General features: G+C 34.3%; 7 protein-coding genes across 18 annotated transcripts; 2 read left to right on the top strand and 5 right to left on the bottom strand.

Moving 5' to 3' along the window:
• The first annotated feature begins 61,864 nt into the window (after nucleotides 1-61,864).
• On the top strand, nucleotides 61,865-66,480 carry LOC142972829 (SCO-spondin-like). The gene is made up of 4 exons (XM_076114156.1): nucleotides 61,865-61,973; nucleotides 64,320-64,511; nucleotides 65,441-65,644; nucleotides 66,326-66,480. The coding sequence occupies exons 1-4, from the start codon at nucleotides 61,916-61,918 to the stop codon at nucleotides 66,343-66,345; spliced, it is 474 nt and encodes a 157-aa protein (XP_075970271.1). The 5' UTR covers nucleotides 61,865-61,915; the 3' UTR covers nucleotides 66,346-66,480.
• A 362-nt stretch (nucleotides 66,481-66,842) lies between these two features.
• LOC142972830 (serine protease inhibitor swm-1-like) lies at nucleotides 66,843-70,809 on the bottom strand. Of its 4 annotated transcripts, none has more exons than XM_076114160.1 (4): nucleotides 70,684-70,809; nucleotides 69,330-69,527; nucleotides 68,731-68,921; nucleotides 66,843-67,004 (listed from the first exon to the last, which is right to left on the bottom strand). In XM_076114160.1, exons 1-3 carry the CDS (start codon nucleotides 70,739-70,741, stop codon nucleotides 68,734-68,736), a joined length of 444 nt encoding a protein of 147 aa, XP_075970275.1. In that variant the 5' UTR covers nucleotides 70,742-70,809; the 3' UTR covers nucleotides 66,843-67,004; nucleotides 68,731-68,733. The 4 variants fall into 4 exon arrangements, with proteins under 4 accessions (XP_075970275.1, XP_075970273.1, XP_075970276.1 ...); XM_076114158.1 differs by lacking the exon at nucleotides 66,843-67,004 and adding an exon at nucleotides 67,485-67,622; XM_076114161.1 differs by lacking the exon at nucleotides 66,843-67,004 and adding an exon at nucleotides 67,485-67,622 and having other exon boundaries at nucleotides 69,330-69,518; nucleotides 70,684-70,801.
• Nucleotides 70,810-71,731: 922 nt separating this feature from the next.
• On the bottom strand, nucleotides 71,732-83,802 carry LOC142972828 (zonadhesin-like). Of its 5 annotated transcripts, none has more exons than XM_076114151.1 (12): nucleotides 83,702-83,802; nucleotides 83,154-83,279; nucleotides 79,729-79,914; nucleotides 78,929-79,126; nucleotides 78,410-78,616; nucleotides 77,775-77,972; nucleotides 77,057-77,245; nucleotides 76,450-76,650; nucleotides 75,998-76,186; nucleotides 75,474-75,662; nucleotides 74,717-74,905; nucleotides 71,732-71,983 (listed from the first exon to the last, which is right to left on the bottom strand). In XM_076114151.1, the coding sequence occupies exons 1-12, from the start codon at nucleotides 83,763-83,765 to the stop codon at nucleotides 71,760-71,762; spliced, it is 2,160 nt and encodes a 719-aa protein (XP_075970266.1). In that variant the 5' UTR covers nucleotides 83,766-83,802; the 3' UTR covers nucleotides 71,732-71,759. The 5 variants fall into 5 exon arrangements, with proteins under 5 accessions (XP_075970266.1, XP_075970270.1, XP_075970269.1 ...); XM_076114153.1 differs by lacking the exon at nucleotides 71,732-71,983 and adding an exon at nucleotides 72,345-72,621; XM_076114152.1 differs by lacking the exon at nucleotides 71,732-71,983 and adding an exon at nucleotides 72,751-73,009.
• A 2,648-nt stretch (nucleotides 83,803-86,450) lies between these two features.
• LOC142972827 (inducible metalloproteinase inhibitor protein-like) lies at nucleotides 86,451-91,912 on the top strand. Of its 2 annotated transcripts, XM_076114149.1 has the most exons (5): nucleotides 86,451-86,521; nucleotides 89,194-89,388; nucleotides 89,493-89,678; nucleotides 90,375-90,615; nucleotides 91,670-91,785. In XM_076114149.1, the coding sequence occupies exons 1-4, from the start codon at nucleotides 86,464-86,466 to the stop codon at nucleotides 90,611-90,613; spliced, it is 678 nt and encodes a 225-aa protein (XP_075970264.1). In that variant the 5' UTR covers nucleotides 86,451-86,463; the 3' UTR covers nucleotides 90,614-90,615; nucleotides 91,670-91,785. The 2 variants fall into 2 exon arrangements, with proteins under 2 accessions (XP_075970264.1, XP_075970265.1); XM_076114150.1 differs by lacking the exon at nucleotides 90,375-90,615 and having other exon boundaries at nucleotides 91,670-91,912.
• On the bottom strand, nucleotides 86,906-89,037 carry AspRS-m (aspartyl-tRNA synthetase, mitochondrial). Its single transcript, XM_076114147.1, has one exon. It carries the CDS (start codon nucleotides 88,860-88,862, stop codon nucleotides 86,952-86,954), a length of 1,911 nt encoding a protein of 636 aa, XP_075970262.1. The 5' UTR covers nucleotides 88,863-89,037; the 3' UTR covers nucleotides 86,906-86,951.
• A 223-nt stretch (nucleotides 91,913-92,135) lies between the features above and the next one.
• On the bottom strand, nucleotides 92,136-95,201 carry LOC142973330 (putative RNA-binding protein 46). 3 transcript variants are annotated; one of them, XM_076114979.1, is made up of 4 exons: nucleotides 94,411-95,201; nucleotides 93,619-94,109; nucleotides 93,214-93,421; nucleotides 92,136-92,906 (listed from the first exon to the last, which is right to left on the bottom strand). In XM_076114979.1, exons 1-4 carry the CDS (start codon nucleotides 95,065-95,067, stop codon nucleotides 92,712-92,714), a joined length of 1,551 nt encoding a protein of 516 aa, XP_075971094.1. In that variant the 5' UTR covers nucleotides 95,068-95,201; the 3' UTR covers nucleotides 92,136-92,711. The 3 variants fall into 3 exon arrangements, with proteins under 3 accessions (XP_075971094.1, XP_075971095.1, XP_075971093.1); XM_076114980.1 differs by having other exon boundaries at nucleotides 93,619-93,815; XM_076114978.1 differs by having other exon boundaries at nucleotides 93,619-94,115; nucleotides 94,411-95,199.
• Nucleotides 95,202-96,245: 1,044 nt separating this feature from the next.
• Nucleotides 96,246-143,488, bottom strand: MFS9 (major facilitator superfamily transporter 9). Of its 2 annotated transcripts, none has more exons than XM_076114146.1 (11): nucleotides 143,346-143,488; nucleotides 106,445-106,625; nucleotides 104,471-104,589; nucleotides 103,821-103,935; nucleotides 103,209-103,383; nucleotides 102,805-102,905; nucleotides 102,386-102,542; nucleotides 101,554-101,726; nucleotides 101,015-101,118; nucleotides 100,403-100,523; nucleotides 96,246-99,782 (listed from the first exon to the last, which is right to left on the bottom strand). In XM_076114146.1, the coding sequence occupies exons 1-11, from the start codon at nucleotides 143,396-143,398 to the stop codon at nucleotides 99,576-99,578; spliced, it is 1,506 nt and encodes a 501-aa protein (XP_075970261.1). In that variant the 5' UTR covers nucleotides 143,399-143,488; the 3' UTR covers nucleotides 96,246-99,575. The 2 variants fall into 2 exon arrangements, with proteins under 2 accessions (XP_075970261.1, XP_075970260.1); XM_076114145.1 differs by lacking the exon at nucleotides 143,346-143,488 and adding an exon at nucleotides 140,984-141,244.
• Nucleotides 143,489-144,179: the final 691 nt, after the last annotated feature.

Here is a 144,179-nt window from a genome sequence, read left to right as displayed (position 1 = left end):
TATACATTTTTAATAAACGGAGGGAATTTTCCCGGGAACTACGCCTTGTTAGAGCAACAGTAAGTGTATAAATAGGCCTCTAATTGGCTACACAACATGGTACAGAGAAAGAAAGGAATTAGCTCTTATTACATAATAATATAAATTTATTTACGGGTAAGGTATTTTGTGCTTTAACAAGGTGCTTGTTTTTAAATTAAATTTTAAATTCTTGAGGTCTTGAGACCTAAAAAAAATTCAGGCCGTTTTAGCTGGCGTCAAAATTATGGTGTAGGTACCTGGTAAAGCTTGCAGATATAGGAATTTCACCTTTAAAAACAAATTGTTATGGAACGTTTCGCCCGTTTTTATTAGTGAACGTATGAATATAAGTGTAGCTTTGATGTGCTTATACCACAGATGGGTCACTGTATAGAATTATGATTGCGTGTCTAACCCCCGGTTTCTGAGGTACATTTAGCGGTAATTTGTCTATTCAATAGCGTTTTTTTATATGAGTTTAAACGCTATTGAACAAATAAACTAGCGCTAAATGTACCTCAGAAATCGGGCGATAGTATTTTGGAGAGCACGTTAATGGTCCGTCCCGGCAGAAGCCAATTAAGATTTCAGTTGTTAAGTAATGTCAAAGGCTTAGTTTGAATATTAACTAGAAGCACCCTTTGCAATAGCATAATAAAAACATTAATTTACAATCGCACAAAACAATTTAAACAATCCCATTTATATTGTTATTCAAATAAGTTCTTGCAATACACAATTTATTCGTTCGAGATATCGTTTGTAGATTACTTAGCAATTTAACTTGTGCGGTGGCTGCAAAAGTGGAACGAGATAGCGAAGAATAACATACAGAAGATATTGTTTTAGTCACAGTATTGTTCGTTTTGATTTCATTTTCTTTACAAATAGTAAAATATTTTTTGAATTGAAAATGATTAGTCAAAGGCATGGTAGAGGAGGAAACGAAGTGACGTCGCTAAAATGCTACGTTTTGATAACATGCGACATGTTTTATAAAATAGAAAGGAGCATTTTGAGGCGGTAGAGAAACGATATTATCTCAGTACTACGAGAATTTTAAGGGCTCTGAGCCAAATCCGGTAGCTTTTAACGTCATTCTTAAGTTTTACTAGAAAAGCACAATGTAGTGTCATACGCCTGACCTGTTTTTCAAGAAGGATGAAGTATCTTTTATCTATAGCTTCTCTAGCCCTTATATATTAGCCCCAGGCTATACAATACAATATACTTAAATTATAACTTTTATTTGTTAAAACATAACTATTTGTTATGCACTATTTAATACAATATATTTAAAATTACACAATACACAATATACACAATTATTGCTAATAAAATTGGATTTAGAGAAAAAATTCAGAACGAATCACTGTTTTTCTTTTTTGACTCACGTTATATGTCAAGTTGTCGATAATAATAATTCCGAGATTGCGATTCTCTGCCTGATTGTTGTCGGTTTCTAACGAGTTGCTCGATTGACGTAAGTATCGAGTGTACAGAATCGAGCCACTGATACTAATCCTTTGAGATAGGTAACTACTGTTATCAAACAGGCTAATATTGATAAACATCCCGACATAAAATTAAAAAAGACCGATTGGGAATCGAACTCTAGACTTTATGTTCAAGTATTACATATGAGATGTATGAATAAATTAAGAGTGGTAATAGTTAGTGTTGCTAGCGGTGCAAAAGTCTTGTTACTAGAGCGACAGAAGACAAACTCATTAAAACTTTCACTAATTGCTTCACTGTGAGCTTATTTTTGACGCCACTACTAAACCTCTTTGTATTACACAACACAGATGTAGAGTGATGTACATAATCTTGCCGTTTGTTAATTACAAAACATTTTCTTTTAAAACGGCAGCTGACGTCGTGTTAGTTAATAGTTAGTTTGATAATTTCTTGTGTCATAAATTCCTTTACAATTGTGTTTTAGCATGTATGCATGCCAAAAAAATATAAAATCTACATTTCCAGAAATATAAATAACTATCTTTTGCTCGCGACTTTACTCACGTGGAAATAAAAAAGTATATACAATCAGTTTATTAATTGTAGTATATTATTGTGATGTGTAACCTATGTGACGGTAAAGTTTCATCTAAATCCGACCAGTAGGTAGTATTTTTGTGAAAGACTAACTAATATCATCATCATTTATACATCCTCATTAACTTTCGTTTCTATTATATCATGTACGAAACATATATCTAAAATAATAGTAATAAAATATGTAGTAGTTGTATTTTACTCAAACTTGAATCGCGCAGATAATAAACTTAAAAATTATTCAACACAAAGAAATAGTTTAAACAAAATCGCTGAGCCAGCTTTTGTTACAAAAACCATGCCATATAACATACAAGCTATCAGGTCCAGTAGACAAACACAAAAACCTCCAGTGAAGTGATGTGGAACAGATTTTGGCAGCTGTCTAACGAAGAACTATGGCATTTTTGTTTGTTCCCACATCATTGTTGTGCCATAAAACAATGGAATGTGCGCACATTGCAAGTGCAAATCAAATCGCGTTTTGTGTACTTGAAAAGTCTTTTTTTAAAGCATTTAGACAATTTTTGGTTTGCTTTTTTAAAAATCATTTAATTTTAAAGACACATAAAACGATGAGTTTTGTTTTAAACATTGGATTATGTAGGCTTTTGAAAATGTTGACAAATGTGACCAATAAATAATTAATCTGAAATTTATTTCTGATCATTGTAAATCAAACGTAACCAGATCTGTAGCTCGATTCTCTAACACTGTCGACTACAGATAACCGGCTAGCTATCGAGGAATATTACATGAAAATCTGATCAGCGCCGGCTCTGTAGAAACTATTCTGGCAGTAAAAATATTTGACTCTCGATATTCTACAGTAGGTACCGACTACTGACTGTAGAGCTGCTGAACTAGTGACTTACTTTTTTACCGGAAAAATAACCCTTTTTGACTTGTATGCGACTTAAAATTACTACCAAAACTTATTTTCCTTACAAACACATCTTCCAAGAAGTTTATCTTTGGCCATTTGACTCAATCGTTCATTGACGTACAAGTTAGAAGATCATTCCCAGAATTACTCAAAGAAGAACTTGTTCCCATCAAGCAAAGTAGTAACGATTCCTTTCTCAATTCTTTGTATCGCTGTTTGTGGCTGTCGGTCCTTTGGGAGCAGTCTCATTGAAGATGTGCTCAGGAATTTATCCTGTATGTGTTTGTGTGGAATGAAAGTGAGCATTCTAGCGTCTTTCCGATAGCAAACTACAATGATGCGATACGAGGGAACTTTTCTGGATAAGGGTAACGCGTAGTATTATTGACTCTTTCAACTATTTTTGCAATATATTAAAGAGTGCAATCATTATAGTAAAAAACTGACGAAAAAAAATAAACTAATAAATGATTTCTAATACAATCGAAAATTTAGTGGGAAATGAATCAGCGTTTTTCTATTCCGACAATATAATACTGATTGAAAGACAGCTGATGTAGAGGCACAGAATAGTATGGATAACTTTTCCATTTTAATATAGTCTTAACTAATTTTATGCATTCAATGATTTACATAGAATAGCAAATCTTTCGAATGTAAACATAAAACAAGCCTTAACTTGCTTCAACTAAAGTTTTGTATTTCTAAGACAACGGTTCATGCTTGTCGTCATAAATTGGTTACGTACACATCTCATAACAAAATATGTTACATAACACTTAAATGTACAGACTCATGATAAAAAACCTATATAGATCACTTAATTCGTTGTTCTATACATATTATGGTACATAGTATGTACGTACCATTAGACTACGGGTCAATATAAAAAAAGAACAAAACGATTGTCCCAATAAAGTGTTTACAACCAACCTGAAAACCCAATTTAAATACAAAAATAACTGTTGCACTGTAACACCGAACTAAGTCCAAACACAAAATGGGGCAAAAAACATTTGATTGCTTTCCGCAGTAGCCCAGTTTGGTGTTCGTCCCACAATACAGGGTAATTACGTCCCAATTCGGCCGGCCGGCCGTGTCAATCTGTGAGGCCGAGGCCGAGAGAGTGTTGCCACATCGACACTTTACCGGCCCAACTCCCACCTGCAACCACGTTAGGGCTGTTACTTGATTAAAAATTAAACTATTCGATTGCTATTTGTATTGGATTTTAATGTTTTATTTTGTCGCAGTAGTGGTGATGAAATTTGTTGTTCGGCGAATGTTAGTTACATTATTGGTTTTAAAGTGGTTTAAATTGATTATGTGTGGATTAAATGGGGTGGTGTAATAAAACTAAAAGTTTCTACCGATATTATTAAGGCTGCAACTTTTTGCTATGCTAGACTATTTTCTAATCAAAAATATTTTATTGACATAATATTTGATACAATATCCACTCATTGTCCTGACATCTATGCTAGCCGAAGCTTTGTTACAGATGCCAGTGTCTTCACCCTTATTTAAGAAACATGTCAGTATTTTGATTTTTCCTACAGAGTTATGCTTTAATCTCTAAGACTACATTTAAGAACTATTCATTAGTTACTTAAACTTTAGTTTAGTTTTATCGCCTATTTCTCGTCGTGCTACAACCCACCGCTAAGCGCATACCTCTTTTTGCTCTAATCCCTTCGCCTCAAGTGACGGGAAACAACAAAACAAAATAGAAATTACTTTGTGTCTCTCGTTCCGGCTTTCTACGGGTTAAGCTGTACTGTAGCGTGATTTACTACATACGGTATTATCGTATTGCTTTAGTATCAACAGTTTGACATTTTAAATTTATTTGAGAAAATAATTTCTTACTGAACACTTTATAAAGACGATTTATAAAGACTTAATTGTCGGATTTCGATCGTTTGGCCTTTAAAACGACTTTAAGGGAATAGTTCTGACGGAATACGCTATGGGCAGTAATCGAAAGCGCGAAAAGATCTGCAGAAGTGCGATTTCCTACACTCGGTGGAATAGAGCAAAAACATTTGCTGCTAAAAACCATTTTTATAAATAGTTCTTGCAAAATACACTAGAGGCGCTGATCAGTTTTACAAATAAAATGTCGTGATACTACTCTATTGTCGATAGCCTAAGGTGGCAGATTATAGCCACTGTGTTCTCCATGCAAAGAATCTCGATACTCTATTAGTAGTAGGAATTAGAACGTCTGTTCTCAGTACTAATCGTATCCACGAATAGTCCAGGTTTTTCGAAGCCATACGAGTACACTTAGACATTATATTCTTCTTTTCCAAATATACATATATTTCTTTATTTCGTGAACATTGCGGTCATGGCCAACACAGAAGCTTGTTATAAAGTTCAGTAACGAGTCTTAGTTTAAGTCGTTCTAATTAAATGTATCTCAAATAACTTAACAGAGGAACGTACAGCCAAAAGCAAAAATATGAATACAGCAAATAGTAAAATCGCTACTGTATATTACTTTTTACTATCACTGGGCATTTTTTATTCACTACTAATAATTAAATAGATATTTTCATACAAAAAAAATACGTCTGAATAAATGTTGGGAAAAAAGGAACGCGTTTTAGTTCTTCTATGTAATATAGATGGCAGCACTATGTTGCTCTCTCTTCCCGAAATAATGGTCGATAACGGTACATTTTGTAATGCCCTGTATAAAATAACTCTACTTGTTATTTCATAATTACAATTTACTTTATGACTCCAAACACAGAACTTTCTTTCAATATGTATTGTATCATATTTTTGCTCGTGACTGTACAAAGTTATCTAATTAGGATCCGTAATGGGCATTTTTCTAACAAGCTTATAATAAGTATGTTTGTTTCTCGTTATAAATTGTTATTTTTAATATTGTTTGTTATTAAATACAACAAAGAAGGAAAACATGAGCATTACTTTCTCATTATTTTGTTCGAGATTTTTAATTTATTTCCTTAAACTGATATTAGCCTTAATACATTGGAAATGAGGAAAATCGTACTTTGAATATCATAAAACATGGTAAGAATAATAAAGGGCGTAATACTGTTTAAGAAATTATTAAGAAAGAATACTAACAACTTAGCCCATTAATGTCACACTGCTGGGCAAGGATCTCCTCCCTTAATGAGGGAGGAATTAGACCCTGAGTCCACCACGCTGGCCAAGTGCGGGTTGGGGACATATAAATGAATAAAACTTATTTCTCTATCGAACCGATTTTTAATTGTAAATACAATATTTGCGCTCTTAATACATGAATAACGTAGAGAAGCTACAACTTGGGTGCAAAATAAATATTTACAGAGTTATAACCCAGTGAGAGGTGAAATAATATTGGTCCACGTCTCATGTCGGCTTTTAAACCAATTGTCGGCAATATTAACTTCAGTGTATTATGAACCAATCTCGGCAGGTATATTGGATTAATAAATCGTCTTTATTGTGACAGGAATAAGGATGAAAATTGAATTTATGTTTGTACGTAATTCTTGGGAAAGTCATTTGAGAGGCTTTAAAGGTGACTATGAAAACAAATATTGTTAATTTAGGGCAAATATGGACAGAATTATTTAATTTGTCGTTTATGTATCAGATTAGAGTAGTTAAGACACTACGAGTCTAAAAGTAACGCAAAAGTAATGCAGATATTAAAGGGAGGGCGAGGGCTCAATTCTCAAACACGGAATAAAAATTTGTGGGACCAAAAATAAGTGTGATAGAAGTCTTTAAAAAGGAAGAGTTAGTGCAAAATTTGAGTTTTAAAAGAACAATGTATGAAGAAATCTCTTTGGCTTCAAGAATCACAAATGAGTACACGGTTCATTAGGTTTCTTTCAGTGAGCTCGTGAGGTACCCAAATATCGAGTTATTTTTTGTAGAGAAAAGATTTTATTACAAGTTCATACAATACTATAATGCGGAAAGCCTTTTTCCGCGACCTAATAATAATATATCAATTAAAACGTGCAGTTAAAAGCTTTTAGCAGCAGAATATTACAGAATCTATCTGCCAAGTAATCAAACATATTTGTTCCAATTTCCTTCAGGAGATATTTATGACGCGACGCAATGAAGACGTATCGGTTTTGCCGCAATGTACTGCAATGCTGCATTACAGCATCTGTAAGTGATATATATAAACCAGGAAGTAGGTTGATAAACAGATATAAGCCGCTTTTTGAAAAATTAAATTATATTTTTTTATAAATTGTGTCGGACCTTTATGCTATGTGATTTTTTTTTATTATTATTATTTAGCCTGTTTCGTCTCACTGCTGGATTCCTCCATTGCCTCCCACAGAAGGTCTGTATTTAAGGTGGCAAGATCGTCTATTCATCACTTAAAAATTTAATGAAATAAATAAAACATTCTAACAAAACACAAAATTATACTCGAACAAAAATAATCAAATAATTCAATTAATAACATAAACAATGACTTTTCTTAAAGCAAAAGCTAAAGTGACCCCTTGAATTAACTTAAGTTTATAACAAAATATTCAAGGTATTCTTAGAAAAAAAAAGCCTCTTGTATGCTAAAGAGACATTAATCACTAAACACAGGTACCAACAATAATGCCTAAAGGACTCATATTTCATACATCTTTTGAATGTTTTCAAGCCCTATCGTTTGCAAACTGTGCAAGTGACTGAGACATCTTTAATCGAATATTCACGTAGCGTCATTCGTCGTTGTCATGAGTGATAAATGACGTCACGACTCAGCGTAATAACTGAACCGGCTTGTTACCTCACCGTGTTCTATATTGAAGGCGAAAATACCGTTATAACGACGTTCAGTCAGGTAGCCTTTAGAGGCGTTATCAGAAGCTCGATTCTCTACTTCTATCGACTACCGCACATTTTTAAATGTCAAATATTCGTTATTCGACGGTACCGACTATAGGGAATCGCGCTACTGAACCGGCTTATTACCTCACTGTGTTTTATATTGAAAGCAAAAAAAAAACTGTTTTTAGCGTCGTTTAGTGAGTTGCCGTTAAAACTGTGCCATAGATCCCATTTTGCAAGGCAACCTTTAAACGTGTTTCCGGTTAGCCGTTTGGCTCGTTTTCACTACTTCTGGCTAACTAAACTGTGAAACTGAGCCTTTGAGCCAGTGTCACCGCTTATGAATTAGTGCCAGATACCTATCTACTTATCACTTACTTAATTTATTCTGCAATTTAATTTAAATCTACCTAGGTTAGTTACTTGCCGACGCTAAAACTATATAAAACACACAACCAGTTAATAAAATTTAAACATCCATTGTACTCGTAAATCTATCGAATAGTTTTAAACGACAAAAGAAGATTTGTCTTTATACAGCAATCGCAATAAATTGAACTAAACTACCGGTTGGAACTGTATATCTGCATCCAATTTGTAAGTTATGTATGTAGATATAAATTAGAGTTCTCGTGGTAAGCGTATCTTTTGAGTTAGGAGCCATTGAGTTTCCCTCAGGGTGCAGTTAGGAATTTCAGACCAATACGCTCTAACGCTCAGACTAGATTCAGAAACGTGGATGTATTGAAGCACTGGATATGGCTGTAGAGGGTTTTCAAAAGTAAAATGTAGTTTTATAAACAGTTTTAAGTCCTCAAATCTTTGCGGGGAAGTTGTATTTTACTGACAACATTAGTTACAAACCGTACATATTTGTATACCACACAATTTCCTGCAGTCGGAATGACAAATAACTAAAATTGATTCCTGCGAAATAAGTTTGGAGCGCTGATCCTGTTCCTTATAAAAAATGGTTGTTTGTACAACTATCAAGTTGTTGATGGTCAATAGCGGTAGGAAATCGCCGCTTTTGAAACCCAACAACTCGCGAACCGTTAAGCCGCGTCCAGACTGAGCGAGCAGCCTCGCGAGGCAATATCTCAGTCTCGCTCATTTCCATTTTAAACGTCAATCCATTTTAGACGCGGCTTTAGAGATCATTGGTGACTACAGACCACGATAGGTACGGCGTAATCATTTGTCACATCAATCATCCGTGGAATACAAATAAGATCGATTACCAATACTACCATACTTACTCAAAAGCATTATAAAATACTTAACCTTCTTTTATTCCAACTTCTGCTTCACGTTTTTCCCGTCTCGCGGCCAAGTCTTCTTTTCCCATCTCGCCCTATCTAGCACATCCCATTCCTCAAGCTTATAAAACACTATAACAAACAAATCTAGCACAATTAACTGCAGTACCCAACAGAAGTACAACGGCCTCAATAATTAGCACAACAAGGCGATAAAACAAAGCCGTCAGTTAGCGAGAGCATCAAGATATGAATACACGAGATAGGCAACAATGCGCGTCACTCCGAGCCCTCTTTGGAAATATTTCCTTGGGTTGTGGAGGCGATTCAGTTATAAAAAGTTGGCTGGACATTTGCAACTTGTTTATACTTGATACAAAATAACACATTGGTAATTTAGTTAGGATTTCAAAAGGATTCAAAGGTAATAAAATGTCTACTTTTTTATTAAATACTGAGACCAAGGCCGATGTCGTTTCAAATGACAGATAACAAATAAATAATCCTTTAGCGCGATTTTCTACGATTGGAACCATCGACTATCGAGAGTTTTACAATTACAATGTACTGCCAAAATAGCTGTTTCTACGATGCCCGCTAGAGGCGATGATTGTTATACAAAATTTTTCGATAGCTAGCCTCGGTACTCGGTAGTCGATAGTGGTAGAGAATCGAGCTGCTAATCTTCAAAGTTTCCATCGCATTTAACACCCGTTTAGCATTATTTTGCCTCAGTTTTATAAAATTATTTTATTAAATCGTTAACTTGTCAGTTATTTTACTTAGGTATTTTTATCGATTACACAGTGAATAAAAAAACAAAAATGATAATCGGAATGGTTTGACATCACGTAATCATTGCTAACTTATTTTTACGTTTAACTGTATTTATTTCCTTTTATAACATTTGTACCTGTATAAAACTCCACTCCTGAAATCACCACCCAGCTGACAAGCAAAGATTGTACAAGAGATATTCCGCAATCTTGTCAATGAATCAACCTCCAGTTACCGCACTCAAACGACATTACTTCTATAATGGTACATTTATACCAAAGTTCAACGGCTGGACGGAAGCTGTTGGAAAGATGGCCAGTTGGACCTATTTATGCAAACGGGAACCAACTCATATTTAGAGCCATTGAGTTTTTACGTATATAAAGCAATAAAAAAAAGAAAATGGTTTATGTGTATCAACTGATAAAAACATATACATCCCTGCCTTTTGAATGAACTTATTTTTGATTAAAAGTCTTGTTTCCTTTAAAACTAATCTGCATTCCTATTTTGTATCTCAGTTGCCAACTATTGTACGTCAAATCGATGGTCACTATTCAGTAACGCGATTCTCTAGAGTTGGTACTATCGAGTATTGAAAGTTTGACATGTAAAATAATTCCTACTGAATTCACTAGAACTGCTGTTCAGATTTTTATACAAAATTTCTCAATAGCTAGCAGCTTGCCGATAGTCGATGGTGGTAAGGAATCGCGCTACTGTATGCGGATCACGTATCTCAGTTGACAACTAGTGTTCGTCAAATTAATGGTCACTATTCAGTTCATTGCCGCTCTGGCGTAACGTGTCTATCATTATAATCTAAGGTAGAAAACAATGTAGGTAGAGCATAGTGATTTTCAAATTGTTGTCAACTGAGCCCCCCATTATACAAAGTTGGTTCTTGTTAGCATAAATAGGTCCAGTTATGAATGTGCAAATTATGGAGAGCATTCTTTTTGGCTGTAATGGACGTGATTTAGGGAGGAAGTCGTTGTGTTCGTATCCCTTTTTTAAGGGCTTCTTTTTTATTACACTGTCCTGATGAAAGTCACTTTCGACGTGTAAACAGGAAAGTTGTTACATAATTTTGTCCGGTCTGTTTTGTTTTTTTTAGATGACATGTAAGATAATACTATAATTTGTTAATTAATACGGGTTATTTTTTAAACGAGTTTTCTTTTTGTACTCTGGTTTTTTTAACCGCATTAAGTTTTATTTTTTTATTAAAGCGGATAAAATATCTTTAGGCGCTTCGGCGCCTAAAGATATTTTTTTATTATCCCTCATCATTACCTCCATTTTATAGAACTTACGTTGTTAGAGACGTAATACTATCTCTGCTTACAATTCTAGGTATAACAGCCGTGATATAGCGTATGTAAAAAAGGTTTGCATGACTAAATCGTAATTAAATAAATAAATCGTTTAATACGAAATCACACTGTACATTGTAAATTAGTTAACAACAAATTGTTTTAATAGTACAACGGTTAAATTGTAGAGAAAATCAGAACAAATAAGTTCTCCCCCGGCATATTTCCCTTGAGGGTATAACTTGATTCAGTTATATTTGTGAGCTCTTTATTAAATGTTTCTTGTTCAGACTCTCGCCACTATGTTTGTGTTACTTATTTACCTCAAAGGAACAAACGAATTAGTTTCGCCGCTTGAGAAAATATTGGCTTTAGGCTGCAAAACACACATTTTAATGAAAGAGTACTATTTTTTTTTTCTGCGGGTTTTGTGAAAATATTTTCATATCCATTTTGTATAATCTAAAGTAATCTTTCAGTATAAAATATTTGAGGCAATACAAAATCACTTACTCGTGTCATCATAAACTGTCCATTTATAATTTGACAATGGCCTTATTATGCAAATATTTTTTTTTAAATAATGCTTTGGTAAGTAGCTGTAAGTGCCAGTTATTATCAATCCATCAACATCAGTCAGGTACGGTGTAAAACTGAAAAGTGACACAGACGTTTCTTGCCTTCAAAGGGACAATTTTGTAGCCCTAACTAGTTACTCAAAACTTAAGCATGGGAAATTAATCAGCGCCCCTAGCGTATTTCGCAAGAACTATTTTTCAATTCATTTTCAAAGAGACGCCTATCGCATTTACTTCTTATGTAAAATTCTGTGTGCCATTCACTTTATTACTAGCACATTATATGCAAAGTAAATACAATACGCAAATCAGGCTTCTATTACAGTTCTAATGGTGGCGATTAAAAGCAGACTCCACCGCAATATGTCCACTGTAATCTGTTCGCCAGTCGGCGGATTATCGTGACAGTAGAATTAGCTCAGCCAGTTCAGCCGCTATATATCACATGATTAAAGGATCCACACTCGTAGCGAATAACTATCATGACGCATTTGAACAGCTAGCTTCATATAAAGCTTATTAAATTGGTCTATTGGGAAATGTCAGAATCGTAAAATACACTAATGCACTTTCAATGAAAAATGTTTTAAGTGAATATAAGATTTCTGACTATTCCCTTAGAATATATTTAGGTTAATATCAAAGATTTGTATGTCTGGAAACAACATTAACATTACAATTCGCTACACTCGTCACAACAGGTTACGACTTAGGAATTATTCCCTAAAGTGTCGAAAAATTACTAGCGCCTCTAGCGTAATTCGTGAAAACTATTCTTTAATTAAACGATAGTTAGAAAGAAAAAAGTTAAAAAAATGAATTTATTTTGTTTTTTGCTATTCTTTTCAAATACTAGTTTTAGACGCTCGTTACTCGCAAGTCCCAAGATTAAAAAAAATAACTAGATATTTTTTACCCTAGCTAATAATATGATCGACTCTTTCAAAATATTCAACTAGATGCAAGTCAAAGAGAGAGTTAAACAACAATAGACCAACAGTTGAAGTGTTAGTCTCAACTTTGAATCATCCCGGGAGAACTGTAAAGCAAACTTTGGTAAAGGCTTTAATAATATTACGTTTAATTTGAGTTTTCAAGACAGATTACTGTAACTTTGTGCCATTTATCTCACGGCCGTTCATCTTTCTAATGAGAACGATTGGAAAATTATACCTTTTAATTTTTAAACGAACATTTTTTTTTAAACCTAATTGTTCAATTATTTTTAAACCATGTTCATTACTAATTTAGCTCAAGTTGGGGAATATAGCCTAATAAGGTTTGTGAAAACGAAATTTTAAAAAATATTGGAGGTGTTCCCTTATGCATTTCTCTTTTTTATTTGGACACTGAGCAGGCAGTATCGGAAAAGCTAGGTCTTCAGTTTCAGCAATTTACCTCATAATAAAACTGTACGCAACCTATCAGCAATATCTAAAAATACCAAGAATTATAAATACCAATACCAGAAATTATAAAGTAACACAACAGCAAGATTTATAGAAAGCTATTATACCATTATTTAGTCCCTACAAATACAACTAGACAACTAAAATGACTAAACAAGGCTATGAATTTTCTAGAAAATACTTGTTTGGCCAATTAAATCTAAATAGAAGTACTCCTTAAGCACCCACTCGAGCCCATTTCGTGCTGTAACCGACTTGATTTCAAGTAGTAAACATAAAAACAACTTTATTGTACTATTACTTCCCCGCAATTGGACTTCAACTCAATATCTATAAATTAGTCTTTATTTCATGAATTTCTATTTACCCTTTATCTTTATAACATCAATCTTCTTATTGAAAAAACTATAGGCACAAAGAATACTATCCATCCATCAACTAAAAACTATCTTTTATAACCTAGTGCCAATGCCGCCAATATTACTCAAATTTAATTTATAGGCTAAAAATAACCCATACTTTACTTAAAACGGGAATCAAAACTGGGACCTCCACTACAAAGTATTAAGCAAACAATCTTTAAGCCATGTTCCATGTGACTAAAATTTAGTTTATTGTAATTATTAGCATTTGATAAAGTCTCTAACAACAACATGAGTTATTTCCGAAAGAGAATGACCCAAAATTCTTATCACAAAGACTCAATAGCTAGTTTTCTGAGCCATCCTTTATCCATTAGGACGCGTACGCAACAAAGTACCTACAAGGATTACATATGTACAGAATGGGTAACTTCCCCTCCAAAAACAATGTCTTTACGTTACCAAATCAATCTTCTCCTCACAATACAACAATGTATATAAACAAAGTACAAGATTTTATCACGCGACAATGGGTAGTTTTATATCGCGTCGCTTTCCTCCCAGATTGAAAGTATTTGCATGTGAATAGTGTCTGATTGAACGGAGCCCTTCGTGATCTCACCCGCTTTACGCCAGGTTTATAACAACTAAATAGAAAAATTGGGATATTTTGTTTTGTTAGGATATAGATTTTGTCTGCTTAAAATACCAAGCTCGAACTCAAAACAGCTCTTCTGTAGGGGATTATTACAAACATAAAAATAAGATACTAACCAACTATTTCCAGATAAGCGCAAGCATCTGTATCATGTGCGACTCAATCACACGAATACATACACTTTTAAAATAGAAACGACAAATATGGTTATAAAAAGTACCATGAATCGTAATTACCCAATAATAGGTACATTAATTTTGATTCATCATTCTGAATGTAAAGGCAATGTCAAGATGACACAAGGATTAGCTTATATCAAGCTTAAATCTGGCATTACGTGATATAGAAAATAGTTAAGCAACGTTACCTACAGTTTAAGGTGCGAATAAATATTTAAATCTTTCGTAAGTTAAATTTTCTTTTCGAAACGTGTCTGTTTCGTTTAACCTAAATCTGAATGGAAAACTGTTTGAAACTCAATTTCTTGAAGTCGAGTAACTGCTAACTTTCTTTTGGCAAAAACATTATGAAAGTAAATAAATTCGGTCTAGATTTGAAAACATTTTAAAATACGACTAAGAATTTTAAGCATGTATTACCTATATCAGTTTCATTACGGTACTATTTTTGAAAATCAAAACATCGATGTAGTGATATTATGAACACTTAAACCATTGCATGAATGACGTCATCAAAAACAACACCACCAAGAACGAGGTTTTTAAATTATGTTATAAAATCTTTAAATATCTCGCATTGTATTCGATTCTGCCCCATCTGCGGTTGTAACGTTAATCTTACTAATATTATAAATGTGAAAGTTTGTGGGGATCGATTGATGTAGGTATGTTTGTTACTCTTTTATGAAAAAACTACGGGACGGAATTGGATGAAATTTAATACACAAATAGTTCATAACCTAGATTAACACATAGGATATAATTAACCCCGGGAAGTTTATTCACGCGGGCGAACTTGCAGGCAGAAGCTAGTAAATAATAAAGTAATTTACAATCCGCCCCTTTACAAAATTGGCTTAAACTGTGAACTGATGGTCCATTTAACTTCGCGCCGATAATAGACTTGCATCACAACTTGTTCCCGGCGTCTGAATAATTCGGTTAACAATGCCCGCGTACGGTCAGCACAGAATACACTCACTATTTTACATATTCGGGTTAAAAAGATAGGCCAGCTACAAATAGTAGTTAGTAATTGTCAATATTGTAAATTTCATAGTATTATTTTAGAATTTTAAATTTCTATATGAAACATAATTCATTTTATTTAGAGCGATTTGTAAATCGGAAGCGATGAAGCGTTGATGAGCCTTAAGCTAAAAATATACTTATCAGCCAGACGTGTTGAAGCAAAAAACCAAATTCCATAATCCTATCCCACAATTTCTTTTCAGTAAAATTTATCTCGGGAATCCTTACACAGATTCGAAAATATTGCTTTTTACAAATACATTATGACGTGTGGCAATAGCCATTATAGGTACTCGTCTACTCATATCTTTGGCCAACATTTGAACCAAAGTTCTACCATCTCTTTTGCATGTGTCCATCGTTGGTAACTGTACGTTTCTGAATATAACGTGTAGCTGTAACTTTCAGCTTACTGCAGACTTGCATTGTTGTGTTCCGTGAGTAAATCCATATTTTAGCCGTCTCTGACGGTTGAAGGAGACGAATATTCCTTCTAGGAATTTACCGAGTTAGTGCACTCTGCACTGTGACTTCATAATGACGGGTGCACTCTATCTTACGAGCCTTACTTTGATAGTATAAATATTTCGCATATTTATACACGTTTGTTTCGACCCATTGTCGCCAAAATTTGTAATTTGAATATCATTCTCTTGAAGCTATCTACGAAGCCAAAATCGTAAACGTTACGTGCTCTCCAAAGTACGGAGATTTGCGACCTTAACTTGTTAACTCCAGGAAATTTCTGAAAATTCATAACTGATAAACTTAAAAAATACTTATTGTCCCGAGCCCCACCCAGGATTTTGAATGTGAGACCTCTGCGTACACTACCAAATGTGCTACAGAGGCTGTCAAACTTGTAATTTTGTATGTAAATGGAGAAATATATTACAATTGTTATGATAACGAGTCTTTCCAATTTTGTAAAGTTGTTTTTAAGGCTAAGTTTAATAACCAGTACGAACTTCCTTATGTTATCGTTTCCTCGCTAAGTCGAGCAGAAATTTTCTTGTATTCATTATAATTTGGTAACCAAATGTTTACCAATATTATGTTTAAGCTGAATTTACAAGAACATCTGTTTAGCTAACTTGTTTTTCTTCGTTAAAAATCGTATAAAGAATATCTTTTTTGGAAAACTTTTCGAATAACTTGTATATTGTTTTGAACACCTGAGAACTTGAATGTGTTTTGTTGAACATTCTAAACTTTGTCAAAAACAATCGTAATCCCAGTTTGTGCCATCATCAATTATAACATTCTACGCGCTGCCGCCGAGCCGGAGTTATCATTGGATAATACACAGACGATGTTGGTAAAGTCCTAAGCTGTTTAGTACTTATGACCAGTAGTGTTTGGTAGTATTAATAGATGTATCATTGACTATCATAAGTGTCAGCATTTGATCTAAATGAATAAATGATTGATTGATTTTGAAGCAGCAAGTTTTGTTCTTTGGTTTCTAACCTTCCCTCACGATATGATGTAAGTACTGGCTGACCCGACAAACGTTGTTTTGCCATAAAAATTAAATAAAAAAAACATTGTCCACTCACTTTAAGGCATATTACTATGTATTAAGTAAAAGACGAGGGCTTATTAAACTCTCCCTACTCTGCGTACTTTGCCTAAGGCAAAACATTTTTGTTATAACGATATTGTACTCCAACTTAATTCTTAATTATAGTAAGACGACTCAGTAGAAAGCCCCAGCATGCACGACTTATCTTATTTATAATTAAGATCTCTGTGTTTTTCATAAATGAAGTAGCTGTATCAGACCGTTCATCGTCGGCGGTATACGGTTTGCGGGTAACTGATGCTCAAAATTATTTTTTTTATATCTCTGACAGCCACAAACCTTGCATACAAAACTCTCTAGTAAGTTGTCGGACTATAGTACTTGTATGAAGTGTTCTAACACAGTTATTATAAAAAGAAAATTAGTCTGTAGTAAACAGATTTCGGGGAATAATTTAAAAAGTAATTTCGAAGCTAAAAAGTTAAAAGCTTTTTATGTAATGGAAACGATTTTGGTGAAATAATAAAGATCGGAGAATGGATTTAAAGGTTAAAGCGAATCTAATTGGGTTTCTCAAAATATAGTTATTGTTCGTGTAATATTATGTTCACTAGTTAACTTCTAGATAATAGATTAGGTATTAAAATATTTATTTGTGGAATGTTTGTACTGGTTCTTATTAAAAATACTTTGTTCTTTGGAAAAATAACGTAGTTCTGTATTAGTTAATAATCAAAGAATTATTGATTTCTGCTTAACAAAAATATTTTTTGGACTTTAAACTCCTGTATTTATTATTATTTAACCTTCCCAATCAGGAACAACTATTTTATTATATTCCGTAGTAAAAGTAAAGCCCAACTATCACCAAATAAAAATGTAAACACTTTACTGCAAATATTTTTACGATAACAGAGCACAAAAAAGGATCGAGACTTCCGACATATGTGAAATATTTCATACCACGCCAATTCTAAAGGCTGTGGGGAACGAAAACGCATACGTTAACGTAAAGCCTGAACCCATAACGTATTTATATCGGTACACACAAGAGACCGTTCCTTTAAGCTATGCTGACGTGTGCCTTCGACCAAATTCTTCGTGACTGTACTACTAATATCGGTAGAAGGAATACGTTTGTATTTTGACTAAGGATGCGGTCAAATTACAAGGAGACTAGAAAAAATGCAATTCAATCAAATAGCAGTAAGTATAGTATTTTGCTATTTACATGTCCACCATAGAAACTGCTAAGTTTGAATTGAGTTACCTAGTAAATGGGAGAGCCGACGGCTAGATTACTATCATAAGCTGAGTTGCAAAAATAACCTTTTTTTACAAGTAAGATTGAACGTCGAACTATTGATACCACAATAGTACCAAATGCAGATAATGGTTAATATAATAATAGCTCTTATTCTGTTCTCAAACTGCAGATTACTAAATTACCTATAAGCTTTACAATTTGTATAATCACCTTTAGTTAACAGTTCACTAATACGTTACCTAGTTAACTGCTAGCTAGTGGGACAGGGCCCTTACGTCAGCCCGTTATCCCTGTCCCTACTTAAAGACAGATCGGCATTTTCAGAGGCACGTTTTCTTAAGAAATACCTTTTAGGGTAAATCATCTGAAGCGTAGATAAATGTAGGGTAGTTTTAATGTCCTTATGTTCGTCGACGCATGTTCTTATATGTGCCATATAGTTGCTTTCATCTCAAACCACTTTGATTAAACGTATGATGAAGGATGAAATACATTATGCATACATAAAGTCACGCCTTCTTCCTATAGAGGTAGTCAGAGACCAAAGAACGCCATAGTATCAATTGACAAAATGTACGAGACAAGTTTATATTAGGTCGGGGAAAAAGACTTTTCGCATTACAGTATGTATGAACTTGTAATAAAATCTCTTTGGCTTCAAGAATCACAAATGAATACACCGTTCATTAAATTTCTTTCAATGAGCTCGTGAGGTACCCAAATATCGAGCTTTTTTTGTGTTACTGTAGAGAAAACATTTTATTACAAGCTCATACATACTATAACGCGAAAAGATTTTTTCCCCGACCTCATATGACAGATTATTTCACGTTTACCTGTAGAAACGTATAAAATTGTTTTTCTAACAGATGACATTCGATTGATATGTATTTTTTTCACGTCATATTAAACGGACCCAAGGTAGCTTGAGAAAATGATGGTGTGATGACGCGGTCATTTTTCCGTATGATTAACGGAAAACGGAGGATAGAGATAAATGAAAGAGCTTGAGGTGAGACTTCAGTCTAACATTGTGACAGTTTAACTAAAAGAAAAAACTTACCCAGTCGAGCATAAAACATAATTAGTATGTTAGATACTAATCCATCCAGAAAATAACCTAAAAAACGCCATAACCTCGGTCAATCATGCAATCGGTGCCATCACTCTTGCCTCTAAAAAATCTTTCACCAAATTTATTCAAAATCGTTTCACTACCTTCAAAATTGTGTAACAACATTCTCGGTACATTTTCGTACGCTATATAATTTTAATCAGCAGTAGTAGTATCTAGTGAAGTGATTTACCGGCGCTTGCCTCCGAAGGCTGTGTAAATCTGATCTTACTTCGATGTCGCTCGTTCATCATTCTCAGCGAGAATAATTTTGAGCTTAGCTTATATACGTACTAGTGAGATAAGTAGGTCAGCTTGAGACGATGCTGCGAGTTGAAGGAAATTATGATAGATGCTTAATTTTATAAAATGTTACATATTTATGGGCCGAGTTGAGATATTATACGAATACGTAATATACTGAACCTTATTATAATGGGCAAATGTTTTTGTTTTTTTAAGTTAATTAATTATCTTTGCCATATACCGACATACTATCAAACTCTTGGCTTGAAAACATTCTAATATCAATAAGAAAAGGACTATGACTTTTGCCTGACACGGAAATTGAACTCGACATCTTGTGTTGAGCAGTCCCATTACCATACCCATTCCTTACCTATATAGCTTTTTGTTACCCATACCCATATAGCTTGTTGGTCTAGGCAGTAGCCTAGACCACAAAGGTAACAAAAAGCTATAGATACGATCTGTAACATACTATAAAACCTATCATTTTAGCTCACATAAAAATTGGCTCAACACTTAAGCAACAACACCCATGAATAAGCCCGGAAACAAACAAACAATTATACTTCTTCACTTTAATTAATTTATTTAATAAGAATTTTCACACTATCGCACCTTTCCTAGCCTGAAGAAACACTTTTATTTATAAGAAGTTATTTTCAAACACCACGTTCTTAATAAACTAAGCTTGCTTAAAATATTAACGTGAAATTAGTACGTTCATTTGTTCGAGCTTAGAACTTAGAGCTGTTTTTAGGCCAGGTGTAAACGAAGTAATATTAAAAATGTATAAGCAATTTTCAGGTATTGTTTTCGTTAAAATTAGCTGTTGGTTTTGTGTTAGGTTTTAACTCTAGGCGAAAACTGCTTGAATATTATCTTAAGTAGCATTATTTGTTTCAATTTAAAATATGTTTTGTATATCAAATTCAAATAGTATATATATATGTATGATGTAAATCCTATTAAATGTTCATATGTATTATTATTTTTTTAAAATAGCGACATATGTTGTTTAAGAATTACAGTGTCTTATCATTTGACTGGTGAAGTGATAGGTATTCTATCCTACTTATATTAAAAATGTGAAAATTTGTGAGGATGGATACACCTATATTTGTTGGTTACTAAATCACACGAAAACTACAAAACAAATTTTCATAAAATTTGGTACACAAAACAGTCTATAAAGTTACAAACTCATAAGATTGTTGATTTAATTTTTCACCCGGGAAATCTTTTCATGCAGAAGAGAACAGCGACTATTATACTATTAGGTTATTGGGTAGAGCTTGAGTAAACTCAACAAGCAAAACGGTAGAATCGCGACCAGCTAAAATATGTCCATTACCTATATTATAGTGACGCTATTTGGAATCTCCGCTAACTGAAACTGATAAAGCGTTACAAACAACGCTTAAAACATTATAATTATAAACAAGTTTAATTTACTAGCGCCGTGAATTCCGTGAACGCAATAGGCAACATGTTCTACAATTTAGAATGTCTGCAATAAATCCTACCAACGGAAAAGTAATTTCGACGAAAACGTTGCGCTTTCGCTGTTTTGTTTTACGACATGTTTCCAAATGTATGGTCGAAAATTCATTATTATCGTAGTGAAAGGCTTTTGAAATATATTTATTCGTAAGCTAAAATACCTAGTATAACTAGGCAACCAGAGTTGACTGCCAGGGGAGATTTTTTTTTACAGTCGGTACAATTTTATAGAGAGTTTTATAATTAAGATGTACTTAAAATTACATATTACTCATATGTAGTACGATTGCGCTTGTTTTAGTGCTATCTAATAGGGAGTGATACTGTACTTTGATATTTAATTTTATTTAAATACCTGATAAAAAAATGTATCTCGTCGTTGAATACTACAAATGCCTAATTTATACAAAGCTTTTACCACCTTGCAGCAAAATCATTACACGGACTTACTTTATTAAGAAACTCCACGTTCTTAGCCTTTTCCTAACTTCTATATTGGCCTATATTTATACAAAACACAAACAAACCAAAACACCTTTGAAAAATTGTAACTCATCCATAATCTCGCATCAAAAGGGGCTATTTAAAACGCTAAAACAAATAGATGACAATCTAAAAACGCCCCAGTGAACTTCGTAGGCACCTTTTGTCTTTGTCTTCTCTCATTAATCTTTCATTCAAGACCCGTCTCCCGTGCTGAAAGAAATTCTGAGCCGCTAAAATGTTGCTTCTAAGCGTAACGCGTTCGTTTTACAAGTGAAAGGTTTTTAAGTGTAATGTGATGGTGATTGAATGGGGAATACAATTCTAAAATTATAATATACACGGAACAAATTATGTGTTCATAGAATACGTGTATCGAGTCCGATTGTCTTTTGTGTTCGGTATCTAAAAGTAAATTGCAATAAATTGTTCGTTTATGTTTACGAGAGGTGTTTTAAAATTAATAATGAACAAGAAGAACGAATCGCAAATGTCATTATCATTATTAAGTTTTTTTATTGGATATTTGATTAGAAAACTTAGGTACTAAATGTTTCTATTACAAACAGTAAAATAAGTAATTTACAAAACTGACTTCGTTCGTGGCGCCGCCGCCGTGAACATGGGAATTTTCGTCTTCACTTTCTTGGCTCAAAGTGAATCTAACCGAATTAATTTAGGCCTCGTTCATCATTACCGAGTAATGAATTTTATTAAGCCTTCCTTTCCTATTCCAGTGATGTCGTTATCTCCGGTATACACGTTTATCCTTAAATCGAGAACATAGAATTTTTATTACAGAGTATTTTATCAATACTCAGTAGTGAAATTTTCTACAGTCGGTAGAAAGTGTCGAGATTTTATTTAAAATGTACTTTCAAATTAGTTACTACAGCGCCCGCTAGAGGCGCTGATCAGATTTTCATACAAGATTTTTTGATAGGCAGCCTGTGGTCGGTAGTCGTTTGGGGAAGAGAATCTTGCTACAGCAGTCTGTAACACAATTCCCTACACCTTTCGACAAGCCGGCTAGCGATCGACAAATTTTGTATGAAAATCTAATCAGCACGTCAAGCGGGTCGGGTACTCGATACGATATCGATCGATACCGATTCTAGAGAATTGCGCTACCGATAGAAATGACAACAAAATTTAAAAGTTATCTGTTGATCACACAATAATTAGATACTTCAATGAGTAAATCCACATCCCAAACAATACTAGTAGCTTAGCAATAGCGACCACTAACTACAGTATTTGAACCAGCTGGTGCAATACGCGGTCTAAACGACGCGACGATGCACTATCGGCGTTCGGCTACCAACTAATAAAGCGACGATGTTGAGAGCCGTATGTATATTTACATGTATGGCCTTTGCTGTTTCCTTTTTCATACAGTACGTGTCGGGTTTAATCTGCTATTGGTTGTGTTGGAGGCAAAAACTGACACATTTCGCGGCAGCGCGATTGTATACGATCCTAACCAGTTGACATCAAACATTTTACATTTAAAGTGTACTTGGAAATTCATTTGGCACCCCTTTTCAGATTTGTGGGTCTCGGCTGTCATTTTCAAAGCTCTTTGACAGTCGTTAACAGTAATCAGAAGCTAGAAAGTCTGACAACACATCCGGTGAGACTGGAAGCCCACTTCAACATAGTTCGGAAGAAAGGCTAGGCTGATTTAATTAGCTGCTTAATATATGGAAAGTATCACGTATGTGTGTACATAATAATATGTACATATTATTTGCACAGAAAAAATCGGTAAAAAATAATACAGTAACTGAACAAACAATTTCTAAGGTAATCCTCTAAAACAGTTTTCGATTTGTAACTACTTACCGGTCAGCCTTAAGTGCTTAATCTGATAGTTTCAACTATTGAAACTGAACAACGTTGAGATAACTTGATGGTTAAAGTTTATTGTTCTTGTGGCCACTTTCAGGCCAAACTTACGCCGCAAGAGGCCTCCAAGTTAAATACTTTAAGATATCTTTGCTTAAAGTTTGAATAGTTTATTTTGTTAACCTTTCCTTGTTATAAATTTGTCAATTTTCGTTTGCATGACTTTATTGCTTCATCCTCTAAAGAGAGCATAATTTAGTTAATGCTTAAAATATTGCACACTTATTATTATTTTAAAGATTGTTTCCTTTGGACACATACATGTATACTTCAATTAGAACAACACATTTATGTTCCTATACATTTATGTTTTCTTCAACACATTTATGTTCCTATACATTTTCAAATTGTATACTGTGGAGAAATCATTGATTGTTATACCTGCAGTTCTTTTAATCACAATGATTACCCGCAGACCTGATTCAGGTTTCCTTTTCTTCGCTTTTTGATCTTACGATATTTGGTTTTTATTACACACACACACACACATACGAGTAGTTCATCAAATGTCAAAAGACTTTTGAGTTTGAACTCGTATAACCTGTTTCGAAGTGCATTACTTATACTGCATTTAATCATCATAAAATGTTCTTAAAGAAAAATAAACAGTCCACTTTCCCATTTACTTTACACAATAAAAATGTCATACTAGTAGCAGTAATTACAAAGATGAATGACTACGATAAATGAGTTTCAGTTGTACAATAAAAACTAAAGTGCTGTATTTATTGCAAACGTTAATCAAACGCTGAATGCTAGAAATACAAAGGATCATTGTTGCTCGAATAAAAGGTTATTTTTCTAAACGAGCCCAAAACTCATAGCCCTTTCATACGTATAATGTTTTATTATTTTATTGTTAAAATAATTAAGTATATGCTTATTTGTATGTTATTATTTAAGGACATTTCCAAGCATGCAGCGAAAAAAATATTTATCACTGTGCGAAAAAATCATCACAAACACGCAAAAACTATTTTTTTAAATGTATAGGTGTCATAGGTAAAATGCGTAGAGGTTATTAGATACCTAGCCAATACGTCACCAATGACATTACTGCTGTTAAAACGCTTTAATAGCGATATGTAAAAATTATGCAAACTTATCAAGGTCACTTCCTAACTTACCCAATACCCCCGTTAACGTTTTTTATACGAGTGTAATCGCTATTGAATAGATACACTACCGCTAAATATACCTCAGAAACCGGGCATTACTCCCTTAGTATAGCTTGTTAGTTAGCAAATTGAAGTAATCTTTTAAGGAGTAACTGTGTCATTTTACGTAATTAGTCTTAAAAGTTCAAAAAGTAAATTATCATGATTGTCTTGAGATAAAACGCCTAAGTAAAGTCTGAGTCCAATTTGTAGGCACAAAAGTCGTAACTTCAAACGAAGACCATTAATCTTTAGACTAGAGATAATTTATTGACAATCATTTATAAAAATAAAGATAGAAAAAGAAATCAAACCAGTAGGAAAGCTCTTCGGTATTAAATATACTGAATTGTTCTTGCAGTTTAGTTTTTGTGCGAATGGAGTACCCAGGCTAAAAATTACTCAATACATATGACATTAATCTTCAAAATTACAGGTATCTGTCATGGCCTCAGGGGAAACCCAATTTGGAATGCACTCGATTTAAAAAAAAAAGCGAATTTATTGTATGTTATTAAATACTGAACCGATCATACTAGAAATACTGTAAGCTTTACTATAACAAAGTAATATACAATGAAAGTTCAAAATCATATTTTTCTATGATGAATTACAGCATTAGCAAATTAGCACCGGAGGTAAAGCCGAGTCGATTTTTTACCACGATTGACCATTGACTACCGTCCAGCTATTGTCAAATCTTGTATAAAATACTAGACAGCGCCTCTAGCGGGCGCCGCGAGAACTAAATTTTAAATACATGTTAAATGTCAATCAAACTCTCGATACTCGATAATACCGACTGCAGAAACTCTCGCTAACCGTCAATATCACTCCACATTTAATGCATAAAGCTTTCTGGACACCGCAATAAGTCCGCAAAAGACTTGATTATAAAATTAAACTCGTATGGCCAGCGTTAGTTGTATAGAATCGTCGAAATAAATATCGTATGTTGAACAAATACTTGGTAGTTAGTGGCACGTGTTCTGCATTGAACTTGGTATCAATTCGACGTTTATCAATGCAACCCATGTACTCTGTACTAGGTCTGATTCCAATGAATACAGTACTTTGATTACAAAGAGTTCTACTGAATTTTAAAGCGAAAATATTACATTGTTCATTTTTTCCGTTTTGGTTTTGAGTTGAATAACACATGCAACGTGCCATACACGGGATGATGATCATCAAATTCATTTCCATTCGAAGAATAGTTCATGTTAAAAAATGTCTTAATGTTTTAATGGCTCTTTTTTCTTAAAATAAAGACGTTGTGTAAAAAATAAGTGATTACTGAGGTACTCAAATGCAGCTGATTATAGACACCGGTACCGTTCTTTCAGTGATCACTTTCCATAGGAGGACCATAGTCTCATCAATCCTCATATGCCTCAATTTCACAAACAATGTTCTCTAAAACCTGCCAAAACTAAACGAAAAGTCCCCATTAATTACCTCACTATGAACAAAGTCCCCATACGTCTTGTGATAGCATACAGGTGCCGTTTTTCTTACACGCTCCCGTATAAGGGGGAATTAATGGCTCCCATCCATCAGGCAGATCCCGGTTGTTTCTCTAGTGGTGAAGGTACCTTGTAGGAAAGCTACTCGTATTTCTCTATTTACCAAATGTTCTGGCTTTGAGAAAACTGTGAGGCTATTTGTAATAGTTTACAGTGTTATTAGTGTTGTGAAATATTTTGCTTGTTTATAAAAACTGTCGTGATAGAGATTATATAGTAGTACTGTAGTATACCAACTTTAAACAACAGTATAAGGTACGGTTGTAGCTACCCAAGAAATGATTAATAATTATATGACGGCATTAAACAATTTTAATAACGAAACTACGTAAATTAATAAAATTTAAAAAAGAAGAAGAAGAACAAAATAAAGTTTTCATTTTAATCAATGAATTCTAACCATTAACAGTCAAATATACATGATAAACCCACAAAGCCATCTCGGGTTGGATATTTGACAAGCAGTAGTAGTTGAGAAGTACTCGTAGTTTAATTTTGTCCATAAAATCATGAACTTCTCAAAAGCTCAGAAAATCAAACAGAATTAACATTTATTTAGAATTCGACAACTGAAAAGCGAAGCATAAAACCTAGTCTTGCTATTTTTAAAACCGCTGTGACATACCAAAAAGCGCACATGTCTGCTTATCCCAGTTGTTCCGGGTCAGTACTCCCAATCAATACGGAAAGATAATGGAAAAATACAATACAAGTACCCATCTTGGAAACAATCTGCTTGGAGTGCTTCCAACGATTCGCCATTTCGAATGTCATTATATCAATGTGAAACAAAAATAAGCAATTCCAATAAAAACCTATTGGGGTCGCTATGAGAGAAAGTACTTAGAGTTTTTAAGTTAAATTGTTTGTTGTGGACAACCGTGAGATGTAATTTGAGGCATTCGGGGTTTGTGTTATTTACCAAAGGGAATAAGTCAAGAACTCTATAATACTAAATATTATTTCCTCAAACAAAACATTCCCTAAGACTAACCGAAGCAATTACTGCATTTGTTCGGTTTGTGCCGATCGGGTAGTTTCTTTGGGGCCGATCGTCACAATTCGAATTTAAACGCATATTTCCCGAACATTCGTCTACACATATTCAGTTTTACCGTCCGATTAATTAATGCCGAACCAAATAAGAGCAAGCCTTATATATTACTCTAATTCCATTACTTTAAATAGACATATAATATAGGCCCTATAGTTGCTAATAAACCAAACAAACTTTACCTTATAACTAAAATAACATAAACTATAACTTTCCTAAATACTACTACAAACACCTTAATCTCTAAGTAACAACCGAAACAGCTTAACAGAATAATAACTCGCGATGGAAACTAAACTCCGTATAAAGGTATTTTGACGTCACTAAGTGCAAAAGTCCATAAGTACGGTCGGCGTCATAAATGTGTGCACACTGTGACATTTTTAAAAGCATTTTGTCGATGAAAGTAGTTAAATGTCTACTTAACTTCAAAGTTTTCTACAATCACTGTATTATTTGTTTATTTTGATCAATATAAATAATTAAGTTAGTAACTGCACGTTTAGCACAGTGTTTACATCATGGCCACCTTGCCATCGAAAAAATAATGTAGCACCGCGCCGCGTCCAGTGGGTTTGAATCCCACCCAGGGCAAACATCAGTGAGATGAGGACTAGTATCTGTTCTGAACCTAGTTGTGAATTTATCTATAGGTATAGCTAAGTATTTAAGAACTTCTATCAGTTGTATGGTTAGCTACAAGCTCGTCTTAGTTTAGAATCAGATAACCGCGGATGAGTTGTCTAAAAATATTTTCGTTTTCAAACAAAAATGACGATAGAAAATGTGATAGCGAACACATATTTTTAAAGCGGACTGTACGAGAGGACACGTCTGTCTTATAATCCGTCGCCTTAGCCAACGTAACGGAATGGCAAAACTTACAAAGTAACCCAACGTTAATGCTCAAGAACTTTTGCATCTCGCTCAGATTGTTGCGGTGTGAGGAGTTATGAAAGAGTGATTAGTTCTAGTTTCAGTTTTGCGGCGGTAGTTTGGCTTTGATACGTAAGTTTGTAACTGCTGAATTATGTGTTTAGTTTTTTTGTAATGTATATTTAGAGTTTATTGTTTATATCGTCTGTTTCGTAGTCTCATTTCGCGTTAGATTTTAAATAATAAGAGGCAATAGATTGTAAGTGTATAATAGCAATTATAGATACCAAGCTAGTTTATTTTATTTTACAAATCACTGGATGTGTGCAAAAATCTATAGGTAATCTGTTGTAAACTAGTTAAAATCCTATCTTAGGATTCAATTATTGTTTCAAATATGATGTAACTAAAATGAGGGAATTTAAAACTTTTAAGAGCTAACTAACGAAAGTTTAAAACTGACTAATACATTGTAATAGTTACACATTAATGTTAATTTATACCAAAACTTCGCGAAGCAAATTGAATAAATTACACTTAGGATTCATATTCGTGACTTTTAAGTTGCTGTAATCTCATACAATTTAAAACAGAAGTTTCTAAAGCGCTAAAGACAATATTGTCGTTTAAATATTAAAGACGAAACCGCTCATCAAAGGCTTAAACGAATGCAAAATAAAAAGTTAAACAGGAAAGTCGTACCAAAGTGAAAAACTCACTTCAAACTCGAAAGAGAATGATTTCATTTCATAAAACGTCCAATTTGTATTAAGGTATCAAAAGTTCAAAGTTAATCAAAGGAAAAACGGAAAAACGAATCGACAAAGAGAGACTTTTAAATTAGTTCAGCTTCAAATACTTAAGGCTTGTTGTCTCCAATATTAATTTTATACCATTTTAGACTTTCCACTTTAATTACTCGACTTCCCTTTTATATCGTTTTTGTTTCGAGTTTATAACTGTTCTCGTAATGAAACGCCAAACTCGAATGTTACAATTTTGAACTGGAATTCGTGTACAAAATTTGATATATGCAGCTCCGAAAATTTAATATTTGAAGGCTACGTGGAATTTCACTATTGTATATCTGTTCCTGTCTATAGTAAAGGACAATTCAATGTGTTTTGTGCCACAATGACACGTTAATAGACCAATAATTTATTTATTTTATTTATTAAAGACTATATTCTTTGTGCCACTTTAACAGTCGCCATGCCGTTTCCATTGCTTCGGGAGGTCGTGGGTTCGATACCCACACAGAATAATTATTTCTGCGATCCACAAATAGTTGTTTCGGATCTAGTTGTACTCTGTGTCTGTTGTTTAAAAGTCCCTGCGACACAAGATAATTTTTTAGTGCGAGAGTTGGCTTTTTAAAACAAATAGCCAAAAAATGAACGTTTGAATTACGACATCTTAGCAACAGCATATTCGTCAGTGGGCAGTGACAAATCCTCTACTCTCATAAGAGAGCTATCCGACGGCGGCTTACTAATTTGAAAGCAGGCTCAATCTGCCGGTCATCATCTCCACTTGGGTCAACGCGTCATCTGTTCGCATAACAGACGGACATCATACACGGATAGTTGAGCAATTACTATAACTCTGCGAATGACACAGTGAACTGGATGTCAAGCACAAAGATAGGTTGATTGTCTTTAAGTGCAAGTCAGTCATCCCGTAAGACAAGGACAGGATATAAAGGTGTTGCATTTGATACGAGGCGTTTTTACTCGTACCTTAAGCGCAATACACATTGAGCCCGCCGGGCCGCCGACATATGTACCAACTTTTTGTTGGCGGTATAGTTGGCGGCTTCACTTATTACAAGTCGGAAAATTTGGTCGGCGGCATGTCGGCGGCTTGAGATAAGAAATTTATTTGGCAGTCAGTGATTGCCCCGTGTCGATAAAGGTTCGATAATTCAGTAAATAGAAATAATTTTAAAAATGGACGATGGCAGTGATCTGTTGATAGCAGCTTGTGGAATGTCACTACAGGTCGAGCGTCGCCGGGCAACTGAGTGCAGGCGTACTCAAGCCGCCAACATGTCGGCGGGTAACACGCGCAGACGCATGTTGCCGACATAATTCTTTTCGTACAGGCCGCCGGGTTGTGTCGCCGGGCTTTGTCGGCGGCCCGGCGGGCTCAATGTGTATTGCACTTTATATAGAGGTATATTGCGCGCTGTCGTCACCTTACGTCCATTTCTTAACAGACAATAGTGCTTAGTGCCTTTTTACTGAAACCGATAGGTGCTTTAAAGAATAAATAAATTAAGATTAGCGTGAATTACTAAAGGCTCTTTATAGAACAGTATTTAACGCTTAAAAAACAACATAATGTGACCAAACGTATGCAACAAACAACACAATATATTATTTCAAAATAAGTATTTCTCTTATTAGACACAATATCATAGAAAATGTACATATTTTCATTCACAAAATAACCAACCCACCAATACTAAATTGAACCAAAGTTTCTGATTTAAAATAAAAGTAATAGTACGTAAAGTAACCAGGCGATATACGGGAGCGATTGAACGTGGCACACGGCCATCAAAGTTGTTGCACAATGGAAGGTTCCTTATAAAGAACGTTTCAGTCGTCAAAACTTTCGTATTGAATTGTGGTGGAAGTTGGGAAATAGAGCGAGAAATGTTAAATAAAGTATATATTATAGTCCCTTAGTTAAATTTTAAAGTGATAATTTTTATATTTTCAATTTCAGAAATAATATTCAAAACTGTACAGACGTTACATGCAAAAATGTTAGTTTAATGTCATTGTGGCGCTGTCGGTAGTAATCTCGGGTTCGAATTCCGAATTGGAATCAAAAAAAATCTGTCATATATAAATCGAAAATTTTTCGCCATAATTCAACTCATTTTGCACATACTCGATATTCATTCGATTAAAACAACAAGTTAGTATCAATATATTAACGAAAAATAAAAAACCAAATTATAGTGACCTACATCATCATTCAATTTCAAACAATCGAAATAGTCCATTGAAATGTTACAATTTGAGGGCCGAATATTGCATTTCTTAGAGGACGCAATTTTATTTTTGGGACATGTAGGGGGGGTCAATAGAAGCTTAACTTGAAGTTTGTGGGGTCGCCACCCTTGTCCCCCGGCCGCCATCTTGGAAAAGGGGTGGAAACACTTTTTTCGCTATATCTTGGAAACTATGCGTCTTACAATAAAATTGTAAAAGCATAATTTGTAGCAAATTATTTTGTCTACAAATATGTTGAATAACTTTTTGTCCTAAATTAACAATTAAAGAAGTTATAAGCAAAATAGTGATTTTTTTTTTACAAAAATTTTCTTTCCGAATCCGGTCTATTTCGGAGCGCTGTTACTGAGTTTCTAATTAATGAAATAAAAAAAAATATAGGGCTAAATTTTCCTCGCAAAATTATCAACAAGATTGGTCCGAGTTAATTTTTTTAAATATATTCATATCAGTTTAGCCTTTTTTCCAAACTATGTTGGAGTCGGCTTCCAGTTTCACCAGATGCAGCTGAATACCAGTGTTTTACTTGGAGTGACTGCCTGTCTGACCTCCACAACCCATTTACCTGGGATATAAAACGATACCCCTCGTTAAGACTGGTTGCCAGACTTTCAAGCTTCTGAGTACTGTTAACGACTGTCAAATATCTTCGAAAATGACAGCTGGGACCCACAATTTAACGTCCCTTCCGAAATAGGGAGGAACTCGATATGTGTAAGATGGTCACCCATCCACCAAACAACCTCGGCAAGCGTAGCTTAACCCCAGAGACACATCCGCGCGGCTGTCTAAAAAAAGTTATAGAGCAATAAAGAAAATAACTATAAAAAAATATTGCACTTTTCGGCTTATAACTTCTTTAATTGTTAATTTAGGACAAAAAGTTATTCAACATATTTGTAGACAAAATAATTTGCTACAAATTATGCCTTTACAATTTTATTGTAAGACGCATAGTTTCCGAGATATAGCGAAAAAAGCGTTTCCACCCCCTTTTCCAAGATGGCGACCGGGGGACAAGGGTGGCGACCCCACAAACTTCAAGTTAAGCTTCTATTGACCTCCCCTACATGTTCCAAAAATAAAATTGCGTCCTCTAATAAATGTAAATCTCATGTAACATTTCAATGGACTAAAACGAAACGTATGTAATTTTGTATTAATTAACTAAATCAACACTGTATCGCTGACTGATAATTTTCCGTGAAACGTTCATACAAAATACACACTACACACATATTAAGACAAATACAACGGTTTTACTTAGCTAGCCAATTAACGAATCCCTTACTTATGTAGCCCATCTTTTCGTCGATCATGATCTTTTGAGGTATATGCAAATAAGCGTTTGTTATATGAAGATAAAATAATAAAATGAATAAACTTAACCCATTACTGTCCCACAGCTGGGCAAGGGTCTCCTCCCGTAATCAGGGAAGGGTTAGGCCTTGAGTTCACCACGCTGAAGTAGAAGATATTCAAGAAAAATATTATGATGTCCCTAACTTACACGCAATTGAGCATGATACCCATACATTCTATAACGTGCCAATTTATGCACAAGACTAATGCAATAAAAGCCTCTACACCTAGGTAGGTACATAGACTGAAATACGTTTGAAACTCTCTCTCTCTCTCTCTCTCTCTCTCTCTCTCTCTCTCTCTCTCTCTCTCTCCCTCTCTCTCTCTCTCTCTCATTCTCTCTCTCGCTCTCTCTCTCACTCGAAACTTTTAAACGTGCCTAGCGTTATAATTGCTAGGCTGTTGCTATTTCCAAGTACAATGCATACATTTGCTAAATATTTAGTTCACTAAGATCAGTCCATCTCATACTTTCCACTATTCTAAATTTATACTCACCTTCTCATAATTTTCCACTAATAAACATTATCTTTAAAATCAATAGATTCACACAAAAAGAACAATTTTCATACCGCTATCGCTCACATCTTATAAATCAGAGAAACTTTCATCCAACCCATTAACTACATAGATAACAGTCATGTCATCTACAATTTATTCACCATCTTACCATTCCACCATTCTACCACATTGTACAATCTAACTTGACTATTACATTTATGGTCGAACTTGTATTAGATTGGATGCATCAGATACACGACTGCAGTTTGTATTGGCACTTCACTAAAATGGATTTCGTTGGATGAAAAATGGTTGTTTGTTCGCTGTAAGCAAAGTTTTGTGCCGTAGCGATATCAAGTTGTGCTAAGTGAGTGCATTTATGTTTTTTTTTTGTTTTTGCCTTTTTCTCGTGAGATGCAGATTAATATTTTCTCTGGATATGATAAGGTGTCTTTACGGCAACTGATTGTCATTTGATGATATAGATATAGGATTATTAATCGACGCAGATCAATGGCTCTTACGATAAAGTCGATAATACGATCATCGGCCGTATGTTTAACCTTGGTATTGATCGATCATCGAACAGTTGCTGTTGTAATATTGTAAATAAAATTAAGGCGATAAGACTATCAGTCGATATACTATATGAAATAAGAATAAATAATAATATGATGATTCTTGAAAGATTGCAGATGTCTACACTCTTTCCAGAATGGCGCTCAGATTTATGCTTCATCATAATAAGCAGTGGGAACACTATCGAGATCAGATCGTCTTTTAGACCAAGAAATAGTGAAGCATAGAACAAATACCAATATAAACCGAGTTCGTTCAGTCAACAGACCCGCAGTTTTCTTAGCAAAGAACCTATTTACTAGTGGTTGACCTTTCTGAGAGTCCTCTAACCCTCTCCTCCAGCACTTGAGACCTCACTCAAGCAAGTACTCAGGTCTGCGTGACGCTGCTCTAATGAGATGATTTATTCCGATACTGTCTGGTTATCGATGGCTATAAATTATTTTAAGTTTCGCGAGATAACACTCAAACTGCAACTCAAGCGAAAAATGTTATCTATTTGATTTTACAAATGCAGATATGTGTATATGTGTGTTCTGCTTTTACGCCAAACTAGAAAATATATTTATTTAATAGTGCCGGGTATTAAGAAGTCTTAAAATATATGCTAGATAACATAAGTGTAATGTAGGCTACTTGAATAAAAGAAAGAGCCCAGTTGGTAAACTAGTGTGTTTCGACATAATAATCTTATAACAATTATTTAGCGAATCACACAAAAAAACATCACTACGGTGAATATAAAATATCACGGAATACGATCACAAGTAGAAAAAACTTAACCAATTTCAAAATGCACCAGACGTAAACTTAAAATCTATGCGCATAACAAACTTGTATGCAAAACCGAAAGCACTTTCGTATTTAGCAAGTTTCGAGTGTGAATCTGAAGATTTCACTTACTCTATCGCGTCTGTAGAGCGCTTGAAACTTCGTATCGTCGCTCGCATCGGCTCGAGGTAGATTTTATCGTGAACACGTTTAAGCTCGATAAGGGCCGTCAATTTGATTTGTCTAGGTGTCAGTTTTTGCTGTAATGAAATTCTAGGTAAGTGTTAGAAAGGTTTCTGCGCACTTTTTTGAGGTGTTATTTTTTGGATCTGTCCTTGCTATTTGAAATAGATATGAGGATATTAATACATACATACAGTAAGAACAAGGTAAATCTACATTTTACTATGTCATTAAAATCAATATTGTTGTTCAATTATAAGTTCCTGACCGAAAATGCTTACATCTCATCCGAGAATTTTACCTGGTTTTCATAAGACACAGTCGCCATACACGTCTACACATCGTACCAAAGACTTCTTAATCGGTCAGCAATCATAAATACAAATGGCCTACAAATGCAGCTATTTAATTTCAAATGAATCGTAGCAGATAATTAACTCCCGAATTTCTACACAACTAACCACAGAGCAAGTACCCAACCAATGAGGTAACCTAAATGAATGACCGCTGGCACAGCGCTTTAGAACTAGGGATATCTCTCAACAAGTCTGAGCTCATATTTATTCCAACACCAAGTAGTTAATGTGACCACAGGTTTGAGGTTACACTACAGAATTCAACCTCCTTGCTGCAGTTAATCATTGGAGATGTACGTGTTAATACGAAATTAAATAGGTAGCTAGTATTCAGGCAGGAATTTTAGTTAACTGCTACGCGGCTAGGTTCCACAGAGTCAAACAATATCTTGTTGTAAAAATTGCTTCTAGTCGCTCGGCTGTTAGATAGTAACAACAGCCGAGCGACAAGAAGCATTTTTTTTATTAAGTACTGCCTTATTAGTGCCGATCGATTAATCATTGGATAATAATATGAAGGCGATAAAATATTACAGACAGGGACAATCTAAGACAAAAGTCTTAAATATTTGACTCTTGATAATCGCTTTACACACACAGTATTCGATGTCACGCTAAAAACATTATTATAATATTTAGCCGTAGCTTAAATAATACAACACACATACATAATTGGAAACGAAATATTAAGAAAATTTAAAAAAAGTGTATACTAATAGCCTCTCAAACATTTACATAAAACAGTACATTTTTATTCCTATAAATATGTATAAACACCTATTCCTAAGTACCAAGACGATTACGTCACAAAATAAAACAAAAAGATAGTACATCTAGCGCTCTATTTTTTACTCGGACTAAATGGCTTTGATACTTATCATGTAATAATTCAGTGAAGATAAAAACATTTGGAGAAACAGTCAAAGTTATGCAAATGGTCTCACTTTTATACATAATGCATGATCTTAATTTTATCTACTAAGTGATAATAATATAAGAATTACTTCAGATGAAAAGTAGTTTTCTTTTTGAGTTTCTCAACGTTTTTTTTTCAGAAAACATGGGCAGACGTAGTAGATATTTTAACTGGGATATTGGCTTTTGAATAACTGTGCCTTACAATATTATACTATAGTAATCCATAGAATATCTTACTCTACTAATACAATGAAAATAAAATAAATACTATATAATTCAAATGCAGAACTAGTGGAGTGGAACTGGAATATATTGCCTGTAACGACCTAACGCGATTCTCCACCACTATCGACAACCAGCTAGCTATCAAGAAATGTTGCATGCAAAACTAATTAGCGCCTCTAGCGTGCGCGGTAGAAACTATTTATACCGTACCTTTTAAACGTCGAACTGTTGGTAATGGATAGTAACAAATCGCGCTACATTTGTTTGCAGTTTATTACTCGAAAAAAAAATAAAAGTGATGATTTGTGTGAGTGACAAAAACTAAGTGTTCATCTAAGGTCTACTTTTAAGATGTCATAAATTTTGGCATCCAGCCACCGCAGCTCAGCTTCTACTTAGCACCTATAAATCAGACCACTAAAATTGTTGAATTTACGACTTACAATTGAATATTCATGAAAACATTTAAAACACTTGGAAGCCAACGTTTTTGAGAGCAGAAAAGACTTTCGTTTATATTAAAAGATAAGAAGTTTTATAATAAAAGGCTTTTAGTCAGTATTACTGAGGTTCTAGAGCTTTGCAAACATACTCGTACAAACTGCTTCTCATTCCTCACTTGGAGCTGAAGCAACAGTTTGAAAGATTTTTTCTTTTTTTGTGGTTGCTAGTACTGGCGTCTTTCTATCAGCAGCGTTAGTCACACTAGAAAATATCTAAAACTCTTTGAGAAACTCCAATAAGCTCTTACCGGTTAAATTAGTTTACCAAAATCACTGATGTAAGAGGATTAAGATAGCTCGACTCTCTACTCTCTTTCTAGCTATTGAGAAATTTATATGTAGCATTTATATACATACATACATGCATAAAATGACGCCTTTTTCCCATAGGGTTATGTAAAAACCAAAACACGCCACTAGGCACGATGCTTAAAAACATCCATACATCTCGTCATACAGGAACACCGGTTACAAATACTACACACCTGACCTTTTTACAAGACATCGCCGATCATACCAAAAGTATTTTCAAAATTTGAAATAATTTCCTTCGTTAAAAATTATAACATTCCACACCGTAAACCGGGTTATAAAAACGGTAAAGCAACCCTAAATTAATATTAATAAGGGGTGGTATTAATCCCTCCGCGATAAGAGGTTGATCCTCTTAAGATCAAGAGGCTGGCATATTAATTTTACGAGGTCTAGCGGTAAAAATATAAGGTACTAAGTTACGCGCCTGAGTTATCGGCTGTTAACGATATACTTGAAAAGTTTTGAAGCATTAAATTATAATTATTGGATTAATATATTATGTGCTCTATGAATTGATTTATTTATACAAATGCCATACTTATAATTAATAAGTATAATTGCAGGGAAATCTCTACAAACATGCTAATAAAGTGCAACGGTTGAATACTCAAAATCGCTAAAGCTCACCTAAATTATTAGATTTAATTTATTCGTGTCATTATCATCAATCCTCTGTGTTATGCCTACATAATATTAGGTCGGGGAAAAGTCTTTTCGCATTATAGTATGTATGAACTTGTAATAAAATCTCTTTGGTTTCAAAAATCACAAATGAGTAGATACGCGGTTCATTAGGTTTCTTTCAGTGAGCTCGTGAGGTACCCAAATATCGAGCTTTTTTGTGTAGAGAAAAGATTATATTACAAGTTCATACATACTATAATGCGAAAAGACTTTTTTCCCGACCGAATATTATTATATGCATATAGTCGTTATATTTTTTTGGTTCAGAGGTAAATCTCCCAATTTCTTATGTAAAAAGTTGAATCTACTGGCCTACATTTTAAAACTTTCAAAGCAAAAATCGGATTACAAAATCTCATTTCGACAAACAAAACTTTGTTTAGAAGGTAGTGACGATTCAAAGCTTTTACACAACAGTATCATATTTTTACCTCTCGTTTACCCTCTTTGCCGGCGAGTTGACAAAACAAATCTAATAAAATGACGTCACAAAGAAATTGCATTAAGCCCGTTGAGGTGCCGACTGACTTGTTTGAAAGAAAGATTATTTGTTTCCATGAATTTTTTTTACATTAATGATTTCTTAGAGAATGTTTCAAAAGGTAATATTTGCTTTTTACTTATTATTATTTTTCTATAAGATCCTCAAAAGAAATTTAAAAAGTTGAGCATCGATTTATCTAAATTTCAGAGAGTTTAAAGCAAAAGTTAAGATGCATTTGGATACACCTTTTCAGTACCTTAGTGCAATTTGATACATTTTTTATTTTAAAAATATTTATTACGAAAACGTAACGAAAAATGGATGTCTCACATTTGGACAATGAATAAACTTTGAGTCAAGATACAAGTCGAGGTAAGCTATAATTGTTTCACTTTTTTATACATGCATGTAAATCGTAGATAAGAAAGTGTTGGGTATAAACGCAAATGTTTCTTTTTAGTTTTGTGTTATTAAAATATAGCAAAGAAATTATATATTTTACGCCTTTTCGGAATCATTCAGTCCCCACCTTTACTTTCCTTGAAAAAATGTTATTTCGTCTGAGGTAAGGTTTCAATTTGTTAGAAACGAGGCGAATTGCGTACGTATCCAAGATTAACTCGTTCGAACTAACGATGTGTACTGTTTGTAAGTAATACGGGTCGTGGGTGTAATCATTACTTTAATCGGTTTACGATCGTCTTAGACAGAATTGAAAAAATACGATTGGTTTTCTTTGGTATAGCTTAAGCAGCTGATTGTAAGGGTTCATCTCAATGTGGAGTTACTGGTTTCTTACTAATTCTTAAATTGTGGGATGTTTCTCCGAAATATTCCTGGTTTAGTCTTGGCAGCGCGTCTAAAGCTTAAGACAGTTTTGCTCTCACGGACTGAGATTTCAGAGTAAGATTGACTACTATAGCGGAATACATGTACCGCTATTGAAGCCAGTCAAAGAAATTGACTAGTAGCGAAAGAGAAACTCTGTTCTTTCCTTTGTATAGCTTAGTAGGGAGAGGTGAAACGGTAGTAAATATTTTAGCCCATGATTTGTTAATATACAGTTTATCACTCAATCCTTATCCCCCGGCTAGCCTAGATACCGAATTATCGAATATTTTATTTCCTCAAAATACATCTAAAAGCCAAATTTTGAACCGTTTATTAACACCGAATCAGTTTTAATTAACAAACGATTAGATTTTCAGCACATCGCACAAGATCTACGTGACAAATGTCTCTCGGTGTACGATGCAAATCCTTGCATCTCTCGACTAGACACGCGCATAATTAATGCAATTAAAGTGAAGTGCGTTGTTTACGCCGCATTACCGAAGTGACTCTTCTTCATTTGGTAGGGTTATAACGAAAGCTTATGTTAAAGCAGAACTTTATTCGTATGTTTGTAAAGTGAGTGGGAAGAAAGTAAGTGTAATTATAAAAATAAGCTCGTTATCCTTTCAGTGAACTATATGTCTAATGAACTAATAAAAACAACAATTTTATTTATACAATCTACAGTTTTCTGTCTGATACTTAAGACAGTGCACATAAATGCATTGTTTAAGATTAACTTGGCTGTAAAGATTTGAGTAAAAAATTACTTGCGGTCTTGTATGATAAGTTATGAATGAGACAAGTGAAGTTTGTAAGGATTTTACTAATTTGCGTTCTTAGTTCCGCCTATCGCTATAGGAAATTATATTATTGATTATGTTTGTATGTACGACTACGTATTACTTGCTCATTATTACATAATTTCACACACTCTTCTCTTAATATAAATTTTCACGTGTAAACAATCACGCTTTAATTAAAAAATCCTGCAAAAATACCGTACATGAAAAGTTATTCTCAATTCCACCTGTCAGTAAACAACAATTTGCTAAACGCAGCCATTTCTCTTTTGATTGGCTGTTCATTGTACACCGTGGCCAGACAAACGCCTAATGAAAAACCAACAATACAGCCTGAATGTTGGCAGGCCTGCAAACAGTCAGATACAACTGTGTCGCTTTTTTAACGTTCTAGTGTTGACAGTACTGGCAATTATTGTGTTTTAGTTTGACGGCGGGTAAATAAAAAAAGTCGCTTGAAGAACAATAGAAACTATAGTTCGACTTAGTAGAGAGCCATTGCATAGATTTTTATAATTATTTCTATTAATTTCTAAAATTAAGTGGCTGTATCATATACGCTACCGACAATTGCATATGCCTGCGGGTCACGAATGCCTGAAACTCTTAATTATGCATACCTTTGACAGTCGTGAACCTTACGTACAAAGCTGTTTACTAGGTTGTTGGACTATAAATATTATATCCTTTATAGTTTCTAGTTAATTACAACACATTTGTTACTTTCATGTTTTTTTACACCTTTTCTGTTTTCCTAATTTTCGACCGTTAAGATATAATCTACCTTATACTATTTTCCATATGATATTAAAAGAAAAAAGAATAAGAATCAGAAAAACTCAGAGGTAATGGCAGACTGAAACCCAAACGTATTATGCTCAGGGTTAGCAAAAACCATATTAAATGTTACATCAAAATCCCTGTACCTAGTATATTTTTTGACAAACTGACAACCCTGTTAAGGTGGACGAATTTGGAAGTCTATTTAGTTTAACGTGTTTCTTCGAAGTACTTTATTTTAAGGATCATTGAGCCAACAAGGACAAAAGGATTTTCCTGAAGTTAATTGCCTACTTGAATAACATTATAAAGAGTCAAGATTTTACGGGGAAATAAAAACAAATGGCACAAATTGATGTTAATCACGATATTTACAGAACGTCATTTGGATGAAGCTTAAATGCGAACCATACATAAGGTTAATTATTAACAAATTTCTGAAATTAACTTTTATTCTTCTTCTTCTTTTAATATTTTTAAGACAACTTCAATACTAAGAATTGCTCTCATGAGGACCTTCACAAACATACAAACAACAGACACAAAGTACAACCAAACCTGAAACAACTATTTATAGATCGGACATATAATATTATTATTATTGTTCCGTGTCGTAATCGAATCCCGACCTCCCGACGCAGTGTTGGCGTGGCTACCTTAACCACTGAGACATTATATTTCCTAAAATATAAATTCTAACTGTTGTTTTATTCTAAAACAGAATTGCCTAAAGTGATAGTAAATTTCATTATAACTAGTAGCTCTTTCGAGAACGTTTGGTAAGCGATGTTAGCCGTCGTGCCCCGAGACACAGCTGTTGACAATATCTAAGTGCTTTTTCACTTTAAAAGATGAGTACCTATTTATTCAGAGGACAATATAACATGGAATATCTTATTTGATATTTCTACATACCTCTTAGAATAAAGTGAATGGGGTTTATTTAAATAATGGCTGTGTTATGATAATCTTGTGGTTTGTTTTCGATTGTTATGGCGTCATCATACTTATTAACTGTATAAAGATGCGTAAATTTGATTAAAATTTCAGTATTCGTAAAATTATAATAAAAAGATAATATTCACAGTCGGAGTAGACGTATAAGCATTTTTGTAGTATGCAGGATTAATACACATTTATTCCTATAGTACCAACTGTACCAAGTCATTAAACTTTAGACCTATTAGATAAGATTACACACTCATCTGTTGCGCGGTCTGTTTGTGTATTCGATTGCTGACCACGAGGACTAAGTCTCGAATCCCGGGTCGGATAAAGTGCTATTAGACTTTTTCTAATTTTTATCAGATCCTTCTTTATAATAGACGAAAGTTGTGTGCCCGGTATATGGTAATGGGCTAACTAGGACCAACATTGTTAATGGCGAAATGCAAGTGTATTTCATACACCTTTCCCTGCATCTTCGGGAATAACAGCCGCGGAATTGTATTATGCTAACACACTCATTATCTAAGTTATTTAGACTAAAAAACTGGTACTTAATAAAACTGAATCACAATTAACTTACCTAACAACTCAATAGGAACAACACAAAACAGTATTGTTACGGCCGCCATCTTTTGGTGTGCAACTAAATAATCAATCTTCCCGCCTTTCCCGCGCTGTCCCACGGGCCACAGATAATTATTCTTTCAGCCTTCACGATGGAGGTCTCTCTTGAACGTGAGAAAATAATACATTTTACGAACGTTGCTTGAACAAACGTTTGAACAACATTTCAACGAGATTTTCTTCCGTTGTGGTAACAATTTGCTACAAGTCTAGATATCGTGAACGTTGAGTTTTTGTTGTTACAGCTGATAGTCTTTATTCTCTTCGGTTCACCCCTTTTCTTGTGTTAAGGTTATGTAAACGGATCGACTTAAATTGTTGTCTTTAAAACTATAAGATAATACTTAACTGACTTTCGTGTTAAACTATTTAGAATTGTAAACCTGGATCGTTTTAGATTCAGGTTTAGAATGTATCATAAAGTAGGCAATGTAAAGGCAATTTTGTAAGAACCGTGGTTTAGACCAGATTGTTAGTAAAAGTAGCCTTTATCATAAAATAACCCTTATTAGCCAAACAATAGAAAATGTACTTTATTTCGTTTAACATCTTTCAGTGTCTAAATAAACAGTTCAAACAATTTAAATTTCAGCCAACAAACTATTTATCAACTCCTCCATTCTGTCAGAAAATGTATCCAAAGTCTTAAAAACGTCTCGCATGCAGTATAATTCCCGCTCGTACAAGCCCCGGGAGATTACTGGACACAACAGTACGTACTTCAGTGCTCTCGACTTAGTATAAGATCCCGTTATACAACGACCTTCACCGAGATGGTTGATGGATGAATGATTTTTTTTTACCTTGGTATTTTTATATTAGTTAATGAACGAATTCCATTCCATCCAAAAATATGAAATCTTTAGGACATAACCTTTATCTTATGATAGAGGTAAGTAAATGGTATCTTGAAACAACTACTGTGAAAGCGAATCACCGCGACTTCTTATGTAGCAAAAGAAGTCACTTAATAATAGAAAATACAGTTATTATTCCGTTTTACATATTTCAGTGTCTAAATAAACAGTTCAAATTCGCTAAAACAATTTAAATTTCACCCAACAAACTATTTATCAACTTCTCCATTCTGTCAGAAAATGTATCCAAAGTGTTAAAAACGTCTCGCATGCAGTATAATTCCCGCTCGTACAAGCCCCGGGAGATTACTGGACACAACAGTACGTACTTCAGTGCTCTAGACTTAGTACAGGATCCCGATATGCAACGACCTTCACCGAACTGCTTGATGGATGAAAGATTTTTTACTGCGAATGGCGAATGGCGAATGTCTAAAAAAATCTGTCCAGAATGTAATTATTTACCATTTTTTTTGTTTACACTGGCTTGGTTAATGAATTAATTCCATTTTAATCGAAAATATGGATTCTGTAGAACATAACCTTTATCTAATGATAGAGGTAGCTATATGTTATCTTGAAACAACTACTATGAAAGCGAATCACCGAGACTCCCTATGTAGCAAAAGAAGTCGCTTAGTAATAGAAAATACAGCTACTATTCTGTGTTACATAATTCTATGTCTGAATAAACAGTTCAAATTCGCTAAAACAATTTAAATTTCACCCAACAAACTATTTATCAACTCCTCCATTCTGTCAGAAAATGTATCCAAAGTGTTAAAAACGTCTCGCATGCAGTATAATTCCCGCTCGTATAAGCCCCGGGAGATTACTGGACACAACAGTACGTACTTCAGTGCTCTCGACCTTAGTACAAGATCCCGATATGCAACAACCTTCACCGAACTGCTTGATGGATGAAAGATTCTTTACTGCGAATGGCGAATGGCGAATGGCGAATGTCTAAAAAATTCTGTCCAGAATGTAATTATTTACCATTTTTTTTTTGTTTACACTGGCTTGGTTATTTAATGAATTCCATTTCAATCGAAAATATGAAATCTATAGAACATAACCTTTATCTTATGATAGAGGTAGGTATATGTTATCTTGAAACAACTATCTTGTAGCAAAAGAAGCCGCTTAATAATAGAAAATACAGTTATTATTCCGTTTTACATCATTCAATGTCTAAATAAACAGTAAAATTTGCTAAAACAATTTAAATTTCAGCCAACAAACTATTTATCAACTTCTCCATTCTGTCAGAAAATGTATGCGAAGTGTTAAAAACGTCTCGCATGCAGTATAATTCCCGCTCGTACAAGCCCCGGGAGATTACTGGACACAACAGTACGTACTTCAGTGCTCTCGACTTAGTACAGGATCCCGTTATACAACGACCTTCACCAAGCTGGTTAATGGATGAAAGATTTTTTTTTACCTTGGTATTTTTATATTAGTTAATGAACGAATTCGATTCCAATCAAAAATATGAAATCTATAGAACATAACCTTTATCTTATGATAGACGTAGGTATATGTTATCTTGAAACAACTACTTTAAAAGCGAATCAAGGCGACTCCTTATGTAGCAAAAGAAGTCACTTAATAATAGAAAATACAGTTATTATTCCGTTTTACATCTTTCAGTGTCTAAATAAACAGTTCAAATTCGCTAAAACAATTTAAATTTCAGCCAACAAACTATTTATCAACTCCTCCATTCTGTCAGAAAATGTATCCGAAGTGTTAAAAACGTCTCGCATGCAGTATAATTCCCGCTCGTACAAGCCCCGGGAGATTACTGGACACAACAGTACGTACTTCAGTGCTCTAGACCTTAGTACAGGATCCCGATATACAACGACCTTCACCGAGCTGGTTAATGGTGAAAGTTTTATTTATCAAATAAAATACATATGTCAATAAATATAATTGCGAATCGGTTGTCAAAAAAAAATATGTCCTGAATACAATTAGTTACTTTTTTAATAACACTGCACGGGCTTGGTTAATTAACAAAATCCTAGAAATCTATAGAACAATTAATCTTTATTAATTTTGGGTAGGTATAAACTATGGAATGAACTATGGAAATTCGATACTAGTAACTTGCACCGGTTATATATAATATAATAGTCATCCTAACGTTGGTATATTCTGTAGGTTTCATATTTTGATAAATATGAAAAATATCTTTCATCGATCAATTAGTTCGGTGAAGGTCGTTGAATAGCGGGATCTTAGACTAACTGCTCTCCAGTTATCCCTGGACTGTGTGACATTTATCTACCTGCGGCACTGACGTCGTTGGAGATTCACAAACACGTGCATATACTGTAGTGGTATTCAAACTTTTATTATACAGTCGGACAATGTAACTCAATTTAAAACAGTGAAAAATATAATATGTAAGTTTAAAAATCTTGTAGGTTTTTTTGTAGGTTTAACTTCAGTTTTCGGCGTTTTATTTGGATTTAATAAACTTGCTACGTTTTACTTAGTCCATCTTTAATAGGACTATGATATCATATAAGTTCTTTACGAAGAACTTGTTCAGGTTTTAAGTCGACAACACTAGCAAAGTTGTGGATATTTTTATTCCTTTGAAAACTTTTTAAATAACTCTTAGATATGAATGGTTTCCTCACGGTGTTTTGTCAATTTAATATAACGTGAAAACTAGTGTTAGTTGGTAGCTTTATTTTCATCTTTTACTCTACCAATACTACCAGATTAATGGGCACGCAAGTGGTGTAATTTGTCAGCAACCTATCTCCTTAGAAGTAAGCATGCTCTCATCAACGTTTATATCTATGTAATTATCACAAAATAATGTACTTCATGCAATTATAAAATACAACGAATTATACAACAATACCAAAAGCTCATTATCTAAAACAGCACATAGGTAATAAATTATAACAATTAAAGGGATGCTTCCATCCCTTGTTCCCTAATAACATACTTGGCAAGTCATTGTGCTACAAATTAACGGGACATGCTACATTATAACGTATAATGATGTTGTTACACATACCTGTACGACATACTTAGTATACGTTATATGTTTACAACATTTGAGTGTGCAATATCGAAATGGCATAATGTCTTATGTCTGGAAAAGTGAGATGTGACCTTTTAGAAATTGCATAGGTACTTTTTTGAACGTGAAGTTTACAACAGATTTTGTTTATTTTTGGAAGTCGATGATGAATCTATTTTAATTACTTCGTATTCTTCTGGTTTACATAAATCAGATAAAATATAAGCTTTTGAACGTAAAAGAAACTGTGGCAACACAAGTTCCAAATAAAATGTATGCAAGTATTAAGACGAACTTTAAACGTCAAATAATTAACACTAATAGTGTTAATCTAAAGCTGTTTATAGACTGGTACATAAAACCTCAAGTAGTCCACTTTATCGCTAACAAAATTGTTCGCTCAAAAATAAACCAGCTCCAATACAAACAAGCTAAGTATTGAAGCCTTAAAAGCGTATAATACCTCGCACTAAGAATATCCTAAGCTTAAAACCAGCGCTACGTGTTGAACCGTCAGTGAAAAGCATTAAAATTTTATGTGACGCTCAGTTCTATAGCAAACGACCCGCTTAAAACTGCTGTAAAGACCTGTTTATTCTGTGGACGGAGGTATTTGCACAAAATCTAGATTTTAGCCACAAATAATTTATGGACTATTGCTCGACCGATATTGTTTGGGATAAAAGAAACAGAAATCTGCTACCATAATAACAATATTTACTAATGAGCAAACATTCAAATGTCGGCCTAATTTAAGTACCCAAGGTAGACAATAATTTCTCTCTTTACTTTTAATTTTCTTTCTAAATGTTATTTATTTTTGGACCCTAATTATTTTGGTTACTTATCCCCCAAAAATAAGCTCAATCTTAAAAATGTAGCTTGAGCTTAAATTACAAAACTACACTTACAAAAAAATACAAGCGACATTCACAAAAATACAAATACAAAATCGTAACGTCCACGTACAACCGTTATTTAATCGGCTTCCACGATACGTGTGTGGCATAACGCGTGCTAAACATATTTTCTACTCAAAACCGTTTGTGATTCGACAGAAGGGAGTGTTAAAATTTTACGCTACGTACAGGCACGTTAAACGAGCTACTGCATTCGCTTACTATTGTAAAACCTCTTTTATGAGTACGGACTGTGTTACGATGTAAAATTAGTTGGCTAATTCGACTGCGGGAGAGTATTATGTAGTTTTGAAAATCTGGGTTTCTGTGTGTTTTGGAAAAGTATTGACGGGTGAATAAAATACTTCGTAATAGCTGTATATTGTTATTATTAACTTTACAAGCTCATTTAGGTAGCTATCAAAAGTCTTTATTCGAAGTATAACTTAGGCATATTGACAGATGATGTTAGTTAAAACATCAAATATATAAATTAGGAAATCACCTATATATATGTACATATCAGACAAGACCGTGCACCGCCATTTACTAGTAGCAATAGATTATTTAAATCATACCCACTGGGATTATTCAAAGATTCAATTTCCCAGAAGATTCGGGAATTCTCGAGTTGAGTCTAAGATCGATTTTAAACAAATATGATACAACCGCAATTATTTCCTTCAACATTTTAACTTATTTTTTTTAAAGGCAAACACAAACATACGTAAACACGTTTATTATGAAGAAAATACGAAAGAAAATGTCATAAGTAGAGGCAACAAAAGAGGCGTGTTGTAAAGCGACGTCATGAAAGCCGAGACCGGCTTACACGGCTTATATTCACCGGGCCATGAATAGAATGGACACATTCATGAATTTCTGAGCTAAATGTTCTACAAAAAATTCACACCCTAGCAAAAAATCTGTACAAAAATATTTTGTGCTAGCGTCCATAAAATCTTCCATGCACAAAAAATGAGGGATAGGATAAAATCGAATATAACTTTTGATTTGCTAGTTCAGTGTAGAAGCTAAACAATGTTTCGGTTTTTATAACGTTATTCTTAAAGTATAGGTTTTACAGTTTTGACTATGATTTACAGCGAGACGACGTTTTAGAACTGTCAAAAACGTGAAGAAAGAATAGCTCATATTTATTGGCCATAAAATTATACTAAACTATGTTAGCCAATTACAAACTACTGTCAATATTTCAGTAACCTGTTTTACAAAATTTTGTAAAAAAACTTTTAGGCTTCCACAACATAAAGCTTAAGTAAATAAGTACCTATTCAGAATCTAGATAATTTTAGGCCTAGAACGGCTAAACTGGCCGCAGTTTAGTTCCATGGCAACAGAAAACGAATATTTTTGCGCTGTCATTTGGACGCTTGCCATCACTACTCCCGAGAGGGCGATTCCTTCGTAACTTTACGTAGCCTACGCTTACCAACTCTAATACTATTTATCTCCAAGATGGCTCCCCTTATGGTATCCGCAGAGCATTTAGTCGCCAAAACAGTAATTATTTGTTATCTTTGAAGCCAGATGATACTGATAATTTTGGATTGTTAGCTTTGTAGGAACGGTTAACGTTACTATTCGTTTTATAAAACTAGTGAATAATACAAACCTATTTATTTAGTACTTTTTGTTATTATCATTATTATATTTTTTTTTTAATAATCATGTGCTTATGTCTCATAGTCAGTCTAACAAGTAATAATAAGTTCTCAAAAAATTGTTGTATAGACTTTTAAAATTGATTTTTAAATATTTAAAAGATGGAAATCCGTTTTTGACGTTTGCAAAAAGTTGCTTACTTCTCTGTGCACATGGATGACTTAGCCATTGCCCTCGATAGTCGATTGTCAAGTACAGAACTTGAGCAAATTCATAGTATTTTTACTGTACCCGTCAGTAAATTAACCATGGAACATTAGTGAAATGGTTATTCTGGAACAGTAGTTTCATTATGAACACATATATTTTAAGTGTTAACAACAGTTAATTACACATTAAGCAAATAGTCTACCAATCGGTATCTGTCCATATTTGCAATAAAATATTGCTGCCATTACGCCATTACAGATTAAAAATAATGAAGATGAAAAAATTTAATGCTGAGGTATGAAAAATAAATCAATTTTATTAAATTCGCGGACAAAGAACATTCGAATCGTCGCAATTAAGTTTGATAAATACGAAAATATGTCGTTTTATTGTTAAAAGGGTTCTGAATAAATAATTAAGCCATTAGCTTTTTTTAACCGCTTTGTCGTTGGCTGAATGGCACTTACTTTCATCTGTTATTTTGGACGAATATCCGAACATTGTTCTGGCAGCGAAATTCCCGCCCTCTGACATAGAGCCATTAAAACGTGTGGACAATCGTTAATATTTTGGCTTGAACCACTTTTAAACCTTTTTAGTTTTATGATTACTAGGTAGGTATCTTAGGTTGTGTACATGTATCACGAGTTTTACATTGGATTGCTTGACGTTTTGGCGCAGCTCAACATATATCATGGACTATTTGCATCCACGTTAAAAGAAAAATTCGATGACAGTAATGCTATTTACCGGCTTTAATAACAATGTCTGTACAAAGCGACAAGCAGAAAATCCGTAAAGTAAAACAGTTTTTAAATGCTCCACTTGTACCCTGTTTAACTCTTTCAACACTCCACACGCTTTAAAGCTAACTCCAATTTAGTTTTAATTTGTACCCACTGGTATTTCAATTCGTAGTCACTCGGTAAACATGTACCGAGTCGAGGTCAGACCCGATTGAATCAATTAACCCGCCTTCTGCGTTCCAAAGGAGTTTTCAATGAACTAGTCAAGTGAAAATGTTCGAAGCCTTCGAAACTATAAAGACTTGAGATAAATTCGAAGTGAAGTAACTTTTGAAATTGGCTTTAATGTAACGTATTTAGTCAGCTTCGTTGAACTCTGAATAAATGATTAGAGGGAATTTGTATAAGGTTACTGTGTCATTATTGGTACGTGACGTTTCGAAAATAATTACGGGACAAATGGAAGAATTGAAAAAGGTGATTCGTAGAATGTGTATTGAATAATACGTATATGAGTTCACAATAATGCCTAACCCTATTATTCATAAACACACTATAAACCTATTTTAGTTAAAAGGTTACTATAGTATGTTTTCTCTTTTTCATTTCGCTAAGGAGTGAAAGAATAATGCCATAGGACTCTATCAACTAACAGGATACTGACAATCTCCAAGTTTTACTTTCGGATTATTACTATCAGATAGAAGTAGAATATCAAAGACAAACCTTTTTTTAATGTAAAAGGTTTATGTATAACGTTAGTTCCGATACACAAAAAAATCTTCCAACCAACTAAAACCCTTGAAGCATATTTACTACGTCTTTTTTTTGATAAAGTTAGTTCTATTCTTACAGAATTATTTAGTAGATCGTGGTTTTCGTATAATAAATTATTATTATATCTATATAATTATATTTATATATCTATACTTCTTCTAAAAAAGGCCCTTTGAGTTTTCAACGTCTCAAGTCACGAATAATTAAAATTTTCTAAAGAATAGCTCATAGAAATTCCCGCGAAGCAATTTTGTTGTTATAAAATTATGCTTTTTAATTAGATTAAAATATTTAAGTTGCTTTGAAAAATATTCCCTGGACGTTGAAAAATTCACGTAATTTCATTTTTCAGGTGCCGTTAGCGGGTATTCAAGTGAAATTCCTGACCCATTAACTTTTTAATTTTTAAACCCGAATATTTAATAAGGGTTTTTGAAAATGGGTATTGTTAAGTAATGGTTATTATATACCATATTCAAGGATCAATTTATTTAGCTCATTCTTTAAAGCATATTCCTGAACTAACTATATTTCCTATCTTATATGACGTGCTAGAATCGTTGTCATTAGTTCAATGTAGAGTAATATTAATAGATATTATTAATTCGATTTTCACAGCGTCTTATTTCATAGCGTCTAGATAGTAAGTAAGCTGTATTTTTGTTTGTACTTATACTCCATGGTTTGCATTTTATAATACTTATTCACAATGCATTGGTAAAAAGGTTTATTAACGATAAAATAATTAATTAAATTATACCAGAATCAAATATAACGTCACCGTATGTTTCATCCTAAACGCTGTCGCAGTGCTCATATAACTAGTCTATAAGGCTTATATTATTAGGTAGCTATAAACATGTTTTGGGCCGAATTCTCGTGAACTATTACCGCTAAAATCTATCAACGTTCTCCCACGAGGATCGGTCGGCTTTCACAGAACTTGATGTTGGCTGTTTATCAATATTGACGATCAAATACACAAGTATTATACAGTCACTTTACTCAAAATGTAGAACGTTACAATTACGTATAATATAATGTCTCACAAGTAGGAAAAGTCTCAAAAATATAGGGATATAGTTAATATTAGGTTATAATGTAAGTTTTTTGGCGAAAAGATACGCCTTTATCCTATTTGCCCAAGAAAAGGCTACGCGGTTTTAATAGCATCGTTGTCAAAATCTCTGCCAATGTCACTAGTTCTTACTAAGGAAATGTATCCCAAAACTCTGTATCTACCTGTAGTAATATACCTCTACCCTGTCTACTACATCTTCTCATTTTTCATAACGAGCAATGGAAAAATATACATATTTTGTAACTCGATAACAAGGACGCGTGTTTCCGACAGCTTTACTTCACAATCCCTCAAGAAACATTACAAGCACCTATACACATAAGGAAAAAGAAAGGTACATATATACCTACATAAAACATTGGTTGTTTCACTTGCGTTTGACATTTTCGATTTAGTTGTTCGACAAAAGCATAGTAGGCTTCGTCATCAATCTTGGGGTCCCCTCGCGAAAATAACGTGATAAAACGCTACAAAGACTAATGGGTTCCGCTGCCACCATTATGAACAATTTTGATGGGGAAACAGTTATGTTGTGGTGTTAAAATGTTGATAAGTAGAGCCTTTTTATGGACCCTTCGCTTCATTGCCTGGCTGAATTTCTCAGTAGTCTAATAATCGGTAAAATTTTGATAATCATAATAGCAGTATTTAATTCCGCTTTCTTTTTCCTTTATAATTTATACAAGCGACGTATATTATTATTTATTCGTTTAATAAAAATAAATCGATATTAATTTGAATACAGTAAAGTAATTTTGCAGCAATTGAGTGACAATCTTTAGACCTAGCCATTACCTTGAAAGTAAGACATGATTTTTATTCAGTAAGTATTAAAAAATACATATATCAGTAGCACTCAATACAAACTCTCGATACTGAAACGACACGATACGATAGTATTGCAAGATCGTAATCGCAGATAGTTTCACTAGTGTTTCAACAAATGTTGAGATTATCTGAGAATTTGTCTGTAGCGTAAGACCGACTCGACGGACTGACAGTGAGTGATTGCGGACTTAAATGTCGGGGGAGCCATGCTTAGCTCATCAATAATATACTACAAGTAAACGCTATCCGTTATCGATTGACGTGGACATTTGATACCGACCTTACTACACTTTATTATCAAAGAAAAGATTATTTGGAGATACTTTTTTTGGATAGTTTGGGAGTAACGATGAGGTGGTCTTTTGTGTCGCGCGACTTTGCGACCTAAGAATATTTATTTGGGATTTTAGTAATTATTTGTGTTTCGTGAGACGTTTTTACTCCTTATCAGAAATGTTACACGACAGACACTTTATCGTCAAAATAAATACTATTTATTTTTTGTAAATGCCAATATTACGACTTACTAAGGACATATTACAATCTTTAACAGCTTTTCGCTTCAATTCTTTAACGAAACAACCCAAATACATCTTGATCAAACACAGCTGGTAGGTACCTTAGAAACCCGTGGGTACGAGTTGCATACAGATAAACCGTCAATCAAAAACTATGTCAAATAACTTTCCCTATAAGGTCAAATCACACATAAATCGGCGAGACTCGAGGGAGCCTTGTCAAAGTTACTGTACACGTGGTGAAAAAACTCCTTGACAAGTTGAATACGTTTCACGACGTCGTGTTGCGTCGGTACAAAGTTGTTGCGAAATATTTTGCAATCTTGCGGTCAATGTCGACCTTTCAAAGTTAAATTAGGCTGGAATTTTCGTTTAAAAATGATGTTCTACTTTTTAGTCTAAGCTTAATATCAATAGAGAGGCTCTTGAATTACTTCCTCTTTTTTTTTCTTTATACTTGAACAATTACACAAGTCACAAACTGCTGTACGCGATTACTTACGCTCAGTATTATCGAATATCGAGAGTCTGGCATTTAAAGTGGTGTGAAAAATAGTTCCTAAAGCACTCGCTAGAGGCACTAAGCCGTTTTAATACCGATATCTTGCAACCCTTAATACTGTACCGCGATTTTGTACAGTCGGTACTATCGAGTATCGGGAGTTTGATATGCATAATCTTCTTATCTTTACTGAAATAATAGCTTCAATGGCACACGCTAGTGGCACTGATCAGGTTTTCACACAAAATTTATTGATTGGTACTCAGACGATACTCAATAGCGGTCGATACTTGTTCCATGCTACTATTTCTATCAATACAGTATTAGGGTTGCCATCCGTCCGGGTTTCCCCGGATTTGTCCTAGTTTAGAGGGCATCCGGGGAGCGTCCGGGGAAGGTTTCATTTGTAAACCGGGTTTAAAGAAATTTTGGCTGCCCGCGAGACACGCACTATGCACTCCTCCCATCGCGGTTGCTCTTCTTGTTGAAATGTCCGGCTTTCGGACTCTAAAATCCGGGGTTTTCACGCGTCTTGTCCGGTTTTCCAAATTTTAGAGATGGCAACCCTATACAGTATCAGCATTCGATCATAACACCTAAATCATTAACGCAAGTGATCACCGAAGTTCTGCACTAAGCTAATAAAACGTCAATGGCACTCAGCTAATGATTATGATAGTGTTATGGCGTTCGTAAATATTGATTAAGTACCACACTGTATGTTTATGTGACCAACTAATCTTGATAACACTTCCTCTTGCATCATAAACTTGGATTCTGTTTTATTTTATTATAGCTGACCCGCGCAACTTCGCTTGCGTCACATAAGAGAATCATAATTTTTCCCGTTTTTGTAACATTTTTCACTGGTACTCTGCTCCTATTGGTCGTAGCGTGATTATATATAGCCAATAGCCTTCCTCGATAAATGGGCTATCTAACACTGAAAGAATTTTTTAAATCGGTCCAGTAGTTCCCGAGATTAGCGCGTTCAAACAAACAAACAAACTCTTCAGTTTTATAATATTAGTATAGATTATGTGCGAATTTATTGCAAAAGCTGCCTCTTGATATGAAACATATGCCAGTATTGATCATGAGGTCTCGAATTCGATTTCCCTAGTTGAGCAAAATGGTCTTTTTTAATTTATACGAGAATATTTTCAATATTAGCCCAATGTTAGGTAAGGCGTCCACTGTGTCTAGTATCTATGACAATAGGATTTCTCCTACTGGGACTAGCAATGACAATAATGGGCGTATTCTATACAGCTATGCCAATCTATACTTATATTATAAAGCTGATATTATAAAGCTGAAGAGTTTGTTTGTTTGTTTGTTTGAACGAGCTAAACTCAGGAACTACTGGTCCGATTTGAAAAATTCTTTCAATGTTAGATAGCCCATTTATCTAGGAAGGCTATAGGCTATATATCATCACGCTACGGCCATTAGGAGCGGAGTAGTAACGAAAAATGTTACAAAAACGGGGAAAATTATGACCCATTCTCTCTTACGTGACGCAAGCGAAGTTGCGCGGGTCAGCTAGTACTAGATTACAGGCGTGATGTTATTTTTAACCCATTGTTGTCCCACTGCTGGGCAAGAGTCTCCTCCCTAATGAGTGAGGGATTAGGCTTTAAATATAAAATAAACATAAACAGTCGCTATCAACATCGGCACCAGTAGAAACAGAAACAGCAAAATTTGAAGTTCTATTTTAACACGAGAATAACTTTAACAATTGAAGCCATTATTAAAGTTCCATCAAAAATCACACTTCAGTTAATGGTATCCCGTAGTGTTACGTATTAATCTAAAGGTTTAATTAATTAATGAATCCATTGCGAGCCCGAATCCCAACGTAGCAGGCGTCGCTTACAAATTGATTTATTATTAAAATCACCAACAAACTTTGCGTACTTCGCCTTTATTTTCCTTGGGGAAAACAATTAATTTTACTTGAACACTCGTAGAAATGGCACTAAAATACAGACTTGACGATACGACACTTGAAGAGCTTGATGGAAGTCGAAATTCTTTATTTTCTTACAAAATATGCACGCGATTGTTCCCGCGCGGCCTCGTGAAAGAGATTTTCCAGGTTTTGATCTATTTAAGAACAAAGTGTGATCTAAATCCGTTAAAGATTTAACGCAAGGTAAATAATATAGACAATTTATTCATAAAATACACCCAACAATAGCCAAAATATCATAGAAAATTTTCGAAACGCAATTAAAGGCACTTGTGAGTGATCGAAACAATACAAAATATTACACACACTCTTTTCTTTTATTAGCTTCTCTTAACTACATCATAAAACATAGAAACACATTATTTTTTAATCCGTACATCGAAACACTCCATAAAGGCTATACACACGACATATCACATAAAGCCCAGTGCATACATAAGTCGGAGCGTGAAAGCGCATTGACGCGGTGCATTGTAGTTTTCCAATAACGCTAGTCGCGAGGCATCGAAGCCGATTATCTGGCACTCCGCTGGTATCTCCATTGTGTTCAGACCTTTATTGACATGCAGATTATTTTATAGTGTGAACAAGGCTTAAGTATTTATGAGAGTTTTAATTCTTATAATTTGCGGTGTTTAAAAAGAAACCGTGAATTGTACCTATACAAAGGTAGTTTATTGATGGAATGTAATTTTTTGTTGATAATAATAAAATGCAGATGACAATAAGAATAAAAATTAACGCTCATACAGGTGTGAACCTGTTATATTCAAAGGTTTAGGCAGAGGTGTATAAAATACACCCATAATGTTTCGCCATTAAAAATGTTAGTCCCATGGAATAGCAATTTACCGGGCTCGTTACCAACTCCCAGCTTCTATCGAGAAACATTTTGATAAACAAAAAGAAATACCAATAGCATTTTGCCCGACCCGGGAATTGAACCCGAGACCGAATGAACAGCAGTGGGTTATAATACCAATCGCGCCACAGAAGCAGTCAATAAACATTAATTACCTTTATTTTAAGTCAGTATATTTCCAATTTCACACATCGGGGGAACGTAAGAGGATTCTGCTTGAATAATCCTGAGATATGTGCTTTACCAGACGCGACTGAATAAATATGATAATGGTAATGCATACCTTTTGTCACCAACTAATTATACTACAAAAACAGTAATAAGGATTTTAAAAAGGTTTTTTTCCGATGGATAGACATAATAGTATGTAGTACTCATGGGGAAATATGGGGTCTCAGTATGACAAAGTAGTTAGGTTGTAGGCTCACAACGCTCACCACCAGTAGTTTTGAAGAATTCACATTCCTTTAAAAATAGTATAGAGAACTCTCAAGTAATTGAGGATGAATAAATAATGTCACTTAAACAGTAGCGCAATTCTCTACAGTGGGTACTCTCGGATACCTAGACTTTGACTTTAAAATGTACTGCAGAAATAGTTCCTACGGCGGCCGCTAGAGGCGTTTATCTGATTTTCATTTAAAATTTTCGATAGCCAGCCGGTTCTTGATAGTCGTTAGTGGTCGCGTTACTGAAAACGGTTTGTTTATCAAAGACAAAAAAAACACAAGTTGAATAGGGAATTAAGCATGGTAAATTAAATGGCACTTTTAACAATTTCTTAGCGTATACCCGAACATCTGTAACACTCGTTCTTGCGTAAAACAAATAAGATAAACAATCTAAATCCCCATTAACTGAAGCTGTTTAGATTGATACAAGCATGTGGAAAGTTCAACCCGCATTGCAGCAACTCGAGGAAAGCTCTTAAACACTTCTGTACTCCTAGTACAAGATCGTACAACTCTAACTTATGAACGGGGCGAAACTCAAATGTTTTCTTTCGATTCCTTCGAGACGGGAGCAAATTGCCATCTTTGTATATTTTAGCGTGGAAACGAGATGGCTTAAAACAGCATAATATGAACATGTTAGGTCTTCCTACAATGTGAACTCACTTTGCAAAATCATTTTAGTGTAAATATGTTTTGTTTGTTTTTAGACTGTAAGTAAACATTCCGCCTCTAAAAATAAGTATATCTTTAAAACATGTGACAACAAAATCACGTACTCAAATACTTGTTCCATGTGAGAATGAGACCCCGTGGGCATGATATGAGATTCTATTTATAAGTTATAATTACCAGATGCTCAAACAAAGCTCTTAAACACTTCTGTACTCCTAGTACAAGATCTTACAACTCTAACTTATGAACGGGGCGAAACTCAAATGTTTTCTTTCGATTCCTTCGAGACGGGAGCAAATTGCCATCTTTGTATATTTTAGTGAGGAAACGAGATGGCTTAAAACAGCATAATATGAACATGTTAGGTCTTCCTAGAATATGACCTCACTTTGCAAAATCATTTTAATTTAACTATGTCTTGTTTGTTTTTAGACTGTAGGTAAACATTCCGCCTCTAAAACTAAGTATATCTTTAAAACATGTGACAACAAAATCACGTCCTCAAATACTTGTTCCATGTGAGAATGAGACCTCGTGGACATGATATGAGATTCTATTTATCCATACTAATATTATAAATGCGAAAGTAACTCTGTCTGTCTGTCTGTCTGTCTGCTACTCAATCACGTCTAAACTACTGAACCAATTTGCATGAAATTTGGTATGGAGATATTTTGATACCCGAAAAAGGACATAGGCTACTTTTTACCCCGGGAAAATGACGCATTTCCCGGAAAAATTCAGAAAATTCAACGAAGTCGCGAAATATCAATATTATAATGACATTGAATTAACAAAATTCCGCTGCCATGGCAACTGTTTTAATGGCGGATATGCCTTAGCGCGACTTCGTTATATTATACTAAGAGATGTAAATAATTTTGAGAATATTTTTCGTGAAAAAAAAGCATATTTTATATAATCACGCTACGACCAATAGGAGCAGAGTACCTAAAAGTAAAAAGTGTTACAAAAACATGGAAAATTCTGACCCATTCTCTCTTATGTGACGCAAGCGAAGTTGCGCGGGTCAGCTAGTAAGTTATAATTACCAGATGCTCAAACAAAGCTCTTAAACACTTCTGTACTCCTAGTACAAGATCTTACAACTCTAACTTATGAACGGGGCGAAACTCAAATGTTTTCTTTCGATTCCTTCGAGACGGGAGCAAATTGCCGTCTTTGTATATTTTAGTGAGGAAACGAGATGGCTTAAAACAGCATAATATGAACATGTTAGGTCTTCCTAGAATGTGAACTCACTTTGCAAAATCATTTTAGTGCAACTATGTCTTATCTGTTATTAGTCTGTATGTAGGCAAATATTCCGCCTCTGGAAAAAGGTTTACGCGAACCACTTTAAAACATGTGACAACAAAATACAAAAAAAACATGGACACAAATATTTGTTCCGTGTAAGAATGTGACCGATGGGCATGATAAACTATTTAAAAGTTATAATTAGTAAGCGCTCAAACTGAATTTAGTTAGAAGTAGTGTTAGGTCTGGTATTCCCAGAACCATAGCGTTAACTTGCATATAAACTTCATGACTAAGAATAGATCCCTCTAAATTGCTCCGAAAATTGTCTCGAGTGGACGGCAAAGTAATATTTCTACGTAACAGCATGAAACAGCATTAATAAAGTTTATCCATACTGGTTTATAACCAACATCAATCTTATCTTGTCTTTACAACAATTTACATTCACAGTCTCTCTGTAACTTCCGTACCAGGATTGTATGAAGACAATGATGTGTTGATAACTTTTTTGCGCATGCGAGTAAATAGTAGGTAAGTAGAAGGATAGATAATTAAAGTAGCGACCGTTTTCATTAACAGTTTATCGGTAAGGGATAGATTGCTTTAATTTGGTAACTGGTCATGATAACTATATAGTCAAGAACTTTAGAACTTTCATGTTGTAGGCAAGCCTGTTTCTACAAACGAAATATAATGAAATTGGACGGATGTAATAAAATAAGAAATAATAAACTGTGAACTTTTTAGTGTTATGGATCGTAAATATTTATTGGTCTAAACTTACAGTCTAATGAAATTTTGTAGCGACACATAAAACATAAACTTATACTCATAGAATTTGGCAGCTAAAAAGCGCGCGTAGCGTAAAAGAGGGAAAACAAAAACAAGAAAAGACATGTAACGGAAGAAGATCGTATGTTTTTTTTAGGCAAAGGAAATTTTGTTTGATCGAGATTTTATGATAATATTAAAATTTATGGAGAAAAACACTTGGTTTTATTTACGTCGGTATCTAATATTATTTAAGTGGTATTTTTAATGTCTGCAATCTGATGTCAGCCAGTTTTATTACATTGAGAGAAACCTTTATGTACCTACCTACCTACTTTACTTAATACCACGTTGGCCAAGTGCAGGCTTAACAAGCCTTCAAGAAATGTGTTAAATACATTTTAGGCATGCATGATCTCATGTCGGTGTTTTCCTTCAACGTAAAAGCAAGTGATAATTGTTTCCAACAAATACATAGCATAGTAGCCTCGGGTTCGGACTGTTGATCATTTAGGCACTTGCGTAGGACGCGCATACTAGGAACACTCGGCTGTCACTGCATGCGTTTACCTACTAGTTAATGGTAATAATTGTAATATTATAATAAATGTTAGCAATACAGGAGTAAATAACAAATAAAGGTAACATGATATTATGGGTCGTACGTTTATAACATGTCTTTATTAATAAACCTTCGCTAAAGCACTTAGATAAATTGAACTCGTTCAATCTTTTCGTCGGCGGTGTGAAAATAAGTAATAATGTGCTAAAAACAAACTTGTAGTAAACAGCCATTGCCAGTGAATAAATGTTCACAGAATATTACGCATATTATTTATTGGTGTTGGCATCTTGGTATAATTGCCACAAAGAAAAAAATATAATATCTTGTTCCTTTTTAAACCAAATTGAAATGAGGAGGATGTTCTTAATTTGTCCGTATTTTAACGATACCTAACTTTAACATATTTTCCAGAAACCAATTAGGTATTTCAAAAATATGGACCCACCCTAATGGCCGCGTTTGTTTTGTGGTCCTAATAAAAAATGCCTTGTCAGCTTAAGACGTTTACATATTAATCTAGGAAAGCTTAGCGCCTAGCGGCCAAAGTCTTATAGGCTAGTATAGGGCAATGCTAATTTTCTGCTAAGATATTTCTAGCTAAAGCTTATACTTATTTACTTGTCAATACCAAATGTGAAAATAATTTTGTTTTTTGGTTTATTGTCTTAATAAATAAACGGTTTTTCTCGCCTAAGTTCTTCGGTAATGTTTTTAATAAAAGTGACAAATTGCTTCAACTTTATCAACTGTACCTACTTGAGTGACGACGGACGCTCAGAACATCGTGACGATGCATTTTCCTTAAAATTTTGGAAAAGATTAATTATGACGAATTTTTACATGAAGATTTATTTATTACTATCTACTTGATCCAGCTTCCTTTGAGTAACAAACAATATTATACAAAACCTACCTATGCATATTTTTATAAATTATACTTCTTCATGAATCGCTTTACCTATTGGTGAAAAGTGTTTGAATTGTAGCTTTACCATTACTTTTAATAGTATAGCCCGCCTACATTGTAAAAGAATATACGTAAGGGGCTTTATTGTAGTAAATAGGTAATGACGAAATTCATTTTTCATGTAATAAACAAACTTGAGTATGCCTTTAACTATTGTAGCAAAACTAGTGACTTATTTTAGGTAGGTACGCTTAACTCATGCAGTCAGTCGAATAACTGCCACGTAGTAAAAGATCTGATAAAATAATCGTATTGCCATCATTGCGGCATATAGGTATATAGGTACATAGTTTGGTTAATCTAATTCAGTCACGAGCGCCAGTGGTGATGGTTTCGCGCACAAATTGTTTTACTTAATTACTCACGTTTTTACACTAGTGGTTTTTGATTGATTGGGTTCCGTTGTTCGGTGTTGCGGTACGGAATATACTACGTGATCGATGGTATCTTTTTTGGGTAGTCTGTTGTTAAGCCTAGTATATATAATTAAAACTGGCGCTATCGTTACCTAAATCTACAAATAGATACGTGTTTTAAAGAAATGATATACTGACTACTGTGTATCGAAAATACAATTTCCCGTGGGAGAATCAAATCTAGAACTTTGTCCTAGGGCCAATGGAGCTGAACGGAAAAGTATTAATCATACCACTAACCATAGAGTACTTTGTATGATACTGAAAAATCATACATACAAGTCCAATAACCGACATCTGTGTTTTAAAACCTAACTTAAGTTACCAAGTAAGTAGCGTCATCTATCTCACACCGTAAAAACTAAAATGAACAACACCACAGTTCATCATGGTTTTACTTGAAGCTAATAACTTCATAGATGGCGGTGTTATCAAAATTACGAAACAGAAAATTTTATTAGTCTATAGAAATTATTCGACAATGAAAATTGCATGATTATTATAATAATTGTTATATATAATACAAGTAGTTAATAATTTATTTAATGCTAGCAGTTATTTATTATGTTAGTTTTCACAGGATACTGGGTTCGTGATCCGATATTAGAGTTCAGGCAGCAGGCGATCTCAAAATCCTTAAGCCGAATCTCGGATAGGATTATATGTGTAATATCAAAACATCATCATCACAGACTCAAATCCGAGACACCAGCAAATTATGTAGGCCCTTCACCACACCAAACATTCCCATACAAATTTAAACCTAGATAACAGGCGGAAAGAAATTCGAAGATTTTGTATTTCAAACTCAAATAATATACCTATGTACTGTATAGACTGCGCCGGCATTGTCTGAAACTAATACTTAAAAAAGTGCTCTAGGAGAGACTATAAACAGGTAATAAATTTATTTGTCTGTGTATTCTGCTCATTAGTGCCTGAGATTCTGAAGGAAGATGACGCGTTCCGTGTTTGTTAGTTTTTGCGTCATCGCGCTCACGATCCACTCCACCGGTGAGTACATAACTATCTCATTTGTTTAATCGCTTTTTTAATTATTGGTTTGAAACTATTAGGTTTTAAACAAATTGTTCTGTTAGATACTTGAGTTATTGAAAAATTAGTTTGTGTATTCTTCGTTTTTGGATATTTAGCACGAAACAACAGGCCTGTCTCAATTTTTTTATGCTTTTAATACAATTCTGAAATAGTATTTTCTAAGAGAAATAAAATTGGGCTCAGTTGCAACGCTCATGTGGTGCGCGAATAAAGTGAAATAAATAAGGCACTTGTCCCACCGCCGACGATGAACGATTAACGAGTGCGTAGTTGTTTAATGACAGCTGGTTGCTCTCTCGGCGTGTGTTCTAATCATGGAAGAATTAGTACTAACTGGAAGGATCACTAACAATTATAACATTTTCAAGATACAAACTATCCTTAGTGTGCATCAAGAGTAATAAATAATGTATAAAACTACTTTTGATTGTTTTTATACCAAAATTATGTTTAATGAAACAACAATTACCGAATTTAAATTCAGTAATAATCCACCATAAGTTACAAACATTATACAGTGGCAACTGTTAGAGAGGGACAAAGGCCCTTAAAAGTAAGTCTCACTCGAGACCGTTTTTCGAACAGACATTAAAACTAAACAAAAGTAAACTTTATTAACAAGCAGTAAAGTATGAATTTATTTGATATATTTTTCTTAGTGATTCTTCCAGTCATTTTTATTATTCCGTGGTTCTAATCGTGGGGCGAGTCCATTTTTGACAGCTTGTCGCTTAGCAACAAAACTAGTAAAGCGGCAGTGTCATCAACTATTAGTATATGCATCTCTTTTATTTACACGGAATGTCATATCTATTGTACGTTTCTTGAGCGAGAAAATAGTCGATAGTTAATCGTTTACTCGCTGTTGGTGGGACAAGTGCCTAAGTTGTGAGAAAATTTGATTGAGAATTAGGTAGGTATTGCCGCAATAATTGATGCAAGAATAAAAAAAGTTTACGCTTTGATAATTTAAGTCAAATATAAATAATGCCTTTGCTGTTCTTTTGCAAGCATCTGTCACGCATATTCTTAAATCTCGTTTTTTCCTCGATGTGTAAGTAGTTAATTCCTAGATTTTGATGAAATTGTCAAATTTCTTATAAAAGTTTTAAGGGGGTACTGTCTTAGGACTGAGATTCTTGTTAAATACCCAACACCCAAGACCCGTGACTTTGAGAGCGCTAAAATAGTGATCCGTGTTACGGCATATAAGTAAAAAAATGTGATTGACATGGTGAACTTTGTTAGCCAAGTTAAAAAGTGATTCTTATCAGCCGGTGGTTTAATAATCTCTTAATCAATCTATAAGATGATGAATAAATCTTGTCACTAGTATTGTTAACTGTGCACTTTCTACGCAGGCAAATTTTTATCTCTGATTTGATGTTATTTGGAGATCCATTGTGTGTATTCGGAAACAATAGACGATGACTATAGACATAATTCTTCTGTTTTCTCGAATCACGAGGATATTGATATTCGTCATCCAAAAGTGCTTATTTGGTTCTGTTTAGCTACTCTAAAGATTCAGACTACTAAAGCTGATTAATCAGCGCGTCGCTTATGTTCAATGTTCACTAGAGGATTAAAGTTTCCGATTATAATTAGCTGTACTTGTCTATTAAAACAGTTATAGCAAAACCGAGCAACTTCGACAAGTAGAAAGGCAAACAATTTTTTTAATATATAACTATAAATATCTACTAGACCTCAGACCTACATATATCCTGAATCCGCAAAACAACAAAACACAAATTTATCTCAAGTACAGGTACTATATAATGATGTTATATTGTTGTGTGTAACTTTTCACGACTAGGTTTCTCCATCAATTTGCATGCGTTAGCATTGCTATAATTAGCTTCGTGGGTTTTCCCTCGGAAATTATTGTAATGTTTTGTTCTTTGCTAGCGTCACTCTACCGCCTAATTTGTAAAATTCCTTTACTTATTTGAAACATCAGGTACATAGTAATTTTTATTTGAGAGATTCGATTAATGAAATTGGATTCTACCCACCATGTTAACCGGCTCTAAAATTTATTTCGTAAGTTATACTTTTCATTAGTCACTTTAAATATTACGAAAGTTGTGTATATTTTTGTGTAATTTTAGCCTATAGCCTTCCTCGATAAATGGGCTATCTAATACTGAAAGAATTTTTCAAACCGAACCAGTAGTTCCTGAGATTAGCGCGTTCAAACAAACAAACAAACTCTTCAGCTTTATAATATTAGTATAGATATACTTATACAAGCACCGAAATTGGCTAAATTTACATAGATTTTCTCCACATTTTCAGTGCAACTAAACTGCGGCCACAACGAAGTATCTGTCGACTGTCCAGCTAATTGTCCATACGACCATTGTCCTACTTACGAGAGACAGGACAGATATTGTCCTCAACCTGAAGTGTGCGGCGAGCCGGAGTGCAAGTGTCGCTTCAACACGAGGAGAGCTGAAAACGGCACTTGTATATCTACTTATGATTGCCGTAAGTGTACAGTTATTTTTACCAATGAGCACTACTACGACTATTTACTTATTTAATATTTAAAATGCGACAGTCTGTTTGTCTGCTGTGCTTTATAAGCTTACCGATTTTATTAAGATTTTGCTTGCTCTTCTCATATGGCTCTACTCCCTTTCTGAGCTAATCTAAAGGTAGATTAAGTAATTGTATCGACTATCATAAATGTCAAAATTTGATTTTGATTTTCATTTTAAAGATAAAAGTTGGTTATTTTACCCACCTACAAGTTTAATTCCAGCTTCAAATAATAATAAAATCGATGCTGCGCTGTAGATATTAAAAGCGTAACCGACAGAAAATCTTTTAGTTCATTGTTTGATGAGTTTCATGCAGTGCTATCGTCAATAAAAAAAACCTTTGTTTTCTTTGAATCTGATCAAAACACCCGCAATGAACAAACCCATGAAGAAAAACATCGACTAGTAATGACTTCGTTATTGGTGTCATACTTACTCAGTCACACCAATTAGGTTGAGTAAACAGATTCGCGATTCATTTGTGTGTATTTTGCGAGAATTGCTGATCATATTTCAATGCCATTCTCACTAATCTAAGTTCTAAGAAGTCTACGCATTACCAATTTGACGTAGTAGTAGTGGTTCTAGTTATTTGTATCAAAAGTGAGATATTTTTTTATTATTAAATTAAGTGTCATTTAATAAAAAAAAATATCGATAGGAAATCTTGCATACCTGTATAAAGCAAAAAAAACATCACACCTATTATACTCCAGGCTACTATTGAGAAATACTCTAAAACAAAACAGTAAAGACCAAAAGCACTTTGCCCAACCTGGGAATCAAACCCGAGACCTTTGCGTGGCAGTCGCATACACTTCAGCCCGCGCCACAAAGACAGTCATGCTGATGTTGGCCATTTTTATATTTCAGCTGGTTTCCATTGCACTCGTCCAAATGAAGAATACGTAGCGTGTCCGTCCGCGTGTCCCGGTGAGGACTGTAGCCAGGCAACTCCTGATGGAAGCTGTCCTTACCCTGTCGCGATACTTTTTGTTGTAGAGTGCTTCCCAAAGTGCAGATGTATCAGAGGCTATTGGAGAGACAACGGGAACTGTGTACCTTATAGCGAATGTCGTAAGTATATTTAAGTATTTGAACTTATTATTCTCCACTCCCTGTTAAGTACTTAATTCATTTCATCTCTGAATCACCGCAAGGTAGACTGGAGACAACGCGTTTGGCATAAAGTCTGCCGTTATACAGCTCTGTATAACTCTCTCTCTACTGTGTACTCTATACTTTGAAATAAATATACAGCTTTGGGGTGACGGAGATATATGTATTATTATAATTATATTTATGTAGGCATTTGCTTAGCAATTCGAAAAGTGTTGGAATTCAATGGCAAGGCTCTCTAAACTATAGTGCTATATTCGAGTCATTACAAAAGTGTGAACTACGTCATACGTCCATTTTATCTCTCGGATTTACAGGTTTCATGAAATATTTATTACTTTGTCACATTTCTATGATCCTTGACTATGACGTAGTTCGCACGTTTGTCATTACCAGAATATGGTAGTCTATCCTTAAAAGTCAACAAAATGGCTAAAGTTGTTTTATTCAATTTTAAACTGCGTAGCTTGATGGAAGTTGTAAATCAGCAGTATTAATAACTTTCCTTGGATATACAATTTTATGCTATTTCGAAACCTTTTTATTAACTATTCAATATTCTTTTAATTTTCTTTTGTTTACATTTAGTTATCCTGTTGCAACATATTCTTAGATAGTTCACAAGTTATTATTTTCCAGCTCAAAACAAGCAACACTGATAAAAGAAGAATAATAAAATACAGAACAGAGGCAGAAGTAAGAAGAACTTATACTTATTGAAGGACTTTAAAATGGTAGAGTCAAAGAAGAGAATTGTTAACTATATAACTGTTTTTATTAAATAAAGTAACATGTAAGAATTTAAATTTATTTAACCGTTTCCTATCACAATCATTTTTAAAAATAGTTTCTTTTAAAGGTTTTTCACAACCTACTTAATAAGCAGTCAGCATAATTATGGTAACAATCTATTGCACGATTTTCTAGTCCTTCGATATTACCGAGCGAATATCGATAATTTGACATTTAAATATAGGTGCTTAAAAATTAGTTTCCACGATTCTCGCTAGGGGCGCTGATCAGATTTTCATACCTACAAATTCCATAGCTTGTCGGTTGTTGAGTCAGTGGTAGAAACTATATTTAATATCTTCCCTTATTACACTCAGGAGCATTTTTCAATTGTGGGCATTCACAAGTCGGTATGCATGGTGAGTCGGCTTTTTCTCTCAAAAAGCCCGGCTTGCAGAAGCAGCCGGACGTACATGGTCGGTCTGCGGCACATTTAAAGAACGCAGCAATAGTTAAGCAGAGGTCTGGTGGACAGGTTGCTTGCAGGTGTACTCTTCGTTAGGTCCTGGACAAGTTTTTGCTGTATCTGGAAAGAAAAACTTGGTATCTTAGTAAGAATATTTGACTTCTATACTTTTGGGAGTGTGGGAGTACCCTCAAGATAGACTATCTTGAGGGTACTCAGCAATTGGTAGGTAAAGGGGGTGAAAATAAATAAAAGTCCAAATAATTTTCAATAGAATTTATTCAGGTTAGAAAATTATACGTTACTTCCACGTCAACATAAAATCATTAAGTACACGTGTATCATTTACATGCAACAGCAATTACCGAATATTAATTTCATATTATTATTTCAGTACATATTCAAATTATATCAATTAATGTAGCATCTTTGACATTATCATCGACTAAATATAAGTTTAATTAATTTTAAAAACAGTTTTCAAAAGCAAAACATTGACTTAGTTCCAATTTTTGTGGCAATCAGGAGAATTCTTCATAACAGAACATTGGCAAATTGGCAGGCAAGGTGAATTGGCATTTTCTCTCAAAAACCCAGGCTTGCAGGCACACCCAGGTTGACAAGGCGGGGATTTAGAACAGTCGTATCTTGAAACAATTGACGAACACACTTCGGGAGGGCAGGTGCGTTTACATGTCGTGTATTCTTCGTTGGCACCGGGGCACGACGGTACTGACTCTGCAATGTAAAGGAAACAATTAGTTATGATTGTCAACGTTATGTGACAGACATGCAGTGGTGAGATGGTGGGTTTTCTGAAATAATCATAAGGATTTAAGTTTGCTGAATGAGTAAGTCAGACCCAGATAGTATTGGATGAACTGAAAAATCGTAACAAAGGTTATAGTGATGGTTAGGTCATAAAAACCTTTTAAAAAATTGTGATGTGAAATAACATAAAGTGCATTTGATGACAGCTAGATACAGTACAGTAATACAAAATAGGTATTTTAAAAGTGATTAATGTATTGAAACATGCACTTCTTGTTAAAATAAAATAGAAAGAAACTTACTTTAACGTAATATCAATAGGTGATCTAGATAATACTCAAAAATAGGATGGAAAATTGAAACGAAATTTAATATTACACATTTTTATTTATTTATGAAAACATACTTCAAGGGAAGGCAACTATATTTGACTGAATATTAAAGTTTATGATTCAATATAGTGCATGACGAAGTGCAGTACATGTGCAATTTGTCTATACCTCGTTTACGCCTTTACATGTTTGAGCTGAAAATGAATTATTTCGGTTAATTTTGGTGAATGAGTGTATGTATGGTATGAAAATGTATATAAATGTCGAGTTAGAAAAAAAAGCGATGCATAATTGCCTTATTTACTTTTACGTGTGAATAATGATTGTGGAACAAATAATTTTCGATATTATTCATACATTTTCCCAAATAAAAGCATCTTAAATAGGTCTTGCTATTCATGAAGCCTCCAAAGGGGAAATAGAAATTTGATTCAAAAATTCACCGGCATCCCGTGAACAATCAGTAAATAATTCATTTTTTAATTACCAGTAGATAAAAGAAAAAACAGGCACATGTATTCTTCTACTAAGAAAAGCTCGTGGCTTAGTTAACAACAGCCGCGCGGATCGATCTCTGAGGTTAAGCCACGCTTGCCGAGGTTGATTTGTGGATGGGTGACCATCTTATACATATAAAACACTGGTATTTCAGGTGCCTCCGGTGAGACTGGAAGCCGACATAGCTTGGAAGAAAGGCTAAGCTGATATATTCTACTAAGAAAAGAAAAGACAAAATAGCGAACCTCCTAACACTTATCCACTGGCACGCAATTTCCTTGGCTGTCCCGCGCATACCCGTCATCACAGTAGCACTGCTTATTGCACACTATGTTCTTGATAGGACAGCTAGTTCTGTTCTGTTTGCCAATTGTAGAGCACTCGTTGTCGCAAGCACTGCCGCAAGAAAAGAACTCGTTTTGCTTCGAACATTTGTCTGAAAATATAGTTATATAGGTTTTGTTAAGTAGGTACGAAAAAAAATTACTATTAGCAAAAGATGAAGGTTGAAATTATAAAATAATGTCGTAGCATAAAAGAGTAACATAATAATAAATGCTTTGGCTTTTTTTTATTTGCTGAATAAACAAGCCCAAGTGTTAATCAGAAAACTGAAACTATAAAAAGGTATGCACAAGTGTGGAAAGCACATAAGCATTCCCTTATTGAATCAAGCAGAAAATTAAGTACAAGAACCGGCTTCAAGCGCCGTCGAAAAGCCGGAGGAAATAATACAAAAAAGTTATTTAGTATGTCCAAAACGACATTATATGGCATCTATTATACAGTAGGTATCATCTATTTAAGCTAATATTTCAATAATAAAAAAAACTTGTAAACTTACCACACTCTTCACCAGTAATACAAGTTCCCAAGAAGTTTCTGTAATGTCCTTCTTTACAAACACACTTCGTTATACAGGGAGTGTAAACGGCGATGCAAGAGAACTGAATATCACGATTTCTACATGTCTTTTCTGGAGGACAGCTGTTCACGCACTTTACTTCTTCATTGGTGCTACACCGCAAGTCATCTGCAATTGCTTGTTTATCAGGAAACGTAATAAATAAGTAAGTTAAGAATTGTTTAAGGTTTATTATTGTGACTCTAACGCGAGGTTCATTTTCACTCACATTTTTGGCAGATCCAATAGTGCACAAAGACAAGTGCCAATTAACGTGAAAACTTAATAAAAAAATACACCAGTTAAAACGTTTATCAGGAGTCACACTATATTAATGCATCGTATGAAGATCTGTTCAGTAGTTTGTTAGTTTATCGGAAACAAACAGACATACACGGCATAGAATTGTGTTTTATTATATTGTAGTGATATTCATAAAATATTATCTATACAAGAAAGAGTAACATTTGACCTAGCATTACACGTTAAATTGATAAAAGCAATTAAAAGTGAACTCTACAATCAGAAGTCATCAACAAGTAAATTAATAAGACGTGCTTTGTTTACAAACACGCACACTAATGTTTTTATAAAGCGTGACGTCATAGAATGTAATGCCCCTAAGCCTTCGTGAGAGGAATTACCGGCATCATTATAATTCTGTTTTTCCTTGTAGCAACACGTTATGTGATTTGTTTATACGAGATGTTTTGATTTGGGAAGATATACTTAAGTATTTGTTGATAATACTACGTAATTGCAACCTATAGTTTTATGTCTTATTTTGAAAATTACACGTCTCACTTTGTAACCATGTGTAAAAAATGTGTCTTATTTATATTTAATTGAAAGCTCATATTTTTCGATATTAGTCAAACTAAACAATAGTCAAAGTATCTTTTTTCGGTCATTGGTGAAACCGAGTACTCTTAAACCGCTTTTAAAGCGACTAAACAGGTATAATAAGATGATATTTAGTTCGTATACTGTATAGTAATAAAAAAAGAAACACAAAAAATATAAACAAGTACCAAGATCAACAACTAACGGACGTCCGATTAGGGCCCTAAATCTACTTATCACATTACTAAGTAATCTTACAATTAAATTCGCTTAAATACGTGACAATTAAATCAAAATTGAAACCTCGTTATTCTGCTTATAATACCCGTTAAAATGGACATACTAAGATAACAATTAAAAATCTCGTTACATATACATTAGAATTTTTTTCAAAGTCAAGAATTCATTACCAATATTAATCAAATAAACATATTATAATATATTTCATTACCTGTTCCGAGACTCAGCGCCACACAGCAGGCAAACAACACAAAAAACGACTTATACATCTTGAAGCTAGAACGTGTTTGTTCCGAGTTGTTCAACCGCGCGAGATTTTATACTGGTTCTGATTTTATACTTACTGATTCATATATCGTCTTAGAAATAGGTAAGTCCCGATCCAGATATTGTGCTGTTATGTGGGGAAGTTTACTGACTTGATACCTATTCAGGTCTAAGTTTTCGGACAGAAAATTCGGTGACTAGTGCGAAAGGATACCTAACCTACGACTGCAATGCGACTGACTTTTAGGTTTCAGTATTGTAGTATACCCCTGCTGATTATAGAAAATTCTATAGTATATTATTCTGTATTTTTAAACAAAAATTACAAAAAGGGTAATCAATAAATTTTACCTTTACAATTCGATTGCCAAGTAGGAAAAAGTTTTATGTTATTTCACATCTGCCATTGGGAATTGGGATCTAGAATTGGGTAACGTGCCCGGTATTATGGTACCTACCTAGTACCATAATACCATAATACACTCGTCCCAAACAAATGCAACTTACACTAATAAATAAAAAAATAAAGGTGTGTGTCAACTTACTGATCTTTTAGTACCTAGATGCATTTGGTTCGAGCGAAAAAGACTTGATTTAATCTTATCCTGTGCAAGTTTGAATAATAATATAATGATTGTCGGTGGGTTTTCCCTAATGGAAACTCTGTAGGCAATGTAGGCATATTTCAAATTCTTTTTTGTAGTCAGATGACAACAATAAAATGCACATATACCTACTCTTATGATTCAGGCGGCAGAGTATGCCGCTGCTGAGCGTGAGGTCTCAGATTTATTTTCAGAGTATTTTTTTTAGTATACAGAGCCAGTTTAACAAATTTTGAATAAGAGTGTGATATTCTATTCGCTGGCTGAAGTAACAGCATAATATGTATAAGGAAATCTGTCAATATTCTACTTGGTAAACTAACCAATACTTATTCAAAGACTTGAAACTGGCTAAGAGGCTCGGGTACAACAGAAATAAAAGAAGTATTAGTCATAAAATAATTTACTGACCAAATTATTGACACAGTGATTGGCCAGCCAATTCTGGGCATTCACAGGACTTTATACAGGATGATGTTTCATTAAGCCGTAGGTAGCCGCCCTTGCACACACATGCTGATACTTCTGGCTTATCACAAGCGATCCTTGCCACGATGGACATACAAGTTCCCAGGAGAGGGCAGTTGGGAATACGAGATGAGGTGTACTCTTCATGCGGGTTAGGACATAATTCTTCAGCTGTGAAAATGAAGGATTGTTTTATAGAAATTCGTTAGTGAAATTGAAATTCGGAGGTTTTTAAAGAAAAAGGTCTATAATTTTATTTATTTATTTCTCTAAAAGCATATTTACAATATCTTTTATTTACAACATTATTTCAACTATGCTTAAGCTTCTATATATATACAAATTTGCAGATAGATTAAAAAAAACACAAAAAGAAGATGACCAGAATACTGGCATTTGCTTGGGACAAATGCCATACAGCGTAGCAAAATGCCGGCAGCATTCTGGTAACGTTCCCGGCAGACAGAAATGTGGATGTATTATTAGTACATAATTAAAAGTTTTTTTTTTTCAATGTATTGGGTATAGAAAAATAACTAGAATATAAGTATTTTTTGTGGCGCTATTTATTTTTGTTTAACAAAATTATTGACATGATGAATGTCCAGCGAATTCTGGGCATTCACAGGACGATACACAGGGTGATGTTTCGTTGAGTCGTAGGAAGCCGGGCTTGCACACGCAGGCCGTTACTTCTGGCTCATCACAGTCGATTATGGCAAAGACGGACTTGCAAGTTCCGAGTACAGGACAGTTTGGTATAAGAGATGATGTGTACTCTTCATGCAGGTTAGGACATAGAGCTTCAGCTGTGAAAATGAACGATTATTTTCAAGAAATTCTTTTGTGTAATTCAAGGTTTTTAGGGAAAATAAGTCCATCATGTTTTGTTTTGTAACCCAATGTAATATAATAGAAAAATAAATGAAAAAGAAGTATGATTTGTGACGCTATTTATTTTTATTCTACAAAATTATTGACATGATGGATGGCCATCGAATTCTGGGCATTCACAGGACGGTATACATGGTGATGTTTCATTAAGTCGAAGGTAGCCGAACTTGCAGACACACGTAGTTACTTCTGGCTGATGACAATCGAAAGTTGTCAAGATGGACGCGCAAGTCCCGAGTTGAGGACAGTTTGGAACACGAGATGATGTGTACTCTTCATGCAGATTAGGACAAAGAGCTTCAGCTGTGAAATTGTGAAATTATTTGTAGATTTTTGGTTGTTTTACTTGTTGAAAAAGTTGAATGCCATCAAAAACATTCTGTAAAAACCTCAAGTCTCGCCGTAAAAAGTTGTGAGATCTATATAATACCAAGTCGATTAATCTATTTAGTCTCTACTTAAAGGACCTTCTGTCTTAAGTGATTACGTATGTTATTATCATGCCAATTTAAAAAAAATACCTCTAAAACAAATAGACCGACCTGGCCATCGCATGATTTGATTATTAGTATGTATCACACTACACAGCACGACAAGAAGTTAATGCTCCTGAAATGTTAATAATGGTGAATTTGTGTTTTCTTGCGATGACCAAGTCGATCTATTTGTTTTAAAGGCATTTTTGTAAAATTGGCATGATAATAACATACGTAATAACTTAAGACAGAAGGTCCTTTAAGTAGAGACTAAATAGATTAATCGACTTGGTATTATATAGATCTCACAACTTTTTACGGCGAGACTTGAGGTTTTTACAGAATGTTTTTGATGGCATCTCACTTCTTTTTGTAGAGCGAACATAAGTCCAATTTGTATGGAAAGACGTTTTTTTTCATAATTCAACATATTTTCTTATGGGAATGTTGTTCAGTTTCATGGGCTAAACACCCTTACCCACCCTTTACCCCCTCCCGTTATGCCTCATATAGTAGGTACCTATTTACACCTATTTATTTTATTTTCTACTAATAATAATTCATTAACTGCAAATGTAACCTTGTAATCTTATACATTTATATGGGATTACAAAGTTATTGTTGCAGTTGGTGTATTTAGAAAACTGGACCGAAATTAGAAAATATTAAATTTTTCCCATGATTAAGACACTAAACCCTATTTGTATTCTAAATTTTAAGCTTCTAAGTCTGCTAGAAGTACCTTAGACTTTTGATGATCGGTGAGTCAGTGAGTCAGTGAATCAGTGAGTGACAAAATTCAAAATTTTAACAAGTTGTCATTCTTAAACTACTGGTTCAAATTGACTGAAATTTTAAATATACCGTGTTTATACAATGACTGATTAGTTGCTGAAAATCCAGGCTTCTTGTTTTATCCACAACGAAATTATAGGGGTGTCAAAAATAGCCCGAATTGCTTCGAGAAAAGGATGTTACGGCCGTGCCGCTTTTTTTTTGCTCGACTTGCGGGGGCACTTCCGTGCCCCCAGATTTTAGTAAATTTTTAAAGATTGTTTTTTTTTAACCGGTCGCCCCGCCCCGGGTATAATAGGACATATAAAATGATTTGTAAATTTTGGTTTATGTTATTTGAATTCACTGATAATTAATAAAGAGAAATACAGTTATGTTAAGGTAATTCGTATTTATATTTGTTTATTTTTTATTACGAACTTAAAAGGAACTATTACAGGTCGGTTTTTAGATAACGCCATGTTATTGCTTTTAGAATAAAACAAATTTTGTTTTGTTAAGAGTTTTGTCGGTTTTTTGTTATTAGCGATCTTAAACTCCCGCTACTTGCACACATAATTTTTTAATATTACGGGTTTTAAACGCGATTTGAAAATAAAGGTTAGAATACCGAGAGTTGACATAATAATATAAAATATACTGCAAAAATAGCTTCTAAGACGCCCGCTAAAGGCGCTGAACCTATAGGAGAAGAAAATTGCGGTACAGGTGATGTAATAAATAAGAAAAAGTTATTTACCTTTACACTCATCATCAGTAACACAGAATCCTTCTTCGTTTCTATAGAAGCCGGATTGACAAACACATCCTCTGGAACAGGAACTGACGGACGGACAAGCAGGGGGGGCGTTTCTATCTTTACAGTTCTGCGGCTCACATACCGCTTCTGTGCAATTGGTATATTTCTCGTTGTATGAACAGACATCGCCTGAAAGGTAATAGAAAAAATATTGTAGCCTTTAAAAAAGTCAGAGATTATGGAGAAAGAAGTGTTTTAAAAAATTTGGATGATATCTTTAGGATGAGCGCAGATCTAAGTCAGGACTAACTTAAGAAAGAGTTGCCTCACATAGTCAACTTTTCAACATCTCATACATTTTTGATAGTAAGATGTGCTTTTCGAAATTGCACATTAAAATGTAGTAGTTTCATTGAAACTGGTCGACGGTGCAGCGCTTTAAGTTTTCAATTGTGTGCACAATACACAAGTACGTTCTCTATTGAGGACTGAAAACCGACACTACTAGTGAGAGGTCAGGCGCTGGACCGTCGGCTTTACGTGCTGTGGGCCGTCTCTGAGAATTTTTTTTACAGAAAATCTCAGAAAATATTTTTTGGCCCGACTCAGGAGTCGAACCCGAGACCTCTTGCGCGGCAGTCGCATACACTACCAACCGCGCCCCAGAGGCAATCGAGAATTAATTACAATTAAGGATTGTTATTATTAGTTATAGTACACATGGTATGGAGAATATTTATTATTTATTTATATTTACCATCACACATCTCATTAGAGATACAGATTCCATACTGGTTTCTGTAGTAGCCGGGCTCACACACGCAGCCCGGAGTACAAGACGACACAGACGGGCAGGCTACCGGGTCGTATCTGTTCGTACAATTTTGTGCACGACAGAGCGCTTCTGTGCAGTTGCTGTACACTTCGTTGTCTGGGCAATAGTCCGCTGTAATATTAAAAAAATGTTTTGTGAATATAATTTTGGAGTCTCTAGTGTAGGTATTCGTGTAATGGAGCTGCAGTTCTGAGCGTCTTAGGTTCGGTCACCAAATTGGGTACGTAAGAATTTCAAAGTAAATGGTATATGTACAAGTTACAAGCAAAGACAAGTATCATTTTAATCGTAATTTTTGTATGAATATACCAATATGCAAATGGACTTTTAAAATCACAAAAAAAGCTTTCGTTGTTAGTTCTATGTAAATATGTATTTCAGGAATCGAATCCCACAACCTAAAAATAATCCTATGAAAATATTCAAAATAAAATGAAGATATTTACGTTCACACTGGTCTTCAGCTACACAGGTTCCGTTTCTATTCCTATAGAAGCCATCCTTGCAAACGCAGCCTTTGGTACAATAGGCGACAGACGGACAGCCCACTGGCAGGCCCCTTTGATTACATTTCTGATTTCGGCACAGTGCGTCAGTACAGAAATAGTATTGCTCGTTCTCTGGGCAAAGATCGGCTGGAAAAAATAATTAATTATACAGTTAATTAATTGGTGTTTTACAATTAGGTACTAACTTTGTATGTACATTAAAAAAAAATACGAATTATCAATACTATCATGTCGTGGCTATGTTCACCTGAACTTGGAATCGAAAAAATATGTAAAAACAGTAATTTTAATTTATATCTTCAGTAAATAAACCATAGTACATAAGACCTTAGTCAAAAAAACTGTTTAATATTACAACAAGATAAACTGAAAAATAGCCAAATACTTACGACACTCATTGAAATCCGTGCAAACTCCGTTTACTCTACCGAAACCTTCTTTACATTGGCACTTAGGGTTGCATTCCAACCTGATGCCTATTCTGAAAGGACATCTGCCAGTCAACCTTGGCAGACTACAGTCATCACTAGGACAGATGGGTGGGCAGGGAGTGTACTCTTCATTGGGGTTAGCGCTGCAGTCAAATGGTGCTGAAAAATAATTTCATGCATTGAAAGTACTATTATTTGTATTAAAAAACACAGATTTGTGATTCTTAAGGAGACCGTCTTTATAGGGATAGTTTCAAAGGAGACTCTCTCAAAACGATTTTAAAATACACGAACATGCTTTCTTTAAGTGTGAGTAGGAATCATTGGTATGTAAGTTCTAAATAAAAAAATCGTCCGAAAAAGACGCGTATCAAATGGCTTTTTAAACAGAGGTCTGTGATTATAATCAACACAATTATAATAAATGCTTAGTTACTAAGAACTTTACTATAAAAACATTACTTAACTAACCCCTAAACGTGACAAGGGATTTAAATTTTCAGGAAACAGTCACTACGATACGGGAAAAAGACCGAAGCTTTTAGGCTCACATAAGGATACTTACGACATTGTTCAGTAGGTATACAAGTGCCGTTCTCAGCACGTCTATAATTGAAGGCACATTTACATTGTGGTGGTGGACAAACATCTGGTTTGGGACATTTCTCATTGTCTTCGGCAGAGTTCGGACAGTAATCAGCTGGACAATCTACGGGACAGTCGTCTAGGATCTCGTTGTCACCGCATTTTGGAGCTGTGAAAGATTTTTATACAATCATTTATATTTTCTAGAACGAGAGAAGTATAGTTAACGCTGTTATAAAATTGAGATTCAGATGTACAATGATATCGTGTAACTACAGGTCGGAAAATTGAACAATTGCCACCAGAAGCAGTCCTAGACCTGACAGATCCGTCTCAGCCCAGACCACAATCTTTAATTTTGCAATAGCTCTCCGGGATTATAGTTACGCCGCTATACACAACAACAACATAGCAGTCAGAGACGAAGAAACATGACAACAAACACGAAAGCACACGAACACAGTAATACAGAAGAAAGAAAGAAAACAAAAGAGCAGACACCATTACTAGAAGCTTAACTTCCATATACTTACCATATGGACAAAGCAACAAACAGAAATCGGTTATTTTGCATCCAAAACACCAAAACATAAAAACAAAACACAAATCTAGAATAAAAAAAAACTCCTTTTCGAAGGCCATATACAAAAGAAAAATAAATATGACATAAAACAAAATACGAATTAATATGTATTTACGTTCACATTCTTCCTCAGTAACGCAATCTCCGTCATCATTTCTATAATAGTTTTCTTTACAAACACACCCTGGGTCACATTCCTCTAAACAGTCAGGGTCGGGGCAACACATTTCTTCCCCTATTTGGCTACAATTTAATGGTCGGCATACGCCTTGAACACAGGGAACATATTCTTCGTTGCTCGGACAGATGTTCGCTGCGGAACGGTTTTTTGTTAGTACATGGACGCTCTGAGCTCCAGAATTTATATAGATTCCTAATTAGTTAAAAATCCTTTTTGTGAGTTAGCCTTTGTGAGTTTTTCTGCCAAGAAATTCTCCATATATGTGAAATTCAAGAACCTCTGGTACCTTTAGAGTCTGGAGCATGCATACCAGTTGGTTCTGCGCCTAATCATCTGCCAATCTTGCTGCCTTAATTTTAAGTGAACTATGAGAACGATGGAAAAGTGGGTGAAGGTACGCAGAAAATAACGACCTACTAAACATTTTTTGCAAAATACAATACAGGAATCCTTAGAAAAATAAATACAATGAAAACACAGATTGCCTTACGCCGTTTTACAAAACTGTTGTAGGAAGTAACCTAGCTGTAAATTAAATTTATGTAAGTTAATAACTTTACAATACTTACGACATTCTGCGTACGGCACACAAATTCCATCTTTTCTCCAGAAACCCTTAATGCACCTGCATTGTGGTTGGCACTCCAGTACGGGCAAGTGTCCGAACAATTTTGGACATTCCCCAGTCGGAGACGCTTGGGAACAGTCGTCAGTGGGACAGTAAAAAGGGCACGGGTTGAATTCTTCGTTAGGGTTTTGGCTACAATCGAAGGCGGCTGTAAATTATAGATATTAGCTATAAGCTTTAAGGTAAACTATTTTACTGGTAAATTTTAATATATTAAATTGTATAGAAACTCGATACTAAAGATGTTTGAAGGTTTTCCAATGATACTTAATGTTTACATTCTAATAGTTTTCAACACCAAAAAGTGGATACTATAATATAGCGATTACTGTTATTAAAATATTTATACAGTTCTCTTTTCAGGCCTATAGTTGAACCAAAACTGCCCTCAACTAAGTGGGCACACTAACTTAAACCACCAATTCCCGTCTATCAAACGATATAGAATAAGACAACTCACGGCACTCCTTAGTCGGTATACAAGTTCCGTTTTCAGCTCGTCGATGATTGAAGGTGCACTTGCAAACTGGTTCTGGACACTCATAATCATCAGATTTGAAGCACGCTGGAGTATCTTCGTTACTGGTAGGACAGTAATCTGAAGGACAGTCTATGGGACATTCGTCTAGTTGCTCGTTTGCACCGCATTTTGGTTTACCTGGAAAATATAATTCTTAATTAACATAGAGGTATGTGTAAAGGAGTACATAGAAGGCTGACCCATGACCCATATGTCGACGACTTGATGTCAGCAGCTCTTTATTTCAAACATCTTTATTTCATGCTAGCGATATATAGACAATACACTGTCTTTGAAATAAAGTTGTCGTCGAAATGCGTCGGCGGGACTATGACTTGGGTCGTCAATCCATTAGGTAAATAAAGAGTTATTGTTCGAGACATGTTTCAATGATTCTTTTGTACGATAGAAAAAATGGTCAAGCAAGCTTCCTTCACCTTTAGAACGTAATAATATTTAGCAGTCTTTGATAAAAAAAACATAAAAAAGCTTTGCAGATCCTGAAACATGAGGTAAAAAAAGCATTTTCCACCACCATTTAAATAACTGATTCAAGAATATATAATTTAACAACAGATTTTTTCGAAAGCACCCTTAAAATTTAATAACTCTTAATACATATCAAATATCAAAACACACTTAACAAACAAGCACACAAGATCTCCGTTTTTTTTTTCTTTTTGTAAAACGTGTTAACAATTTCGAAAAAAACACACACGTTGTTATTGCCTTTTACTTACATTCTCTATCTGCTACACAAATCCCTTTATCATTTCTTAAATACCCTTCTTTGCACACGCATCCTTCTTTACAAGAGTAATTATCTTCTTGGTAGCTCAAAGCTTGTCCCTTCTGGGAACAATATTGAGCTCGACCGATAGACTTCGTACAGAACGAGAACTCTTCGTTACGTGGACATTTCTTCACTGTAGAAGAAAGACTAAAGCGTTAAGAATTATTCTGTATTATAAGTGATTCTGATTTATAAGTTTTACTTTGTGGAGCAAATCTTTATATTTTCCTTATGACAACTCATACCTGCTTAGTAATCTCTATCACTAGCTGTGGATTCCACCTAATGATGACTGAGGATATAGATTCCAAACTAAGCAGAGCGTATACTGGTAACCAGATAATTGATAATCATTATATGTAGGTACATTTAATTCGAACAACGGTAAACCTAAAACTCTACCTAAAGTCTCAAAACTATTTTTTTCTAAGTTTGTTTTTGTCCTACGTTCCTCAAATTTAAGGGGATGGAATAATTTAATATTGCGGGGACACTAACCTTACAAAATAATCAACGGTAACAATCATGCAATAACTCTTTAATTGAAGTTACTATGCAAGACTTTAGCTATCGATTAACGTGCCGAAGTTGAGCATAAATTGAGGATTTCACCTTAATATGTATGGGCTCCCAGGAATTTATGAAAGGCGAAGGCAACATTTTCAAAACTAATAAATGTTGTGAATAATTTTTATATTGAGTACCTACTTAATAATTAAATTCAGTAAAAAAAGACATAAGTTATTAGTGCGTAATAATTGATTAATATTGTTTGTACAACTGTCTGCAAGAACTGAGAACACTTGTGATTAATGGACCGTGACTGATTTTTATTATTTATTTAATTTCGTATCCACGTCACATGAAAAAAACATATTATTATTTTACTTATCAGTACGATAAATGTAGAGAGGTGAACTTTTTATTTGATCACTCTACGCGTGTATAAAAAAATATATAGGTATATATTATCCTTTACAAATTCTTTATTTATTCATAATATAGGTACTGATAAAATAAGAAAACTGAATAATTAATCTCTGAATAAAAATCCAATGATGTTAATAAGGGAACCGTTGCATAATTAATTGAAGAACTCAACAATTTTCATAACATAACTAATATCACGCCTGTTATACCCGAAGGTTTAGACAGAGTAATACACTCGCGTTTTGCTATTAACAATGTTGACTTGACTGCATCCGTGGCGCAGTGGTTTATTAGGTCACCACGCCGCTACCATTGCGTCGCGAGGTCGTGGGTTCGATTCCCACACGGGACAATTATTTGTGCGATCCACAAATAGTTGTTTCGGGTCTGGTTGTACTTTGTGTCCGTTGGTTGTATGTTTGTAAGAGTCCCCGCGACACAAGAGCAATTCTTAGTGCGGGAGTTGTCTTTTTAAAAAAGAAAAAAGAAAAGACAGTGTTGTTGTTATTGGTTTTCCTAACAGTAGATATACTTCATATACCTACCTACCATACACGTCAAAAAACTCTGAAGTACGTGATAATTATGTGCATAAATACAGTATCTACTTATCAATGAGAATGATGAATTCGCATCACAATAAAACGATCGTGCAATCGTTTTACAAAGCCACATGTAATTACTATGACTCACGAACAACGTGGATTGATAATGATATTTCCTACATCGAGTTGAAAACCTCAATATGATAATAACTGTAATTATTATATTCTAACTCCGGTTGCCAACCGTAGGTACTCTGAAATAGAGTATATAGTACAATATGATCTATAACACTAATAGAGTACCGTCAACTGCAATCTTAACTTAGCTCTTGTATTTGGTAAATGTATAATTTGACATAATTCGTATTTTTAATGAAGCTCTTGGTTTAGTAGCTTTATCATTAAACTTAAACATATTTGTAATTAAATAAATGCATAGGTAAATTTACCATGTTAAAGTTAAGATGCCACAGTTGATGTACCATTTGATTTAATTCAATGCACAATGTTAACTGTAGAGCAATTCATCACATCTCTATTAAGTCCATACTCTTTATATACTTCCTTTAAAATCCGATATACTGTATTTCGTCACATAAAAGTTGGCAACCATTAATCGACCTGTACCTACCTATTCGTAGATCACGTAATATTGCTGGTTTACGGGTAATACCGGATTAAGTTTCTAAAATAATTATTTATGCGAGATCATTTATTTTGACGGCAATGACGTATTTGACGTCCTCAATCCTGAATCAAAACAGTTGCGACGTCATTGTGGTTTTTCAAAACGTGTTAAAAAAAGGAAGATTATCTTTATTTTTATGCTAACAGTAGTTTTTCTAGTGGTGCACGTAGTCATGTTTTCCCGTACTATTTAAGACCCCAAATAAAAATAAATTTTGTGTTCTTTATCTTTAATTTTATTAACTTAAACTTTACTTTACTTAACTAAAAACAAATATTTTTAAAATCATTAACTACTTGTTTCAAAAGGAATTGAACCTTTAAAACCCCGAGCCATAAAATCCCTTAAAAAAAATTATTCATCAAGTATTATATTCCATGTTTATCAATAAAAAAATAATTTATTATGTTTTGATTATAGTTCCGTGCCAAACTATAAAATTATATTACAAATGATACCGTGCAAGTTAATGGCTACGTCACGTTTCAATACATTTGCGATAACCACCAGACACTACAAAACAAAACCGGTATTATATCTTTTTTATTAGAAAAAACAACTAATCGGCTGACGTTTGGAGAAATACGGTTTTCGAATCGGATTATACTAAAACAAAATATGATAGCGACCAGCTATATTTAAACCAGAAGATTTTTTTAATAGCATTCATTATGCATGAATGTATTTAGTAAAATGACATAATCGGAAAGAGTTAAGTAAATACCCGACGTTGTCGAAAAGTAAAGAGAAAAGATCACAGAGAGAGAGAAAAAAATAACTTATATCTAGCTAGTAGATATATTATTATGTATAATCCCTAAAGGGAATCATAAAAGCGTAATAGAATTTTAATAGTCCAAAAAAGTGCTTAGTTTTGAAGCCATGCATGCAACATGCAGCTAATCTTAAAATATTCAATTATATAGATATCAGAAAATTTCCTAATTCCATTATAATTTTTACCCATTTATTCACAGTCGTTGAAAGAAGGAGATCTCCTCAAAAAGAAATCAAACTTGAGTACAAATAGTATAATAATAATTTGATAACTTTACGATCCAAAGCCTGGTTTCAGCCTGACTGACTTCTTTAAGTTCAGTTCAATTTAACTTGCCCTGAAACGTCAGCCAAGGAAAAATGCATATTCGCGTCAACTCCTACTATTCTATGTATTTTATAATTATAATGAGAAATGAATTGATAATTTACCTCTGGTACATTTCTTCTTCCCTGGTTTAGATTTGCTTTGAGCTGAGGAAGTAGCCGTAGCTGAAGAGGAGCCATCAGATGATGATGAACTGGCTGACGAAGAAGTTGACGCCTCTGGGTCATCGGCTACAAAAAAAGCACGTAAAAAATATAAATAACATATTTAAATCAGTAATTTGAACACAATTCAGTTAGTAATTAATCTCTGGCTACTTCATTATTGCAGTCCCAATTTAACTAACAATCCTTTCTTGCTAATAAAAATTGCACTAATCAAATTTATTGGATCACAAAATATTTTTTTCCTACTACCTGTCTATCCAGATGGCTATCGAAACCGAGAGCTCTCCGAGACATGAAAGTCTACGACCTTAACTTCCTATCTCCTTGCAATCTCTAAGTATTCTTTAACTGACTTTTAGAAAATACTTCTTGGCCCCACCCAGGATTCGAACCCGAGACCTCTTGCGCGGCAGTTGCATGCACTGCCGACCGCGCCACAGAGGCAATCAAAATAGTTATAGTATAAAAAATAGCAATAATCTTACCAGCACATGTCACAACAAAAACACTGGCCGCTAGAGCGATAAGGATAACAGTTCTAAACGCCATAGCGTATCAACAACGTCTGTTTTTTGAACTATTACTACTTAGTTTTATATAACAGGTTTTACACTTGTATCAATACGTCATCGTAACAATAATAGCTTGGGTTTCTCGCCCGCTAATGGCTAATTATATGCAAAGTTGGACGTCGAATATTTCAGTTATACAAATAAAAACGGTATTGTATCGAAACACGTGAATGCTTCACGTTTTGGTAAAATTTTGGGTAAGTAGGTACTGAAACTAGCATTACATACAAATGAAAATTTAAAATAGGAGAGTTACTAACCTTTTCATTCATATTTTCACGGGTGACAAACGAATCCTAACAAAAAAATTATATTAAACAAAATAGTCCATATTCCAAAAGAGGGCACTAGAGGACTAGAAACTACAAAATTTTTTTTTATCTTCCAGATTTGTTTCAAGCAAAACATAGAGGGCGCTTATTGTCAGATCCGGGAATCGAACTTGTGATCATGACATGCATACATTGCTGCTTGACGTCATAAGAGATAATCATTTATAGTTAAAATAAAGCAAAAGGGTAATTATTTGAAATCGTGATCCATTATGAAAAGTACTTAAGCAGGTACCTAGTACATAATATATTGTTAAGGTTCGGTATCCAAGAGGTAAAAACGGGATACCCTTACTAATAAGATATCCTTTTAAATCTGCTACCAGGCAGTTTTTCGTTTTTAGAGAAGATTGTGTTTCTGTTGCCATAACAACAAATACTAAAAACAATTAAATTAATAATTTAAAAAGCAATTTGATTTATTTAAATAAAATCTTGATTCAACTGAGATACCTACAATAAATTTCAACAGTGGGTTCCCATACAAAAATAAAACACATTTTTATTCGGTTCATAATAGATGGTACGGAACCCTTCGCCTATGAATCCGTTACGCACTTGGTCAGTTTTTTAGTATTTTCAACACAGTCACCCCGTGCGCATACGCAAAAGCACAAATCACTTTATAACAAATTCTATGACGTCCTAAAATCTTTGGTGTTTTAATGATGACGTATCTTCAATTGGTGCAGGGGTTTCCCCATACTCCTCTTGATTACTTTATCTCTACATACCTACCTAATTAACTATTATAAGTCTCTTATCGCGTCGACCTGTCTGTTCGCTATAAACTTCAAAACTATGGTTTCATGCAATTTTCAGTGCAAATACTGTTACAGTACAAATACATACATGCTGGTGTACACAATCATTATGTAATTATGTTAAATGCCTGGGACAATAACAGTTGATACCTACAATACAATTGATAAAATACATGCTCGACTGCTAGGTGCAATGCACCCATGAATGACTCAACGGACATTGTGTATAAAGAAAAACCAATAAACGAATGTCCGAAATATTAACTCACTACGTAGGTACTTAATTTTATTATTCGTTACGCCTGCCATTTTCGTAGGGCGCATATAGTTGCTTTTCTGTAAGTATCTGCTTACCAACTCTTTCCTTACAGCTGCAGTATCGCACAATCCCGACCCCACCTGTTCCTGTACCGTTAACCCTCATCCCCGCCACTGCCCGGATTTTCCTCCAAAATATTCGAATACAGGTACAGTCGAGTTTTATAATATGTGACCGTGTTGATGAATCAAAAATATGAAGGCAATGCTAAGTTTCATAAAAATCTAAACAGCTTTGCCTTGTAATAAAATGTTTACATTCTGTCACATCATAAATACTTATGTAACTACTCACTACATAATATCAATAATATTGCTACAGACAATGACTCAAAGTATTGTGTTTAGATTTAAATGAAACTTAACATTGCCTTTATATTTTTGATTCATCAACACGGTCACATATTATAGAACTCGACTGTACCTACATAGTTACTACATAAGATTCCCAAAGAGGATTGACATCAGATAGGCTGCGAAAAGTTAAAACATCAGCCAAATCGCTTTATAGCTTAACTTACATGTTATACTGATTTTACTTGATACGATCACAAAGACGTGTCTGCTGTAAATATTTCAATCAGTAGGTACTATAAAACATTTAAAATCAGAAAATAGTTCTTAAAATATACGCTAGGGGCACTGGTCAATGTTTCCATACAACTTTTGTCGACAGTGGTAAGCTTACAGGGGCTACCGTAGATACCTACTTTCTTGTAAATTTTTATGAGATTGATCAATTAATATTAATAATTTAGGTAACTAACTTACAAAATAAAATGTACGACGATTAGAACCTTTTATGTAAATCTCGTAAGTAGGTAGGTATAGGTAAATATAGAAATAGGTACATAATTTTCTAGTTTCTAACAAAATAAGTATTACTAGGTACTCTTTTCGAAATAATGTTATTACATACACACCTGCCTTAGTGGTACAACGGTACGACTACAGCGCAGAAGTATAGAGTTCAATTCTTTGAACAGGCAAAAAAAAAATGTCGCTATAATTAGGTATCTTCAATGATCGCAAGATCTAAAATTGTAGGAAAAACATCTACACCTCAAAAGAAAAAAAAATACAAATAAAAAGCTTTAGTTACCTGTATAACGATTAATTCAATTTGAATATACTTTAAATATTTTTTAAGATATCTTAATTATCCCGACAGGAAACTTAAGACATAAAGAGATACGACTTAAACGCAGTATAAAAGTTCAAATTTGATGAAATTAAAAAACAGTCAAATTACATTATCAGAATGTTGAAAACGTTTTTTGTGTTATTTTCCTTCTGTGTGGTGTACTGCGTCGGTAACGGTAGATATAGCGAAATTCTTTTAAATAATTATTTGATACTAGGTACTCTGTTTTTAATTAAAATCATATAAACTATGCCTTATCTTAGACAAGAATGTTGTTCCTGAGACTAGTCAGGCAACTCTATATCTGAAGTTTTTATTTTCAAAATAATTGAAATATCGGAATAAAGACCTGAAAATTTTTCAAATAATTGCCAGAGACTGACTGGAATTCTAACACAGAACTATGTCATAAGTACAAAAGGTACCTATTTTTGTACAATGCATCTGACAAAATTTCTAACTTGATTATAAACTTCTTACCAAGTCTCTTATGAAGGTTTACACATAGAATAGAATAATAGAAAACAAACGTTATTGAATAAAAACAATGAAGTAAATAAAAATTAGTTTAATAACAAAATATACATTAAACAATATTCTTAATACTAAAATCTCTCAACAGTTGAAATATGATAATACTTTTTGTCATCATCACTTATGGTGTTTGGAGCGCCAGACAATGGGTCTCTTCCATCATGGGACTTAGGAAACGCAATAACTTCCCTTATAGACTCTGCATCACATGCCAAAGTTACCAATCTATCCATTCCTAAAGCAATCCCAGCATGAGGAGGGCACCCACACTTCAATGCGTTCAGAAAATGACCCATCTTTCCCGGATCAATATTTAAAATCTTCATTATTTTGACTTGAAGATCAGCATTGTGAATTCGTACTGATCCACCACCAATTTCATTGCCATTCATGACTATGTCGTAAGCTAATGATCTTACTTTCAAAGGGTCTGTGTCTAATAGATGCACATCTTCAGGGTGTGGTGCAGTGAATGGGTGATGACAAGTCTCTAATCCAGCTTCTCCCTTCACAAACAAGGGGAAATCAACCACCCATAATGGTTCAATATCAGTTTTCACCGTCAGTAGATTATTTGATTGCAATAATTGAGCAATCATTAATCTTATTTCTCCTAAACATTGGGCAGCATTTTCAGAGTCACCTAAAGCAACTATCACTGAATTGTTTTCATCAATACTATTCTTGATTTTCTCATTAATCTCCATACCAAGTTCCTTAGATATATTTTCATTTAATACAACTTTACAGTTATACTTTTTGGCATATTCTCGTATTCTCTCCTTATATTTGGCTGTTAGTTTACCTAATTCGCTTGTGTATGGTAAACCATAAGCTCCAAAGTTACTATCGTTTGACTTTTCAGGGAATAAATGCCTTAAATTTACGAACTTTAATCCAAATGTTAAATTAGGTTTGTCAGAGCCATAGTTTTCTATAGCTTCTTTATAAGTAATCCTTTTAAAAGGTGGCCTGGGAAGAGGTTTAACAAATGTGTCGTAGAGTAACTGTTCAATCATAGATAGAACACCATCCAAGTTTGTAAATGAGAGTTCTATATCAAGCTGTGTAAACTCTGGCTGTCTATCCGGCCTTGTAGTCTCATCACGGTAACATCTAGCAACTTGAAAGTACCGATCAATGCCTCCTGACATCAGCATTTGTTTGAACTGCTGTGGACTCTGAACTAACGAGTAAAACAGTCCAGTATGATGTGTAGGGACTACAAACTCCCTAGCACCACCGGGAGTGCGACAAAATAACGTAGGTGTCTCCACTTCTACAAAACCATGTTGTTCAATAAGAAATCGTCTCATGTTATGGAGCATATTTGAGCGTACTCTCAAATTGTTTTGCATTTCTGGAAATCGTAAATCAATGTATCTGTGCTGCAATCGTAACTGCTCCTTTGGTTTTTGATAGTCTCTTAGATTAAAAGGTAGCTTATCTACTGTATTTAAGACTTCTAGCTTATTTATGACCACTTCTATTTCACCAGTAGACATTTTAGGATTAATCATATCTTTGGGTCTTAGGGCTACAGTCCCTTCTATTTTGACTATGGTCTCTAAAGGGACTTCAGACAGGTTTGTTGTGTCATTGCTTACGACACATTGCGTTAACCCATAAGCATCTCGGAGTAATAGAAATTTGGATAGACGTGAAAACTGCACCCATCCACATAATACAACTTTTTCACCTTCATTTTCGGGCCGTAGTTCACCGCAAGTATGTGTCCTATACGTAAAAGTATTAGTATTAGATTCCTGCACGTCTAGTTTTACTTTTTGACTCGTATCATGTAAATATTTTGCTAAATATGTAGAACTTTTGTAGGTTATGTCTCCATGTTTTGGAAAACATTTAGGAATAGTAGTTAATGTCCTATGAACAGTAATTTGTCTGTTTATTGCTAAGCAGAGAGATACAGGACAATATTTGTGGCTAATTCTATGTAAACATAGGTGTCTTGCCAACATCATTGCTTGATACTTCCACACTAGTTAGAACTTATTGTGCTTCAATAGCTGCTTCGATATAAATCAGTCGTAGTGTTAATCGTCAATTCATTTAAAAAGAAAGCAATTTCTTCTATTTATAATAGATTTTAGTACGAAAATACAAAACCGGGTAGTGTTTACATTTTTTGACAACAATGACAGCTGACACTGACTGGTATAATTCGGTATAAAATACAGATGACATAACAGAGTAGCCCAACAGCCAGAATTAAAGAAATGTAGCCTATAAGTCTTTTGAGTTTAAAAAGCGTTTTAAAGAATTAATAAATACCTATCTAGAATTTTCTTGCAGATGCTGTTCCGCTACGTTGTGGTGCTAACCAAGAAGTAAGATGTGTGCCTACCTGTCCACCTGAAAGAACTTGCAGAAATCGCGGAATTCAGTTTAGCTGCCTACAAACCTGCGAACGTTGTCAACATAAATGCGTTTGTAAAGAAGGATTTTACAGAAATTTCTTGGGAGATTGTATAACTAACGAACAATGCGGTGAGTTCTTATGACGAAAACCTGCTACCACTGCAAAACTTTCATATAAAAGCTTAAAAGCTGTTACCAGCGCCAAATCATTACTTAATATTTTGTTCTTTCAGATTTATGTCCCGGAAATAATGAATTTTATGCATGTGATAGTGCTTGCGATAACGAATGCTCGACATGGCACAAGCAGAACAGAACTAACTGTCCCATAATAAATATTGACTGCAATCGTGGATGCTACTGTGACGATGGCTACGCCAGAGACAGCAAAAGAAATTGTGTGCCAGTGGAGAAATGCCGTACGTATTTTGTCTTATTATTAAATGCTCAAAAGTAAGGTCTCATTATATCGAGCATGTTAGGTACCAAACTCCGAAATTACCTACGTTATTATGGAAAACACCTATTCCAATAAAAATAGAAAAAAGACCAATACTTGACCCGAGAATTGAACCAGAGATCTCATATACAGCAGTCGGTTGCAATAACAACTACGCCACAGAGGCAGTCATCGGAATCTAGAAATTTTTAGAAATAAATCTCGATTGTAATCAAATTTTTGCTGTTGGCAATTTAAGTATTCGTTTGTACGGGGCTTTCCCAGGTAAGATACACAATACATAATAGTTGAATACAATACTGTAGGTACCTACCTATATCTTCTATTAACTATTGAATCTATACTAATATTATAAAGCTGAAGAGTTTGTTTGTTTGTTTGTTTGTTTGAACGCGCTAATCTCAGAAACTACTGGTCCGATTTGAAAAATTCTTTCAGTGTTAGATAGCCCATTTATCGAGGAAGGTTATAAGCTATATATCATTACGCTACGACCAAAAGGAGCAGAGTACAAGTAAAAAATGCTACAAAAACGGGGAAAAAATTTACCCATTCTCTCTTATGTGACGCAAGCGAAGTTGTGCGGGTCAGCTAGTTTTTAATATTTCCCCTACTTGTAGTAGTAATTAATTATAATATTTGAAACATATTTCAGCAGCCACGCCAATCTGTAAAGGACCAAACGAAGAGTACACCTCTTGCAGAAGAACCTGTCCTCCCGAAACGTGCATTTCAGTTATTTCAAGATACGATTGTAGAACTGCACCGCCATGTCGCCCTGGTTGCGCTTGCAAACCCGGCTTTTTGAGACAATCTGCAAATTCGCACTGTATACCAGCGTGCGAATGTTTAGAATTGAGGAACACGCCAGCCTGTAGAAGTGGTCTATATTAATTGTAATTGAGAATTTAAACTTGCCCGTTTAGAATAAAAATATAAACATTATCGCAACAATACAGTAGTTTTAATGCTAACTACACCTTTACACAAACTTCCCACATATAAGGGTGGGTACTGACCAACGTTACGAGGTGTAATGTAACATTCGCATCGAGCGTGTACGCATCGAGCACGTTACACTGTGTTCTAAAATCGGCGTAACATGCTCGTCAAAACTCTGTGCTCCATATTCGCCGCCAGTTCACTCAAGATGGCCGACAGCGAGGCCGCGTTGGTATCTTTGATTCTACTTAATTATTGTTTTATCCAAATTAAGAAGAAGAAAAAACGTTACTGGACATCAAACTTATTTAAAAACAGAGGCGTATGTGGTGGTTTGTCATTGATAGCAATTTTAAAAAACCAAATGATTACTGGACAGTATAAGAGAGAGTTTGTTATAATGCTCTGGATGAGCTACATTCCACAACACTTCCTCATCTCTGTATTTTTCTATAAAAAACAAAGTTTTTTCTTTGTCCCACTCCATTTTTTAAAATATAGATGAACGACGTTTGATGATTCGCGACGCGTGTGCGCTCGTGACTACTTGCAAGAGCGTACTGACTGAACCGCGTAACACACAAAGGGTTCGCCAAAAAACCGACAGCCGGGTGGAGCACTCGCAGCGAGCAACGAGCGGTTCGTTGCTCGCTGCGAGCGCCTTGTTTCTACGTACTGACTGCACAAATGCTCGCTGTGTAACACGTTACATTACACCTCGTAACGTTGGTCAGTACCCACCTTTAGCCTCAGTAGGCTTGTGCGTAGGTACTGTAGGTAGGTATCTACTGTCCGAAAAGATAATATGTATAACTATTTCATGGTTATAGCGTTAAGCTAGTTATCATATGCCATTAGTCAAAACAGGAGCAACTATACCTACGTAGAAAAAAAATACACAAAACGATACACTACGTTTACATTTTATAGAGCGCTTTGAGAATTGTTACATTTTCTAAAGCTTTCGTTGTATACTAGTTAAACAGCTAAACCTGTTCTATTTTCCAGCTCCGAGACCGACATGTACTGCAATCAACGAACAATACACAGACTGCAAAAGAACCTGCCCGCCTGAAACATGCATTACTACAGTAGTAGCATTTGACTGCGCGTATGAGCCGTGCGTGCCAGGATGTGTTTGCAAGCCTGGGTTTTTGAGAAAGAATGATAATTCTCCTTGCATGCCTCGCTGTGAATGTCCGCAGATTGCTAATACGCCACAATGCTTGCGGAGACCTCGCTATTAGAAAATGAGCAGCCTAGCAATTTTGTTACTACCTTATAGTGTGTCTAATTGAGACTAGATTTGAGTTATTTGAAATAAATTGCTACTACTGAAAATTGTTTCTTTGTTGTGTACCCCTATTTCACTAACAATGCAAATTCTGAAGCATCGCTGCATTAACTTTCTTTCCTAGTAGGTGTAAAAATTATAAACAAGTAGATATTTATAGAAATACATTTATTCAGTCTCAAAACAAAGTAACAAATATAACTTAAAATTAGTCAAGACAGTGCATTCACTCTGAATATATTACGATATAAGCACAAGGAAGCACTGTAGAGGCGGCTTTACCCTAGTAAATATTCGCCAAATAAAAGTTGCAACAAAAAATTGTAGAGAAAATTGCTAATCAACACATTTCACTCATTACCAATATTAAATTCGCCGAATGCGTTTAAAATATAATTTTAAAAGTTCAATTATTTGACGATCACAATATTGGCAATTTAAGAACATTAATTGAGTATTAAATTGACTGAATAAAGAAATTTAGTCCTCAACTTAGTCTGATACAATAGGTCAAAAATATAAACTAAACCAAGTCAAAATAAAGAAGTCAGAAATAGTTAAGGTCCCTTAACCTAAAATGCTTTTTCGCCGACCGCGCTTACGTGCAGGAATACCAGAATATAACAATTATCAAATTGTTTTCTAGGATTCGAGACCTAACAACAGTTACAACAAAGTGAGAATTCAAACCTTATTGCTTCAGTAATAAGGTTATAAATTCGTAAAAACTAATACCATAGTTATATAATTCTGGAATCAAACGTTTCGCCAGAGTGGCATGGTGACTGGCATGATTGGCTGTCTTTGAGTATAGATGGACGGGTTCAGGTAGTCATAGGATATGTTGAGGCAGCTTGGCATTGGCGACATGATGGTAGGGTAGACCGGTGGCAGTGGCGCTGGCGGCGGCGGCGGTGGAAGAGACTGCTGTATGAGGTCGGCTTTTAGCATCTGTAACAAAATGTTACTTTAAAGAAATGGCAAGGATATATTTTGATAACATTCGCAAAATGCATATTAGGCTAGGCAGAATAAGGTCTTTACGATAAGTAATAAGAGTGATAATCATTAAAAACCTTAAATTCAAAATGAGCTGAGTTGAAATGAGCTATAGCACTAAGATAATAGGGTTGTTTTACGAGTCTGTACCAGCATAAGCATCATCAGCATAATGTTAAAAAGATCAGTTTGATCACAAAATATATATCAGAATAAATCCAAAAAAATACAATCGAAATTCAATAGCATTCAAGCTTACCTTTATTACTTGCAAAGCATACTCAGCAGCTTCCACATGTGCCTGCTGCATGGACATACATGGTCTTGTGGCCAGCGGGCCAAGGTGCCTCGGGATGTTTAGGAGAGGAGCACCAACATGGGGCAGCTCTACTCGTCCCACCCAGATCTCTGTGCTGGTGGCATCCGTATACTTCTGGTAGCTGTACACTGGTGGAGCCCACATGTACCTGCAGAAAAAAGAAAATTGTATCACAATTGATTTAAGGTTCTGCAGGATTTAAATTTAGCAGATATTATATGTACAGGATATTAAGAAATACAGAATACTTTCGTTGAAATAAAAAAGTAATAGGCGTTTTGATTTAACATTAATAGCAATCGTTATATAAAATTTTGAGGGTAGAAGTGAAGAAAGTTATGTTACCTTTTACACATTGAATCAAGCTTAGCTGGAGCCATTGAGTAATGTTCCTTGGAGCCATTAGTGTACACTGGAGAATTCCCATCAGATGGTGACCCACAAGAAGACTCTCCTGCACCAGCAGAACCTATCCCTTCATCATCCTTAGCAGAGTTGATGAATTCCTTCTTTTCCAACTGCTGTTTGTAAAGCAACAGCGTCTGAGACAGATTGAAGCTATTGTTGAACTTAGCATTGCCTCTATTCATCTTCTGAATGCGGTATATTTCACGGACAACTGGTTTAGCCCAACGTATCTCTACAACACTGCCATCTATTTCAGCATTTTGTAACTTTTTCATAGCCATCTCGGCATGCTCTCGCTGGTAGAAATGTATAAATGCATAATCAAAGATCTTTTTCACTCGTTCCACTTGGTTATTGACTGCTGCCTCAAAAACAGCCTGGATTGTCTCAGGTGTGGTCTTAATTTGAAAGTTTCGTACATAGAGCACCTTTACCTGCAAAGATGCAGGGTATGTTTAGTAATTAGTTGCGATAAAATGTTTATATGAACCAGCTTGCGTTAGGCATTTGATAACGCAATATAAACATTGGTATCTGATCCAACCACCTGTTACATGTTTAGGTTTATATAAAAATAATCTGCAAATTGCACTAGCCATGGGACAAGAAAAAACTTCGCGTACGCAAGTTTGATATCGCTTTGAAAAACAGAACCTTCGCAATAATAGCAGCACAAATAAATATAACAAGCACAAAATTAATAAAATATGAATAAAATTGGATTCTCACCTTTCTCATCTGCTCATCGTCAATATCGGGCTCGGGTTCAGCCCAGTCCACCATCACCTCTTGGTCCCAGATCTTCACGCAGCCAGGAACGAGCGCGCGGCGCGCCATCGCGGCGGCTCTGTGCGACGTAAACTCCACGAACGCGAAGCCGCGGTTCAGCCTCTTGTCGTAACAATTCTTGTAGAGGATAACATCTACGATGCCGGCCACACGTTTCGAGAGCTCCTCCAAAACCTCTTCCTTAGATTTAGTTTTCGGAATATTGCCGACGAAAAGGCGGCAGTTGTCTACAGACTTGACGACGCCAATGTGTCGCCGCGGTCGAATCTCGTAACCGTTCAGCTCCTTCACAGCCCTGTAGGCTTCGGACTTCGTCGTATACGTTACAAAGGCATACCCTCTGTTTGAACCGGAGAAATCCATCATCAAGCGCATTTCGTATACCTTACCCACTCTTGAGAATATGGGAACCAGCTCGTCTTCGAAAATTTCTCTTGGGAGCTTGCCGATGAATACTTCGCAGCCCTTTTGGGGCGCGGGTCCAGTCCAATCCGGAGGCGGGCCGAAGCGTCGTTGGCCATTGTGCTGCACCAGCGGATACCCCGTCTCTTGCATCAGGTCGAGGAGTTTGCGCGTCATAGAGTTACCTGGCTCCATTTTTTAATTTGAGGATTGTCACAAGAATCAACTACTCGCTTGAGCGCTGCTAATCAAATGATCGACGAAAAAGCGGCAACTCAAAGTGTCGGGTCTCTTTATAGTTTTGCCGACAAACAACGTTCGGCGGTTGTGACGTAGTGCGGTTCGAAATTGGAGCTGACTTCCACAACAATTTTGTAGTTTATATTGAGTTAAATGTTTTATTTTTATTTTTTAGTATTTTATTAATATTTTTTTATTTATTTGAGTAATTTTTAACATTATAATAAATATAAATAACTCTAATTAGAAAAAAAGTAACAAATTAATATCTTGCTTGTAACCGCGTAGGCGACACTTACGAAACTTTTATTTCGAAACAAATGAATATTTAATTGGTATTAATAATTAAGGTAATAGAGGTCTAGAATTATGAATAATATTGAATTGTATAAAATTTTACAATAATTAACTATAAAATTAGTAGTAGGTAAATGATTTGACTTTCGTAATAAAAATCAAAAGTTGGTTTCTAGATATTACACGAAGCACTAGAAATCATAACAAATATCTATTATTTTCAAAATATGTAGTCCCCTTTAATGTACGAATAAATAAAAATATTAAAACAATAAGATAATGATTTAATTTTGTAAGTTCCGGCTACTAGACACAAGATGGCGTTGGCATTTTTTTTGTGGATTTGATTTACTAATTTCTGCTTTATTTTGATTCCTTTTTCAAACAAGTATGTATCATTTTAATCATCCAGTGGTTGAATAGATCCTTACCTATAAATACTTTATATTCTAGTGAATAATGAGACTTGTTATTTATTATGATTTTAGAAATGCATTCATATGGGGCCGTATTATCTCTTAGCCACGGGGAATCGAACCCACGTTTTGCAATTGTTACCCATTTACCCAACTTCAGTAAATATGCCACCGAGGTATACTCATATGTAACACAACTACGTTTCGCCATTAACAATGTTAGTCGCATGTATTAGGAGGCGAGCTTATGCCATATATCGGGCACGTTACCAAACCCTGACAACTACTGAGACATATTATTCTAATATTAATTAGAAAATAACAACAGTACTTTACTCGAACTGGGACCTTATGATCATTTGTAGAATAGGTACACTACCGGCCGTGCACACTGCGGCATTAAAATTTGGTTGATAAAAGGTAAAATAAAAAATAAATTTTTACTGATATTTTAATAGAATCTCTCATAGACACGTACAAAATAACGTCATCTTTCAACAGTATATACAAAATACGGTAACACTCAAAGCGGCACAAATGCTAAGCTAATATATACCTTATTACACTAAAATTGGCCATAGTTAAACGGAAACGATCCAACCCACACAGACGTAGTTTCGAGATATTTAACTTTTAAGTTCAGATCACTAACTTTGGGGACTAACTCAGGACTATAACTTCATGGTGGGTTTGAATTTTACTTGGATTGTTTTCGTGATATTAAAATTTTAACTTCAAGGAGTGTTTTGGTATACATAACTCATTTTACCCATAGTGTGGGTTGGATCCTTTCCGTTTAACTATGGCCAATTAAGGCTGGAATTCAAATACAATGAACAAAATCAACGTCGACAAAATTTCATTTAGGTCATCAAAAAAAAACCTTTTCCATTATCGCTATTAACAGTTGAAAGCTTGTGATTTAATTAAGTTGTTTAATTTGTCTTATTCCAGAGTATTTAAACCTAACACATGTATAAAAAAATAGTACATTTATTTACGACTAAAATACACGCATATACTTTCAAATACAGATCTTGAAACAGTATTAACTTTTAAAATTCCTCGCTTTTGATTTAAATATTTTGTTATAGAAAGCAGTTTTGTGCTTTGGGTCCAAGCAATTTACATACAATAGTCGAAGTGGCTACACTGGATCGGGCGAGTACACTGAATATTATCTCTTTACTAGAACTGTGTGAGATTTTTTCATACTCTACCGTATTTAGAATTAAATCTTACACATTTATTTTTAATACTTTTTTTTGGAAAAGTAGATGTTAGCACGTTTGGTCCATTGGATATGTTTTAAGTATATTTAAGTATAAATTAGCATAAGAAATCGAATTTTGACAAATTGTATATTTTATAATAATAATATACATGCTTTTATTAAATGTACACGCTATTTTACACACCTTATTTGAGTGTGTCTCTACATTGCACTTTATTGAAGTATAGAAACAAAAAACAATTCATTACTTCTTTACCAAAATATACATCGTAGTTTTATATTTATACCCACCCGATTGAACAGCCATACTTAAAACTAAACATTATCACATTCATTTAATACACAGATCTATATAACATAACACGACACAGACACATATTGTACCCTGTCACGACATCAATAGTAACTATAATGGATACGTTTATGTTTTACTTACATTTAATACGAAATAAAATAAAATTTACACGTTTGTATCGATACTATAAGAAAGCTGAAGTATCACTTAATTTTAGCATTAACAATGGTTCAAAACAGTGAATGTATCGCCATCTATTGAAGAAAAAAGTAAACTTTAATATTTTTGAGACAAAAATAGCAAATATAACACACTGCTGAAACATTCAATGAGTGACAAAATTACAATTAAACAGACTTTTTAATCAACTTTTCAATTTTTTATTACAAAATTTATTTCAGCCGGTACCATCCATACTGATCTGGAACGCGGGAATAAATTTTGTTATGCAAATGCAAATTATATCCGATAGATGGCCGTGCAATTATACATTGAACCAATACCGTATCTTCTACACTGTAAACTCTAGAGTGTAATACAAACGTGAAGATTTTATTTTACAATATATTTTTCTTATTTTACAATATAGTCAATGAACTAACAAAAGTCAAGCTAAACATCAATAATGTGATGGAATATTCGAGACTACAGATGTCTTTTACAAATTAAAGCTTAAAATGTATATAAAAAGAAGTTGTAGAAAAACTGCAAAATATATTACAAAGAAATATATTATAATGCAAGTTTTTTTATTTATATTATAAGCAAAAATAAAATTAAAGAAACTGTATGATGTATGAATACGTATATCTTTATATATAATTCTTCTGTAAGTGTGTATGTCACTGAACTTCTCTTAAACGACTGGACCGATTTTGATGAAATTGTTTGTGTGTGTTCAAGGGGATCTGAGAATGGTTTAGATTCACAATGTTGTCCGCTGAACAATGTTTTTTATTTAATTTTTATGGCAAAACAACGTTTGCGGGGTCAGCTAGTATACCTATAAAGTTAAAAATAATATATTTTGACACAACTCAAAGGACGGGCATATTTATTTTGAGATCATAATAACAAAAATAAAAAAATACAACCTATCTGAAAGGCTAAGTTCATATGACCGCGCGGAGCCGCGAGGAACTTTCGACCGAGCGGTACAAGATCGAAGTAAACAGCTAATATTATTATCGTCTACATCATCGCGCGGTAAAGTTTCATAGGAAATAATATACTCATAATTAAAATAAGAAATGAATTGAAGCATCTTAACTACTAAGTCTTATAAAACATTTTTTGTAAACTAAAGTTCATAAAGTGAATTTTTTTATCACATTCATATAAATACATTTACAAAAAGCACTATTCATATTTAATTTTTACAATGATTCCTTTAATCTCCATCAAATATATTAGTATCGTGAAATGGTCCAAAACCCTCTCTCACTTCCTCTCTCATTTGAGAGGAGCATTGCCCAAAAGCGGGACAGTAATTTTACGAACTTGGTATAAATACGTTGTGCGTTTTGTCATAATTCGCACTGGATTTCTCTCATTCTTTTGGGTCAGGAAATAGTGGCGACATAGGTCTCAACTGTGGTTTTTACAGGATATTTATCTATTAGTATTATTGAAAAAAGTTTGCATGGTTAAATGTGCGTTATATGCTGAATCTACAAAACGAATCATGATGAAATGTTACAGTTTATACAATGACCAGTGTAATAGATAAATATACAGGTAATTTAATTACTATAATTTACAAAGTGAGTCCAATAATTACCTAGTTTTACCTGTGCGTATTGGACTAAATTAGGGAAGGTTCATATCTGACGGAAGATGCGTATGGCGTAACTTAATTTATATGGGCTTCGCACCGACGCATCATCGGTTGAGTGTGAACGGTCCAGTGTTTTTCTATACGTTTGCCTGTTATCGCGTTGCGCGATCGATAATACGCGACGTATGTTCCGTCAGATATGAACCTTCCCTTAGACCAGGGGTTCCCAACCTTTTCTTAGTGAGGGACCACTTTTAAATTATTCTTGTTAGTAGGGACCACTATGTAAGTACTTATATTAAAAAAGTGTAATTCGCGGACCATATTTTGATTTCCGGGGACCACTGGTTGGGAACCACTACCTTAGACTGACAGACTGCTCGGTACATATACTCAAATGTCGTCACTATAATTCCCAACCCAATGTTTAAATCAAATGTATATTTACATTTCAGAATTCTGGTCCATAGCCTTGTTGTCGTATCCTCGGGCCGTGGTGACGGAAGCGCCATCTGTGTCGAAGCTCGCGTCGGAGTCTACTTCGATGACCCAGGGCTGCAGTTCCGCCGAACAGAACGCACCGTAAATGATCGCACCGATTAGATAGATCGCACTTGACATGAAGAATACTACGCGCCATTGTTCGGGTGTCTGAAATTGTATGAAAAATATTTAATGTAAAAAATAACTAATTTAATAGTTTTGAATACTAGAAATTTATTTTTTTAGAAGTTGTATTACAGATTATTTTATTTATCTTCTAGTATGTATATATTTTTATAAGTATTTTTATTCATTTATGTTTATTTGTACACAAAACTCCACAATAAATCAATGGTATATCAAAATATATACTTTCCCATAAGTCTGATTTACCAAAATCTGGTGACAGTAGCGTATCAGCGATTTTAAAATCATCACTATAACAAACATTTGTGAAACTAGACATATTTCTGCAGTGTTAATATTTATCGTTTCTGTGAGCCGAATAAAGTAAATATATGCGTACACGTGCACACATGTACGTGTACGTATACGTACGCTCGACCTTATTTAAACACATATGGACCCTTACTCTTTCATGCAAATACTACTCAACCGATTACGATAAAATATGGTATATAGGTAGCTGAAGACCCAGAATAACACATAGGCTACTTTTAATGCCGGTGATCCCGAGGGATCGGGATTTATACGGGAAGGGTTTCCACGCGGATGAAGTCGCGTGCGGCCTGTAGTATATTATAAAGACGTTATGCATTACTATTTACCTTATCAGTGACGATAGCGCTGGAGAGAGTGGGACTAATGATGCCGGGTAATGTGGCCACGGTGTTGGACAAACCCATCAGTACGCTAGCGTGCGGCGGTGCTATATCTAAGTGGTTCACACTGAAACACATTTAAGTTATATATTGTTAGACAAATTAATATGAAGTTTTATGATTGTTGGTATTGTAACGATTTGTTTAAATAAATACCCTCTTATTCACAAACATACTATAAGCCTATTTTAGTAAAAAAACTACTACACTATGTTTTCTCTTTTTCATTTCGCTAAGGAGTGAAAGAAACAAACCACTTTTTATAAGCCCTTTATAACTTGATATATTTTTATGAATATGGCTCATAATATCTGAGCCTGATTGGTAGTGTGTGCATTGTTGAGCACGAGGTCTTGGGTTCAATTCGTGGGTTTGACAAGATTTTAATTTATCTTGAAATAATTTCAATTGTGGCCCGTCGTTTAGTTACCTTCACCTTTACTACCATTTTATAACAGTTATAATATTGTAAAAAAAAAACAAAATACAGTTGAATTGATACGAAGAACCTCCTCCTTTTTTGGAGTCGGTTAATAACTTACATTTAGCTGTAATTACCTGAATCCCGACCACGCGAAGCCGCCAAGACCCACAGCGATAGTAAGGAATATAACACATACAGTTGGTACCGTAGCGTAGCCTGCTGCCACCATGAATATCGTCTGAAAAATTAACAGTGAATTTAATAACACCAGTTACAAACAAATGGTGATGATTGCTCTCGTAGATCGTGACTTTGAGAAATATGGTTTATTAGCTTTTCTCATTAATGTAGTTATTGTACTTCCTTCTATTATTAGAAATGCGAAACTTTGTAAGTACGGATTGATATAAATATATGTTTGTTAGTTTTTCACGAAGAAACTAATGGACGGATTTTCATGAAATTTGGTACAAGGATATTTTATAACCTGCACAAAGTCTACTTTTTACCCCAGGAAATCTTTTCACGCAGACGAAGTCGCGAGCAGAAGCTAATAAAAACATTTCAGTTATTTGTTTACCCCGGGGAGTAAAGTGTTTTCTTATTACATTATAAAATCATATAATAACGCTACGTAAAAGTTTGAGGGTTATAATTTTCTCCAAAAATGTACCTGTGCTAAAAACGCTCCACAATTGAACAGTTTCCTTATATTAGTTCTAGACATGAGTCCTTTCTTCAATATCCAGTCGGCAATATGTCCCGCTACTTGTAGTACGATAGCCATTGCAAGGTACGGCATGGCTGATAGGAACCCAGTTTGTGAAGTCTCAAAGTTGAATGCATCTGAAATTGTGTGAAAATTGTTTAGTGTCTGTCTTCTGGATGTTTTTATTTGCTTTTAATAGATTTAGTAGTAAGAGCGGTAGTATATGGGAGTTAATTACAGTTTCAGGTAAGATTCTCTTAAGGTAGATGGGGCAAAGACTTCTGTGAGTTTTCAAAGTATGATGCTAGGTTCTCAACAGTAGTCCAAAGTTTATTACTTTGTCTGATATTTGGACCTGTGCAACACTAACAAACTTGGGTTTAACCTCTGCCAGGATTCGCAGGAATAGGTGTGAAAATTGGAGTGCTTTTTTTTCGTTTGATGTTAGCAAGTAAGAGTTAAAAAAAAATATTTGTCCAGATATTACAGGTTACAATTAAGCTTTTAGTCTCTATATTCCGAGGTAGAGGGCACCACCTCTGCCTAAGGTGATACCACTTTTGCAAGTTTTTACTTTAGAAGTAAACTTGATGATGATTGGTCGAAACGAATTTACTGAAATATGGCACTGGTTAAAGTATAATCTACATGTTGCCCGGCTTGAAGTTAGGCATAATAGAAAATTTGCGCAGGTACTCTGTATCGTCACCATTTAAGTCCAAAAAATGTCATCTGCGCAGCTACTAACTGCAAGCCAGTCGAGATAGATTACGCGTATTGTAACAGTAGTTGATACCTTTCATGAATGTAGGTAACAGCGTGAGCAGCGTATAGAAGCCCCAGTTCTCGCTGAAGTGCGCGGCGACGATGGCCCACACGGGCGCCGACGTCAGCATGGCGCGCCACGGGTGACGGATCTTACTGCCCTCTACCGCCTGCGTGCCGCGAGAGTCCTGCGATACAATATAAACGTACCTAGTTATTATATTGATATTAATTTATAAACAGTGGTTAGTCTCATAAAAAAGTCAATATAAAATGAAACTGTAGGAAAGTGAAAGTAGCGAACCAACATTTCAGAAATTGTATCGTCCTCGCTAAAAAGTCATTGGGTGTGTGAATACATATGCAAGTCGCTGCGATGACGAAAAAAAATCATAAGAAGAGACGTATGAGGTCTTTTCCCCTGCGGCATAGTGGCGTGTAATAACTTACTTGTATGTACTTGAGTTCAGCGGGAGTTATATGTGGATCTTTTTCAGGTGATTCTTTTACCACGAGCCACCATATCGTCGTCCACACTAGTCCCATTATACCTGGAACACACAAAAGATAACCATTTTCATCATCTCACAGTCAACGAATGGTGTGCGTAAGAGTATGTCGATTAGTATTATGCTTCCTTCTATATTATAACTTAATTTCAAGGTAAATATAGAATAGATCATTATTTTAGTCCTTACTGCATACCTACAATATCTGACTTTATAGTGAAGTTTAAAAATAAAATGAAGTCATCTCTCTTATTAAAAAACAACATATTTTCATCAAATTACACAAAACTACTTCAGTACCAAAAAGGCGTAAGTCAACATAAATACAAGTACATATAAGCTTACCAAACACATAGAATATGCCAGGCCAGCCCGTATATTTGGTGAGTAGTGAGCAGACAGGCATGGACACGACCGTGCCGGCGTAACTGCCGCTGAAGGCGAAGGTGGCGAGGCGAGCGCGCTCCGAGCTGGGGGCCCAGCGGGACCATACTGCGTGGATACATGGGTATGTCACCCCCTGGAATGAATTGAGAATTTTATTTTATTTTAGGCGTCTGATTGGAACTACATGTTTACACGAAAAAAAACCTGGGATTAAATGTATTTCAGCCCGAGCTCAAATTATTTTGCAGTATATTGCCAACTAGACAGTTGTACAGACATACTAGGTATATATTTCGTAACAAAATTACTCGTTTAATATTAGTAGTGAGACTTGCTTCTACCAGAATTTCGTTCTTCTCTTAGACTGATTTTCGAGGTTAGTAAAAATATTACGTGTTATCCAAATAGAAAATCAGCTCTGAATAGGTATGGTTTAGCTTAGGAATTAAAATTCTGCCAGATTTTTTGCAATTTACGGTCACTTTATCTATAAGCTAAGCTAGTCGGCACATATCCGTACGTCGCCAGACTGGTTCTAATTCAATGTTTACTTATATTTCGTTCATTTACCTCAAAAAGTCCCTCGAGAACTCTGACAGCTATAAGTAAGCCGGTGCTGGTATGCGCAAGCGGCGGCGTGAACAACGTCAGCAGAGATGTCGCACCGATGCCTATCGCAAACACCCTGTAAACATCAACACAATATAAGTCAACCATGGGAAATATGTAAAAAAATAATTAAGCTTTGAAATTAAGAATTTAACAGACTCATTTGTTATGCATACATAATAATTATTGTAGGTATTAAAAAGATGTATCCCCGGTTCTAAATTCGTATTATATTCATATAGGGATACATTGATTTTCATAGCCATCATGAAAGTTGCTATAATCACTTTTATTCGTGAATGCATAACAACAAAGTTTTATAAATCCCTGTCACTAGGTACATATTACATGATAAAGTCCCCTTGCCGCGGCAGCTGTATGTCTGTTCGCCATAAAATCAATATATACTAAATATAATTACACGCCGTTTCCACCAACAGATAGAGTGATTCCCGAGAAAGGTTTTGGTGTATTATTTTTTGTTAAAATAACTTTTGAACTCGAGAGAAGCCGAGGCCGTCGGGGATTGTTTATAAAGATGAACTTTATTTTACTGGCTGGTCTAAAAAAGTAGATAAATCATAAAGCATGTTCTATAAAGTGGAACGAACCTGTTACCTCCTATTTTAGCCGCGAGCCACCCGCCAGGCAGCTGCGTGAAGATGTACCCGTAGAAGAACGAGCTCAACACCAGACCCTTCTCCCCTGGACTCCAGTCAAACTCTGGAATCTGGAAACATACCGATAGTTTTAATGTTTTTATTTGTTACATAGGTAGACCCCATAAAAGATGGAGAGACGAGCTCAACACCCTTACACCAGAATAGTATCAGTCCGCCGGAGATAGGCTAGAGTGGAAATCTATGGGGGAGGCCTTTGCCCAGCAGTGGGACGATACAGGCTTATAATAATACTCAGCTCCAATGCCAGATGATGTTCCTACTTGATTCAGGAACATAATATTGATAGTACATGCAGTTTTGTGTACAAAAAGGAGAAGTTAGAGCTTAGTGATATTGACTCTATTATCCACGTCAGTCGTCGAGGGTTACAATAAAGAAAAAAAACTACTACTACTTTTCGTTGTCATTTGTGTGTAATTGTGTATTGCAAAATATTACTTGCTATAATTGAAGGGAACCCTTGTGAAAACTGAGGGTGCCTGAGAGTTTAATAAACAGCCCTTGAAGGAATATAAAGTTATGCACTTAGTCAATGTATATACAGATGTGAGATAGTACAGTATATAGAGAATGTATATGCAATAGACTACAGACTTTTCTCCCGGGAGAAGACCAGTGCCCAGCAGATGTGCGGTAACTGCCAATTTATCATTAAATACCTAACCACATGTATCCTAGTTCTTCCATTACATCAGTCAAAAGGTTTACATTATGTATCTTTTGTAAAGAAGTCTCATCTCAGTAAATAAATAAATAAGTAAATAAAAAGTAGTTGCGTCATTTACTGAATGGAATAGCACCTACAGTTTGTTTTGTAACATTTTTTATTAGCATTTTATACGAAATGAAGCGTGTCGCCATTGTGAACAGAATCTCGTACAATCTTGATGCATAACAAATTGTTTACCAAAACAGGTGAATGTGATTCACTTTCTCTTAAATTTAGCGTTTATTTTATATAAAAACTATGTGTGTGTTTTCTTTTTATGTCTAGCGAATAAAAATACAAAAAATATATAAACTAACTCTCTATTGTCCGAGCATTAGGAAGTGTGGTGATCTTAGGTTTGGGGTCGAGATGAAGTATTATAGATTTGCTGATTATTTATGTTGGAAATTTTGCAGAAGCAGTTCGGAGTTTGTAATATAATTGGTATAAAATAAAATAAAAAATCTAGAGATCTAAAAGATCTAGAAGAGCATATCTGTTTATATACATTAAGCATAATATACGCTTCAAATAGTCACTCCATCTACGTTGTGACGCAGTAAAATGCTGAATAATTGAATTCAAGAGAAGATCTTTTACAAACACGAACCAGGAAGACAAAAGTCAAACGAAATGCGTAACGCATTAAGTCTCACTTCGGTGTTGCCAGTGTAAATATTTAATGTATTAAAAGCTCCTTCGTGTAAACGTTTCACGTAATTGTTTAGAGGTTTCGAAGTGTCATTTGTATTCAAAATTGCCTTTTGGAATAGTTATGATGTTTACTTTTGATGATTGGTTTATTTCTGTCACCAATCGATAAAGATTTTCCTTATCGATTAGTGACTACAATGAAGGGTTACTACTGATTCCTAGTTCATTCAGTGGGTTTCCATAAAAATTTCCCTCCAATTATTGTGGGGCGATTTTTAAGCAATCATTTCATCCAATAGTCGCACAAAAAAGTTACTGCAGAAAAAATAAAGCATAATAACAAACTATATTGCCTAGTTTTTATCACATTGACTGTAAGCCCCATAAATCAATAGAAAGATACGTAAATAATATGTATGGACTGAAAAATAAGCTACGTTTACCAAAATAATTATAACCACGAGGTTCATATACAAGTTCCTAATAATCTATTTCCGTTCCTGGTATCTCGAGTTTCATAAACCAAGCTATATACTCACGAAAACTTCTGTGCCATTCTCAAGCTTGGTCTTCACAGGCTCTGTCATGGCGACGACGGCTACAGACAGGTTGGCTCGCAGCGCGTAGCAGTTGAAGAAGCCGAAGAATGCCAGCAGTGCCACCACCAGCCTCCGCTGTCGCCAGAAGCACCAAGTCATTTCATGGTCGTTTACTTGTTCCCTGGAAAGATAAAAAGAAGTTTGAAAATTTTGTTGATAGCATTGAGGACCTGCATGCGAATAGTGCTGTTGAATTTATAAATCAAATGAAAATAGGTATTAACTGGACGTGCACTGTTTAGAAATATTATCTAAGATAGATGCCGTATTCTCTTCTACAAGAAAATTATGTGAATCTTCGTCAAAGTTAGTTAGTTCTTTGATGTTGTATTGCGGACCTCCTCTTTAATAGCGAGTAAGTAACTCTAACTAAGTAAAATAAAATTGAATCAAAATGCATGTTATAAACTCCATCCCTGACACGTATGTCACGAAAAGAAAGGCTTAAGTCATCCTAAGGTGCATTTCCATATACGTCGTTCTTGAACTAAGACCTCGATGTTTAGAATCACTAACGTGCTAACGGAACTTCAGGCCAAATACCACTGAATCAAAGCGTCGAGCTCTAATAACTAACATAATTATAAATACGGCCTTTACATACTTTCCAAATGAGATTTCCCTTTTAGTTAAACAAAGTAACTAACGAAGGTCCCCCTTATCTTTGTCCAAGGTAAATAAATTAGTGCAATTAATTACTGCCGGTCATTAGGTGAGTATAAGGAGCAAAAGGTTGGCTTTATACGGTCATTATTGAATGTAAGGGAATCGAGAAGTTTGCACGAAATTTGTGTAAGTATGTTTTATTTGAATATACAGGTAATTATTCCAGGTAAAAGAAATGTACAAAAATCAGGATCCAAAATAGAAATAAACTTGGCTTAAGCTGTTTATTTAGCGAAATCGTTAGATCTTTTACAGGTAGCTGTTATAAAAAAGTTGTTTTAATTTCTTGCACCTTCTTCAGACTTTCTCTACACTTTTTAGGGACATAAATGTAAACTGGCAGTAGTAAAAAAAAAATATTTAATAAATAATTCGAAGAGTAAATAGACTCAATAATAGCCATATTAGCAGATGACTTTATAGAGAAAACTACTTAAAAGATATTCGTAAAACCGTGAACAGAGATTAGGGAACTCGGGACGTAATGCAACATTTTCAAAGGGAATGCATAACACTACGCTTGCCCTACAAACGGCAACAAAATCATCGTACTACTTTCTTCGTGAGTCATATTCTTATACACATTAAAAAGAAAATAGTAAGGCGTTAATTTCACGCCAATTAACCACGGAATGTGATTAATTTGGTACGCGCACTGCATTCGTAATTTAATCGAGTTTGTGTTCGCATATTTTATAGTAAGTGGCGCTTATCAGTCGATGAAGTTGTTGCGAATACTGATTTTTAGTTTTGCAATTTTGATTTGGAAATTTTGGAATATACGAGATGGTCTATGATATATCATTATCATTATCGACTACCGACAACAGGCTAGCTATCGAAAAATGTTGTATGATAATCGGTTCAGCGCCTCTAGCGGGCGTCGTAGAAACTATTTTACCAGTATATTTTAAATGTTTAACTCTCGATATTCGAAGGTACCCAGTGTACAGAATAGTGCTACTGTCTACTGACTGTCTGTGACAGTCTTTAAGATCAACTGAGTATGTGACTACATAACTACTGCGACTGACTGTAAATAAATAACAAATATTTCTGCGACTGGTAATAAATTTGTCTTATTTGTGCGAAGAAAATAACTACATAATTATGTAGAGATCATAATATAGGTAAGATATTTTAGCTAGGTAAGTAGAAGGATGAGGTCATCGTCATTTAAATTGGTACATTAATTCCCGGCTGCAACTTTGGATTGGATGTAGATTTCCCAGTAGAAAAATTCAATAACGCTTTATTCTACTCTACACTTTGCACTTGTTCAGAGCATTTTTATCACAGTTTCGAGCTTAGTTCTAATAGTTTAAGTTTAGTCTTAAGGTCTTACTAATAAATATCATCTAAGCTCTGATTAGTTAGTAATACAATGTTTTGTAACTCAATAACTTTTTGTCAATCAAATATTTAAAGCAAAATACTAAACACTGGATAACTAACCAGAACCTACACTACCTGTTTGAGTAAGACAATTGTTAGACTTCAAGTATCTCATTTGACAGCTAGTGTACGTCAAATTGATGGTCAATATTCAGTACATTGCTGCTTTGAGGTACCCTGTTAAACACTACAATCTAAGGAAGAAAACAATGTATAGGACAGTGGCCCCAGGCCCCACACACCTTCTTTATAATCTTTTGTGTTTTTAAATGCAAGTGAAATCTCAAAGACACAGAGGTAAAGCAGTTAGAAGTAAAGTTCACATGGCGATTCTATTCGTTTTGAAACACTTAAACTTGCAACATGCCTACGAACTGACATTGACATTAGTGTTATAAGTTGCACAATAGACCGAGTGCAGTAGGCGCTAGTAACGTATTGTTGCAATTTTATAAACAGTTTTTGAAATAGTTATGCTCGTTTGAATGTCGTTTGATTTAAGAATGCAGGTAACAGGTTTCTTTTAAAATTAGGTTTCTTGCTCGGCAACGACGAATAGAGAGTGTAGTCTGTAAGCCAGTGACAGATTTTCACGACCAAGTTCCTCTCAGTCGATAACTCGTAAAATACCTCAGAGAATCGCATTATGAATGGACAATATAATAGAATGTAATGGATTATAACAAGTTCAGTAGTCAGAAATTTGGAAGATATCGACTTTACACAGGGCCCATTATACACATGTATGGTTAAAAGCAGATTCCAACATAGTTAGAAAACAGGCTAGGCTGATGATAAAATTGATTATATCGGGTAATTAGTTAAAGTAAATAGGCAAGGGTAACGTTACTATTCTCATTCACAGTCTCCCATATACTCTGCAAATCACGGTATTATTCCAAAGAAAATCATATTTATTTACTTCTTTTTTGGAGACATAGTTTGTAGTTACATACTTACTGAGTTAAAATACAAGTTATGTTTAAGTTACTAACACTTATTACTCTATTAACACCGTATGTTTTGCTTCCAAAGCGGCGGAATGCAGGTCGCTGAACACCTTTATTTCACAACAAGCGATTGTAGAACAGGAAAATTTATATGCATAGATAAAACCCGATATCTTATTAGAAATGTAATAGTAGTTTGAAGTAAAAGTATGTTTAGTTTACAGTTGAAATAAATGTTATGACCGTGGTAGGATGTTTTATATTTTTGTTAAATATGGTCATAGCATTATAAGGCCTACACAACACTGGGAAAAATATCCTCTGCAATAAAATTTCAATGAGTTTTTTTTTTACTGCAAAATATAATCATGTCGCGCCGTATATTTCTATTTGTTCGCTAGTATTTGTTAACGGAAGCATCGGACAATTTTCCCGAATCGTCTATCCAATCGAGATCTTAGTTACTTCTCCGTCAATACAATTCAGAACTAAAAGTTTAGTATTAAACTTCTATAATAAGTTAAAATCTCATAAAAAATCGAGTACTAGTTTATAAGTCTGTTGCGAAGACATACTTGGCTTGAGATTTTATTTAATAACATGAAATGTAGAGTATTATAAACAACCTTAAATAATAACAATGGAAAACTTTTCTAATTAATTCTACTAAAATATAACACTTATGACTTATATCAAACATAGCCCACGACAATTTGCATACAGGAAGTCCTAGTCATACACACACATTTGTTTTCCTTGATTCACGTTTATAAAACACGCTCGTGGCAAGCACCTGACCTATACCAATAATAAACGTTAATGTCAACTGTATTAGACATAACACTCATTAGCTGTTCAGTTAATGTGCGATAAATGCAGATTTTATAGTGTTTAAATTAAATGTACACTTTATTATGCTAATTTTACAATTATTACTGAAGACTTTATGCACGCAAAGCTAAAACAATTAGGTACACATAGTTATTTTTCAGTATAAAGATACTTATCAAAACATATCTTAGGTTTAGTAGTCTGACAGCAAATGTATAAAAACAACTGTCGAAATTCCACTTCATAAGCTAACCTTTCAAATTTGAATTTCCTTATAGAAAGCTAATTTGTAATTTATGTAAAGAAAACGTATATGTACAAACAAGCTTTACGAAACATACAAATTAAATTAACAAACTTACAAACTATTCACAGACCACATAATCTGAAAACACTAAAGACCTAAAAATTCACTTTTGAACCTCACTTTTTGACCACTAAAAGTTAATACACGAACAGTTTGGATCAATTCAGCGACCTTCGAAGCTGGCTGTATGGCGAGTAATCGCGACTGGCTTGAGACCTCGAATGCCATAGCTCAAGTTATTTCGGGTGCCGGCAAAACAATGCGGTATGCCGTAAGTTTTCTTTTTGTTGTGCCCCGCGTTTTGCTCAATGACGCATACGAGAACTATTTGTTGTTTAAAAGAAGGCTTTTCTTTCGATTCATGGCCATATAACAAACACGTCAGAATGATTCTTCAAATAATGTTATCTAACGATGAAAAATCGGTTCTAAATTATTTGTTTTATTGAGCTTGCTCACAGCTGCTTGTAACAGCTGTCAAGTTAAGAAATAAATATTTCAGAAAAATTTAAATCCCAGGAATCTATAGCTTTCTTTGCAAACACCGCACAGCGGTTGACTGTTAAGTAACTATTAATCAAAGAAGGGAAACGTCAAATATCATGACATATTGACCGTCATTAATCAGAAAAAGTTCATGAATTACAAAAAAATAAAGAAATATAAGAATATCATAAACAAAACCCAACTACAATAATTAGCAGGCAAAGCTAAATCGTTTTATGAGTGAAGCAATAAAATAATAAGCACTTAATTAAACGCTCTTACGTTATCAGCACGAAATTGGCGACAATATTGGAAAACAACGTCAGAGATAAACACGTCATTGGGTATTTTCGTAAAGCTCTGTTCACACTTAGGAAGCAATTTTAACAGAAATGTGTGAACCAGCAGGGATAGGATTGAAATCAGAATTATATCATTTATTCAAGCTCAAATGCCCACGTTGCAATTACTGAATCTACCATAAGCGCGGTCAAGGTGGGCAGAGCCTTATGAGAAGAGCAAGCAAGAAAGGAAAGCCACTCTTTCCAATCGCCATATGTTTTACATTGTGTTAAATGCAACAATTGATCATAATGATATGAGGAGCGGTCAACAAACAGCATTCATACATAGATACATATATATAAAATCACGTCTTGTTCCCATAGAGATAGGAGAACGCCACTTGGTACGATCCTTACAAACTTCCATTGCTTTATTCAAAACAACAATGTGTAAATGATGTCTAGTCAATTAAGTATGTGATTAGAACGAATACTTATCGTAACAGCATCGTTAAGTACGGCTAAACACATTAGTAGAGATTTTCATAATCTCTGAAATAAACGCAGCCTTAAGCAGCTTTGAAGGAAACGCTTAGCTTTTCCTTGTTTATGTTCCTCTGACCTTTTTCAATGTGCTCGTAGTCTTATGAGTGGGTATCCACCCACAAGTAAATAAATTTGAAAAGTTGTAGGCGTGTTAGTATTCATTATCACTTGCTATACATGAGAAAATAACGTGAAGAAATTTTATATTGCATGTTTAGTGACCGTTGGGTAAAGTCTGCTGACAGACTAGTAATTTGACTGAAAGCCTGCATGTAGAAAGCCTGTAGCTATTTGGTAAATGACATAGGGGATATGAGTAGTTAGAATTTTAGATCATTTGTAATTAATTAAAAGTTTGCTATTGCGTTGCAATAGTGCTGCCTGCATTAAAATACAAATATGTATTGAATTTTTAAAAAAATATCTAAATTGGGACTACATGAATCGCTTGGAGGTCGATGACATCAAGAGAATCCACGATATCTTTGTTGCAACGAATTAAGACACTTATTTAGAGGGTTGATATGAGACAGCCAATGACAGATATGCCATAAATATTCTGAGCCCAGCAATGGAAAGTCATAATCGGTTTTTTTATTATTAACCCATTACTATCCCAAACGAGGGTCTCCTTTCAAACGAGAGAGGGACTTGAGTCCACCAATAAATGTGTTAAACTAATTTAAGGCATGCAAGGTTTCATCACGATGTTTTATGCATAAAATGTGACCTGATTAAAAATATATGAATCCTTATATTAGATAAGCGATAACGCGGTATATTTTATGTGCAGAAGGTAGATAAGTATTACATACATAATCATAATTTAGTCATACGTATTGTTAGTTTAACAATGGCTATGTGTCATTATTTACTTGTCAAATATTTTCACATAGTAATACGTAGTTTTATGAATAAAATATAAAAGGATTCGCACATTTAAGATAAGTGTATTTGATTAGCCAAATTCATGTAAAACTTATCCCACTAACGTATACATACAAAAATACTTGTTTACATATCGTCAGAATTGTGGGTTTTGTGTATACGAATTATTTTATTGCGACAAAAAAATTTACTGCGTAAGAAAGAATATTGATATAATTTTATGAATTAGCTGAAATATGCGGCTTTTTCGCGAGTAATTTGGGTAGAGTATAAAGAGATTTAGGGGTTATTTTTTATAAAAGAAATAGCCTGTATTTGAACCCGTCTTCGATTAACTTCATGCAAAGTTTCATCGATATCAGTTAAGCCGTGAAAATGTGAAAAATAGACAGTCAGATTTTTGATATTAGAAAGTGAAGTAAAAACAATTTCTTAAGTTGCTAGATTTATAATGAACATTGCAATATCAAGTTCCTCAAAGTTTAACAAAGAGTAAAGATAATTCGAACAGTTGGAACAGCAATAGTGATGTTATATTGTAGGTATTCGAACTTGTAACTATCTTAATTGTAAAAGTTCCGTTATTTCACAACTTTCTAGGAAGGCGCTAATTTGTGGCTGACTAATAGTATGTGTTATTGGTTTTGCTCATAATTATCTTTAATTCTTGTTTGCAAATGACTACATTTCAAATTCCCTGATAGACTAGAGGCATTGTCAAAATCAGAAGACTAAGGAGTAAGGATTAGTGGATAGAAAAAGCTGCAAACGCATTGGAAGTATGTTTTACTAGATGAGCTCTCATTTCACAGCGGTTTATTATATACTAGCTGACTCGCGCAACTTCGCTTGCATCACCTAAGAGAATGGGTAAAATTTTTCCCCGTTTTTGTATCGTTTTTCGTTGTTGCTCCTAATGACCGTAACGTGATGTTATATAACCTATAGCCTTCCTCGATAAATGGGCTATCTAACATTGGAAGAATTTTTCAAATCGGACCAGTAGTTCCTGAGATTAGCGCGTTCAAACAAACAAACAAACAATCAAACAAACAAACTCTTCAGCTTTATAATATTAGTATAGATAGGTTCTATAACACGTACATACATAGGTTCCACGATAGTCTTTAAAGGAACGAAATAACATGGGACTGATATTGGCAATACGCAATAATATATAAAAGGCGTGATAATATGTATGTATGAGTATGAATAAGAAGAAACGAATCATATTTTGGTTATTTCTCTCTCTATTCTTATTTGTTGTTGTTCATAATATCTACAGTATTCTACAGATGGGAACAAGCACCTGCATCAAAAGCAAGTCATTTATATGTCATTCAAAGCAGTTTACATCGCGAGAAGTAAAAAAAGCGAAAGTGTGTACACTAAGGTCGTAACTAAAGTTTGCTTATTAACAACGTCACGTATAGAAAACAGCCGTGTCCAATACACGTAATATTTATCAATATTAGTAATTTAAAGTTTATTATGTTTGATTAATAGGCTCTATAGACACTTTATGTAATTATACCAGTGTGAGGTGTATTAGTAGTGCTGATGAAATAATTTAGTGGAATTAAAAAGGGTTGTAAACATCAATGATTATCTTTTTCTCATTCATTCACATCTTGATGAGAATTAATTCAGTACTTTAACGTATAATATTATATGAACCTCAATTTCTTTTCACACTAGCATTTATTTACAATATTTCCTCTTACACCACCGGTATGAAGTTCACTAGGGTAATTTGTAATTTATGTTGACCTTTCGCAAACTTACTAATTTCGGTGTGACATGCCATTCAATCGTAAACATAATTAAATACGTACAAAAAACTCTGACTTGGAAGTTATACGTGTGTTAAAAATTATACGAATATGCTTTAATCGTACAGTTAAACATTACACCGAATCCTACAAGACTTCGTTCATGACCTATGACATAACGTTTAAAAAATATCACCTTCCAGTACACAACCAGTTGGTGATAAAGTTTGAGTTCTGAGACTTACGCAGTACATAAGAAATTATATACACTGCTCGTGATAAAGTATAATAATAGATATAAATATAAATAATGATGACTAAAATGACATCGGGATCTAATAAGCACCTACCTATTAAAGCGCCACTACTAATTAGATTGCACTTGGTCAGGGGCCGTGTGCAACTGTGCATACCTATACTTACATAATAAACAAACTTTTGTAGAAGAAATTAGCAGCAAATTGTAATGTCAAACTATGATTAGAATGAATGAATGTGATCCGAATGTCACCTGTGAATCTGAATCGATGAGCTCGACTCAAATAGTGCGTATTAAGCCTTGTACTAAGTCTCAGTACTCAACCCGAGTAACGAAGTCCTGTGACGCAAGTTCGAGTTGCATCACGGTTGCATACGTAAAATCGCTGCAACGTAAAACAGTGTTGAAGTTGCGTCACTCTTGCGATGCGATGTTGCGTTGCAAACGTCACATCGCGCCTTTTTTATTTTGTATACTATATTTTTTTTACATTTAGAAAATATTTTTATTTTTTGACAACGTAGCATAACATAAATCCAGTTTCAAAAGCTAAGGCATAGAATAAATGCAACTTGCAACGGACTCGTATTCAAAGGTATCTGATTTAATATGTAAATTGCAGTCGCTTTTATGCTTCATGCATCAAGTTACTGTTAAGCTTTGTAGATCTGTTTAAACGATAATATGCATAGGGTTTTTATAGGGTGATATTAAAGAGTTATGAAAGTAATAACAATGGTATTTTTTATGTCTGAAACGACTATCTGATGGAAATTTGAAACGCAATCGGAAAACACAGACTATAGATAGGTACACATGGAAAATAAATACGGTGAAATTGAGAACCTCCTCCGTTTTTTAGGTCGGGTAATAATTGTAGAAACTACATGGAACATTTAGTTTTAAAAGTCTATCTCAAACTTAACGTATACCGTAAACAAGTTGTTTACAAATTCAATGCAAACGTAAGCTAACTACCCACAACCAATCAGATACCTTACCTCTCAGAAAATAACTATAAGCAAAATTCACGAGAGGAAAACAAGTAAACACGGCAAAAAACCAAATTTGGGCCGACGCCGTAACAATGTTCACTTGTTTGTAAACAAACGGTACAAGACACAGCCACCATGGTCTCATTTCCTCAAACCATGGCTTATGTCGTTAAGAAAACTCCCTGTGGTAAAATTAATTCGATGGCATCCATAAGATGTTTGACAGGGGTGTCGATCGACCTAATTAGGCTGTGACCCAATTACTATTTTAAAGCCTTCGTTACGACAAATCGTTTTGATTCGGTAGATTGATGCCTCAAGTTTTTTATAGGAATCAATCGTGGAGGGTAGTCGTAAATTTTATAATGTTTTTGTTTGATTGACCCAGAGAAGGGCAAACGGTTTAAAACAGTAGCGAAAATCTTTACAGTCGGCACTGTCGAGAATCGAAAGTTTGACATTTAAAATTTGCTGCCAAAATAGTTCCTATAACGCCCGTTAGAGGCGCGATTCTCATTTTTTTTTTCGATAATGGTATATAATCAACCTACTGACAATAATATTGAATCTTTCGCACCTTATAATACAAAAAGGATCTATAATAACTGGTAAACAGCTCCAAAATTGTCCGTACCAATCTGTATCCATCTCAAACTGAATTCACGTTACCACAGATATTTTGTGTTCAGTTATATGCTTAAAATTGTTTAGTAGTGCAGTAATTTCTTTTCAAAAGTCAAACATGAACTAGAAGTTGCACCGCAAGCGAAGTGTTTACGACTGCAAATAAATCTCTTTACGACATTTTAAGCGCGGCTAGCACATAGCAGATATTATTATGACAAAAGATTGTCCGTATGTTGATGAATGTCTAATGTGTCTATACATAGTGGTTAAGGGTTACAAGACCTTGCAACCCATTGCATCCTTGCAGAACACATAAGATTTTTTAAGCTGTTAGCATAGCATTTAGCATCCATAAAGACTACATTGTCCAAATCATATTGATGAACGTCTAATTGCAAACACTTTTTCAAAAAAGCTGGGCATTTGCTAGGAACTAAATTATGTTTAGGAGCTCTATTTATATATGAGGATTAAGTTTAAACAGAAACCGCATGCGAAGCTATGTTGCCTATAATTTATGAGCCAACGTACTGCGCTGCAGTCATGCACAGGTAAACCATAAATCATTGCGACAAATGGTCAACAGAGAGTGCTATTACGTATGTTTGTTTTAAAGCAGTGTGGAAAATTAGTACCACAAATGATTTAATGGTAATAGAAATATCATTAAGACGAAGGTTTTTACAGGAATTTAATGAATGTCCGTCGAAGATTCTAGAACCAGGTTTGAGCTTTACGGAAAATATACTACTTGTCTTTTTAGCTGTCACTTAAGGAAATAATGGATGAACAAGTTATAGCACGGCGTCGTACAAAGGTATGATAAGGTAAATACTAGGATTTGTGAATACTACAATTTTGGCTTGCTGAGTAACAATTTGACAATGTCATAATATTTAGCAATTTTTACTGCAGTAAATAGAAGTAGTAATTTTTCAATTGAAACCGTATGCTATTAACAATTACAAACGGCACCGATACTTTCACATTCGAGGTTGAACACACACATACATAAACACAAGATCGTGTGAAATATTCCAGTAATGCGGATACCGGAAAACTACAAACGTATCAAGATTATTGTTATAGAATGAAGCTTACAAAGAACGTCCAAGATCCGTCCCTTTTTGATTGCAAAGGATTATTTACCTGTTTCTCTGTAAAGTAAAAATGATGACTGATATAGTAGATTGGATTGTGAGCTGTCATGTTATTCGGTTTTGTACCTGTTTTTGGATTGCATTTCGCACTGTGACTGAAAGACCGTTAGACGACTCCAATCAGCGCAGTCACAGCATACCAAATATTGAAGTACAATACTATGTTGGATCTTTACACAGTATTACACACATCTTCCTCACTAAAACTAATTGGTGAGGAGATGTGTGTAATACTTGAGGATCTGGCCAAATATAACGTGTTAAGCAGCAGCATTATATAACTCACTATTCGGAACATCGAAAATCATCACCCCCCCGGATCTGCTATTCTGTCCAATCTTCTATAATCTATACTTATAATAAATCTGTAGAGAGGTCAATTCTGTACATTGAATATATTTAAAAAAAAATCAATGGGGGATGTTTAGTAACGGATACTGATACCGAATCTGCAATTTATAATTTTCTTTTCTGTCTGTCTGTCTGTCTGTCTGTCTGTCTGTCCTCCGTCTGTATGTGTCACTATCACGTAAAAACTACCGGATAGAATGCACTGAAATTTGGTATATCCATAGAATAAGTAGTGGAGCATCTTTTAAGATACTTTTTACATCATAAAATTGTTTAATTTTCTAGAAAATTGCAAATATGTAGTAAAAATCGTACACAGGTAACATAAAAATATAAGCGATAATTTTGGCATCTCTCTTAAGCGTCGCTGTGGCGTATTGGTTTATTGTACCGTAATCAATCGTTTTGGTGTGCGATCGAACCTCATCGGAGACAGTACTTTTTGTGACTGTTTTACGTTTCAAATACTTTTTAAACATTTTCTATGGATTTTGTTAAGATTTTTGTGGAAATTGATATAAATTTTATTTCATAGTGCATTATTTTATTTGGGATAAAACCTCATCGGATACAATGACTTTTTGTGACTGTTTTACGATTCAAAATACTTTTTTTAGCATTTTTTAAACATTTTGGGTAGATTTTTGTATAATTTAATATCAATTTTATTTCATAGTGCATTATTTCATATGAACCTGAATTTACATATAGGTACACATAATAGATGGCGTTGCAATCCATTTTATTTCAAAGTGCATTATTTCATATGAACCTGAGTTTACACATATACATCATAGATGGCGTTGCAATCAATTTTACAACATGCACCAACCGTATTGGTTTTTGTTTTATTTATTTTTTAATTTAATGTCAATCAAAATTTTTATGCATTATGTATCATATGACGGGATGATAGGTAAAATTAAATTATCTACAATGTCTTATGAATATAAAATTATGGTTAACGCGGCGCTCGCGCCGGCTGTATCATCGTAGATCCTTACATGATTTCGCGAGTGAAGAACTTTAGCGCGGTTCCATACGCGTACGCTACATAGCAGGTAGGTACGCGGGCGCCGACAGGAACATGAGAGAAGACGGGTACGGACAGAAGGATAGGTCAAAACGAAAAGTTTTTAAAGCATTTGCATGTAGGTAGGTATATTATTTTGAAAGTATCTAGGTCTAAGTGAGCTGCAACGAATGCAACAGCACGACATTCACGCGAGCGGAGCCGCACGGGTCAGCTAGTTCATAATAATTGAACATCAGACGGGGCTAATATACCAAAACTATGCGAGTCTATAATTTGAAAAGTGTAGTATTTGGCAGTAGCAAATTATGATGCCAAAAGGTATGGAGAGAATAAAAGGATCATAATCTTATTGAATTGTTTTTACGTAGGACTGCACATCAATGTTCATTTTATATCGTAGAATTGCGAAAGATCCGAGTCGCTCTATAAAAATAGCACTGAACTTTGAGCTTAATAATAACGCCATTTAGAAACATATATGCATTTTGTTCCTGATAACAAGTGTGTTCACATTCTTGGAATAAAAGAATAGAGTAGATATTATTACATAATATGGATGATGAAAATGACATCCAAGATACTTGTTTTTTAAAACACATTATTTAAGATTTTTTTCAAAGCAGGATAACTTTAAGTCCCCAACTTGCATTTGGCCAGCGTGATGGACTCTAGGGCTTACCGCTCCCTCTTTCGGGAAAAAACCCTTGCCCTGCAGTGGGACAGTCACGTGTAAAAAATGAGAACTTTATTTGAGGAATAAAAAGTTTGACAGTTGGAGAGCACGACAATGGAAAAATCTACCTCCAGTATAATTGTGGTATGCGATAAACAAGTGCGACAAAAACTGTTCCTACCCGCATTGATGTGACAATGGATGGCAGACATCCGGAAAGTGTCGACTAATTAGTCACTCACAATGTTGAACGATTGGAAGAAGAATAGATGAACGCGTACAAGTGTTTACGTTTTAATACTTAAGTGAAGCGTGTAAGAATTGTATTTCTTTCTTTTCTTTTAAAAAGGATTTGGATATAAATTAAGAGATCTGTAGTCATCCATTTCAAACAAGAAGTTCTATGAAGTTTTATATTTCTGTGGAATCACTTGTTCACAGCCTTTATCGACATTAAAATGCATTACCATCAGTTCAATAGTATAGCATTTATTTCAGTCTTTTACCCATGAGCAATGAATCATGTGGAATAGAGCTAGGTCAAAACCACAACATCGCATAAATGAAAGCGGTGCGTCATGATAATATCTCAAACTAATTCTTCTCCAGTGATAAGCTTCACAGAGCTATAGTCGAATTCACGAGTCAAATGATCCGTTAATAAGATTGATTATTTGTTTTGGTCATCACGGTACAGAACAGGTCTTGACTTACGTAAGACAAAAATATAAAAAGATATAAGAACGTGATCACGCATTTTAGATATGTCGTTTGAGGATGTAATAGCTATGTATAAATCCAAGCTAGACTATGACCTAAAGTTTGCGGTCAAAAGTCAATTAGGAAAATATGTAGTTTGTGTGTGACTTTGAGAGAAAAATAGGTACTCGTGGAACATTCATACAGTCCTGACAGAAGTACAGTCCTACAACTTAGTAGATCTTTGTATCTTTGAATCTTTGTATGCAAAGTTTGCGGCTGGCGTAAGAGTACAAAATTCAGAACTTGGAACATAATCTGCAGGCTCATATAGTTGACGGCGGCCTGTTTGATAAAAAAATGACAATAGTCAATACACAGTATAATAATTAGGTTCTAGATCTTATCTACGTAATAATCTATACGTAAAATGTACTAGAACTACTTAAGTACTTGCCAAGACTCTCTGCAATTGTCGGACTATAGTAACAATACTATTTAAACAAGAATTTGTCTCACGTTTGTGTACAATCTTGATATCTTTAAAATGATAATAAAATTATCACGTTCAAGTCGTGTTTGTCGAGTTAACGAGTTATCGTAAATCGATAGTTACATAAACTTGCACGCTAAATATTTATCTATTCCGTTTAAAAGTAGCAAAACTAGTTTCCTCTTAGCATAATGTAAGCGAAGCAGTATTTTGAAATCGCGTTTCGTTTATCGCCTATAAAAAGTCGTGGATCATATATTCGCTAGTTTAGTTTAGGTTTTATTTATGTTCCTTTCTTTCAATTCCCCGTTTATGCTTTTATTTGTGGTAGAATAGGGATGTGGCCTTGAGTTGGTTGTAAAATACTTTGTATCAATGAGAGTGTGTGAATACGGTTTTCGGTTAAGTGGTTTTAGAATTGTAGCATTTTCGATGATATAATAAAAGTAACATATTCTCCATATGCATGTAAAATGTTAGAGGTTACTTTAATAAAATTATTGAAATCCGTCTGCAGTTTTCCCAGTAATCAGGGTTCAAAAAATAATAATCGCTTGAATTGAGACCTCCCTCCCATTGAGTTTTACATATTTCATCTTTCGGTAAAAAATGGTAAAAATATGCTTAGATATAGTGAATTCTTGATGTTTTTAGAAATTAGTTATGTGTATTTCTGCCTTACACGACATTGTATTTTCGGAGTTCAAATATGATCAAGATAATCTCAAATAACGCTATTTACGTAAAGTCTTATGTTACCTATTAATTTGTTATTTATTAGACGATAGTAACAGATTTCTTGTCATTAATCATTTTTGGGAGTAAATACGATACTCCGGATATTGATCCTGAACAAATTGTTTACAGTACACGAGTATAATAAGGAGATATTAAATACACCAGTAATAACTATCACAAAATTTCTTCAAGTAAGAAATCATTAAGTAAATAAGATGTTATGACTTTTCTTCGACAATTCGTTAGCACTTTTTCAATACAAATATACCAATTTTATGATCATCTATACTAATATTATAAAGCTGAAGAGTTTGTTTGTTCGAACGCGACAGCAGGAACTATTACTGGTCCGATTTGAAAAATTCTTTCAGTGTTAAATAGCTCGTTTATCGAGGAAGGCTATATATCATCACGCTACGACCAATAGGAGCATTCTCTCGTATATGAAGCAAGCGAATTTGCGCGGGTCAGATAGTTTGAAATAAAGTCCAAGCAAATAATAGTAATTTCATTTTGTTCCAGAATATTGATCTAGTTGAGGTTTAGAGTATTGGATCGTCAATTCACAAAACATAAATAAAATGCCTTTTACCCATGGGGGAAGGTAGAAAGAGAGAAATAAATTCTTTAGACATTTTTATGCTTCATTCACATTCATACATCTTGTTATATGGGATCGCCGATTCGTTTATCTAATGTGATGTCTGCAGCTGCATTTACTAGGCATAGAAATAACAACTCAATTACCTAATCATCTAGCTTACCGGTCAGAAGGAAAACTTATTTTCCTCAATCATTACTTATGAACCGGTCAATGCAAGTATCATTCACATTTCTAGCTTTTTCAAATGTAGGTCGCAAAAGACCTATTTACATCGACAACTGGGGCTTTATTTGCACGTTCGGCGCAGTAGCTTAAGTGGTCACCTCGCCACAATAACCGTAGCGCCGCGTGTGGTGGGTTCCAATCCCACCCGGGACAAATATTTGTGAGATGAGCAATGAGTATCTGTTCTGAGCCTAGTTGTCCATTCATCTATATAAGTATGTATTTTGAAGTATATAATTATGTGCAAAAGCGTTAAACAGTAAGTTAATCAGTTACTTGGTTACCATAGCACAAGCTCTGCTTAGTTTGGAATCAAATGACCGTGTGTGAGTTTTTTAGTAAGAGTAGTTTTCCATTTACAGCGGTTTATGTAACTTTTTGATAGCCAATCATTTCGTAGCGACTTTTAAACAGAATCTACACATGCCATTAGTTTTTCTTGAAAAGAGGCAATCCAAAGTTTACGACTGTCGAGGGTCTATCGCAAAAACTAGTACCCACAACGAGTTTATAGCGGCCTTCGTCGTAATCTTGTGATTTTGTTGCTTTAGGTTCCTTGTGTATTATGAGTTTAGACTTATCTTAAACGTATTTAATATTAAACAAGATTTTACTTCATGGCTTAGCCTACTATTTGGAAAACGATTGTCTCAAAGATTGTAAATTTTTGTAGTAATAGTTGCTTAATATCTGCAGTTTTATTTTTAATTTAATTACTGTAGTAACTGTATTTTTCTAATTCAAATAGTTTATTTCAGACAATTTTGCATCTTCCGAATGATTCGGATTTAACTTTCCTAGTGATTGTTTCGAGCATTTCCCTTCTTCAATGCGTCATTTAGGTGATTTACATTGCTATTTTTTCTTTAGGTTAGTTGAGCAGGAAGAGTCTTAACAAATATTGTAAAAAACCGCAAGATATTATCTACCCATAGTTCAAACTACAATAAAATTGATGTAGGTATTTAAGTACCTAATACCTATCTTATAGGTACGTACTGTACGTGACTGTGAACCGATCCAAGTCACGCATTATTCTATGTATCTTAACAAAGGAAAGCCAAATGTTCTAAAGGCGTTTGAATGAGATAAACAGCGATCATTGTATCGTGAGAGACCTCTTAAATAGTTCTTGAAACGTTGAGAGCGTGTGAAGTCTTGCCGCACTTTATCAGGATGTTAGACTGTCGTTATATCATTTAATTTGGGAAAGAAGTGGTAATTTATTATTTTACGTTTTTTTTTGTAGCTGCTCAAGAATTTTATAAGAATGTAATGTTTTACATGTACCTAATGCATTTGTTGATGATAGTACAATCTGAACTATTTCATAGAATGGCACTTACAAGAAAAATATAAAAACATTCGCTTGTACATCAATTCTTATACTACGTAATATTTGCTAGCCTTAACACTACATTAGAATGTAAATTAAAAATGACTATGTATTTATAACTTGCAGTTTGAATGACCCTTTCATGACTAGTATTTTAAAATCTGGAGGCAACTCAAAAACCTTTGAATGGTAGTTTGGTATTAACCTTCTGTTAAAAATAATCTTTTGTACTTGATATAGTTTCCCTAAAGCATGAATAATTTGCTTCTACACAGATGACATCAGATCCAGTACAACGTGAATGACCGTGTGAATACCGCTTGGTGCATACAAAACGAACAAACACATGTTTTCAACAATACACACAGTATTCTTTGAATCTCATTACGCATAATGACTTTATTGTTACATTTGCAATTTAAATATGCAAGTGTTATAAACATTTTTTTAGCTAACGTTGTATAAACATGGAATATTTTAGCATTGAAAAGTGTTACGTCTAAAAAGGCGAAGGAGAGAATAAAATTCCTTTATTTTATTTGGACTTATCTAGAATCAATTGACTATTAGATATTCCTATGAACATCTATATAATACCAAGGTATTGCACATACCACGCGTCTAATGCCGTTAGACCTCCGTAATCGAAGGGATAGCCGATAATCAAATGGTCTAGCATTGTTAGGTTATTCGACCAGCTAGTCTTACGTGAAAATGTACATACCTTTCATAAGATGAATCTGAAAATTGTTATGACATAAGTGAGGAAGGCCGTGTTCTGTTATCACCTAGCTGTGATGACAACTGAGTCAAGTTTAAATAGTCTATAGTACTTAGCTATAACAAACCAGTTACCACTTCTTGCAAATGTATTTTATGGTCTTTAGACTACATGAACAATGAGTAGTTCCCTTTAATCTTTAATGTTAGAGTGGCCTTATCCATACTAATATTATAAATGCGAAAGTAACTCTGTCTGTCTGTCTGTCTGCTACTCAATCACGCCTAAACTACTGAACCAATTTGCATGAAATTTGGTATGGAGATATTTTGATACCCGAGAAAGGACATAGGCTACTTTTTACCCCGGGAAAATGCGCATTTCCCGGGAAAATTCAGGTGGTGAACGAAGTCGCGAATAACCAATATTATATTGACATTGAATTAACAACATTCCGTTGTCATGGCAACTGTTTTAATGGCGGATATGCGTTAGCGCGACTTCGTTATATTATGAGGTATAATAATTTTGAGAATATTTTTCGTGAAAAAAAAAGCATATTTTATATCATCACGCTACGACCAATAGAATAGGAGCAGAGTAACAGTAAGTGTTACAAAAACGTGGAAAATTCTGACCCATTCTCTCTTATGTGACGCAAGCGAAGTTGCGCGGGTCAGCTAGTATTATTATAAACATCATTACCAAACTTGGTATTTTTAGTATTCCTTTCTTTTTTATGATATAAAAATCAAATAATTACATTAAATATGTATTCAAAAGGTTTTGTATTTCAAAACAAAACATACCAAATAACAAACCTTAAGCAAAATCTTCTTCCAAAATTAGTTCAAATATTCCGGTACAACATTTTTGAGCAATTTAATTTCACAAGCAACTGCGTCCGAATGCAACGTCACGTCTCTAAATAATTACAGGAAACTGTTCGGTGAGACTTTAAACAATGACAAAAGAAGGACTTGTAAAAAGAGGGGGGTTTACTTTGCAATATTCGTAAGACCGACTTGACTTTAAAAGTTTTTTCCTTCGAACTCTGTATTCCAGGATATTATATTCTCATATCCCTGGTTCTGTAAAGTTAAGTATTGTATAATTCTTAGTCTGTTTCCAAGAAAACTTATTATTCCTACATTATCGAGTAACAATTAAATGGTTTAATGGCAACAAACAATTACTAATTAACTCTTATTGCTCCCACTTTGTTTGCTACAGATATATTATTTTCATACATCTTATGGCTATTTTATAGCCTACGTGGGAAAAAAATATGTTTCTAAACGAAAATAAAAAGCTGTAACAGTTTATTTAATTTCCACATTGTATAACTGTCATAAAACAAGAATGGCGTGAACACTGAACATTGTTCTTTAATTGTCATCTTATGAAATAAGATTACAACATACATTATATGTATATGTTACTGTAAAAGCCCGAACTGTGGTAAATCCTAAGATTTTCCGGTAAAACCTAAGATTTACCAACTCTCAATAGTAAAAGTCCGAACAAGCCAGAGTTTAAAAACTATGTTACGATATATAAAAAAATCCTCCTTCATAACTATGTTTATAACTATTTCACGGTATAATTATACACTGTGACATAGTTATAAAGAAGGAGTTTTGGGCAAAGCGACATGGGTAGGTTAGGTTAGAAGGCTAAGGTGGGAGCGAGCGAAGCGAAGCTCCCACCTTAGCCTACGTGGTTATTTTTTTTTAACCACCCAGAAGAAGGAGCCCCGCGTAGCGGGGCTCCGGCGACATCTCGACATCATCAAGTGAATATAGGTAAAAGTTCGAAATAAAATAATTGTTCGGACTTTTACCATTGCGAGTTGGTAAATCTTAGGTTATACCGGAAAATCTTAGGATTTACCACCGTTCGGGCTTTTACAGTAACATACATATATACCTACTCAAAAATAAGCTCCACTCGTCCCAACTTAATAATATATAGAATGAACCACAAATGCCAATTTTTACACTATTAATACAGTGTTACAACGACCTCACTTCCTAGTATCGTATCGTACAAACGTCCCCAGAGAGAAGGCTCTATTAAACCGCTGAACCCTTGATGGAAAAGTAATTGGTCCAATTTGAAAGAAACACGCCACCACGACTATTTCCTTGGGATTGTTGCTTTATAATCCTGCGATAACTTTAATAACTAGTTATTAAAGGCTATTATTGCGTTCGCGAAATGTTTTCACGTTTTCCGGTATTTGCATTGTTCGAGTTTCTTCCTGCGCGCTGAGAATAACCTCCTTTGAATTAATGTTCGTCATTGTATTCAGATTGACATTATAAAAACTTTGCCGTTTGTTTGTATCAAAAGTTTAAATAGATGTAAACATTGTTGTGTTCGAAAAAAATAGATTAATTAGTAAAAATCTCATGAAGCATTTTGTTGACAATAAAAAAATTACTATTTTGGACTTCTTTTATAATACGTTAATTATTTTAGTGAAATAAATTATTATGAAGTCGAAAATAGTATGTATAGTTTTGTTCAACACTGTAGTAGTGTACACTATAGAAAATGAATCGAAAATTAGTTTTAAAAGCTGGAAATCCTGTAACAGTAACATGTGATACAAACACACCTGAAAACAAAGCTAAGACAACAGAATAAGTAATACCTAACCATTACCTATAAATACTTCGTATCAAAAATTCGGACTGTTTAAAAATAGCCTCACTTCAACGTGAAGAATGAAAATACCTTTGCTTCAGTGCTGTCACAAAAGATCCCATTTTGTCCTAAGCTCTTGGGCTTTATTTTCTTGTACCCGCTTGTCTTTGTCAAGCAACGTTTTCAAGGATAATAACTGGATTACGAGTCACCGGGTATCTTTATATCTTAAAGAAGAAATAAAGTCCTAATGTGAGACTAAGCCGTTAGTCGTCAGGTAGATTATGAGGTTTTTTATACAAAAACGTGTGTTAGGTAGAGAGGTTAAATATAGTAATATGTGTGCAAAATTTATTTGAGTAATAACTTTATAATAACGTAAGATTCAGGAAAAGAGTAGTCTAGCTTTAGAAATGATCACAACACAAAACTCAAACACATTCAAATTATTTGTAGGTAGGTATGAACATATCCAATTCAAATAACTAGAAAAAAAATACAGTTCTAAACCCCGGTATCTGAGATACATTTAGGGGTAGTTTATCTATTCAATAGCGTCTTCTTTTTATGAGTTTTAACGCTATTGGATAGATAAACTTCCGCTAAATGTATTCAGAAACCGGGCATAAGAAATTTTCAACGGTATGCGACAATTTACATATTTTGATAGAAAATCGTACAGATTATGACATTATAAACATTTGGGAACCAATTAATATACCCAAACGTCTAATGAATAGGAAATGCGAAGGTCATACGACACCTGTATTTAAAGATAACATTAATATTTATAAGTTGAGCACGTGTGTTTGTGTCCAAAAGTATCTATAGTAAGTAGCCGGTCTAGTTTATTCCAATTTTGTGGATAAAAACCGACAATTTAGTAGAGAGCCTCGGCTTGCCAGATTTATCTAGATTATCTTTTCTATAATATAAAAATGAAACGCCAAAAGTGTTGCTAAGTGCAAAACTCAAAAACGACGCAATCAATTCGACTTATTATTTTTGTGATATTTAATTTAAGACACGAGAAAGGTGTTAACGGAAAAACAAACAAAACATGGCAGGAAAATTCGTGAGCTGCACGGGTCAGCTAGTAATTAGTAATTCTGTAAATAACTTAAATAAAGTAGCTGTATCAAATAGTTCACCGACAGCTGCATAAGCCTGTGGGTCACTCATGTTCTAAAATTTGTATTTTGTATACATCCGCTAGCTACGAATCTATACTAATATTATAAAGCTGAAGAGTTTGTTTGTTTGTTTCTTTGTTTGAACGCGCTAATCTCAGGAACTTCTGGTCCGATTTGAAAAATTATTTAAGTATTAGATAGTCTATTTATCGCGGAAGGCTATCATCTCGCTACGACCAATATGGGCAGAGTACCAGTAAAAAATGTTACAAACACGGGGAAAAGTTTGACCCATTCTCTCTCATGTGACGCAAGCGAAGTTGCGTGAGTCAGCTAGTCTAACATACATACAGAGCTCTCTACAAAGTTGTTGGACGAGCGACGAATAGGTGAGCTAGACATGTCTGAATATTGTATTCATTATTGTAAATAACTCGTTATTGGAATGCCTAGATAGTGTTGTCAAGCTGATATCATTGCGGCTTTATTTCTATAAATAATAAACAAGTTTTTAACGCTCTGTCTCACTTTTGGCCAATATTGTCGTTTTGAAATAAAGGTGGTGTTACTGGTGATAGGCCTCAATTTCTTTAATATACTTAACAATAAGATGAAGAAGTATGTAAGGATCGTACCAAGTGGCGTTCGTCGATCTCTGCCTACTCCTACGAGAAAGGGGCTTGATTTTATGTATGTATTACCAATAAATCTAGGACTCATGGAAATGAGTATAAGGTTAATTTGTTTGAAAAGTAAAGCGCCATTAATATCATTTTCTTTCCTACTTTATCAAAACGTCATCTGCACGGGAAATCGATCGTTTTCCTAACATTATTATTAGAATGATAGTTTATACTTAAGTTTCTACTGTCCCACTTTTAAATAACTACTTGTTACTCGATTATCTGTAATTGTTAGGTGTGTAATTGTCATATGCAATTACTACGATTGTGCGTACAGTGAGAGGCCGTCGGCCTTGTCTTCGAGTACCGTAAAGAGATCACCCTTTGACTGATCGCCTTTGTATACATGAATAGATTTAATGGAGCATAGACCAATGATGGATGGAGAAAATAAGACAAGTTTATTTTTAAATACATGTTTTCCCGAATTTCAGAGAGGGGTGAGGTCTTGATTCCACCAAGCTGGCCAATGACTTTGCATCATTTTATTTTCCTTCATTGTTAGAGCAATTGATATTTTTTCTAAATTCGGCAACACACCAATGGCTCTTCGAAGTTATGTGTGTAACTTCGAAGAAGGTGTGTTGCCTCGAGTCCGAACCCTCGACCACTTACGGGGGACGCACAATTTACACCACTCGGCTATCACTGGTTTAAAACGATTTAATATAAAATTGTAATTCGACAACAACTACAAACACCAATGTTTATTGCACACTTCAAATATTCCGACAGTAGACAAAATATCAAGTTTAACCCGTTCATTTTAATGCTTGCCTATTCTTAGATACATTTAACAACATATCAAAATGTAATGAATTGTAATGTGAATTTATATTTCAAAAGCCACTCGCCTATAAAAAGGAAATGCCACCAAAAACATTCTGTAAAAACCTCAAGTCTCGCCGTAAAAAGTGGTGAGATCTATATAATACCAAGTCGATTAATCTATTTAGTCCCTACTTAAAGGACCTTCTGTCTTAAGTTATTACGTATGTTATTATCATGCCAATTAAAAAAAAAATACCTTTAAAACAAATAGATCGACTTGGTTATCGCAAGAAAACACAAATTCGCCATTAATATTTCAGGAGCATTAACTTGTTGTCGTGCTGTGTAGTGTGATACATACTAATAATCAAATCATGCGATGGCCAGGTCGGTCAATTTGTTTTAGAGGTATTTTTGTTAAATTGGCATGATAATAACATACGTAATAACTTAAGACAGAAGGTCCTTTAAGTAGGGACTAAATAGATTAATCGACTTGGTATTATATAGATCTCACCACTTTTTACGGCGAGACTTGAGGTTTTTACAGAATGTTTTTGGTGGCATTTTATTTTCTACAGTAATAATAATTCATTAACCGCAAATGTAACCTTGTAATCTTATACATTTATAGGGGATTACAAAGTTATTGTTGCAGTTGGTGTATTTAGAAAACTGGACCGAAATTAGAAAATATTAAATTTTTCCCATGATTAAGACACTAAACCCTATTTTTATTCTAAATTTTAAGCTTCTAAGTCTGCTAGAAGTACCTTAGACAATTGATGATCGGTGAGTCAGTGAGTCAGTGAGTCAGTGAATCAGTGAGTGACAAAATTCAAAATTTTAACAAGTTGTAATTCTTAAACTACTGGTTCATATTGGCTGAAATTTTAAATATACCGTGTTTATACAATGACTGATTAGTTGCTGAAAATCCAGGCTTCTTGTTTTATCCACAACGAAATTATAGGGGTGTCAAAAATAGCCCGAATTGCTTCGAGAAAAGGATGTTACGGCCGTGCCGCTTTTTTTTGCTCGACTTGCGGGGGCACTTCCGTGCCCCCAGATAATTACAACAAGTAATACGGCCTTCCTATTTGTAATTACAAGTAGTTTTTTGTGCATTCAAATACACGGATACATATAACTGTAATCGTAATATTTTTGATACGATGTTTATTAAACATTAGTTTAATAACAGTCATACATACATTTTATCACTGCTGTTATACATTAAAATTTAGATAGAGGTGTTTAAAATACACCCACGTTTCGTTATTAACAATGTTAGGCTCATGTAATAAGAGGTGAGCCTATAGCCATTTATTTGACAGGTTACCAAATTCTTTACTACTTTTGAGAAATATTCGAAATTAATTTAGAAAAACCCAATAGTTGCCCGATCCCGGAATCGAATCCAGACTTTATGATTATGAGTCGGATGCAATACCGACCGCGAAGAGGCCTCTGTAATATCTTTGATGTGTTGTTTATTAACCAATATTACAATAACAGACAGTCAGTTATAACTAGGGTTGCCAGATCTAGGCTGATCATTTCCTGGACATTTGTCGGGGCACGAACGGAATCAGAGTTTTTGTTTCCCGTCCGAGATTACATCAAGTAGGAATGACCAAAAAAAAACGTCGTAGCATCGTAGCTGAGTAAAAACAAGTATTTTTTAGATTGGTGACCGCATAGTGGTATTTGAACTTGGCGTCTCCGTGCTTCGGAGGGCACGTAAAAAGTCGGTCCCACAGTCGTTAAGCACGTCAAAAGCCTTCGGGCGGCTTTAACAACTTTGAAACTAGTTTGACCACTAACCATACGATAAGAAGAAGACAAAATTCCGAGACAATCCCGAAAATCCGGGCCATCTGGCAGCCCTAGTTATAACTTATAACTGAATAATCGTAACGTTATATAATAACTAGTTATTGTAAGTTATAAAAGATTACGCGTAACTAATGGACTTTTGTTAGGTAATTAACGTGTATAATATGACATAACTTATAAGATGATTCGACCACAACGACAATAGAAAATAACATTATTTCGGTTATAGGCAACAGTTCTGCTTTATAGCATTTTGAGAATGTCATCCGTCTATGCAGAAATTACTGTTGTAAGCAAAGTATAGAATATAAAATTTTCTATGTATTTGCAGGTCAAATAATAGAACTATATTTTCAAAGTTTCAGTTTTATTTCACTCTACGGAAAAATAATAAAAATGCCATTAGTATACAGTAAAGCTTAAGTAGCTTAACTTTTTATAAATAAACCAAATATAAAAGGAATAAGAAATGAGACAAATATTTTGCTTATGGTCTTGTAGAACTGCAGTCTAGAATATCCTACCACATAATAATTCGAGTTTGCTTGTTTTTATTAAAAAAGTCACATGGGAATTTTAATCAAGTATAAAATAAAGTGGTTACGTGATACGCGGCGAGTCACGTGAAACATTGCAGAAACTAACCACATAACAACACTCGACCTATGTGAACTCTACATAAAACATTTGATGCGTGACGTAACTAACTGAAGTAATAGTTATTGTTTTTTGCTAATATTATGAGCACTATGATCGTTGTTAGAATTGAAATAAAGTGTTTCAGCTTTAGGAAACCGAATTATTAGGAAAACTTTAAACCAAATTAAAGAAACACGGTCTAAGCCCTCTTTTGTTCGGGTGGAGTCCCTTGCCCAGCAGTGGGAGTTTCGCATTTCTAATAATATGTATCTTTAGACTACTTGTAAAATCTGGATGGTATTCAAATGTATCCTTATTGAAAAAGGAGGCAATATCTTTTGAATAAAACAACTACAAGCCTGCAAGAAAGATTTCAAAGTAAAGTTATTAAGACATAAAAATGTAAAAAGGAAACCGGGCATTATGTAATCTATACTTTGTCTTGCATTTGGAGACATTTTATTTAATTTAAATGCATTCGAATATCTTCCTACATTACATAAGAATGTCACAGAAATGGCTGTTTTTATATTATTTTATTCAAGTAAATCACACGACTGCGTAAACGACACACAGCAGCAAAAGAACAAAGAAAAAATATTGATAATATGGTTCAATAGATTCAATAGAACAATTGCATGTGAAATGAATGATTCAAATTCCTGTAGCAAGAGGTAATAACTTACTTTGATCTGAAATCTTCGTATATTTTGATTGAGCAGGTACATACAATATTTTTGTGGAACGGCATCAAATCCAATATTAGCCAGACGTGTTAAATGACTTGGAAATATTATTATCTTCAGGCACTACCGAATACTATTACTTAGCTATTTTATTTGTAGATACATACTCAGGACAGAAAAAAAGAGTACAAGACTAAAAAAAACTTTTAAAGTAAGTATAGCAATTAAATAGCCAAGCTCTGAAAATACATTTTTTTATGAACAACGCACAATTTTATAAATGCAATACCTACTTTTCAGCTCTATTTTTATGGACAGTTATACAGGATTGCAAAAAATATCTGGCTGGATAGGAAACTGCATCATGATTAGGCATCGCATTTTAAGATATCATAAATGAATTCTTCACATAATATGTAGGAAGTCGCGAGCAGAAGTAAGTATAATATTATTAGACCGTTGAACGTTATACCAGTATGTCATTGCCGTACCAATAATAAGGCTGCAAGTAGAAGCGGTTTCGTTTCCTGTTATATGAGGTCGAGGTTGGTTTGCATTCTATTAAACGTCAGTTTTACTTGTAAGGTTTATGAATGCAATGTTTTTGTTCGAATTTATTTGTGTATGATGATCAGGCATCTATTTTTGAAGGTGAAATCATAATATATAGAGTTCAAAGTAACTCTTGAAAAAGCCGAATGTATTTTAAGTTTCATATACGCGAATCTTAAGAAAAAAGTTGATATTGAAAAAAGCACCAACTACACTATTCTTACGTTTATGCTCAACTGTGTATTATACCTGCTTAGGGGTTAAATTTGTCGAAAAGGAGAGGAGGGTAGAAGAGTTGTGGTATCCCAACAAGAGCGTTCAGACTTTTCTTGTTCAGCAGTTGTTGTTACGGCAATTCAACAAAGGAAGTCAATATGATCTTACATTTACAATCACTCGACATAATCATATAGAGCAGTCGGCATTACTTGCGAATAAAATGTAAGATGTGTATGACGTAACCACATCGATCTGGTGTCGACGACCTAAGCATTGCCGATCTGACCCTCATTTTGACCGGAGTTCAGCGCAGTAATTATGTATGAGCTAAAACGTGTAGGTGAAACTAGAATTTTATTTAACTTAATTGACTTGTGTTGGTGTTAGATAGAAATAGAATACCTGTAGTTTGTAAAAGTATTTATAGATTTTTTAGAATCGGATCAATAAATCTATATGAATATTGAACATGCCAATGGAACCCTGTCTGCAGGCTATCTTTACACCAATATTAAACTGGCAATTTATGACATTTGACAGAGTATTTCATTAGATCCTGGTGAAGGACTTAATCTTCTTTATTTCTTCTTCGTGGATTAAGACGCAGAAAAATGCAATGTAGCGCGATTCTCTACACTCGGTACCGTGAAGTAATGAGAATTTGACATTTAAAATGTGCTGGGAAAATAGTTCCTACGGCACACGCTAGAGGCGTTTATTGGATTTTCATATAAAAATTGTCGACAGCTAACCAGTTGTCGATAATGGATAGTAAGAGGAAATCTAGTACTGTAGTATCGCTTTTGATATGATTTTGTATAAAATTAAACTACAAGTAGGTAAAAATTAAGCATGTTTTGTTAATTAGAAGCCGACGGATTAGGAAATAAAACGAATATCCTCTCAGATAAGACTGCGATACATAAATAACTATTTTGTAACTTTTAATGAGGTAGATATATTAATTTTATGTAAAATTTTTAAGCTTATTTATTAGCAGCTTGTGCAATATGCTTTACATCAAAATCTTTAAAATAGTTATATGGAAGGCATTAGAATATTCTAGAAGTGTGTAGTATCATGATAGAAGTTTCACATAACTTTTACATAGACTTTCAGGATATAACACGAGATTTTAGCACGAATACTGAGCCTGGTTGCGGATTTATCTATTTACGTATGTATTTAAAAATATATAAGTATGTTTATCAGTTATTTGGTCACCATAGCACAAGCTCTGCTTAGTTTGGAATCAAATGACCGCGTGCGAGTTGCCCAAAGATATTTATTTATTAGTATTTATAATAAAATTGTCCATGTATACAAATATACTTCAAACTAACAATGCACCTGAGACATTTTTATTCATATGCCTGCATTCGATGCACTGCAGAAGAAAAGGGACAAAAAAACAATCACGAGAAGTGAAACAGAATTTAATTTCGAGCGAAACGTTCGATCAGGAAATCATTTATGAAATTGAAGTCTATATTTAGAATAATATTCATTCAATGCATTGAAAATTCAATTAAAATACCAGAACTTATAACCTGAATGAAGTCTATACAGAATCATCTTTAGTTATATATTTTTCGGCCGTTTTTTATAAAGACGGAAGCAATATTGAAACAGGGAACTTCGTATAAAAAAAAACAACTGTAACTGAAATAGTATCACATTACTAAAACCACTGTTCCTTTCCAAATGAAGCCAGGAAGTGGTATTAGTATAAAATGTCATGCGGTTTCATACATACATATACAAAATCACGCCTTTTTCCCATATAGCCAGTCAGAGACCAAAGAACAAATAATGACAAATTTAAGAATAGTATGATGAGAGATCATTGTGGTTTAGAAGATGTCGTGGCAAGAATTAAGAAAGGGATGCTCAGAAATTGCAAATTAGCATTACCTAAATACGTTTGATATGGCTATCGTATCATAATAGACTGAACACGAGAAGATATTATAATACATTAACCTATAGCTGTTTTTTACACCCACTTAAATAATTGTAGGCTTTGCAAAGTAACGGATTATTTTTTTGTCAATTATTAGATTGTGACAATGCTTCTTTTTCTTTACACCTACACTCCTAAATTCTATGGTTTTAATGGATTCATAGAGTTCTATAGAAATAAAAAATAGTTTTTTTAGTCTTGTTGTATACCGTTTACTGGTCTTTGAACCGAGTAGTCCTTCCCTGTTGTTAAATACGAGTAGGATTTGGTTTTCGGTTGCTAATTACATATTTTTAATTCTTATAATTAAGAATAAACAGCACGTGTTTGCAATCTTAATCACACAAAAAATCTAAACTACACACCAAAACACATAATTCGTGGTTTTATCTTTAAACTTTTTATCAATTTATAAAACAAAGGTAACTAAAAAGTCGTGACTTTTTATACACAAGTCTAAACTCAATCTTTACTTAGGTCCGTATTAAACTGAAATCAACAGGAATAGAGTTTTAAGAATTAAATCAGTTACTCTTAATGACGTCTAAAACAAATTTTAGAATAGAAATACGGTGAAGCGACACTGGTGACTGCCTAATAAAATGTTTCAATATGCAATAAGTATTTACAAATTTTTTTTACGATATTATTAAAAAGCCTAAACTTTTTACAAGAACAAGTTTAATAATTTTCCGTTAATAACTACCCAATCCACTTACGAAAAATAGGTTCTTTAAATCGTGTCTCCCGTTTACACCAGTGTGTTAACACGGACCTCAGTCAGACAGAAGTCTCGTCCCTTTTCTGAGAATACCTCAGCTTGTAAACTGAATATTTTATTTCATCTACATGAGAGGACGCTGGCGGTTTCAATATTGCATGCTGAATGCACTTATGGCGTGCTCAAACACAATATATTGTGGACGTACCACGGGTAAGTTTTATTTGTTGAGAGTAAACTGTAGTTTGTTTATAACAACCTATTTTATTACGTTTTACTATAGAGAATAACCGTAAAAGTGCCCTCGTTGTACAGAGAAAGATAATTCATATAACACACACGATTGTACTTTTTCTATTCGATTAATTTTGACTGCAGTATATTTAGACTATCTCGATATTCCTAGAGGTAGAAGGTGCACATGCTCACACGCAGGATAGTCAATCATTATGTCTTATGTTTCTTGTTTTATTAAGTTAGGTAAAATGCCTTTAGTACGTTTTAAATAAAAAGGCACAGTTAACCTTTAGGACCTGATCACGTTTTTTTAAAGTGAAAAAAATTGTGAACATCTGAGAACTTTAATAACAAAGTGTATTTTCCGTTTTGCATATTTATAAGTTTTAAGTTTTAAGTTTGACTTGATTTTATTTATACGAATATCGCATAATACCTAACCACATTGATAGTTTACCATTCACTTATCTCTGAACGATCAATATAGCCCTACAGGATAGTCAATCGTATGGCCTATTGACTATTGTGTGTAAACCGCAATGGTCACATGTGTAGGCGTACAAAGGATTTCCTTACTCTAGTACTGGTAGCCTAAATGTCAGTAAATATTGTACGTTGGTAAACTGGAACTAGTACGCTATTTGATTAATAGATTTTTATTTCCTATTTTAATATTCTATGTACTGTTGTAAAATAATTCATTAATGTAATCAATAAACTACTACTTTGTCCTTAGGGCCTGACGATGCTTAGTACTATAATTAAACTGTTCTATAAGATTATAAAGATAGGCTACGATAACGTTGGTGTTCGTCTTGGTCACCTATTTGGAGGATTGGCGTGAGACAGCCAAAGACAGAAATTAGTGGAAGTTTTTGGGGAAGACCTTTGCCCAACAATGCTACTGGTTTGTAAACAAAATATGAGATATCTGTGGAGGTACCCTGTTGCTTGACAATGCCTTGACATGACATACCTTGAAGAATAGAAATAATATACTTTTATTTCTAGCACGATGTATTAATAATTTTCTCCTTATTCGTCAATGATCTTACAAAAAACATTGTTCATATTCTTTCCAACTGTTTACTATAGTTTAAAACCTTGTCAAATCACTTCATTTCAAACAAAACAAAGACAAATGAATAAGAGATAAATTCTGCATTGCTAATTAAATAATGTTACTTATGCACAAAAATGTATGGAACATTTCCAGACTCCGAATAAATTAACACCGACCTTCAGAGCGAAGAAATGTAAATAAAGTAAAGGAAAACCGCACGAGATTATATGCGATACCTACCATGTTTGTTATTTGCTATGTGTATCATATTGCTTTAGGTAAGTTTAGTAACAATTTAAATAACATATACCCAGAGATACGAGAGGTTTTCCACTCTTTTGATTATAAGGATAAAAAAAAACGAAAATTTAACGCATTACTGTCCTTCTACTGGGCAAGGGCTTTTTCTGGGCAGGGTTGACATATAGCAGCGAAAAATTATCATAAAATTCCCAATTAGAAAAAAGATAACCATGGAATACTACAAGATTATCAAAAGTATCTATGTGTTACACTTTCACGCATAAACTACTGAACCGATTTTGATGAATTTTGCTTTGGCTTGTGCCGTAACTCTTGTACCAGAATAACACACCTGCTGCAGAAATTTGAACAACATTCTACGCGGATGTAATCCCAAGCAAGAGCTAACTTATAATAAAAACGATACGCAAGTAATGACTGAATAAAAAAATATAAAACCTATAAATCACCTTCGAGAATCTGCAGGGGTCTGCATTACTGATACATTCTAGCAACTTTTTATAAACCTGGCCGGTTAAAGTCCTATCTAGTAACGAGCGTTATTTAATTGCGTGACGAGAAAAAAACACATACATAATTTATTTTTATAGAATCACCATCATTTGCGGTAGTTATATCTTTAAATGAATTCCGGAGTCTATAATAACATGTTACATTGCTTTATTCAATTCATCTTTTAAACATGAGAGTGTCTAGACTTGTACCAAAGGAGTTATCTGGTTAGGATCGGATTTATCCAACTGTTTTATATTCAAGAATGGAGTTATATGCCGAAGGAAAAAAGATAGATGCTTCGTTGTTAAGAGTAGGAGACAGTAGGTAATAAGCAGAAGAACTTTGACAATGCGTTGGGACATAAGACTTTGTTTTGTGTAATTAAAAAGAAAAAAGTTCCATTACTATTCCACTGCTAGGCAATGATCTCCTCTCGGGATAAGACAGGGTGGCTTGATTTTACCACACTAAGGGGTGATTGGGGACTTTGCATTCCTTTAAATACATTTATTTCATCACAGTGTTTCAGTCCAAATAAGTGTTTATTATTTTTTTCATTTCACGTCATAATCGAACAATTCTAAGTGCAGACAGCATATTTATTAGCGGAATGTTCATAGAATACCTATCAATAGCACATCAAAGATAAAGGTTATAAACAACGCTTAACATTTCAGACATGTGCTTGCATATCATTTGTCAAAGGCAATATCGAAACAATCAATAAATCTGATGTAGGTGTGATACCTATTTAATTATTCATAAGTAACTATCGGCTCCAGGCACGTTCAGCAAAAAACATCTCATCACTAGCAACAAGAATCAGGCATAATCAGTCAGAAACATGTATACATTGTCACATTTTCAATCATACTTTTCTATATATTAGGTCGGGGAAAAAGTTTCTTCGAATTGTAGTTTGTATGTACATGTAATAAAAATTCTTTGGCTTCAAGAATCACAAACGAGTACACAGTTCATTAGGTTTCTTTCAGTGAGCTCGTGAGGTACCCAAATATCGAGATTTTTTGTGTAGAGAAAAGATTTTATTACAAGTTCAATTATAGCTTTTGATTAATAAATAATTCGCAGTGATTGTTAAATTGACATTTCACTATTTTCATTGATCAAAATGCTTCTGAGAATGTTACAGTTAAAGATAGGAGAAGTACAAAATCTCACGTTCAGTCAGACTGACGTCAAAACAGGCTGTAAAGACGTCAGTTGAGCAGTTATTTATACCTAGTTGTCTTGTTTAATAGAGCACCCATAATTGAAGATAATTGTATAGCAACTGATGAAGAAAGATACTGTTTTGTAGAATATTGTATCCGAAGAATATACGGCAAGCTTAAATCAATGGATGCGAAAGTTTTGTTCGTCATTCATTGAAGTAAGGCAACAGGTGGATTGAACTACGGAAGGTTAAGAATGCAAGGTACTTTGGTTTCTAAAGATTTGAACTCTGCGTATCCCGAAGAAAGTTCAACTTCTTATATTTTTTGAAACCGTAGAATGGATTTTAAAACTTTTCTAACAAAGAAGCAATATTATTTCCTATACTTTATACAACAGAAAACATTGGGAAGGTCAGGAAAAATTGTTTAATACGTGGCGTCTTTAACATAATCTAGTGATATTCTAGTAAATTTAATCAATGCTAGTAGAGGTGAACATAATCTACTGGTCTATAGAAGAGCAGCTAATAAGGCAAAATCTTCACTATAAAATGCATGTATCGTTATTGTTTCTACTCAGATCCGTTCTGTGAATGTCGTATGTCAATATTTCATATTGTGCATAATATAACAATAGAAATTCTATCGTGTCTGTCTATCGTTAAAATAATGCATAACTTTATGAACAATGCTCCCAAACAATAATATTTCTCATACATTTCTTAATATGACGGATAAATCATTTCTTGGGCAATTTATCTTTATGTAAGCCTATTAAAACAACGACTATTAATTAAAAGACGAATTATGTGCATATTAATGTTCAATTACCTTCACATATCGCACTCCCGGTGCAACACTGTCACTTTTGTAAAAAAAAAAACAAATCTATAGATATCTTACAAAGTCATTGTTGTGTGAGGTGTGAACGTTTTAAATGCTTCTCCTGAAAAACTAAATTTTTGCATAAGTGACAGTATTGCACCGGGGATGCGATATGTTAAGTACATTCTTTGAAGTTTTTCGACGTAAAATTGTATTTACAGTTCGGAAATAACCAATAATACAAATTGCAGAAACGGCAGTTATTCTAAAGTTAGTAAAGCGAGACTATCATTCATAGAATCGACAAACGTACCGTAACATTTCGCGACACATTCAACTGCAAACTTAATATCAAACTACATAGCTATATACACATAACGAATTCTGTCAAAATTCAAGCGAAAATCAACCTTAAGTCAAGGTAATAAGGGTACTAAATCACCAAGAGAAATTATAGGTGCTACATAGACATCCTTTGGTAATTGCAAACAATCGCATGTTTTCGCAATAAACTAACCTTTGGGTGCTGTTATAAAACATAGCGGCCTGCCTCTTCAAGTCATCCGAAACCGAGTTTTCTTCGTTCATTTTTTTTCACAACACTACGAACACTACGAAAAGGTAATACACTTCACACCACGGGATATTAAACTTTAGTAGAAGACAATAGGGTATAGTTTTGTTTGTTATGGTTCAAAGGTGAATGTTTGGTATTTAGAGGCCGGCAAGTCGGCGTTCGACGCCCGCGCCTCTCTCTCGGTACTGACACGGCTATCAAGTTAGTTCGCCCACTCACGCGGTCTGAACACCCCCCACTAGTTATTCGATACTCCATTGTTACACGATACGATTTTATTCATATCGCGATCGCACACGTTTATCCTCTTACGTTTACGATGCTTTAATGACCGTGTAATTTTAATTGGTCATCGATTCCTGTACCTATATTTACGCAATTCTATATTTCTTCGAAGATATAAGCGAAAGCTTCAACACCAATGTCCGTATATACCTACCTACCATGGGTTATTAATTTGATAAAGTCTCATATATCTGACTAAGTTAAATATTTTTCTAGCAGGAAATCTGGCCTTAATCCAACCTTGTTCTAGCAAATTAAGGTAACTCTGATAAACTTTCAGTATAGTTAGGTACACAACTTCTTTTTTTTTTAATAATATCCACCTTTATGAAAATATGATGTATACTATACAATAAAAGGAAAAGGATATTACATGCAACAAAAATATACTAATATTTTAAAAATAACCACCTTGTTATATTTTTTTAAAGCAATGGAAACAAACTTTTATCACAGTGCCAGTCCGACCGGCCAGTAGTATAGCACTTAGCATTAACACTATGATAACTGGCCTGCTATCTTATTAGTTGACAAAGCTTTCTGTATTTGTTCTCTGATTCAAACTGCTTAGTACAGCTATGTACCTACCCAGTTATTGTCTTAAATTCTTTGTCCTGTTTACTCTGATGTGATTTTTGTAAACTATTGAAGTCTGATTATGAGACATTGCTTTTTGTGATTGTGTCTTTCTGCATACCTGTATGTGGTTTTAGGGCGACAGAAATTACTAAGTACCTACTTGAGGCCTTACCAAGCAATACTATATTTAAGAATGATACCTAGTCTACTTTAGCTACATAAACTTGTAAGTAATGAAAATCAAATTGTCTTTTGCTGGCTTGTAGGACCCGCCAATTGCCTATTACCTAAGGATTTGCATGTGCAAAGTAATTAAATAAAATCATCCTGACCTAGACAATGCTAAAACCCTTATCAATGTAAATCTCATAAGTAAGTTGAATAAAAGTTCTAATGTAGGTATGTAAAATTAAATCTATAGGTGTAATGATATGAATATTATTGCAATGCTTGGCTAAGGACCACCTTCAAATTCACTTTTCACAGAGAATTTATAAATAATAATGTAATGTAGGTAGATATGTAATTTTATTTGACTTTTAAAACCCAAAGGCATTTATAAATAGCATTTCAAGTTATATACAACCAATTTAAAAAACTGGTTTCCGTATTACTTCATTTTTTTTCTTACATAAGTTGTACCTACCTGTATTCAATTGGTTGTTTATTATTCCAAATATATACCTTAACATAATAATATATGGAAAGAATGTACCAAGTCTTCGTTAAATTAGATAAAGATAGAATTAGATAGATTTTAAATAAATAAATATATGGAAAGAAATGTCTTTGTTATAAAGAAGCTAATTAATTTATTAGATAGAGGTTTTTATTACACTAAAATGTGAAGTACATTGTGGCTTGTTCCTAAATACTATGAAAATAAAATAATAATTGTTGTTGTGCAAATATCTTGAATAACTTTTAGGCTGCATTTAATGTAGGATAACTTATGTGTAAATTAGACTTCTTAACTACTATGTATATTAATAGATAGCAAATTTAAGTAGCATCACTATACACTACTTTAAATAAATAATATTATGTAAAAAATATAGTATGTTACATGCATTTTACGCATGACTAAATGTAGTAATCATTTTAACATAAATAAATTAGTTCACTCGACTTTTACGGTTCACATGAATCGATTATGTAAATAAACTAAAATGCCGCGTCAAAATTACTTCGATGTTTGGAAATATCGCATAAATTATTATAATTGGCAATAGGAACATTGTTAGATAGCACAAGCATATTAGTGTATTTATAATACTCTCAGCGTAACTCTTTTTATTATTTCTAATAATTAGATATCTACTAGTCAAAATATATTTCAAATTTAAGTTTTACGAACGAAACTAAAGTAAGGACGTGGAAAAGATCAATATTTACATATTTTGCAATTGTTTCAACAAAGCACATAAATAAGACTTACCCGTGTTCCCCCCACAGCGGGGAGTAAGCGTATTTATAATCTTGTTTATTCATTATCGGCACTAATAACTTTCACTTTTATAAATAAAGTTTAACGATATTCTGTTGATAACAATGTAAACAGAACCAATGTTATCTTTTTGACACTTAACTTGACAACTATCATTCAGTGTTGCTAATGTTAAAATATAAATAAAACGTTCCTTTACTTTCGTTTTTCGTATCCTCTTACGGTACATAAAAAATAATGATCATTTAAAAATATAAATTAATATAAGGTTGTTGCTTATTGAATTATGATAAATGATGAAAAAAGATCATCTTTGCTTAAACGCCTTATCATAAAATATTTTTTATTTGCATAAAACATTGCTCAGACAATTAATTTAGGCACTAGATTGTTGAGTGTTAAATAACTTAAAGGTTTTTATGGCATTTATTAAGCAGTTTTATTTTATCATATTTAATAAATTATAAATTAGGAGTGATAGCACAATCCACAAAAGTTGAACATGTCGTTTTGATGAAGAGGGTAACAATTTCTCGTTACTTAGTTTGATATTCAAAATCGTTGCAAAGTGTTGATGCTTCTTCTAAAGCAACAGGATACGTAGCTTTATAGTCGGGGATTCTGGACACACTAGATATATATTTTTAATACGTGAAAATGTACTGAAACTTGTTATAGGGACAACATTCGATTTTAAGCAAATCAACTACCAGTTAGGTATGTTGGAATCGGCTTCTAGCTTCACCGGATGCAGCTGTAGCAGTATTTTATAATATAATATGAAGTCACTACCTACCGGACCTTCAAAACACAGTTTCCTTGGTT

This window comes from Anticarsia gemmatalis, chromosome 5, assembly GCF_050436995.1.
Source record: "Anticarsia gemmatalis isolate Benzon Research Colony breed Stoneville strain chromosome 5, ilAntGemm2 primary, whole genome shotgun sequence".
NCBI lineage: Eukaryota > Metazoa > Arthropoda > Insecta > Lepidoptera > Erebidae > Anticarsia > Anticarsia gemmatalis.
Note: the sequence above shows the minus strand (reverse complement) of the source record. Positions and strands in the feature narration are given on the sequence as shown.

What these genes read in the sequence shown, in the direction of transcription:
- LOC142973330 (XM_076114978.1), bottom strand. Translation starts at nt 95,067, where the DNA reads ATGGAGCCAGGTAACTCTATGACGCGCAAACTCCTCGACCTGATGCAA. An exon ending in CTTGATTCAATGTGTAAAAG is followed by an intron (nt 93,422 to 93,618) that starts GTAACATAACTT and finishes TTTTTTCTGCAG; the next exon opens with GTACATGTGGGCTCCACCAG. An exon ending in ATGCTTTGCAAGTAATAAAG is followed by an intron (nt 92,907 to 93,213) that starts GTAAGCTTGAAT and finishes ATTTTGTTACAG; the next exon opens with ATGCTAAAAGCCGACCTCAT.
- AspRS-m (XM_076114147.1), bottom strand. Translation starts at nt 88,862, where the DNA reads ATGATGTTGGCAAGACACCTATGTTTACATAGAATTAGCCACAAATAT.
- LOC142972827 (XM_076114150.1), top strand. Translation starts at nt 86,464, where the DNA reads ATGTTGAAAACGTTTTTTGTGTTATTTTCCTTCTGTGTGGTGTACTGC. An exon ending in TATAACTAACGAACAATGCG is followed by an intron (nt 89,389 to 89,492) that starts GTGAGTTCTTAT and finishes TTGTTCTTTCAG; the next exon opens with ATTTATGTCCCGGAAATAAT. An exon ending in TGTGCCAGTGGAGAAATGCC is followed by an intron (nt 89,679 to 91,669) that starts GTACGTATTTTG and finishes TCTATTTTCCAG; the next exon opens with CTCCGAGACCGACATGTACT.
- LOC142972828 (XM_076114151.1), bottom strand. Translation starts at nt 83,765, where the DNA reads ATGGCGTTTAGAACTGTTATCCTTATCGCTCTAGCGGCCAGTGTTTTT. An exon ending in CACGGATTTCAATGAGTGTC is followed by an intron (nt 76,187 to 76,449) that starts GTAAGTATTTGG and finishes TATTTTTTCCAG; the next exon opens with CCGATCTTTGCCCAGAGAAC. An exon ending in AGCTGAAGACCAGTGTGAAC is followed by an intron (nt 75,663 to 75,997) that starts GTAAATATCTTC and finishes TTAATATTACAG; the next exon opens with CGGACTATTGCCCAGACAAC.
- LOC142972830 (XM_076114160.1), bottom strand. Translation starts at nt 70,741, where the DNA reads ATGTATAAGTCGTTTTTTGTGTTGTTTGCCTGCTGTGTGGCGCTGAGT. An exon ending in GGCGCTGAGTCTCGGAACAG is followed by an intron (nt 69,528 to 70,683) that starts GTAATGAAATAT and finishes CTGATAAACAAG; the next exon opens with CAATTGCAGATGACTTGCGG. An exon ending in TATTACTGGTGAAGAGTGTG is followed by an intron (nt 68,922 to 69,329) that starts GTAAGTTTACAA and finishes CTATATTTTCAG; the next exon opens with ACAAATGTTCGAAGCAAAAC.
- MFS9 (XM_076114145.1), bottom strand. Translation starts at nt 141,054, where the DNA reads ATGAACGAAGAAAACTCGGTTTCGGATGACTTGAAGAGGCAGGCCGCT. An exon ending in GCTAAAATAGGAGGTAACAG is followed by an intron (nt 103,936 to 104,470) that starts GTTCGTTCCACT and finishes TGATGTTTACAG; the next exon opens with GGTGTTTGCGATAGGCATCG. An exon ending in TTCGCGTGGTCGGGATTCAG is followed by an intron (nt 100,524 to 101,014) that starts GTAATTACAGCT and finishes AATGTGTTTCAG; the next exon opens with TGTGAACCACTTAGATATAG.
- LOC142972829 (XM_076114156.1), top strand. Translation starts at nt 61,916, where the DNA reads ATGACGCGTTCCGTGTTTGTTAGTTTTTGCGTCATCGCGCTCACGATC. An exon ending in TATATCTACTTATGATTGCC is followed by an intron (nt 64,512 to 65,440) that starts GTAAGTGTACAG and finishes TTTATATTTCAG; the next exon opens with CTGGTTTCCATTGCACTCGT. An exon ending in TGTACCTTATAGCGAATGTC is followed by an intron (nt 65,645 to 66,325) that starts GTAAGTATATTT and finishes ATTATTTTCCAG; the next exon opens with CTCAAAACAAGCAACACTGA.